The following is a 113,471-nucleotide window of genomic DNA, read 5'->3' on the forward strand; positions in this document are numbered from 1 at the left end:
CCCCCGCCCCCCCCGGATGGGACTTAACTTCGGCGAATGTCCCTCCCAGCGGCGAGTCCCGGCGGCGGTTCGGCGGCGGTTCGGCAAGGGCGGGGGCGGCGGCCAGTCTCCCGACCGGCTGCCACCGCCACCATTACAAAATAAAAAAGTACAGAAAAAAAAACACCCATGATAGGCTACGTGACGATTTACGTAGCCTATCACAGCTAGATTTCCAAAGTCAGCCGTGATAGGCTACGTAAATCGTCACGTAGCCTATCACGGGTGACTTTGGGGGGGGGAAAGCGCGTACGCAAATGGCGGCGCCCCATGGACACCGCCATTTGCGTTCCTTATTTTGGCACATCTAGTCTATGTAAAGATTTACGTAGACTATGGCGAAAATAAGGGAACGCTATTTGCATTGCCCTTATTTTCGCCGTAGTCTACATAAATCTTTACGTAGACTAGACGTGCTAAAATAAGGAACGCAAATGCCGGCGCCCATAGAGCGCCGCCATTTGCTTACGTGCTTTTTTTTCCCCAAAGTCACCCGTGATAGGCTACATGATGATTTACATAGCATATCATGGCTGACTTTGGAAATCTAGACGTGTTAGGCTACGTAAATCGTTACGTAGCCTATCACGTTGGGTTTTTTTTTCACTTTTTCTTTCGCGGCCGGGGAGACGGGGCGCTTCCCCCCAGCCTGAATTTCGGCCGGGCGAGGCGGGGCGCCTCCCCCCCCAGCCTGAACTTCGGGGGGAGAAGCGAAGTGCCTCCCCCCCACCGCGAAGCAAGCTGCGGGACAAGGTAAGTCCCTTTCGTTCATCCCTAGTCCTCAGCTAGGGATGTCAGAGAATTTCACCATGAATCTCAGGGAGGCCGAATGCCAGCGCATTTGGCCCCCTGAAATTGGTGGTGAAACAGTCTGCCACCCCCCCCCCACCCCCGGGATGGGACTTACCTTGGGCAAATCCTCCTGGCGGCGGCGGCTCTGGCAGCGGTTCAGCGGCGGTTCGGCGGCGGCGGTGGCGGCGGCGGCGGTGGCAGTGGCGGCGGCGGCAGCCGGTCTTCTGACCGGCTGCCACCGCCGCCATTTCCAGCAAAAAAACCACAAGAACAAAATGTGATAGGCTACATAAAGATTTACGTAGCCTATCACGGCTAGATTTTTAAAAAATACCATGATAGGCTACATAAATGTTTATGTAGCCTATCACAGCTGAGTTAAAACAAAAACGCGCTTACGCAAATGGCGGTGCCCATGGGCGCCGCCATTTGCATTCCTTATTTTGGCACGTCTAGTCTATGTAAACATTTACGTAGTCTATGGCGAAAATAAGGGGAACGCAAATAGCGTAGCGTCTTTTGCGGGCCCGGCAGGCCAGGATTCAGGGGTGGAGGGACGGAGTGCCTCCCCCCCACCAGAATTTGGGGGGGAGGGACGGAGCGCCTCCCCTCCACCGCGAATAAAATTTTGTTAAAGTTAAGTGACTTTCTTACATCCCTATATCTCAACCGGAATGTCTGGGTGGGGTTGGCAGGGGAAATTCCCTATTGCCTTGACCTCTGAGATGTGAACCTTGGATATCAGTGCTCAGCTTCACACAGCTTCAAGGGCAGACACTGACAACTCAAGTCAAATCGATCTACTTGAGGGTGCAATGGTGGCCGAGAGGTAAGCCTCCTTCACTGCCACCACCCAACACATAATAGGTGCAATACTGTGCTTTCAATGGTGCTGAATCGCATTTGCCCTGATCCTCACGCCTCTTGATCTCTAACTCTTATCCTTCCTGCTTCACAGCCCAAAGTTCTCCTAAAATCAAGGGATCCAGATCTTACGAAAATGGGAAGTGTTCAAAGTCACTTTCTGTGTCTGATTTGGGGGGTTTCTAAATCTACGCCAGCATATTTAATTAGAGCGGAATTGGGTATTGAAAAGATCTCTGGACTGAGATATGTAAAAATGGTAAATGATTGGTGCAGAATAAGTAATTTAACAGCAGAAATACTTCCTAAGATCTGACTGGAGGAACAGAAATGATTTGTGGATGGAACGTTTTGGTTGCAAAACCTCTTTAATTTTTTCCCCAAATTTTGGATTCTCTGAACAGGCACTAAATCCAAGGCTGAAAGCTAGCAGAAATATTTTTAAGCAAAGAGTTTAAGTTTTTGGACACGATTGGTGTGAATAGTTATACAGATTCAGAGATATGAATGTAAGATGATTGACATGATATTAAAGGTTCCTCTATGCTATATTATTGCTGCATATCCACCCTGTTTTAACTGCAGTAAAGGCTTATTGCGAGCGGAGATGGGTTAAAGAAGACGCAGACAACAAGCTTGGGTTGAAAATTGGGCCACATTTATTGAAATACCTGCAAAGGGGTAACTAGGACGGGCATCTAACTGTGACAGTGGCTAGCTGGCACTTCTTGGGCGAAAACACACCCAGCCTGAGGTGTGGCGGTGATCTCGCCATCCCTCCGGACTGCCGCTTCTGGGGGAGGTAGACCTTCCGGTGTCACCCCCAACCCGGTGCTGCACAACACCTGGGTGAGTGAGTAGGGTTGGTCTCCCAGGCAACCCTTATCCCCCCCACCGAGCCACACAACCCGTTCGGGGGGCCTCAGGTGTCACCTGTCACCATAAGGTGCCTCTGCATGCACACCATCCCTACCTTCCTGTTTTGCCCGTCCTAACCGCCACAGGAGTCACAAGCCTAGAGCTTGTGAAACTCACCCCACCTGCGCAGAAGAACTTCCCACAGGCCCCTTTGCAGAACAGACAGAAATATGTTATTCACTACATGAGACAGGCGGACACCATCCTACCTGTAATGCTCCCTCCATGTCCAGAATTTCTTGGCAGATAGTGCATCCATCACCTCATTCGCATAGGCCATAAGCCATTTCTCTGTGCGCTTTCCGACGTGCCCTGCCACTGGCAACGTCATTCCATGCCTTTCCATTGATCCATGGGAGCGGTGAGGACTGCAATAGGCTACTTCTGGCCAGGTATGCCGGACCACCTGCATCTCAACCAAGGCCTGTTCGATCAGGTCCTTGCCCGGCTTACAGCTGAAGTCATTCCTCTCAATATGCAGCACCTGGACCTGCGGAGGAAGACTGACAAACTTTGGTGGAACAGAGTGAGGAGGGGACTCCCACCATATGCCTCGTCTGTGAAGCCACTGGATCTTAATGTGACGGGGTGACAGCAGCTGAAGTATGAAGACAACATACAAGCCCTTCAAGCAGCTCAAGACATCATAACGTGCCCATCTAAGAGCCCCCGTTCTGGCGTACGACGAGTCTGCTGGTCTAAGGAGTAAGCACATTAGGGCAAGCAAAGCGAGAATTTTGTCAGGAAGAAGCAGACATCTCGCAAACACAGGCTGGAACACTGTGAAGCCCCATTTTCAAACTGCCATAAGGTGCCTGTGGGAGAAACCTCCAGTGGCTACCATGGAGACCGCTTCAATGTAACAACAGTGGGTTCAGAGCTGCAAATTACCTAGGCCTAGCAGGGTAGAGCTAATGTAGAAACTGCCCAAATTGCCCTTATGTCAACAGTAAGCCATTGAAGTGAGGCCCCTCCTGAGACAAACAGCATTCCATAAAACCCATAAGGTCCCGACGGGGCATAACCTATTGACTTGCATTTGGCCGTGGGCCCCTGCCCACTTACCAAATATGTAAGTGGGTTACATTGGGCCAGACCTGTACCTTGAAGTATATCAAGGCCCTCCAGAACAAGTCGGACTTGGGAGCCCAGACCACCCCTGAATTCCTAAGAGGGGGCTTGCAGAAGGCCGTTAAGGTTGCTGCATGGAACAGGGAAACATCTTACTAAAAAGCGCAAATGAAGGGCCATTACCCTCGGAACCCAAAGAGGGTATCCGGGGAGAGAGGGTGGCTAAATTTACTAAAAACAGGTGACATCTGTGCCCAACCCTATATTGCACGCCAAACCCTAAGATCTGACATGGAGTCAGTGAATCCCAGCATTGTGGGCCGGAAGGCTAAATGGCCAGCTTGTGACTTATGGTCCAAGATGGTCTGTTGTTCCTTAAGGAGGTGCGAAATTGTGGCCAATGATCTATAGGCAAGGGCTGTGCTTCCTATCGCAGAAGCTTTGCTTATTGCGCAGCACACCCTACCTGCTCTGTCACAGGCGGCTCCTGTACTGAGAGCTATGGAATGCAGGATGGTATGCCTGGCTTCAGTCTCCCATAGTACTATAAGGATGGGATCTGGGAATGGACCACCAGCGGGGCTAAGGCCCGGAAGTCATTGACCTAATTTCGTGACAAGGCATCGACAATTGGGTTTGCCTAACCCAGCACATGATGGACCCAGAACCAGATGTTGTAACACCGACTCTGGAGCGCGAACACACTGACACATGACATGACCCTCCAATTTCAGGAGGACGGAGAAGGAATAATGTGGTCACGTTGTCATACCGAAGGGGGGGGGTTACTGACTTGGCTAAGAGATCATCCAAAATGTGCTTGGCGGCGGCAGCCTCCACTCTATAGGCCAATACCCACAGCACGATCGGACCTGCCCTATGAGTCTGAACCCCCCCCCCCGGGGTAGCGGCGGAACCCCGTGAATTCGCAGTCCAGCTTTGAGGAGCGGCTCACGCCTCCGGAAGGAGGTGCAATTAAAGCCCTACTAAGTTGAAGCCATGCCCATGGATACGTGCGCACAGCAGGAGGGACCCTGGGTCGATGGTGTGGCAGCCTCAGTGAAAAGAAGATGCCCAACAATATCTTTCATGGCCCCCCAAGGGAATCCTAGGAAGATGTATAACTGCTTGGAGCTGTGCCCAAAGGACCTGAAAGTTGTCCTGAGGGAGGCGAGAATAATGCCTAAGGGTATCAGATTGGCATCACCGAATGTTGATGTGGGAAACGGGCCCTCAGCCTTTTGTGAGCTAAGGGACACCAAGGTAAAAGGAAAGAGAAGCAATACTTGCGTTAGGTCAGAACATAGACCACCATCTTTGGACTCCATGTAGCATATGCCCAACAGGGACCCGTGGCCGGGATCCCAAACCAAGACAACTGCCACATCGACGAGGTGTATCTGTCAAGGGCTCCTTGGAGGCCTCTCTCAGTCTAATCCAGTAGCCAAGTCCAGACACAGACAAAGGGATTCCTTTCAAAGCTTTATTCTTCTTTTACAGTATCACACTGAGCACAGATGATCAGGGATCTCGTGATTAACAGACTCAGGGAAGAGAGGTTAGGAATCGGATAAACCCCCTACAGGATTTCCTGGGCACCGTTTCGAGAAGGGAAATCCCTAACGTAGATATCGGGGTGTGGAAAAAAAGGGGGGGCTATAACCCTTCTGCCAGTACTGCCTTGTTAAACCTCTCATGAACATGTCGACGCCTGGGGAGGAGAAATGATGCTTACGAGGTAAGGATGACCTATGTTGACCTAGAAAAAGGGGGAGTGGCCCTAGAACCTAGCATGAAATCGTGTTCCAAGTTAAAATGTGTTCCCCCTGTTGGGGTAGCATCTTAAAGCCAGAGTAGTGGTGCCAACCTTACCGGGCCTGGGCCCACTGGAGGGAGCTGTAGCCTGCCCCCGGGCTTCCTACTGCCTCGGCCTTTCCAAGGGTGACCCTACCATCCCCAGGCATTGGACAAGAGGTGCACGATTGCTGACTGCTACAAGGCAGCACTCACGACCAAAAGGCACAGGTTCTGGGAGTATGTGCACATGGGGCTGTATTCCTAGTACAGACAGTGGTGCTGAAGCAGTGGACCCGCCATAGGCCGAGGGCCAGTGCAGGAGACAGCCTGGGGAATGTGGCCACTGCCAGATCTGTCACCGAAACACGGCCAGGAAGGAGTCAAAATTGGAGCGAAAGGTCCTGGTCCACCAGGTCCCTGCACAGAGAAGGGTCAATGGCGGCCCTCCTGCAGAAGGCCTCGACATAAGCCAGCCACACTCCTCCTCAGGTGAAAGCCATTAGGAGAAGGAGTAGCCCCGGTGGCCTTGCAACTCGCCAGATTAGCGTAGGGATCTGATATGCCCCTTACGTGGATGCCCGAGCAGGCGGGGGCAGGGCGAGGGATCCTGAATTAATCCAGCAGAAGCCTGTAAGATGCTGAGTTAGGCGGCTGGGGCTACTGTGGGGAGTGTCTGACGGAGTTGCAGGCGGCCAGGGCATTGTATAGGGACATGACATTGGGAGGGACAGCTGCTCCAGGGAGGTAAGCTAAGGCGGCAACCCCAAGGCCCTGAAGGTCGCCCGTCTGGACAAATGAGGTGAGGTGCAGTCATCTCACCCAAATCTGGGGCGGCCGGGTCCGGGTCCCCAGGAGCAAGGGAGACGATGCTGCTTGCAGTGCTCCTGACGGAGATGCCCCAGGAGGGCGGACCGCTTCCAGCTGTGGTGTGCCGCCTGGGCAAAACCACAAGGAGGAGGATGTTGCTTGGATAACTGCTGACGGAGATGCCACAAGAGGGTGGACTGCCTGCAGCGGTGGTGTGCTACCATGGTGAGCCTGCGAAGGCAAGGTGGAGGCCTCAATGGCGTCCAGGTGCACTGAACACAGTGAGGCCGTGCTCTGATCCCCGACTGGAAAATGGATGTTGCTTGTGCACTCAGGGAAGAGGAGGCCAAAGAAGGGAGGAGCTCCACCGTATGCGGTGAGCTATCCGGAAGAGCCAAGGGAGAGGAGATGGAGGCTTCAACAGAGTCTAGACAAGCTGAAATAGAAAGAAGTAGCAAGCATTGGGTTGGCTGTCGCGTTCGCTTAAGCTGGACCTCTGAGGGTTTCTTAGGCCTGGCTGGGGGAGGGATCCCTGAAGAACGCTCAGCAGCTTCCTCAGATGAGAAGAATTGATTAGGGGTGGACGAAAGTCACTTACCTTTTCTCGCAGCTTGTTCGCGGTGGGGGGGAGCGGTTCGCTGCTCCCCCCGCGAAGTTCAGGCCGGGGGAGGGAGGCTTCCCGCCTCGCCTGGCCGAAATTGAGGCCGGGGAGGAGGCTTCCCGCCTCGCCCGGCCGCGAACACGAAAGTTAAAAAAAAAAAAAAAGTCCCCTGATAGGCTACGTGACGATTCACGTAGCCTATCACGGCTAGATCTGGAAAGTCAGCCGTGATAGGCTATGTGAATCGTCACGTAGCCTATCACGGGTGACTTAAAAAAAAAAAAGCGCGTACGCGAATGGCGGCCCCCATAGGGAGCCGCCATTCGCGTTCCTTATTTAGTTGCTGTAGTCTATGTAAATGTTTACCTAGACTACGGCGAAAATAAGGGCAACGCAAATAGCGTTGCCCTTATTTTCGCCGTAGTCTACGTAAACATTTACGTAGACTACAGCGACCAAATAAGGAAGGGGAATGGCGGCTCCCTATGGGGGCCGCCATTATCCGTACACACTTTTTTTTTTTTAAGTCACCCGTGATAGGCTACGTGACAATTCACGTAGCCTATCACAGCTGACTTTCCAGATCTAGCCGTGATAGGCTATGTGAATCGTCACGTAGCCTATCAGGGGACGGGTTTTTTTTTTTCTTTCATTGCAATGGCGGGGGTGGCAGCCGGTCGAAAGACCGGCTGCCGCTCCCGCCCCGCTCGAACACCAGACGAACCGCCAGCCGGACCCGCCGCCGGGAGGGACATTCAGGGAAGGTAAGTCCCGTCCCGGGGGGGGGCGGGGGGGGATGGAGGATTTCTCCCCGAAACTTGTTCGGGGGGCCGAACACGTTGGCGCTCGGCCCCCCGAAGTTTCGGGGATAAATTATCCGCCATCCCTAGAATTGATGCCAGTACCGGGTCTGCTTCATCATCAGACTCGGACTCAGGCCTAGGCAGCGATCTGTTGGGGAGGGGAGGCGGGGGCCTACCCTTCCTGTTCTTTCAACCTTGGCCATTCTTGGGGGGCATGTTGTAGAAAGTGAGATAAGCTTGGCACAATATTGGCAAGAAGAAGGAAGGGCCCGGGTCCCTGGACTCAGTCCAACACTCCAACCACCACCCCTAGAAGTAAAAGTGGCAGGGGTCGGAGCACACCGCAGGAGGTTCCAGTGGGCTAATCGCTGGACACCCAGGGCAACAGGCAGCAGTGCCGCCATTACTGCTAGACAGGAGGGGCACCCTCCGCGTCCGGCAGCGGTTAGAGAGGTGAGCGCAAAACATTGATCCTCTTTCTGTATGGCTCTGTGTGTTCACATTTAAGACACCATGTGTCTAGCTATTAACTAGGGATGTACGAAAGTCCCTTACCTGGTCCCGCAGCTTGCTTCACGGTGGGGGGGAGGCACTTCGGTTCTCCCCCCGAAGTTCAGGCTGTGGGGGGAGGTGCCCCGCCTTGCCCGGCTGAAATTCAGGCCGGGGGGGGAGGCGCCCCGCCTTGCCCGGCTGAAATTCAGGCCAGGGAGAAGCGCCCCGTCTCCCCGGCCGCGAAACAAAAAAGTGAATGTTAAAACACACACACACACACAAACGCACACACACACACACACACACACACACGTACGTGATAGGCTACGTAACAATTTACGTAGCCTATCATGGCTAGATTTCCAAAGTCAGCCGTGATAGGCTACGTAAATCGTTACGTAGCCTATCACGTGTGTGTGTGTGTTTTTTTACATTCACTTTGTAATGGCGGCGGCGGCAGCCGGTCGGAAAACCGGCTGCCGCCTCCGCCGAACCGCCGCTGAACTGCCGCCGGGACCCGCCGCCAAGAGGGACATTCGAGGGAGGTAAGTCTCATCCCGGGGGGGGCAGGGGTGGCGGAGAATTTCACCGCCAATTTCGGGGGGCCGAATGCTAACGCATTCCCTGAGATTCGTGGAGAAATTCTCCGCCATCCCTACTATTAACCTTATTCGTTTATAGAGCAGGGGTGGAGAATCTGTGGCCCCCCAATGGCTCTGCCAGGGGTTCAGGTAGGGGTTTTTTCTAGCCCTACCTGGAGATGCCAGGGACTAGATCCTGGCACCTTCCGCATGCCCAGCAGGGGCACTAGGACTGAACTATGCCCCCGGAAAGGAGACTAGAACCTGGATCTCTCAAGTCCCAGTTCAACACTGCAGCCACTAGACCAGTGGCCCTGAAGGGTTACTGCCCGCTGCAAGCCCAGCATCCAAGAGGCGCGGCCAGGGATCACAGCCACGGAAGCCGCGCCTGAGTGCGGGCGCCCCCCGCCAAAAGCACCCACGACCCAGGAGCTGCGGTGGGCGCACAACAGGTAGCAGCGGCTGGGTTTTGTGTTTTTTTGGTGGGGGGGTGCAGGTTTTTTTTTTTCCTCTCCCCTTTTGGGGAGGGCGCACGAGTGCCGGCGAGAAAAGAAACGGGGCAGGCACGCCACCAACAAAGCCGCCGGCACACCCTGAGGCTGGTAAGCCCCGGCAGCCACCAGTGCCGCGCCTGAGCGCACGCCACCACACAGACGCCAGCACTCGCACCGGCCCCGCCAGCTAAGGCCAGGAGGGGCGGCGCACGAAGATGCACGCCCCGCCGCGAGTGCCGGGGACCCCGGGGCCGCGGCAAGGGGGGGCGGGTGCCCGGCCGCCACGAGCGCTGGCGCCCCCGCAGGGCAGCGGGGCAACAAGCGCCACACCCGGGCGTACGCCGGCACAGTTGCCAGCACTCCCACCAGGACGGCAAGTGCCGGCTGAGGGGAGAAGGAGGGAGGGGCGGGCACTCGGTCTCCGCGAGCGCCAGCACCCACAGCAGGGAGTGAACAACAGACGCCCCAGACAGGTGCGTGCCGGCACAGCCGCCAGCGCTCCCGCCGGGGCGGCCAGATCCTGCTGAGGGGGAGCGCCCGCGCACACACGCTCCCGCCGGCAACCCCGGGGTCACGGCGGTGTAGGTGCGCTGCAACCACCAGAGGAGGAGAGAAGGAGGGAGGGGCGGGCACTCGGCCTCCATGAGTGGCAGCGCCCCCCAGCAGGGAGGGAACAACGGGCGCCGCACCCAAGTGCACGATGGCACAGCCGCCAGCGCTCCCACCGGGGCAGCGAGTGCCGGCCAAGGAGGCAGCGCCCACGCCCTTCCGCCCCCACCATGAGCGCCGGCAAGCCCGGAGCCGCAGCAAGCGCAAGAAGTGAGGAGAAGGGGGGGCAGGCGCGCCGCTGCCTCAAGCACTGAGGCCCGCAGGCGCAGTGCCCTAGCGCACCCTGCCACCAACGCCGGCGCCTCCTCCGGCAGGGCAGGCACCGGCCACGATGGAGCCGCGCCAGAGTGCGCGCGCCCCGCCACGAGCGTCAGTGAAGCTTTGGGCATGCAGATTGCATGCAGAGTCCAGGTGGCTGGGAAGATGACGAAGCTGGTCTCCCACAGGCAGGTGTTCTTTGTGGTTTCCAGGTGGAGCTGAAGCCCTCTCTAGCTGCGTCGAGCCAGAGAGCTGAGATTGGGAGGGGGCCTGAGTTTTAGGCAACTCAGCCTGCCCCTCCTTGCATGGTGGTGCCACTGGGGTGCACCAATCAGAGGCCGCTACGTCTTGTCACCCCACCCGCCCGCAATGCTCCCCCCCCTTTCAGCCAGACAAGCTGGCGTCATGGTTTGGGCATATATGTATCTTATAGTTTTGCTGTTTTAACTTTATGTGCAATTTCAGATATTGTACAATAGCATTTTAAAATTTAAGTTAATATCTCTTAAAATGATCTTGGGACTGAGCAATAAATATATTACTTGTTTACTTATGTGCCTTACATTTTATCTTCATTTTAATTGCCATAAGCATCTTTCATGACTTGGCTTTTTAAAATTCCCTTCCTCCTGCCAGGGTTTTTCAACGTTGACCTTGCTATACCATTTGGCCACTAGATGGCAGTGAAGAAATAGACGCTAAAGCATGACAGTACAGTAGTCCTACCTCCTGTCTTGTCAGAGAGACCTTTAAACAAAACCTGGTCAATAAGAGGGAATTGGTTCCATTGTCGTATTGCTCTAACAGGCAGAACATTTTTCCTGATGTTCAGCCAGAATCTGGCTTCCCATAGCTTGAGCACATTACTCCGTGTCCTGCACTCTGGGATGATCGAGACAAGATCCTGGCCTTCCCCTCTGTAACAACCTTTCAAGTACTTGAAGAGCGCTGTCCTAGCTCCCCTCAGTCTTCTCTTCTCAAGGCTAAACATGCCCAGTTCTTTCAGTCTCTCTTCATAGGGCTTTGTTTCCAGTCCCCTGATCATCTTTGCTACCCTCCTCTGAACCCTCTCCAGTTTGTCTGCATCCTTCTTAAAGTGCGGTGCCCAGAACTGGACACAGTACTCCAGATGAGGCCTAACCAGTGCTGAGTAGAGGGGAACTAGTACTTCCCGGGATTTGGAAGCTATGCTTCTATTAATGCAGCCCAAAATGGCATTTGCCTTTTTTGCAGCCACATCACATTGTTAGCTCATATTCAGCTTGTAATCTACAACAGTTCCAACATCCTTCTCGCTTGTAGTGTTGTTGAGCCACGTATCCTCCATCTTGTAACTGTGCATTTGGTTTCTTTTTCCTAGGAGCAAAACTTGGCATTTATCCCTATTAAATGTCATTCTGTTGTTTTCTGCCCAACTCTCCAGTCTGTCAAGATCACTTTGAATTTTGTTTCTGTCTTCCAAAGTATTAGCTATCCCACCCAATTTTGTGTCATCTGCAGATTTGATCAGCATTCCCTGCACCTCCTCCTCCAAGTCATTCATAAAATTGTGGAAGAGCACTGGGCCCAGGACAGAGCCCTGCGGTACCCCGCTTGTTACCTCTCGCCACTTTGAGAAGGTCCCATTGAGAAGCACTCTTGGAGTCCGATTCTGTAGCCAACTGTGGATCCTCCTGATGGTTGTTTCATCTAGCCCACTTTGAGCTAGTTTGCTCATCAGGAGATCATGGGGCACTCTATCGAAAGCTTTGCTGAGGTCGAGGTATATGATGTCTACAGCATTCCTACAGTACACAAGGAAGGCTACTTGGTCAAAAACTGAGATCAGATTCATCGGGCAGGATTTGTTCTTGACAAATCCATTTTGGCTTTGAGTAATCACTGCACTGTTTTCAAGGTGCTTACAGATGGATTGCTTTATCATTTGCTCCAGAATTTTCCCAGGGATGGATGTCAGACTGACTGGTCTGTAGTTCCCAGGTTCCTCCTTTTTGCCCTTTTTCAAGATAGGGACAACATTAGCCCTCCTCCAGTCATCTGACACTTCCCCCGTCCTCCATGATTTCTCAAAGAGAATAGACAGTGGCTCTGAGAGTTCTTCTGCCAGTTCCTTTATTACTCTAGGATGCAGTTCATCTGGCCCTGGAGATTTGAACTCATTCAAAGTAATTAGGTGTTCCTTAACCATATGCCTATCAAACTCAGGCTGCAATCCTGCCCCTTCAGCCTGTACTTCACCTTTGCCAGGGGGGCCATAGACCCTCTTTTGGGAGAAGACTGAGCCAAAGTAGGAACTGAGCACTTCTGCCATTTCTTTGTCATCTGCTATCATTTTGCCATCCTTATTTAATAGCTGAACCACCATTTCTTTTCTCTGTCTTTTACTATGCACATAGCTGAAGAAAGCCTTTTTGTTGCTTTTAGCTTCCCTCGCTAACCTCAGCTTTAGACTTCCTGACGCCATCCCTGCAATTCTGTGCTACCTGGCTGTATTCTTCCTTTGTTGCTTGGTCTTCTTTCCACTTCCTATATGTGTCCTGTTTTGTTTTCAGGTCATCTCTAAGCTTTTTGTGAAGCCACATTGGCTTCTTCTATTGTCTTCCACCTTTTCTTCTTGTTGGAATTGTTTGTAATTGTGCCTTGAGAATTTCCTTTTTTAAAAACTCCCAGCCATCTTGGACTCCTTTTCTCGTTGGAGTCGCTTGCCATGGGACCTTACTTATCATTGTTCTGAGTTTATTAAAATCAGCTTTCCTAAAATCCAGGGTACGCCTTTGGCTACACTCAGCTTTTGCTTCCTTTAGAGCCAAGAACTCAAGTATAGCATGGTCGCCTTCCCCCAGAGTTCCTGTAACTGCTACCTTACCCACTAAGTCATCTCTGTTGGTTAGGATCAAGCCAAGGATAGCCAGTCCTCTAGTTCCTTCCTCTACTTTCTGTAGGAGGAAGTTATCTGCCACACAAGTCAGGAATTTCCTGGAGGGGCCATGTTTTGCAGAATTTGTCTCCCAACAAATATCGAGGAAATTGAAGTCCCTCGTTACTACTACATCATGCTTCCTTGAAACACTGGCTATTTGTTTTTTAAAAGTTTCATCCTCATCTTCTCCTAGATTGGGTGGCCAGTAGTAGACTCCAACCACCAGGTTCCTTTTATTCTTTGCTCCATTTATTTTGATCCAGATGCTCTCGATGGTGCTACCAAGCTCATCCTCCTGTATTTCTGTGCAGAGAGAGATATTTTTCATATACAGTGCACCTCCCTTTCTGTTCCTCCTGTTATTTTGAACAAGTTATATCCTTCAATTGCTGTATTCCAGTCATGAGAGTCATCCCACCAAGTCTCAGTTACACCTATCAAGTCATAATTTCCCCTCTTGCATTAAAAGTTCAAGTTCGTTCTGTTTGTTTCCCATACTCTGGGCATTAGTATATAGACATCCAAGACCATGTGCTTCATAGTCTGGATTTCTTCCTACATGTGTCTGAAGACTATTGTTGGGTGCTATTAGAGCTGTTCTCTCTGTTTTGGTGCATGAGCCTTCGTCCACTGTTACCCCCAACATTACATCTCCCTTCCCCGTAGGATTCAGTTTAAGGCCCTCCTGATGAAGTTCTTCATGCTGTGGCCAAACACATTCTTCCCAGCCTTTGTGAGGTGCAACCCGTCCCTTGCCAACAGTCCATCTTCCAGGTGGCATAGCCCATGGTCCCAGAATCCAAATCTCTCCCACCAGCACCACCTTCGTAGCCAGTCATTCACCCAGATTATTTTTCTTTCCCTTTCTATCCCTCTTCTAACTCCTGGAAGGATGGGTGTGAAAACTATCTGGGCCCCAAAGTTCTTGAATTTCCTTCCCAAAGCTTCAACGTCTGACGTGATTTCTCCGTGGCTTCGCTTGTTGTGATAAATATTTACGTAGCCAATCATGGCAAAGGGCAAGGACGCAAATGGTGTCTGCTACGCCAGATGCCATTTGCAGCCGCAGCCCAGCAGCGGCTGGCTGCAGAATGAAGAGGACGGACCTGGACTGGCCGGTGCCAGGTATGGTCCGTCCAGACCGGGCTTTGCGGGACAACTGGGCGTAGCAGTCCATTCTGCCATGGACTCTGGGGGTGGAGAATCCACCCCTTTTAGCAAATCTAAAGAATCCAGCCTCTTTGGAGTCCATGGCGGATTTCTCCGCCATGCCTGCCTGACACGTTACTCTGAGTCTATCATTTTAGGCCTGAGTGACTTCTCAGGCATGCTTGGAGAAAGAGAGAGACCCTTTCCCCTTCTTGGTAAAGTATATGTGTGTGTATATCTTATTTTTGCTTTGTTGCTGAGTGGAAGGTTTGTGTGCTTGTTCAAATTTATTTTTCTTTATCTTTCTTTAATAAATACATTCAGCTTATGTTGTTATTCTAAGTCCATATTTGTAGAATTTAAGTAAATCTGAGTGAATGTGAACACTCTTATCTCAGTCCCCAAAAGAACCTCGCCTATAACATCAGGGTGACGCTGAGGCTGTTTAAAGGAGGAGCCTAGGTATCCAATATCAGGGACCCTGGAATTTTAGCCTCCAGTTTTTCCCTTACACAAGGATAAAAACCATGGTGAATTGTGATTGCCTGATGGGAAGATGAATTGGAAAGGATCCCTCCCCCCCCCCGCAAGAAATGTAGTATAATCACAGATCCTTTCTTCTTTTTAGATGATTCTTACAACTGAGCTTGGGTCTCAGGAGAATAATGAAGCATTTCGGGAGAAAGATGCAAGCCAGGAGACCAGTACCACTGGCCAAGATAGAGAAGATTTCCACAGCCACCATGGACTTTCCCTTGGTGCTCAGGTAGGTGGGCACAAAGGAGACACAAACACTGCAAAACACCAGCATGCTGAAGGTGATAAACTTGGCTTTGTTGAAGCTGTCAGGCAGTTTTCTGGCTAGGAAAGCCACCATGAAGCTGATGACAGGCAGAAAACCCATGTAACCCAGGACAGTGTAAAACATAGTGACTGAGCCTTCATTACATTCTATGATGATTTCTCCAGCTAGGGAATGGAAGTCCAGGACTGAGAATGAGGGAGAGGTCACCAGCCAGAAAGCACAGATAACTGCTTGGATGAGGGGACAGGCCAAGACAATGGAGTTTGGTAGTTGTCTCCCCAAAAGGTTTCTGGCCATGTTTTCTGGCTTGGTGGCCATGAAGGCCAGAACCGCTGTGACAGTTTTTGCAAGCACAGAAGAAATAACAACGGAGAAGATGATTCCAAAAGCAGTTTGATGTAGAAGACATGTGACCTTCATGGGGCGACCAATGAACAGAAAGCAGGAGAAGAAACAGAGCAGGAGAGAAAGGAGGAGGACATAGGTGAGGTCTCGGTTGTTGGCTTTGACAATTGGCATGTCACGGTGTAGAATGAAGATTGCCAAGACTACAGATGTAATGAGAGTGAGGAAAAGAGCCAGAGAAGCTAAAATGAACCCCAGTGTCTCTCGATAGGAAAGGAAGTGGGTCTTCTTGGGGAAACAGTGGTCTTGGTTGCTGTTTGGATGTTGATCTTCTGGGCATGGGTCACAGTGATCTGCATCTGGAATGGCAAAAGTATCTCAAACATGACATAGATGTTGTTTACATGGGGACAGTGCAGCCCACAAAGAAGGAGACGGAGATATCAGTTCCCTAGCTTACTGTACATATAAGCGTGCAACGTCCCTTTTAGTATTTTCTCTTTACATTTCTACAACATATTGCATAAGAGCAGAGTCAGGAAAGGTACAAGATGCTCCTTTTCAACTGTGTAGGATAGCCCACACTAGCAGACCCATGTTCCATATTCTGCAAGAAGAAAAACCTCAGCTCTGTAACCAGAACTTAAACACTGTTAAGTGTAAGAACATCACCACAGCCTGTCACCTGCAGTGCCTTCTGAATGGGCAAATTCAGAAATTGTGGCGTTTCAGCTCATAGGCTAGCAATTTAGAGCTTCTATCCCCAAATACACAGTATTTTTGTTGAAGGCAAATGAGTGATGTCGATTACCTACTTCAAGGGCTTTACGTTCCATTCTTGTTTGTGAAAGAAGATGGTAATTTTTACCCCACTTGATTTGTTGTGTTTGATTTCCAGACGTTTTATTTCAGACAAAAGTGTTTCTTTTTTTCATATTGAAATCTTCTGAATTGCTGTCAATTCACTTATACAAATGCCTCTTATAACAGAGTTCATTGCATCCCATATTCTGCATGTGACAATCCTACTTTCTCATTTGGATGGAAATAATGTTCTATTTCAGTTTAAATTTTCACAACTAGGGATGTACGAAAGTCACTTACCTTTTCGAAGGGTGACATTCGCGGTGGGGGGAAGGCGCTCCGTCCCTCCCCCCCAAATTCCGGCCGGGAGGGAGGCACTCCATCCCTCCCCCCCGAAATTCTGGCCGGGGGGGGAGGCGCTCCGTCTCTCCCCCCCCCCCGAATCCTGGCCAGCCGGCTCTGCAAATGGCGGCGGCCATAGCCGCCGCCGTTTGCGTCCCTGCAGTCAGCCGTGATAGGCTACGTAAATGTTTATGTAGCCTATCACGGTTGATTTAAATGGAAAAGAAACGCGCGTACGCAAATGGTGGCGCCCATAGATGCTGCCATTTGCGTTCCTTATTTTGATATGTCTTAGTCTACGTAAATGTTTACGTAGACTAAGACGGTGAAAATAGACGCTACGCTATTTGCATTCCCCTTATTTTCACCATCTTAGTCTATGTAAATGTAGACGTGCCAAAATAAGGAATAAATAAATAACTACATAAATACTTACGTAGCCTATCATGGCCTCCGCAGAGATGCAAATGGTGTTAGCCTATCCCTGCGTTAGCTGTGATAGGCTACGTAAGTATTTACCTGGCCTATCATGGCTGAAAAGGAGGAAGCGAATGGGTGCCGCAGGGTGGCTGCCGTTCACAAAGCAGCGTGGACGGGAGCAGGTAAGTGCTCCGTTTTGTGCACCATTCGTGGGGTGGGAGTGGCGGGGACTTCATCCCGCGTGCCTTCGTGGGGTGGGGGGGCGGGGGCGTCATTCCGCGATGGATTTGGGCGGGCTGAATGCACTGGCATTCGGCCTCACCGAGATCTGTCGCGGAATTCTCTGACATCCCTAACAATAGGGAAGGCTGAGCGCCGAAGAATCGATGCTTTCGAACTGTGGTGCTGGATAAGATTCTTACAATTCCTCTGGACTGCAAGGAGGTCCAATCAGTCAAACCTAAAGGAAATCAACCCTGACTGCTCATTGGAAGGACAGATATTGAAGCTAAAGCTCAAATATTTTGGCCACCTAATGCAAAGAGAAAACTCTCTGGAAAAGACCCTGATGCTGGGAAAGATTGAAGGCAAAAGGAGAAGGGGACGGCAGAGGATGAGATGGCTAGACAGCATCACCGATGCAATGAATATGAACTGGAGCACACTCCAGGAGAGAGCAGAGGACAGGAAGGCCTGGTGTGCTATGGCCCATGGGTCACAAAGAGTCGGACATGACTTAACGACTGAACAGAAAAACCCCAGATAGGCTGGGGGGAATGGCAGGAGATGCCCTAGAGGTTCGTTTCATCACGTAAAGAGCTCGCAAACCCGTGAGAGATCCATCTCAGTAGCAGGATAAAAGCTCTGTGTGAAGCAGCCTGTCTGCTGTCCCCGCCACCCCGGAACATGTTGCCACCTCCTATGATTTGATATGGGCACAGAAGAACATTCGCTCTCCACACAGACCCACACATAGGGATGTCAGAGAATTCCACGACGGATCTTGGTGAGGCCAAATGCCAGTGCATTCGGCCCCCCGAAAACCATCATGGAACGAAGTCCCCACCGCCCCCACCCAACGAAAGCCACACGAAACGGAGCACTCACCTGCTCCCATCCACGCTTCTTCCTCTTCAGCCGCGATAGGCACGTAAATACTTACGTAGCCTATCATGGCTAATGCAGGGATGCCATTTGTGTCCCTGCGGAGGCTGTGATAGACTACATATGTATTTACGTAGCCTATCACAGCAGGGGGGGGAACCCAGTGTACGCAACTGGTGGCAGCTACCGCCATTTGCGTACACTGGGGTTTTTCCCCTGCCATGATAGGCTACGTAAATATTTACATAGCCTATCACGGCTCATTACAGGGACGCAAATGGCGGTGGCCTGCAGGGCTGCCCAGTGGCCAGATGTCCGGCCGCAGGCAGCCAGAGCCAGCCAGCGACTCTGCGGCTTGGCCGCGGAGTGGAGCCGGTTGGGCAGGATTCCGGGGTGAGGGACGGAGCACCTCCCCCCCACTGTGGATGCCCCTGTGCGGAGCCAGGTAGGTGTTTCATACATCCCTACCCCAAGCATTCTCCCTCCCTCTGGGCAGAGGGGCTCTCGTCTCAGTTGTGCACTGGGAAAGAGGAGGGGAGGAATCCAGATGCTATTAAGGGCAGGATAGCAGCTCATTGAACGCCTTCCCAACTTTGGTTGAAGGCTCAGAAGCCTGGCAGGGTTTGGAGGTTCTAGTCTCAGCTGGCTAATGGCCTGTTTCCATGAGCAATGTCCTCCGAACTGGCTGTGTGTGGAGGTCATTAGGGATACATGATGTCGTGGCCATCCAGCAGCCACTAGTGATGTACGAAAGGGACTTACCTGGTCCCGCAGCTTGCTTTGCGGTGGGGGGGAGGCGCTTCGGTTCTCCCCCCGAAATTCAGGCCGGGGAGAAGCACCCCGTCTCCCTGGCCGTGAAAGAAAAAGTGAAAAAAAAACAAACCCGTGATAGTCTACGTAACGATTAACGTAGCCTATCATGGCTAGATTTCCAAAGTCAGCTGTGATAGGCTACGTTAATCGTTATGTAGCCTATCGTGGGTGACTTTGAAAAAGAAAAAAAAAAGCGCGTACGCAAATGGCGGCGCCCATGGGCACCGCCATTTGCGTTCCTTATTTGGGCCTGGCTAGTCTATGTAAAGATAGACTACGTAAAGATTGGGCCCAAATAAGGAATGCAAATGGCGGCGCCCATGGGCGCCGCCATTTGCGTACGCGCTTTTTTTTTTCCCAAAGTCACCCGTGTTAGGCTACGTAACGATTAACGTACCCTATCATGGCTGAATTTGGAAATCTAGCCATGATAGGCTACGTTAGGCCCGGAAAACAACTAGTAACCAGTGCAACTCCTTCAGCACTGGAGTAATGTGATCTCGCTGGTGGCTGCCTTTAATCAGGCGAGCCGCCGTGTTCTGTACCAGCTGCAGCTTCCGAACCATCTTCAAGGGTAACCCCACGTAGAGCGCATTACAGTAGTTTAAACGAGAGGAGACCAGGGCATGTACTACTGATGGGAGCAGATGGTTGGGAAGGAAGGGGCGCAGCCGCCATATCAGATGGAGTTGATACAGCGCTGTCTGGCTCACAGCTGACACCTGAGCCTCCATGGACAGCTGGGAGTCCAAAATGACCCTCAGGCTGCAGACCTGGTCTTTCAAGGGTAGCCGTACCCCATTCAACACCAGGTCAACATCCCCCAACCTCCTCTTATCTCCCACCAAAAGTACCTCGGTCTTGTCAGGGTTCAGCTTCAGCTTATTCCTCCCCATCCAGCCACTCACCCTCTCAAGACATTTGGACAGGGATTCTATGGCCAACCTTGGTGAAGATTTGAACGAGAGGTAGAGCTGCGTGTCATCCGCATATTGATGACACCGCACCCCAAACCTCCTGATGATAGCCCCCAGCGGCTTCACATAGATGTTAAATAGCATCGGGGAGAGGATAGAACCCTGTGGCACCCCACAAGTAAGTGGCCATGGGTCTGAAACCTCCTCTCCCAGTGCTGCCCTCTGGTACCTGCTGGAGTGGAAGGACAGGAACCACCACAATACGGTGTCTCCAATGCCCAACCCCTCCAGGTGGTCCAGGAGGATACCGTGGTCAACGGTATCGAAAGCCGCTGAGAGGTCGAGGAGAACAAGGAAGGAGCATTCACCCCTATCCAGAGCCCTCCTCATATCATCCACCAAGGCAACCAAGGCCATTTCTGTTCCATGCCCAAGCCTGAAGCCCGACTGAAATGGGTCTAGATAATCGGTTTCTTCCAAGTGTGCCTTCAACTGCATCGCCACCACCTGGCCACTGCCATTTGCATACGCTTTTTTTTTTTTTTAACCCACCCAGCCATGATAGGCTACGTAAAGATTTACATAGCCTATCACGTCGTTTTTTTTAAAAAAAAAACCTAGTCATGATAGGCTACGTAAATCTATACACAGCCTATCACGCCTTTCTTTTTCTTTTTCTTTTTACCAGATTGGAAATGGTGGCGGTGGCTGAAGCCGCCGCTGAAGCCACCGCTGGAGCCACCGCTGGAGCCACTGCCACACGGAAGATCCGCCCCAGGTGAGTCTTGTCCCAGGGGGATCCGCGGGGGGGTGGGGGTTGGCAGGCCATTCCGCTACGGAGATCGGGGGGCCGAATGCACTGGGATTTGGCATCACCGATATCCGTGGCGGAATTCTCTGACATCCCTAAGACTGGGCGAAAGTTGTTCAGAGCTTGGGGATCCAAGGAGGGCTTCTTTAAGAGCAGTCTTATCACTGCCTCCTTGAGGGCTGATGGCATCACTCCCTCCTCAAGGGAGGCATTCACCACCACCCTGATCCCCTCACCCAGTCTCTCTCTGCAGCCCATAATGAGCCAAGATGGGTAAGGATCAAGTAAGCAGGTGGTCGGCCTTACAGATGAATGCTCCTTGTCCACTTCATCAGGAGGAAGAAGCTGGAACCGATCCCACAAAACCGGTTTGCCACAGGCCGCCTCTTGCTCACTAACTGTATTCACAGCGTGCAGAGTAACACTCCTAATCTGATCAATTTTATCTGCAAAGTGCCTTGTCAAGGCCTCACAGGAGGCCTTAGAATGCTCCAGTGGTTCAGGAGCCACAGGACCGACCAGGCTCCGGACCACTTGGAACAGCCTCCTGGGACAGCACTCTGCAGATGCAATAGAGGCAGCATAATATTCCTTTTTTGCTGCCTTCACCGCCATGTGATAGGCTGAAGATACAGCTCTAGCCCGTGTCTGATCGCCTTTGGAGCGAGACTTCTGCCACCGGCGCTCTAGCCGTCTCACCTCCTGTTTCAGATTGGGGTGAACGAAAGTCACTTACCTTTTCTCGCAGCTTTTTCGCGGTGGGGGGGGAACGCTTCGCTGCTCCCCCCGCAAAGTTCAGGCCGGGGGGGGGAGGCTTCCCGCCTCGCCCGGCCGAAATTCAGGCCGGGGGGGGAGGCTTCCCGCCTCGCCCGGCCGAAATTCAGGCCGGGGAGGAGGCTTCCCGCCTCGCCCGGCCGCGAACACGAAAGTTTTAAAAAAAAAAAAAAAGCACGTACGCGAATGGCGGCCCCCATAGGGAGCCGCCATTCGCGTTCCTTATTTAGTTGCTGTAGTCTACGTCAATGTTTACGTAGACTACGGCGAAAATAAGGGCAACGCAAATAGCGTTGCCCTTATTTTCGCCGTAGTCTATGTAAACATTGACGTAGACTACAGCGACCAAATAAGGAACGGGAATGGCGGCTCCCTATGGGGGCCGCCATTATCCATACACATTTTTTTTTTTTTTTAAGTCACCCGTGATAGGCTACGTGACGATTCACGTAGCCTATCACGGCTGACTTTGCAAATCTTGCCGTGATAGGCTACATGAATCGTCACGTAGCCTATCAGGGGACTTTTTTTTTTTTTCTTTCATTGCAATGGCGGGAGCGGCAGCCGGTCGAAAGACCGGCTGCCGCTCCCGCCCCGCTCGAACACCGGACGAACCGCCAGCCGGACCCGCTGCCGGGAGGGACATTCAGGGAAGGTAAGTCCCGTCCCGGGGGGGGGGGCGGGGGGGCGGGGGGGCGGAGGATTTCTCCCCGAAACTTGTTCGGGGGGCCGAACACGTTGGCGCTCGGCCCCCCGAAGTTTCGGGGAGAAATTCTCCGCCATCCCTAGTTTCAGAGCTCGTAACCTTGGATTGAACCATGGTGCAGTCCGAGCCCTGTTCAGGGGGAGAGGGCGTTTCGGAGCCACCCGATCTAATGCCCCAGTTATTGTGGCATTCCAGCCACCCACCAGGGTCTCGACCGAGTGGCCGTTGGCGTGCCCCAGAGAATCCCCAAGTGCGTTCAGGAATCTATTTGGATCCATAAGACGTCTGGGGCGGACCATTTTAATGAGTCCTCCACCCCTGCGGAGGGGTTGTGGAACCGAGAAGTCCAACGTCACCAGGTCTCCATAAAACATGCCAGGTCTGCACCCTCATCCAGGATCATGTCATGGATGAGGGAGGTTTTCTGGGTAACAGACCAGGCTTTGCAGAGCAGCAAACGAAGGCCAGAAGATGGAGTCACGCCTCCCCCAGCCATCCTTTGGCTCTGGACAGGCCCAGAGCAGGGGACAGATCCTACACATCTCTCCCTTGTTCCCCTTATCTGGCATGGCCTGCCCCTCATGCTCCGCCAGCCCCTGCCACCCAGCCTCGGTATGTTCTGGCCCCCAACATTCCCGCCGCTGCCTCCATGAGGTGGACACATGCCCCCTCGCTCCCGCCTATCAGGCAAGCTACCCACCCCTAAAAACACAACAGAATCCCCCAGAAATTAAAACAACAACAACAACAACAACTAAAAACAACAATTAAAAAGGCAATTAAAAATCCCCTTTAAAATAATGCCAGGCCGGAGTCCACAGGGAAGACCTGGTGGCGGTGGCAGCGGGCGCACCTCTTCCCAATATTGACAGCTTCTCCTGCAGGTCCAGGCTCTCCCAGGCCACCTCAGCCAGCCAGCTTATGTAGCCCCTCCAGGGAGGGGAAGGTGGAAGCAGCACAGCTGGCTCGGTACCTGGGGGCCTGGTCCTGCAGGGACTGGCAGTCTGCCAGGCAGAAGTCCACAGGGAAGGCCTGGTGTTGGTGGTGGCGGCAGTAGCAGCAGCAGCGGCAGCAGGCCCAGCAGAAGCAGGCACGCCTCTTCCCATAGTGGAAGAAACCGCTCTGTCTGCTTTCTGTGGGCATTTGTTTTCGATTGTTGGGGGCACCATCAGGTTGACAGAGGCATTGAGGATGGCAGTGGAGTTGCAGGGAAGGAGACCCGAACGGATATGACAGGTTGGAGGGCAAGAATTGCATCTCCTGCCGCTGCATTTCTCAGTTGGAGGGAGAAGAGGGTAAAATGCCTCCCTGCAATGAAGGGAGACACATCTGAATTTTGATGGTCAGCTGGCTGCTGGACACTATCATGAGAGTGGGAGGGGGGATAGCTTTTCCTCCTGTTAGCACTCTTCTTTATGTGGGTTCCCCAGGAAAAAAATATCTGACAGGCTGCCACCAGTCAAGAAAAACTTCCTCACACTCCCTAGTCTGTCCATCTGCTTCTGAGTCCTATTGCCAAGGGCTCTTTCTTCAGTCCAGACCTGGGAATGAAGGAAGGAAGGAAGGAAGGAAGGAAGGAAGGAAGGAAGGAAGGAACTTTGGTCTTTCCTTTCCAAAGCACAGAAACAGTGAACGTTCCAAAACCCATCTAAAACTTTTAAAAGACAAATGGTAGCTTCGTAGCCATGTGTGGAAGAGCTCCGTGAGAAATCCCTTTTAAAACAACACAGCCAAATATCCAAATATAAAAAGGAGTTATTTATGGGGGGAAAGAGAAATAAGAGAGAAACGACAGGGAAGGCAACAATCACACACATACTCAGAATTCCCAATGAAATAAGAAGTCTACCTTATGCAGTAATATTCTCTTTTTGAGTACAGCCTCGACTCTTAGAGCATGTGCTGCGTTAATTGCAGAGAGGATGCTCTGACACAGCGAGAGAGCATCTGGCTTCCCATGAGATGGTATATAGGAAAGCTCTAGAAGCACTGAGGGCGTCTTTTTTATGGGGGATCTCCATTCAATAAAAAGCCAGCCCCAGACAAGAGACTGATGGTTCGTGTGTCCGATAATGTGAGAGCCTCCATTTCTGATGTCAGTGGTCGCGCCAGCAAATAATGAAATTACCTAGTGCCTGGTAATTCCCTGGACTCAAGTTTTAAACGACTGTAACTTCCATCTCAAAAGCCCAAGGTGTATGAAACCAGTCAGTCCATTCAAGAAAAGGGATTAAAGTGTTGTTCACATTTTGGAGGACAAAGAAGAGAGATAAGATCATAAGAACATAAGAAGAGCCATGTTGGATCAGACCAAGGGTTCATCTAGTCCAGCATTCTGTTCACATAGCGGCCACCCAGCTGTCAACCAGGAACCCACAAACAGGACAAGAGTGCAACAGCACACTCCAGCCCATGTTCACAGCCACTGGTATACATAGGCTCTCTGCCTCTGGTTCCGGAGGTAGCACATAGCCATCCAGACTGGTAGCCATTGCTTGCCTTCCCTCCAGGAATTTCCCTAACCCCCTTTTAAAGCCATCCAATTTGGCGGCCATCACTACCTCCTGTGCTAGCAAATTCCATAGCTGAACTATGTGCTGTGTGAAGAAGGCTATGTATCCTGAAACTCCCACCAATCTTCTATGTATCCTGAATCTCCCACCAATCAGCTTCACGGGATGACCCGTAATGATTCTAGTATTTTGAGAGAGGGAGAGAAATAGTTCACTATCCACATTCTCCACACCATGCGTCATTGTGTACACCTCTACCATTTCTCCACTAACTCGCCTTTTTTTCGAAGTTACACAATCCCAGATGTTGTAACTTTCCTCACAAGATCCATTCTTCATGGAAAGGCATTGAGATATGCAAGATGCTCCGGGGGGCACTGTGCATCCAGATCAGCAGAAGGCTTGTCACAGCCACACCGTTCTCCACCTGCCCCTCATTGCTCCACCATCCACATATTAGACGAAGTGGTTTCACCCGCTGGCAGGAGAGGGTGTGCTCTCCAGATGGACGGCTCCTGGCACCATCAGTCCAAAGGCCTCATGCAGCTACTTGGTTCTTCCCTCCAGAATGGGATTTTGTGGAGGGAAAAACAAGACAGACACAGCGCTGGGGAACACAAGAGGGTTACAAGTGGAAGATGGCTATGTCTGAAAACCTTATCACACCCTGTGAATGAGGCCTGGCAATTGCGTACTAAAAGCCTTCTTGGGTGGCAGTTTGGAGACCCTGATTGGATAGAATTAGGTTCTCTTCATGGTCCTATCACTTTATAGAGATAAGTCCTGTTGTTGATCTGTTCATTTGATAACATAAGATTGAGCTGTATTTTCAAAGCTCCTCAAACCATTTTGATAAAGTGCGGTCTGGCTGGGTCATATGTCAGAAAGTGATCTGCGGACAATGTGGCTTTTATCTGACTAGTATTTATCTTGGTACTGTCTATGTGGGGTAAGGGGCGGCATGCAATAGCAGGTGATCTGATGCCCAGGGAAACCAATAACAGTAAAAGAGGACAATCCCCTCTTCTCATTGGTTCTTTGTTCATTACAATATCTGGTGCTGAATATACATCTTTAACAAATTGGGATGCAGTTCCCATAACATGAAATAAACATCAAAGAAACAAAGAAACAAGAAACATTCCACTCAGTCAAATGCTTTAAATGGTCTTTTAACAATTTGTGTATTAAAAAAAAAATATCTAGCAAGTGGTTAATCCACATCCCACATAGATGAATTAGCAGGGAGTTCTTTTAAAACAATGTATTGAAATCACAGGCTCCTCTCCTTATTAGGTGATCTTTACAATTGAGACTGGGCCTCAGGAGAATAATGTAACATTTGGGAAGGAAGATGCAACTGAGGAGACCAGCCCCAGAGGCCAAGATGGAGAAGATTTCCACAGCCACCATGGACTTCCCCTTGGTGCTCAGGTAGGTGGGCACAAAGGAGATCCAAACACTGCAAAACCCCAGCATGCTGAAGGTGAGAAACTTGGCTTCATTGAAGCTGTCGGGCAGTTTCCTTGCTAGGAAAGCCACCATGAAGCTAACAAGAGACAGGAAACCCATGTAACCCAAGACAGTGGAAAACATGGTGACTGAGCCTTCGTTGCATTCCACAATGATCTCTCCAGGCAGGGAATGGAAGTTGACGTTTAGGAATGGTGGAGAGGTCATCAGCCAGAAAGTGCAGATCACAGCTTGGATGAGGGGGCAGGCCAGGACAATGGAGTTTGTCAGTTGTCTTCCCAAGAGTTTTCTGGCCATGTTTCCTGGCTTGGTGGCCATGAAGGCCAGAACTACCATGACAGTTTTTGCCAAAATGGAAGAAATCGCAAAAGAGAAGGTGATGCTGAAAACAGTTTGTCGCAGAAGACAGGTGAGCTTTGTGGGTTGGCCAATGAACAGGAAAGAGCAGAGGAAGCAGAGTAGGAGGGAGATGAGGAGGACATAACTGAGCTCTCGGTTGTTGGCTTTGACGACTGGTGTGTTATGGTGTTTAATGAAGTTTGCCACTACTAGAGATGTGATCAAGGAGAGGAAAAGAGCTAGAGAAGCTAAAATTTGCCCCAGTGTCTCTCGATAGGAAAGGAAATGGATCTTCTTGGAGATACACTGGTCTTGGTTCTTGTTTGGGTGTTGATCTTCTGGGCATGGGGCACAGCGAGCTGCATCTGGAATGAGCAACAACGATTGAAATATCGCAATCATGACACGTTGTTCATTATGTGGAGCCTTGTTCAGCCCTCAAAGATAGGGATGGAAATAGCCATTCTCTACCTTACTGTACACCTTTGATCATTTTCTGTTTAAGATTTGGCCATCAGAATACCAGAAACAGAAAAGTTACAAAATGCTACTTTTTCTCCCCATATGATCCCTCCCCCAACCCTAGGGATGTACAAATCCCCTACTTACCAGTCCAAGGGGGCATCTGCAGGGGGAGAGATTCAATCCTTTCCTCCCCCCGGAATCCTCGCCAGCGGGTTCCACTCCACGGAGACTCCACGGAGTGCTCAGTGCCGTGCCATATCACTGACCACTCACAACAGGAAGGGATCCAGCAGCAAATGGCATCTGCTTTGCAATTTGTATCCCCGTATTTTCATGCGATAAGCTACGCATTCGTATTTACCTAGGTATCTGCATCACCTATCGCGTGAAAAAACAGGGACCCAATTGTCGTCCACCATGTAAATGGCGTCCAGGACCCTTCCTGCAGTGAGTGCTCGGTGATACGGCACGGCAATGGCGCTTGTATTGCTTGCTGTATGGAGCTGGCCGGTGAGGAGGAGCCAGCTCCATGCGGATCTGGTGGGAGGCGGAGGTAGGTGGACCCATTCTGCCATGGACTCCAGAGGCCGGATTCAAAATATCCCGCGTCTATGAAGTCCGTGGCGGAATATTCTGCCATCCCTACCCACCCCCCACCTATGTTCCTGTGGCATATGCCCTGGTTCAGGGATTCTCTCAAGAGATGTTACCAGTATGAAGGCAATGCTGTGTTACCTGATGAACCATACATTTAGAGAACCCTCTCAAAACCATCTTAGAGCAAGCTTAATCCTGCACTCTCAAGATGGGTGATACCAGATTCTATTTCTTAAGAAACACTCTCAGACAAGATTTGTATTTTTTTGTGTTTTAACTACAAAGGTATCAGCATAAAAGCACTAAATGCAAGAGTTTCTGCATGCATGAATTCAAATATTTCAAGTATCCAACATCCAACGAGGCTGGGCGGCAGGCGCTGGCGGAGCGCTAGGGGCAGGCCATGCCAGGTAAGGGGAACAAGGGAGAGATGTGTAGTATCTGTCCCCTGCTCCGGGCCTGTCCAGAGCCAAAGGATGGCTAGGGGAGGCGTGACCCCATCTTCTGGCCTTCGTTTGCTGCTCTGCAATGCCAGGTCTGTTACCCAGAAAACCTCCCTCATCCATGACATGATCCTGGATGAGGGTGCAGACCTGGCATGTATTACGGAGACCTGGCTGGCCAAGGCTGCTGCTCCAACCCTTGTAGCCATGGGTCCAGCCAGATATTCGTATGCACAGCAGCCAAGGGCTGGGGATCGGGGAGGGGGAGTGGGTGTTATCTACCGAGAGTCCTTGGTCTTCACCAGACCCCCTCTCCGGGAGACCAAGGTTGCTGAGTGCATGTACTGTAGGTTGGGCCCGAAGGGCAGTCTGGGGATTCTGCTCGTGTACCGTCCACCCCGCTGCACGACTGACTCCCTGGCCGAGGTGCTTGAGGTGGTCTCTGATGTGCGTGTACAGTCCCCTAACTTACTGGTGTTGGGGGACTTCAACGTACATTCGGAGGCCATCCTCACAGGAGCACCTCAGGACTTCATGGAGACCATGGCCTCCTGGGAGCTGCACCATATTCTAACTGGGCCTACCCATGTAGCCGGTCATGCACTAGACCTTGTGTTTATTTCTGGAGAAGCGGGGAGTGATCTGGAAGTCGGGGGTATATCTACCACCCCCTTGTCATGGTCAGATCACTATCTGGTGACGTTGGACTTCTTGGTTCCACAACCCCTCCGCAGGGGTGGAGGACCCATTAAAATGGTCCGCCCCAGGCGTCTTATGGATCCAAATGGATTCCTGAACGCTCTTGGGGATTCTCTGGGGCATGCCAACGGCCACTCGGTCGAGACCCTGGTGGGTGGCTGGAATGCTGCAATCACTGGGGCATTAGATCGGGTGGCTCCGAAACGCCCTTTCCCCCTGAACAGGGCTCGGATGGCACCATGGTTCAATCCGTGGTTACGAGCTCTGAAACAGGAGGTGAAACGGCTAGACCGCCGGTGGCGGAAGTCTCGCTCCAAAGACGATCAGACACGGGCTAGAGCTGTATCTTCAGCCTATCACGTGGCGGTGAAGGCAGCAAAAAAGGAATATTATTCTGCCTCCATCACATCTGCAGAGTGCTGCCCCAGGAGGCTGTTCCAAGTGGTCCGGAGCCTGGTCGGTCCTGTGGCTCCGGAACCACTGGAGCATTCTAAGGCCTCCTGTGAGGCCTTGGCAAGGCACTTTGCAGATAAAATTGATCAGATTAGGTGTGTTACTCTGCACGCTGCGGATACAGTTAGTGAGCAAGAGGCAGCCTGTGGCAAACTGGTTCTGTGGGATCGGTTCCAGCTTCTTCCTCCTGATGAAGTGGACAAGGTGCTTTCATCTGTAAGGCCGACCACCTGCTTGCTTGATCCTTGCCCATCTTGGCTCATTATGAGCTGCAGAGAGAGACTGGGTGAGGGGATCAAGGCGGTGGTGAACACCTCCCTTGAGGAGGGAGTGATGCCATCAGCCCTTAAGGAGGCAGTGATAAGACCGCTCTTAAAGAAGCCCTCCTTGGATTCTCAAGTTCTGAACAACTTTTGCCCAGTCTCAAATTTGCCATTTTTGGGCAAGGTGATTGAGCGGGTGGTGGCAGTGCAGTTGAAGGTACACTTGGAAGAAACTGATTATCTAGACCCATTTCAATCGGGCTTCAGGCCTGGGCATGGAACAGAAACGGCCTTGGTCGCCTTGGTGGATGATATGAGGAGGGCTCTGCATAGGGTTGAATGCTCCTTCCTTGTTCTCCTCGACCTCTCAGCGGCTTTTGATACCGTTGACCACGGTATCCTCCTGGACCGCCTGGAGGGGTTGGGCATTGGAGACACTGTATTGCGGTGGTTCTGGTCCTCCCTCTCCAGCAGGTACCAGAGGGTAGCACTGGGAGAGGAGGTTTTGTTCCCGTGGCCACTTACTTGTGGGGTGCCACAGGGTTCCATCCTCTCCCCGATGCTATTTAACATCTATGTGAAGCCGCTGGGGGCTATCATCAGGAGGTTTGGGGTGCAGTGTCATCAATATGCGGATGACACGCAGCTCTACCTCTCATTCAAATCTTCACCAAGGTTGGCCGTAGAATCCCTGTCCAAATGTCTGGAGACGGTGAGTGGCTGGATGGGGAGTAAGCTGAAGCTGAACCCTGACAAGACTGAGGTACTTTTGGTGGGAGACAAGAGGAGGCTGGGGGATGTTGACCTGGTGTTGAATGGGGTACGGCTACCCTTGAAAGACCAGGTCCGCAGCCTGGGGGTCATTTTGGACTCCCAGCTGTCCATGGAGGCTCAGGTGTCAGGTGTGAGCTGGACAGTGCTGTATCAACTCCATCTGATACGGCGGCTGCGCCCCTTCCTTCCCGACCATCTGCTCCCATCGGTAGTACATGCCCTGGTCTCCTCTCGTTTAGACTACTGTAATGCGCTCTACGTGGGGTTACCCTTGAAGACGGTTCAGAAGCTGCAGCTGGTACAGAACGCGGCGGCTCACCTGATTAAAGGCAGCCGCCGGCAAGATCACATCACTCCAGTGCTGAAGGAGTTGCACTTGTTACCAGTTGTTTTCCGGGCCAAATTCAAGGTGTTGGTTTTGACCTTTAAAACCCTATATGGTTCCAGCCCAGCCTATCTTAAGGAGCACCTCCAGCAACACCAGACAGGCCGCTTAACAAGATCAGCCTCGGATGGCCTTCTCTCTGTCCCATCAGCCAGGACAGCTAGACTGGTGGGGACGAGGGAGAGGGCCTTTTCTGTGGTGGCCCCCAATCTGTGGAACTCCCTCCCTAGGGAACTCCATCATGCCCCCTCTTTAATGAGCTTCCGTCGTGCATTAAAAACATGGTTGTTCAGGCAGGCATTTGGGGTGGGTTAGGGTATTTTAAAAAAAAAATATGGTAGAATTTTATTGTTTTAAATTGTTTTATGGTATGTTGTACATCGCCCAGAGTGGCTGGGTGACCAGCCAGATGGGCGATTAATAAATTTAATAATAAATAATAAATACAGACTAGTCAGTCTGAAATCAATCCCTGGGAAAATTCTGGAGCACGTGATAAAGCAACCCATCTGTAAGCACCTTGAAAACAATGCAGTGATTACTTGAAGCCAACATGGATTTGTCAAGAACAAATCCTGCCAGACGAATCTGATCTCATGTTTTGATCCGGTAACCTCCGTTGTGGACTGTGGGAATGCTGTGGACATCATATACGGTACCTCGACTTCAGCAAAGCTTTCGACAAAGTGCCCCATATTATCCTGATGAGCAAACTAGCTCAAAGTGGGCTAGATGAAGCAACCATCAGGTAGATACACAGTTGGCTACATGATCGGACTCAAAGAGTGCTTCTCAATGGGATCTTCTCCAACTGGGGAGAGGTGATGAACGGGGTACCACAGGGCCCAGTCCTGGGCCCAGTCCTCTTCAATATTTTTATTAATGACTTGGAGGAGGAGGTGCAGGGACTGCTGATCACATTTGCAGATGACACAAAATTGGGCAGGATAGCTAATGCCCTGGAAGAGAGGAACAGAATTCAAAGTGATCTTGGAAGATTTCTTGGATATCATCCTGTCCTGTGAGCTTGTCTTCTTCTTACGTATCATGCTGTATTTACGATCTGGGATGAGGCATCTTGTCACTTATCTCATGGCCCACCTGGCCCATTTATGCCACTAATTGTTTTATGGCACTCGCTTGAATAATGCTAATGAAACACACGCCTATACTTTTAACATGGGCGCCTCCTTATCTGGATTCCTTCTTAATCCGTAAAAGGGTGCTAATGATCCCTCTCTCATTGCCCGGCACTGCTGTCTCTCATTGGCAAACCCCAGAGATGGGAAACCTTCACTACTCATGAGTCAGAACGCTCAGCTGTGTTGCGTTAGCCATTGGGATCTCATTTGTAATTCCAGGATTCACTTGGAGGCATCGGATTACAGAACTTTCTAACTGGGCAGCAGGCCTGAGATGATCCAGATAGGAAAGTTTTGCCTGATCTGCCACAGTACCAGACTTGTGCTCAATATTCGGCAAGGAAGAAAATCACAAATTCTCCAACTTGACATGAAAACCTGGCAAATTTAAGAACTCAGTCATGCTCAGTCACCTGCACTATCTTCTGAATGGGCAAAGATATAGGGAAAATGCTATCCCTCATCATCTTAATATGACAACATGTCCTCTGTGGAGCTGTGTTGGTGCAGAGGCTGGGGAACAGATTGCAAAGTCACTACAGATAAAGGGAGAAAACATATGACATTGCAGTAGGGGCGGATGGACTCACCCGAGTCTGAGGTTGCTGGCGGGATATACGAAACACTAGATCCCACATCTTGCATTAAAATGGCAATTCGCTTGGAGGACAGGAAGCCCCTGGGCACAAGCAGATGAGTCCGGGACATCCCAGGGGCTCACCAAGCCGGGTTTGGGGGCAAGTGGGGAGGGGGACTACAACAGACTCTCGGACCCAGTTGGGCACCCGCAGTATCCCTGCATTTGAGTAACATCCTCCAGTTGACATAAGGATGACCAACCACCTGCCCTGGTCAATGTTCCCCAAACACTTCAGGTCTGATGCCAAAACAACCGAAGTTGGGAACATGGTTCTAAAATACATGAAAAGAAGAGCCAGGACAGATTCTGTAGTTTTGAGTATTAGTAGTTTCCTGGGAGTCCTTATTTTATTATTTGAATAGATTTCTTGAGGAAGTCATGAATACTTTGCGCAGAAGTAAACAACAGAGGTATGCCTTCCAAAATGGTATTTATACAAAAAATATTGCTAGGGCAAATGGCCCATGTCCCCTTGGCTATGACCTCCCCCTGTCCCCACTTCACTCTTACCCCAGTGTGGTCTGCACTTTTATGTGGCTCTCAAAGTCAGAGGTACCTGTGGAGTTAGAAATTGTCCCTTCTGGACAACGGTCACATGTGTAGCAGCAAACCGGTTTCTCCTCTGGAACTCTTCTCCGGTGCCCTGGAGAGCACCGCTCCACACACCTCGCGACGGGTAGCTTCGGAAAGGGGAAAGGCAAACAGTGGAGGATTTCCACATGGAAACAACTGCACTAAATGTAGCTACTCGACAGAGTCTCCCATTGCATGATGGAGGGGATTATGAGTTCAGGAGGGGATGGGAAATACTTGGTATCACTGCCTCTTATTAGAAAGGCAGTTTAGCAGAGAGAGACAAAGCAGACTGCAGGTTTGCCAGTCCCACATTCACATGAAGGCTAATAATCATAAAGCAGCCATACTCTTCTTTTAGTTAAGAAACAGAAGAGCTTTGCTCACACGTCATCCTGCATATAATACATGCACAGCTTGAAGTTTCAAAACAAGAGTTTGTTCAGTCAATTTCTCTGTGTTCAGTCAGGAGAGAGAGCAAGCCAGGTGCACTCCCAGCAATGGAAAATGCGGGAGGGGGGAAGAAACAGGAGGCCACAGTGAGCTATAGAGTCCTAAGGCCAGCTATGTCCATGCTTTAACTAGCTAAATGCCGAACTGCCCCCTTCCTTTAACTTGCAGACGAGGTTGCAATATCCCCAATAGGAGGGCTGAATCTCTCAGCACCATCGTAAAAGAGGCTCCTCTGGGAGACACCAATCCTCACACCAGAACCAGCTGTATCCTGATGAGGCTAAGGGGACAGGGAGCCTCCATCCTGCAAATCCCTTCCCTTTCCCCTTATATCAGCAAGTTCATCCCATCCACTTTCCCCCCTCAATGCAGAGAGAGAGAGACGGAGCTCTATACCTCTCTCTGCACAGAGAAGGCGACCTCTGTCCTGCCACGTTCATGCTCCAACTGGGGAGTAAGGCGGACCCCGGAACATTCCCTTCAACCCCACCTCTGTCGCCCACGTAATCGCCTCAGGGTGAATGGTGAAGTCTTGGCCTGGGGGAGCCCCTGAGTCCACTCCCCCAACTTTCACAGAATAAAAAGATCCATTTCGGAAGAAGATCCAGTTCAGGATATCCCATCTCTCGCCATTTTCCGTGAAAGAGACTTCATCTCCAGCGCTGTTGTTAAAGCGGATACTCCTCAAAGAGGCAAGAATCTGAAAAGCAAGAGACATTTAAAAGTGGGGGAAATTGTGAATGAGTTCTGGCATCTTCTAACACTCTGTAACTGCCATTAGGTTAGGAGACTGTTTTTTTCCTGGACTCCATTATTAAATTTAATGCTTAAGATGCATCTTATTTTGGCATCTCTGCTCGGCTATGCTTGTGGAATGTTTCAAGCTTTTTTGGCTGGTGCCTACTTGCTACAACAGTCCCTCCTATATTTGAGTGGGAGCTGGAGGGGCTTTACTCATAGCAGCAAAGAGAGCAACCTCTGGGGTTCTTCAGCTGGCTGTCAAGATGGATCATAGATGGGGGGAGCTGCCTGCTGTTTGCTTCTCAGGGGTGTGCTGGGGAACGATGCCACTTTACGGATAAGAACTGTATGTCCGGCTGGGGCCTTGCAGCCTTCCTCCCTCCTCACTATTCACAGTTGCAACTGTAAAATTATTCCGGAAGTGCCATGAATCTCCTCTATCCCGGACTCACTTTCCAGTGCTCTTTAATGGAAAGGATGGCCACGGAAGCATTTCCATGGGGACATGTCCTTCTTCAGTGCTTAAGAAAGGCTGACTCCCCTTCTCCCAGGCCCCCCATTTGCTTCCAGGATCAGACCACTGAGAAACAACTGAGGTGCTTTCATACGCTTGCCCAGGGTGAAGGAGGATGTTACCTGCCACGGCTGGATGTCCAGGAGCCTCCTGCCTCCCCCCGTCAGTCCACGTTTGGATCCAGACACAGCATGCAACGCGTGTGCCACAGAATAAACACCATTGTAGATCCTGTAGCTGTGACTTGTCATGCTCATTTCGAACATGTTATGTGGCAGGTCCTCTGCCTTCTCCTTCCCAGTGCAGTTTCTCTCTCCTCGTGGAGAGGTTTGGCCTGATTTCAGAAACAGACAGTTAAATGCCCTTTCCCACCAGAAACGGAGAAGGACAACTCCTTGCGGCCGGAGTGGATCTAATGCCCGAAGAAAATGCTTGAATTCTGGCACATCCCTTGTGTGGACTTTGAAGTGCAAAGCACCATACAAGATTTTTAGATACCACCCACCTGAGGGGGCTCCTGCTGCAACCATTTCCCAATAGGATGTCATGATCCAAACCTTCCTAAATGGGGTCCTGGTCTTTTTTTCATGATACCTCAACAAGACTGTTAATTGTGCTATAACACTGGAGTCCCCAAAGAAAATCATCACTTGGGGCTCAAACCAAGAACGAGGAATAGATCCACTTTGTATCCGAAGCCAATAAAGTTTGTCTGTTGGATTGAACATTTCAGAGATGGCCACACAGATGTCATTCTGCTTGAGCATTGGGGTCAGTGTCTGGATGAAATGTTCAGAACTGTCACCCTCGGGAGCAAGGAGCCCAATCCAGTTCCAGTGGAAATATAGGAGCAGCCGGACTAAGCCCACATACTGAGGAATTTCACTGGGATCAATCCGATAGAAGGCAGGGAATGGCCCTTCCCCTCCCTGAGCAGGGTCCAAAAAGCCATAACCGAGCTGAAGGAAGGAATTTCCTATGAGTCTGTTGTAGCAGAATTTTTTGGCATCTAACACAGGATTAATGGCATGAGCTTCCATGGACTTTCCAAAGCTGACTTTGGATGCATAAAGTGCTCCCCAGAAGGAAGATGGACATTTTAAAAATACATATCTAAACATAAAGTGAAGCACCGTGATGTTGTTAAGTCTCCCCCAGGTGTGGATATCATCCCCAAAACTCAGGGTGACCATGCTTGTAACCTGAAAGAATTTCGTAGCATTCCAGTGAATGGGCTCTTGTGTACTACTATACTAGAAATGTATTGGGGGCTTTCTGGCCCTCCTCATATATAATAGTTTGGTCATACCAACATAAGAAAAGTCCTGTTGAATCAGACCAAGGGTGCATCTCATCCAGCATTCTGTTCCCAGAGCTGCAAACCAGATGCTCGTGGGAAACTCACAGGCAGGACATGAGTGCAAGAGCACCTCCTGCCTGGGTTCCCCACAATGGGCATACAGATGCATCGTGTCTATGATAATGAAGGCAGCATACAGGCATCAGGACTAGCAGCCAGTAATAGCCTTCTCCTCCAGGAATGTGTCCAATCCCCTCTTAAAGCCATCCCAATTGGTGGCCATCACTGCATGTTGTGGAAGTGAGTTCCACAGTTCAACTATGCACCGTGTGAGGAAGTCCTTCCTTTTATCTGTCCTGAATCTCCCACTATCCATCCTCATGGGATGACCCTAGGTTCGAGTATTATGAGAGATGGAGAAAATGCCACCCTAGCCACTTTCTCCACACCATGCGTCATTGTGTACACCTCTATCATTTTCCCCCTAAACTCAGCCTTTTTTCAAAGATAAACAATCCCAGATGTTGTAACTCTCCTCATAGGGGAATTGTTCCAGCCCCTTGATCATTTTATTTGCCCTTTTCTGCACTTTTGCTACCTCTGCAATGTCCTTCCTTGGTGTGGTGACCAGAACTGTACACAGGATTCGAAGTGTGGTTGCACCCTAGATTTGTGTCAGTGGAGTTTGACCATGGAAGTTTTATTTTCAGCTCCTTTGCTAATTATGCCAAACATGGAATTTCCCTTTTTCACAGCAGCAAAAAAACCAGGATGACATTTTCATTGAGCTGTCCACTGCAACCCCGAGATCTCTTTCATGGTCAGTCACTGCTACCTCAGATCACATCAGCTTGTAGGTGAAGTCGGTATTTTTTACCCCAACTTGCATCACATTACACTTGCTTACACTGAACCTCATTTGATCAAACTGCATCCATTCTTCATGGAAAGGCATCGAGACACGCAAGACAGAAAATGAGAGGCAATGTTAGTGGGGCTCAAAAAGACATCCCTGAAGTGCCCCCATGCCAAACACTTTATGTTTTATTTATTATTTTATTTATTACATTTATATCCCGTCTTTTTTCCTCCAAGGAACTCAAGGTGGCATACATAATCCTCCTCCTCCTCCATTTTATCCTCACAACAACAACCCTGTGAGGTGGGTTGGGCTGAGAGTATGTGACTGGCCCAAAGTCACCAAGTGAGCTTCCATGGCCGAGTGGGGACTAGAACCCGGATCTCCCGACTTGTCGCTGAAACATGGGCCAATTTAAATGGAAATCAGAATATAGGAAGAGCCCTGCCAGATCAGACCAAAGGTCCATCTAGTCCAGCATTCTGTTCACACAGTTGCCAACCAGCTGCCTATGGGAAGCCCACAATCACAGCATGATTTCCTTTTGCTCCCCCATGGTCATGTTCCCCTCCAACTGGTGTACATTGGCATGCTGCCTCTGATACTGCTGGAGGTCGCATGTCTCCCTCAGGATTAGGAGGCATTGATAGCCCTATACATAAAAGTCAGACACATGTCACATTGTCATGGGAGTGGGGCCTCCCCCAAGCCCCGGAGGGGTAGCTGCCTTAGCTGATCACAGCTAGAACAAGAAGGAGTCTTGAGGTGCTTTGTTCTTTTATGACTCTTGAAGGTGTCAAGAGAATCCGTCTGATTTCTCACAGTCCACACACTTTTTCTAACAGAACAAGCCCTATGCTGGGTGGGATTAGTCGTGCAGTAGCTGTCTGGGATTCCTGGCTACCACCAAGGAATGCCACCTTAGCCAGGGCCCCTGAAACCCCAGTCCAGAATATAGGCAACTCAGACACTGCAGTGGCAAATCTCTTTCGGAGATCACCCTGTGTGTCTTAGTGATCCTGAGCTCTGCAGGACCCTCATATCCATCCCCAGATGGATCCCCTTACCTGTGGGATCTTGTACATGCCTGTTAGGGATGCTATTTCTCTGGAAGATTTGGAGTCAAGACCCCCAATAATGGAGAGCAGTTTATCCTGCCGGTCACATTTATAATTGGGCATCATTCGCCCCCGAGTGGAAAGCAGAGAGAGGCTGTTCTGATGCATCCATCTGGCAAGGTCCTTGTGTTCATACATGCGGAAGCCCAGCGTTGTGTTGGGAAGGAGAGCCGGATCCTTGTTGACCTCTGTGATGGCAAACGCCAAGGCCAGGAAGTGCTGGTAGTTCTTGACTATCGACCTGCAGTGGAGGGAGAGACATTGGGAGGTGGGTGAGGATCCGAACGGAACTGGTGAGAAGTGCAGTGTTAAAACAGCTTCTGCGTTAAACATGCCTATTATTTGGAACCATGAGGACTCAAACATTGTTTTATTTTTAGAGGAAGGAGCATAGTCCAGGGATAGAATGCCTCCTCTGAAGGTTTCTGGTCCCAGGATCCATCCTTGGCATATACAGGCTATCCTGGGAGAGGGAGAGACAGACCCTGTCTAACACCCTACAGAGCTGCTGCTACTGATGAAAATGGGAAAAATTACAGCTATCACATCTGGGAAGAATTGCAACGATTAAAATGAATGTATTACCTAGAACGTTATTTTTGTTTCAAATGATAACCATTATTACATCAGATTTACCTTTTAAGCAGTGGCAGAGAGATACAATGGAGTTGATATGGCAAGCAAAAAAACAAGAGTTCAAATACAAATTTTCCAAGATGCAAAGGAAGGAGGTGGCTTGGGATTATCAGATTTTAAAACCTATTTTTCTGCCTGCTGCTTGATGCGGATGAAAGAATGGGTGACGTTGAAAAATAGAAGACTTTTAGAACTAGAAGGACATGAATTGAGATATGGGTGGCATGGTTATTTGTGGTACAATAAAACAAAAGTGAATGCAGATTGTAATAATCACTATATAAGAAGGGCTGTATTAAGAATTTGGAATAAATATAAATTAAGGTTTTCTCAAAAAACACCACATTGGATATCTTCACAAGAAGCAATGCAGAGAAGAGAATTTGATAGCACACATAAATGGATAAGATATAATGATTTACTGGAATTGTCACAAGGGGAATATAAGTTAAAATCAAGGGAAAACATTGGGAGAAGGCCATGTCTGCCAGTGGTTTTCATACTTGCAAATTAAAGAAAGGTTTAAAATTCATGAGAAAAATGGTGGATTTGAACAAACAGAATCTGAGTTTGAAACAGCACTGTGTACAAATGATGAACACATTATTGCAAAACTGTAAAAAATACTGTTAAGGTATGAGACAGAGGATGAACAAGTAAAAGATTGTATGATAAAATGGGCGCAAAATGTTGGTCATAATATATCAATGGAAGAGTGGGAAAGTATGTGGGGAAAAGATCTAAAATGTACTTTATGTCCAAGCCTTAAAGAGAATTTTTGTAAGATGATGTGTAGATGGTATATGTCACTGTTTAAACTGTCTAAAATGTATAAGGGTGTTTCTGGATAGTGTTGGAAATGTGAAGATCAAGATGGACTGTTTTATCCTTTATGGTGGACTTGTAAAAAAGCTAAAATATTTTGGAAACGAATACGGTCGTTAGCTCAAAGAATATTACAGACTACTATAGAATTAAAGCCAGAAACTTTTTCATTGGGACTAACAGATAAACACGTGAAAGAGAAGGGGGGAACCCTCTTTCTCTACATGACAACAGCTGCACGGTTATTGTATGCACAGAAGTGGAAGAATGAAACAAGACCAACTGTGAGCGAGTGGATCATTAAAATTTTATTAAAGAGCAAAATTTATGTTAGATTGGAAACCTTTTTAGAATTTGTACAAGGAATCGAGAAAAATGATATCTATGTATGCAGATTTTGAACTTTGAGATGGTTGGTTCCCTTTTTTGTTGTTGTTGTTGTTAAAATTAGGAGAGAAATGAGATAATGTCTGTGAACTCAATGTATAATATACAACTAAGATAAGAAGTAGAGAATAATAATAAGCATTTGTTGTGTAAGGGGAGCCAAAGGTAGATATCTCACACTCTTAAGAGGTACTTTAGTGTATGTGTATTGTGTATTGTGTGTTTATGTTGTTGTTGTTGCTGTTTTCTTTAAAAAAAATAAAATTATTATATCAAAAAAGAAAAGAAAAGAACCCTCAAGTCTATGATGCTCCTTACAGGTCGAAGCCAATCCTGACAAGCCTCTGAGAGTGTCATATCAAGCCAAGAGATTTCAAGCAAGCGCCTCTCCCAGATCCCTCTGGTGGAAACTTACCGGAGAATACTGAATATGTATAATTGGGGGAATCTCCGGAAGCCTTCTGACTTATTGAAATAATAAGTGCCTAGCTGTAAATTCCCACCGACAATGAGGTCTCCCGGCCTGTAATAATCTTCTTCCAGGGTATATGGCCAGGTCAGGGGGCACATGGTCCTCAGCATCCCCTGGGTGGCCTGAGGCAGGAGCCCAAACAGCAGCAGCAGCAGCAGCCAAATCATCAGCAGCACAGGGAGACCTTCCCTGCTAGGTCAGAGACAAAGAGAACCAGAGGAAGATGCCCTGGCAGGGGAATTAGATCACAGAAAGAAGAGAGCAGATGCCAAGTGACCAGACACCACCCCACCCTCACATGGACAAGCTCCTGGCATACTTATATTAAGCATGTTTTCTCCAGGATTTCTTTGTTATTGACTTGCTGGATGGAAATCCCTGGAGGACTCATCAAGAATTATTGTCATTTTGATCATTCTAGGCAAGAGAACCACATCCCAATAACACTGGGCCCCCTTTGCACTTTGGAGGGAGAAAAACAGATTTGCATCACTCTTTGCTTCTTTGTGGGCCAACTGGACTTGACTTGAGTTGTCAGGTTCTTCCTTTTCACCTGTGTCAATGTGAGCACTTAGATCCAAGATGGAGTCTAGGTGTGTGCCAGCATTCAGTAGCCCAGATTGATGTCTGGAAAAGGGAGGAGTTAGTGCCTGATCACAGCTGTCCTGGGGTGACCAACAAGGCATTGCGGGATGGAATGATTAGTTTGTCTGTAGTTAACAACCTGCATAGGCATTAGTTCGGTCCCTGAAGATCTACGGAATCTGCAGGATTCTTGGATGCTTAGAGGGAGTTTTTGCTTGGCATGGCAGGTGCTCCTATTGAGGCCCTGTTCTCACCGTTGCACCTCTGGTGCTGTGGAGCTCAGATGGCTTCCCGGAGAGCTCTGGGCTATGAAGTGGGCTGGATAAGGGCTGGAGCTCAAGTGGCATGAAGATTGGAACAAATGTGGCAGAGTACATTTAAGAAGACATTATCACACCTGCCATGTGGTGGTTGCGGCAGCAGAGAAGGCCTATTTCTTCCCCATCATTGCACCATCAAGTGGATCAATTTGACTTTCGTTGTCAGGGTCTGTGCAAAACTTGGGCCTGTGCAAAACTGAGCATCTCAATCCAAGATATTCGTCTCAGGAGTCAAGGCTGCATGGACCTTTCCCTGCAATCCCTGGACATGTGTTCTGGCTGAGTGCTAGAACTGCCTTTATATAGCCTATCACGTCTATGTAAAAAAAACAAAACCACACAGACTGCAAATGGCGGCGGCAGCCAGTCAGAAGACCAGCCACCGCCACCGCCGAAGCCGCCACTGGAGCCGCTGCCATCTGGAACATCCGCCCCAGGTAAGTCTCATCCCGGGGGGGATCCGCAGGGGGTGGGGGGATGGCAGGCCATTCCGCTATGGATTTCAGGGGGCCAAATGCACTGGCATTCGGCCTCACCGAGATCCGTCGTGGAATTCTCTGACATCCCTAGTCGTGCCCTGAACAGAGGGGGGAAGCGTGGAACTTTCCCGGGGAATCTCTCATGGGGAGAATTGTAGGGGGTGCTTGTGCAGCTGCGCAGGCGTGATCCAAGCACCCACAACACACTTTGGTGTGGATGTTCATGGGGAGAGAACTTCTGTGTCCCACCGCAAGGAGCTTCCCGTAGTCACCACCCCTGGGCTCATTGGGCTGCGGTCAGGTTCTTGGGACTCGGGGTGTCCCTGGGCATGCAAGCATTGGTCTGGTCCCGGATCTTCTTGGGTATGCCCACACTGCACTCCCTCCTCCCCCATGGTCAAAGTTTCCCGCCCTGAGCATTGATCGGGCATCTTATCTAGCATGGCCTGGAGAATGACCGCATGGGCATCTATGGAGGCGATGAGTGCCCTCCTATCCCTGCTTGCTGCCACCTCGTCCTCTTCCATGACTGCCAGGACAAGTTCATTCTCCTCAGTAGCATGACGCATGATGCTTTCAGTAACCTCGCCATTGCTCGCGAGACCACCGCTCGCCACATTGGGAGGTCTCCCTGTTGACTCCGTGGAAACAGCTTGAAGCGCTACAGCCGCAGAGCGTGGCCACCTCAACCACCCCCCATAGTGACTGTCTAGTGCACAGAAATGCTTGGGTGTGTTGCACAAAATGCTAGTTTCGCCCCCTGGAGGCTAGTCCAATTTGCCCCAAAGAGGAGAGTCAACTTCAGGCTGGGTCCAACTCGATTTTATTGTTTGCAAACAGTTCGACAAAGGAGCTCACGCTCAAAAGCAGAGTCGACCCTGGGCAACCTCTGCGCTACAGTTTTATCACTTAGCTTGCATTCCTCAGCCAGCGTGTTACTTTTGATTGGTTGCCAGCGGTTTGCTTAGCAACCTTATCTTAGGGTTACTGTCTGCTCATTCCAGGCATGCGCAGCTCTTACAGTACTATGTGCTGCTTGAGACACATACAATGGCTTTTAGGTTACATTTTTACTACAATTCCCCCCTCAAAAGGCTTTTCTCAAATTTATACTCTCTTTGGTCCCGCGGTGGACTATGCACTTAAAGGCGCAAACTATTATTGCTGTGGCATTGATGGTTTTCTCTAAACAGCAAGTGAGGCCTGGGACGCCTTTGTTCTAGCTACTAGAATGTTGACAACAAAAACACTTTTTTTTTGAACTTTTGGAACTCAGTTTTGTTCCGTTCATCAGGAACCCTTAAAATGAGAGCACCCTCTTTCTGTAGAGCTACTTGAGTCCTTTCAGGGGTTCATTATTCCAACGGTGACCTTCAGGTGGGTCAGCTTCCGGTGTGACCCTCTCTGGTGCAGGTGATGCCTTTATTCAGGGTGATGAATCCACTTCTTTTCTTTGGCGACTTTCATAGCAATGGGAGTGGTAAGTAGGATCTGAAACAGACCCTTCTGCTTCTTGGTAGGTGGTTCATCTTTCTAGGACTGGATTAGCACCCAATCTCTGGGATTGAGATTATGCACTGGAGCATCTAAAGGCCAGGATTGGTGCGGTGTCGCAAACCTGTGAAAACAAAACAGACTGCAAAGCAGTAACATAACCTTGCATCTTAAAACTTTTACTTTTAAATTCATATTTAAGCTATTAGCCATAGGTAATATCCGAAGTGGGCACTTATGGAACGTTTAAAAGGTGTCAATTTAATACTTCCCTTGGGGGCGCACCATACTCGAGTCAAGGTGATTGGCAAGGCCTGTGGCCTTTCAACTTAATCTTTAAACAAATTTTAATGAGCATTGTCTTTAAGGTGCGGTTCATCTTCTCAACTTGACTTGTAGATTGAGGTTTCCAAGGGGGGTGTAGCTTCTAGTTAGTTTGTTATGCCTGGGCTACTACTTGCGTCACTTGTCCAACAAAATGGGGCCCCTGATTTGATTCACTCTCTTTAGGTAACAAGAGCTTAAGGATTACTTTTTAACAGGATCTTGGCTACTGTCTGAGCGGTGCAGTCAATTGCTTTTATCATTACTAGCAGGTACCGATAGCCATGAGTCTGGGGCAACTCTGAAAAGTCAATTTGAAATCTCTGAAAAGGATAGTAAGCGCATGGGCGACTTCTCATTTGAGCTGGGGGCTCAAACATCTTTGAATCATTTTTGATGCACAAAGGGCAGTCAGCCACTGTTCTCAGGTCTTGGTCTAACCTGAAGGAGGTGCTATCTGCCTCGGGCGCACTCAAAATCGGGGTGTTAAAGGGGGATGATCCCTTTATTAACTAACCATAATTTTTGAACTTCTCAATGAGCAGCTTCAAGCCTGCACAGGTGGCTTTTTTCAGAGGATACTGCCTCACGCACACAGGGCTCTCCCTTTTTAAAGAAGATTTTAATTTGTGTTATGCATTTGGTTGGGCAGGGGTTCTGTCTGCCCACACACATGGATTAACATTCTCTAAAATCTCAGTCCCTTTGGCCTCTGACACAATCTTGATTGCTTGAAGGGCCATTCGATAATTTGAGCCCTGCATTGCTGGCAGCTGTACTACAATCTGATTATCACGGAAGAAGATTTTAGCTTGCAGTTTTGTTAACAAGTCCCGCCCCAAGAGGGCAACCAGGTATGCAGATGAAACTACAAAGGCATGTTCCAGTATGTTATTTCCAGTCTTCGTGAGGAGGGGCTTACACAGGGGCAATTTAGTTTGTTTTTTTCCCCTTTTATTTCTTTTATAGTTACATGCTTTCCACTTTCTCTTGCCGGGGGGCTTCACAGGGATCATAGAAAATGTGGCTCCAGTATCTACTAGGGCTTTACAGTCCTCGCCACCAACCCTTACTTTTACCTTGGGATTCTCCCGAGCGTTTGTTCGTAGGGTGGTGGCCCTTCAGCTAGACTCCCCCCCACTGGAGGACCCTGCCAGCATTTGGCAGCCTTCAGGGTGAGTCTCTTTTCTCTTTTCTTTCAGCTCTGGACAATCTTTCTTCCAATGTCTCTTCTCTCAGCAATACGCACATTTATTGAGCCCCGGTCGGCCCTTTCCTTTTCTGCCCCCCCCCCCTCTGGTCGCTTCTGTGCTCTCAAGCTGCTGTTTATATCTCCGCCCATGGTGGCTGCCAGCATTGCCTTTTCCTTTTTCCAGGAATGGCACTTTTTTATGTGCTCTCATGTGCACCATAGCTCTAAAAACTTCATGATCTGGGGTCTGATAAGGCTAAAGCAGGCAGTGATATTAAGGCTTGCTTCAATTGAAGAAAAGCCTTTTTTATTTTAACTGTCCACTTCTAGTGGGTAATATTTTTGTTAAAGCTTCATACGGGGGCTTCACCCCTTTTTATGGCTACTATAGCCTCCCTCTTGTAACAGGCACACTGATCTTTTGGCTTGCCTGTTCTGCAGATCATGTTTCAAATTCTCTGTGCCATGCACCAGTTTTAACTCTTTGTTTTCTCTGCAAGTTAGGCTGTTTGCCATTGCTTCGACAGAGACTGGCTTGCTTAGATCTTCTTACTAATCTCAAGGACACACATTTGGGATAAGCTTTCTTTTTTTTTTTTAAAGCCTTTTTGTCTGCTACTTTCTTCTGCCTTCTTTTATACCTTTTTCATATCATTAAAATCTAACACCATGACTGGAAAACATTTGTTTTGTATAGTAGGGCATGGTGGAGCAGATCTAACCATTATACTGCTCCTCTGACTGCAAGGTCAGGGCCCATCAAAATCAAGGGAAGGGCGTTCTCATATGTGGAAAGAGTTCCAAGCCACCATTTTTGCATCGGCAACTCCACACTGCATGAGTTTTGGCAGAGTGTCAGGTTTGCCTCTGAGCAAATGGAACATCAGAACAGTTCAGATTTTGAGAAAGAGCTGGAACACATGGGGCAGGAACTTTCTTAGGCTTTAGAAACACAGCTGGGCTTAGAAGTATCACGGGAGAGTGGGGGACTCTTTCTCTCTCACCTCTTAAGTTAAGAGAATTTGCTGCCCCCCTTTTTAAAGGGAAACTAACTTTCGTAGTTTCTCTTTGAACTTTTTGAAGGCTGTTTCCTTTGTAGTCTGTGAATCTCTAGAATTTGTATCTGTATGCTTCATTAGGGTAAATGAAATCAAAGCCTTGGAAATCATAGAATCATAGAATAGTAGGGTTGGAAGGGGCTTACAAGGCCATCGAGTCCAACCCCTTGCCCAGTGCAGGAATCTAAATCAGAGCATCCCTGACAGATGGCTGTCCAGCCTCGTCTTGAATGCCTCCAGGGTGGGAGAGCCCACCACCTCCCCAGGTAATTGGTTCCATTGTCATATTGCTCTAACAGTTAGGACGTTTCTCCTGACGTTCAGCCGGAATTCAGCTTTCTGTCACTTGAGCCTATTATTCCGTGTCCTGCACTCTGGGATGATTGAGAAGAGATCCTGGCCTTCCTCTCTGGGACAACCTTTCAAGTACTTGAAGAGTGCTATCAGATCTCCCCTCAGTCTTCTCTTCTCAAGGCTAAATATACCCAGTTCTTTCAGTTAAATGCAGCTTTTTATCTGAGTGTTGAGATCACAAATTAAACTGTACACTGAGCTGATCACAAACAAACACACACTCTACAACAACGGGAGTTTAAGGCTATGACAAGCCTCACAGTACTTTTTATGGCAAGTCTTTAACTGTCCAAAGTTCCAGTCCATGTGCAGAGTGCTTCTAACAAAGAAGGCTTTGGGCCATAAAGAAGGGATGCGTTTTAACAAAAGCTCTGTGTCTCTTCATCAGTTCGAATGGGGAAGGTGTAACCTTACACCTCTTCTAGATTCCTCCACAGATAAGAACAGAGCAGTGCTGCTCAGTTTTTCAGCTGTGATGCTTTTCTTGTTTGTTTGTTTTTTTGCAAATCTCACTCTTTTATCAGGTCCTCACAGACACCTTCCAGCCTCTCTGCTTGCTAAGGCTAAACCAGCCACGGCGAAGGGGGGTTAGGCAAGTCCCCCTTGGCTCTGCTCTGAGCAGGCTGACAGAGATAAGCTTACACAGACCCTGATATTTTCAGAACTTGCTCTGTCTTTGTTTCTTGATTTTGCCACAGTCTTTAAGTCGTCAAACAAATCTCTTTCTTCAGAAGTTGCAACTTTTTTAACTGCTTTTGCTTCTTCTAACAAACTTGGATACGGTGGCAGACAAACTGTCTCTGGAGGGCCCCCTCCCTCCCCCAACAACCTCTCCTCCCAACCTAACAGACCGAATCAGACGGGGGGAGCTCAGGGCACCTTGGGCAGGGTCTCCCAGTCTTCAAGCTCCTTCTGTGGGGCTTGAATCAGGGAGAACAGGGGCTTTGGGCTTCACCTCGGAGCATACCATCATGACTTTACAATATTGAACTTTATATTCAACCTTTTCTCGTCTTCGGTGGATTTTGGTTGGCACTCATCCAAATGCTGATAACCTCACCTTCCCTGAGGCAAATTTATCTCTTACTACTTGATTCAGACACCACCCGGGGTCGCTTGCCCCTGCGGTCCTTTGCCAGTAACACATTTACACATTTACACTTCTGTAACTAAGGGGATTCTTTCCGCACCAATTCAAGCAACCATCAATATAGGCGAATTGATCCCATTGCCCATTATTCACCACATTTTTATATACAGCATTTACAAGATTTACACCAAAGGATCCTATGTCTGGCCAACTAATTCCAAATGCTGGCCATTCCAACTGACAGAGTGTAACCAGCTTGCCTTTCGACATCTTAGTACACGGAGTCTGACAAACCTCAGACGCTTGACTTTGCTAAAGTTCTTTAGCATGCATCCCAAGGGAGTGGCAGAGCTTTCTGAACGGGAGCTACCCGCCCCCATTGTGCCTACCTCTGTTTGAAACCATACACGGAGCCTGACAAACCTCCGACACTTACACGGAGTCTGACAAACCTCAGACGTTTACACAGAGTCTGACAAACCTCAGGAGCTCTGAAGGCAACTCAAACAGAAAGACAGAAGGGAAATCAAGTACTTACTCTGCCCAGCACCCTAGTGCCGTCTCTTCAGACCCGTTCAGCCTGGTTGACTCAATCAATGGAGTCCACGCCTTTAACCTCCTGGGTGTCCCGACCCCCGTTCTCTGGTGCCGTGGCAGACCTCAAAGGCGGTCCGGCGCGCCCCACAGTCACCTTTGCCGGTTCTGTCGTTTGACCCCAGGGTGGTCCAAGGGACTCCTGAATGCTCGCCAGTTTGTTGCACAAAATGCTAGTTTCGCCCCCTGGAGGCTAGTCCAATTTGCCCCAAAGAGGAGAGTCAACTTCAGGCTGGGTCCAACTCGATTTTATTGTTTGCAAACAGTTCGACAAAGGAGCTCACGCTCAAAAGCAGAGTCGACCCTGGGCGACCTCCGCACTACAGTTTTATCACCTCAGCTTGTATTCCTCAGCCAGCGTGTTACTTTTGATTGGTTGCCAGCGGTTTGCTTAGCAACCTTATCTTAGGGTTACTGTCTGCTCATTCCAGGCATGCGCAGCTCTTACAGTACTATGTGCTGCTTGAGACACATACAGTGGCTTTTAGGTTACATTTTTACTACAGGTGCACCCCCCAACTCACCCCCCCGGGGGGGAGGTGTCCTTTTCCCGGGAGGGCCGATCTCCGTCCTGCTCCATGCTGACCAGCCCTGTAAAAAGTGTGTTTCGTGTTGGCTGTGGTGTCCTTGGACACATAGCCATTGAAGGAAACAGAGACCCCCCCTTTTGGTTCCTGGCCTGCTCCCAACATGCCCCCTGACATCTCCCCAACCCTCAACCAGGCGGTGATGTCAAGTATGCGGGTGGGTTCAGTCCAGGGTGACCGATGGTGCAGCCTAAGGTTGTAGGTTGCGGGGCTGCATGCGTGTGGCTACCCCAGGACCGTGCGGAGCGGTTTATGTGGGCATGCCCCTGGAGGACTGCCAATGCTCTGTGCACACCACCCCAGCACCTACCCACATCACACACCTCCAAGGGAAGGTGATTCCCCTCTTCCTGCAATCCCTTGGAAATCTCTGACGGTGGTCCTCCCTGAGGGCCTGTCTCCAGGGAATCCACGCACACAGTGCCACGTCTGATTAGCAAACTTCTGGCCACAGGCTTAGGACAAACGGTGGCATCCCCCCGGAGAATGCTGTGGAGCTCCGCATAATATGGGCAGGTTGTAGCATTGTTCCCTGACCTGGAGTTATGGTTAACCACCCTCCTGTACTCCTGGCGCATGGAATTGGTCTTTCCTCTGCACTCAATGGTGCTATGGTGGTGGCCCTGCTCAGTCACCTGCCTGGAGATCTCCTCAAAGAAGTCCAGGTGCCTGTGGCTGCTACAAAGCTGCTCCTGGATCTTCTGCTCCCCCCAAATGTCCAGCAAGTCCACCATCTCTGTGCACCTCCACGATGCCCCCGTCCCTTGCTACTTGACGCCATCCTCTGTTGGTGCGGATGGTTGAAAGAAGGGGGGCCTGATGCAGCAGATCTTTCCAAGAATGACACACATCAGGATTTAGAGCGGTAGTGGTGGGATCTCCCTGTGGTCGAGGGTCACCCAGCGCTCTGCATTGTAGGAGATTAAGAAAAGAACAGAGGGAAGTAAATATCAAAGCACGGACTGGCCAACATAGTCGTCACAGTCCAGGGGGGCATCACAGGGCAGCAGCATGTCATGGGCCGGATTTGGAGCCCCTTCCACGCAGCTGCAGCCCCCCCCCCATTAGTGGCTGGGGCCTCTCATGGCGGACCGCGAAAGTGAGACCGAGCCCACTGCCTAGGCAGGGTCACAAGACAGAAGAGCAGGTGGGCTTTGCAGCCTTTTCCAGGGGAGGAGAAGTGGGGGAAGCTGCCCTGACTCAGGCGCCAGGGAAAATGCCATCCCCCAGTGCCATGTGCCCAGATACGTGATGTGTCATCCGCAGCCTGATCAGCCATTCAGCACACAATCCCCGTAATGCAAGACCAGCCGGCTCAGCCTGCATTGTTTTCAAAACCACGGGCATGCCTCGACAGTCGCAGGGAGGGCATGGAAACACACCCCTCATGTGCAGGGGAATAACACCCAGAAAACTCTGGGGAAGGCAGTGAGGAGGAGACACAGCTACCTCATACAGTACACAGGGGCACTCTTGGAGAAGGGACAGAATTCGCGGCGATGAGAGCGGCACAGAAGTCTCCCCAGGAAAACCTTATCTGCGCTCCTCACTGGAGTCCATGGTGGATTTCTCCAACATCCCCACAGATGACAAAGAAAAGGCAGAGGTGATCAATTCCTACTTTGGCTCAGTCTTCTCCCAGAAGAGGGTCTATGGCCGCCCTGACAAAGGCAAAGTACAGGCTGAAGGGGCAGGATTGCAGCGTGAGATCGATAGGAATATGGTCAAGGAACACCTAATGACTTGGAATGACTTCGAATCTCCAGGGTCAGATGAACTGCATCCTAGAGTCATAAAAGAACTGGCAGAAGAACTCTCAGAACCGCTGTCTATTCTCTTTGAGCAATCATGTAGGACGGGTGAATGGCCAGATGACTGGAGGAGGGCTAATGTTGCCCTATCTTAAAAAAGGGTGAAAAGGAGGAACCTGGGAACTACAGACCAGTCAGTCTGACATCATTCCCTGGGAAAATTCTGGAGCAGATGATAAGGCAATCCATCTGCAAGCACCTAGTGATGTCAGAGAATTTCGCCATGAATCTCGGGAAGGCCGAATGCCAGCGCATTCAACCCCACAAAATTGGTGGCAAAACGGTCTGCCCCCCGCCCCCCCCAGGACGGGACTTACCTTGTGCGAATGTCCCTGGCGGCGGCGGCTCCGGCGGCGGTTCGGCGGCAGTGTCTGCAATGGCCAGTCTTCCGACCGGCTGCTGCCACCGCCATTTCCAGTAAAAAACAGCAACAACAACAACAACAAAAAAACATGATAGGCTACGTAAACATTCAATTCTATGCCCCAACCATTTGTAATTCAATTCTATGCCCCAACCACTGAGGCTGAAGAAGCTGAGGTTGATCGGTTCTATGAAGACCTACAACACCTTCTAGAACTAACACCAAAAAAGATGTCCTCTTCATCAGAGGGGATTGGAATGCTAACGTAGGAAGTCAAGAAATCACCAGGATAACAGGCAAGCATGGCCTTGGTGTACAAAATGAAGCAGGACAAAGGCTAATAGAGTTTTGCCAAGAGAACACACTGATCATAGCAAACACTCTTTTCCAACAGCACAAGAGGCAACTCTACACATGGACATCACCAGATGGTCAATATCGAAATCAGATTGATTATGTCCTTTGCAGCCAAAGAGGGAGAAGCTCTATACAGTCAGTAAAAACAAGACCTGGAGCTGGCTGTGGCTCAGATCATGAGCTTCTTATCGCAAAATTTCGGCTTAAATTGAAGAACATCGGGAAAACCACTAAACCGTTCAGGTATGACCTCAATCATATCCCTTATGAATATACAGTGGAGGTGATGAATAGATTTAGGGGATTAGACCTGATAGGCAGAGTGCCTGAGGAACTATGGACGGAGGTCCGTAACGTTGTTCAGGAAGCAGCAACTCAATCCATCCCCCCAAAAAAGGAAAGCAAGAAAGCCAAGTGGCTGTCTGATGAGGCTTTACAAGTCGCTGAGGAAAGAAGGGAAGTAAAAAGCAAGGGAGAAAGGGGAAGATATATCCAAGTGAATGCAGAATTCCAGAGAACAGCAAGGAGAGACAAGAAGGCCTTCTTAAATGAACAATGCAAAGAAATCGAAGAAAACAATAGAATGGGAAAGACTAGAGATCTCTTCAAGAAAATCGGAGATCTCAAGGGAACGTTTTGTGCAAAGACAGGCATGATAAAGGACAAAGAAGGCAGGGACCTAACAGAGGCAGATGAGATTAAGAAGAGGTGGAAAGAATACACAGAGGAACTATACAGGATTATAGGGATGGCGGAGAATTTCTCCCCGAATCTCTGGGAGGCCGAATGCCAACGCATTCAGCCCCTTGAAATTGTTGATGAAATTCTCCGCCCCCCCTGCCCCCCTGCCCCCCGCCACCCCCGGGATGGGACTTACCTCCTGCGAATGTCCCTCCCATAACGCAAATAGCGTTGCCGTTATTTTCGCCGTTGTCTACGTAAATCTTTACGTAGACTACAGGGACCAAATAAGGAACGCAAATGGCAGCTCCCTATGGGGGCCGCCATTTGCGTACGTGCTTTTTTTTTTTTTCAAAGTCACCCGTGATAGGCTACGTGACGATTAATGTAGCCTATCACGGCTGACTTTGCAGATCTAGCCGTGATAGGCTACGTAAATCGTTACGTAGCCTATCACGGGGCTTTTTTTTTTCTTTTCTTTTCAAGTTCACGGCCGGGGAGACAGGGCGCTTCTCCCCAGCGTGAATATCAGCTGGGCGAGGCGGGAAGCCTCCCCCCGGCCTGAATTTCGGCCGGGCAAGGCAGGAAGCCTCCCCCCCGGCCTGAATTTCAGCCGGGCGAGGTGGGAAGCCTCCCCCCTGGCCTGAACTTCGGGGGGAGAAGTGAAGCGCCTCCCCCCCACCGCGAAGCAAGCTGCAAGACCAGGTAAGTGACTTTCGTACATCCCTAGAGATGGAGTACGAGACCACCTTACCTGTCTCCTGAGAAACCTGTACGAGGGTCAAGAAGCAACAGTAAGAACCAGACATGGAACAACTGAGTGGTTCAAAATGGGGGAAGGAGTACGACAAGGCTGCACATTGTTGCCCTGCTTATTTAACTTATATGCAGAGTACATCATGAGAAACACCGGGTTGGATGAATCACAGGTTGGAATTAAGATTGGCGGGAGAATTATCAACAACCTCAGATACGCAGACGATACCACCCTAATGGCAGAAAGCAAAGAGGATCTCAAGAGCCTCTTGTTGAGGGTGAAAGTGGAGAGTGCAAAAGCTGGTCTGAAACTCAACATTACAAAAACTAAGATCGTGACGTCTGACCCCATCACTTCCTGGCATATAGAAGGGGAAGAAATGGAAGCAGTGACAGATTTTATTTTCTTGGGCTCCAAGATCACCGCAGATGGTGACTGTAGCCATGAAATTAAAAGATGCTTGCTCCTTGGGAGGAAAGCTATGGCAAACCTAGACAGCATAGTAAGAAGCAGAGACATCACCTTGCCGACAAAGATCCGTATAATCAAAGCTATGATTTCCCCAGGACCAACGTATGGCTGTGAGAGCTGGACTATAAGGAAGGCTGAGCGCTGAAGAATTGATGGTTTCGAACTGTGGTGCTGGAGAAGACTCTTACGAGTCCCCTGGACTGCAAGGAGGTCCAATAAGACAATCCTTAAGGAACTCAACCCTGACTGCTCATTGGAAGGACAGATACTGAAGCTGAAGTTCAAATATTTTGGCCACCTAATGCGAAGGGAAAACTCCCTGGAAAAGACCCTGATGCTGGGAAAGACTGAAGGCAAAAGGAGAAGGGGATGGCAGAGGATGAGATGGCTAGATAGCATCACCTCTGCAATGAATACGAACTTGAGCACACTCTGGGAGAGAGTGGAGGACAGCAAGGCCTGGTGTGCTATGGTCCGTGGGGTCACGAAGAGTCGGAAACGATTTAACGACTGGACAACAACAACAACTTCCATCTCAAAACCCCAAGGTGTTTGAAACCAGTCAATCTATTCAAGAAAAGGGATTAAACTCTTGTTCACATTTTGGAGGACAAAGAAGTGAGATAAGACCATAAGAACAAAAGAAGAGCCATGTTGAATCAGACCAAAGGTTCATCTAGTCCAGAATTCTGTTCACATAGTGGCCATCCAGCTGTCGACCAGGAACTCACAAAAAGGACAGGAGTGCAACAGAACCCTCCCGCCAATGTTCCCAGCCACTGGTGTAAATAGGTTCACTGCCTCTGGTTCTGAAGGTAGCACATAGCCCTCCAGACTGGTAGCCATTGCTAGCTAGGGGTGGCGGAGAATTTCTCCCCAAATCTCTGGGAGACCGAATGCCAACGCATTCGGCCCCCTGAAATTGGTGAGGAAATTCTCCGCCAGCCCCCCCCCCCCGGGATGGGACTTACCATGACCGAATGTCCCTCTCGGCGGCAGGTCCCGGCGGTATTTATAAATGGTATTTATACAAAAAAAATTCCTAAGGCAAATGGCACACATCCCCTCATCCATGACCTTCCCCCTGTCCCCACTTAACTCTTAGCCCAGTATGGTCTGTGCTTTCATATGGCTCTCAAAGTCAGGGGTACCTGTGGAGTTAGAAATTGTCCCTTCTGGACAACGGTCACATCTGTAGCAGCAAACCAGCTTCCTCTCTGGAAGTCTTCTCCGGTGCCCTGGAGAGCACCGCTCCACACACCTCACGACGAGCACCTCCTGAAATGAAAAAGGCAAACAGTGGAGGATTTCCACCTGGCAACAAGTGCACTGAATGCAGCTACTCAACAGAGACTCCCATTGCATGATGGAGGGGATTGCAAGGTGATCGGAAATACGTGGTATCGCTGCCTCTTATTAGAAAGGCAGTTTAGCAGAGAGAGGCAAAGCAGAACGCGGATTTGCCAGTCCTACATTCACATGTATAGCGGCCATACTCTTCCTTTAGTTAAGAAATAGAACAGCTTTGCTCACACGTCATCTTGCATATAACGAATGCACAGCTTCCAGTTTCAAAACAAGAGATTGTTCAGTCAATTGCTCTGGTTTCAGGCAGGAGAGAGCGCAAGCCAGGTGCACTCCCAACAACGGAGAAAGGTGGGGGCGTAGGGGAGGAAGAAACAGGAGGCCACTGGGGGCTATAGAGTCCTAAGGCCAGCTATGTCGATGCTTTAACTAGCTAAATGCTGAACTGCCCCCTTCCTTTAACTTGCAGAAGAGGTTGCAATATCCCCAACATGAAGGCCAAATCTCTCAGCACCATCGTAAAAGAGGTCCCTCTGGGAGACACCAATTCTAATGCCAGTTCCAGCTGTATCCTGATGAGGCTAAGGGGACAGGGAGCCTCCACTCAGCAAATCCCTTCCCTTTCCTATTATATCAGAGAGTTCGTCCCATCCACTTTCCCCCTCAGTGCAGACAGAGAGAGAGACGGAGCTCTATAACTATCTCTGCACAGGGAAAGCGACCTCGTCCTGCAGCTCTGTCTGAGCTCGGTGCCGCTGTCATGCCACGTTCATGTTCCAACTGAGGTGTAAGGGGGACCCCGGAAAATTCCCTTCAACCCCACCTCTGTCGCCCACATAATCGCCTCAGGGTGAATGGTGAAGTCTTGGCCTGGGGGAGCCCCTGAGTCCACTCCCCCAACTTTCACAGAATAAAAAGATCCATTTGGGAAGAAGATCCAGTTCAAGATATCCCATCTCTTGCCATTTTCAATGAAAGACATTTCATCTCCAGCACTGTTGTTAAAGTGGATGCTCCTCAAAGAGGCAAGAATCTGAAAAGCAAGAGACACTTAGAAAATGGGGGAAATTGTGAATGAGTTCTGGCATCTTCTAACACTCTGTAACTGCCATTAAGTTAGGAGACTGGTTTTTTTCCTGCACTCCATTAGTAAATTAATGCCTATGATGCATCTTATTTTGGCATATCTGCTTGGCTATGCTTGTGAAATGGTTTGGGCTTTTTTGGCTGGTGCCTACTTGCTACAACACTCCCTCCAATATTCGAGTGGGAGGTGGAGGGGTTTACTCATGGCAGCAAAGAGAGCAACATCTGGGGTTCTTCAGCTGGCTGTCAAGATGGATCATAGATGGGGAGGGAGCTGCCTGCTGTTTGCTTCTCAGGGGTGTGCTGGGGAACGATGCCACTTTACGGATAAGAACTATTTGTCAGGCTGGGGCCTTGCAGCCTTCCTCCCTCCTCACTGTTCATAGTTGCAACTGTAAAATTATTCTGGAAGCACCATGAATCTCCTCTATCCCGGACTCACTTTCCAGTACTCTTTAATGGAAAGGATGGCCATGGAAGCATTTTCATGGGGACATGTCCTTCTTCAGACCATAAGAAAGGCTAGCAGCCCTTCTCCCAGGCCCCCCATTTGCTTCCAGGATCAGACCACTGAGAAACAACTGAGGTGCTTTCATATGCTTGCCCAGGGTGAAGGAGGATGTTACCTGCCATGGCTGGATGTCCAGGAGCCTCTTGCCTCCGCCCGTCAGTCCACGTTTGGATCCAGACACAGCATGTAACGCGTGTGCCACAGAATAAACACCATTGTAGATCCTGTAGCTGTGACTTGTCATGCTCATTTCGAACATGTTATGTGGCAGGTCCTCTGCCTTCTCCTTCCCAGTGCAGTTTCTCTCTCCTCATGGAGAGGTTTGGCCTGATTTCAGAAACTGACAGTTAAATGGCTTTTCCCACCAGAAACGGAGAAGGACAACTCCTTGCGGCTGGAGTGGATCTAACGCCCCTAGAAAATGCTTGAATTCTGGCACATCCGTTGTGTGGACTTTGAAGTGCAAAGCACCATAGAAGATTTTTAGATACCCCCCACCTGAGGGGGCTCCTGCCGCAGCCATTTCCCAGTAGGATGTCATGATCCAGACCTTCCTAAATGGGGTCCTGGTCTTTTTTTCATGATACCTCAACAAGACTGTTAATTGTGCTATAACACTGGAGTCCCCAAAGAAAATCATCACTTGGGGCTCAAACCAAGAACTAGGAATAGATCCACTTTGTATCTGAAGCCGATAAAATTTGTCTGTTGGATTGAACATTTCAGAGATGGCCACACAGATGTCATTCTGCTTGAGCACTGGGGTCAGTGTCTGGATGAAATGTTCGGAACTGTCACCCTCGGGAGCAAGGAGCCCAATCCAGTTCCAGTGGAAATACAGGAGCAGCCGGACTAAGCCCACATACTGAGGAATTTCACTGGAATCAGGCCAATAGAAGGCAGGGAATGGCCCTTCCCCTCCCTGAGCAGGGTCCAAAAAGCCATAACCGAGCTGAAGGAAGGAATTTGCTATGAGTCTGTTGTAGCAGAATGTTTTGGCATCTAGCACAGTTTTAATGGCATGAGCTTCCATGGACTACTAAAGCTGACCATGGATGCATAAATTGCTACCCAGAAGAAAGATGGACATTTTAAAAATACATATCTAAATATAAAATGAAGCACTGTGATGTTGTTAAGTCTCCCCCCAGGTGTGGATATCACCCCAAAACTCAGGGTGACCATGCATGTAACCTGAAAGTATTTCATAGCATTCCAGTGACTGGGCTCTTGTGTCTAAATACTAGAAATGTATTGGGGGCTTTCTGGCCCTCCCCATAAAAAAATAGTTTGGTCATAGCAACCTAAGAAGAGTCCTGCTGAATCAGACTAAGGGTCCATCTCATCCAGCATTCTGTTCCCAGAGCTGCAAACCAGATGCTCGTGGGAAACTCACAGGCAGGACATGAGTGCAAGAGCACCTCCTGCCCAGGTTTCCCACAACGGGCATACAGACACATCGTCTCTATGATACTGAAGGCAGCATACAGGCATCAGGACTGCTAGCTAGTAATAGCCTTCTCCTCCAGGAATGTGTCCAATCCCCTCTTAAAGCCATGCCAATTGGTGGACATCACTGCATGATGCGGAAGTGAGTTCCACAGTTTAACTATGCACCGGGTGAGGAAGTCCTTCCTTTTATCTCTCCTGAGGCTCCCACTGTTCATCTTCATGGGATGACCCCAGGTTCTAGTATTATGAGAGATGGAGAAAATGCCACCCTATCCACTTTCTCCACCCCAGGCATCATTGTGTACACCTCTATCCTTTCTCCCCTCACTTGCCTTCTTTTCAAAGATAAACAATCCCAGATGTTGTAACTCCACACTGCCTTGGAGTGTGGGCTCAGAGGTCAGTTCCCAGGAGCCAACATATCCCTGGCCACCTAGCCGCTGTCTAGTGGCCATAGGATTGCACCCTTAGTGACATCAGGATCTGGGTTAGAATACAGTTCTGAATAAAATTGCACAAATTCATTACTGATCTGTATAGTTCCACAAACCAATGAATTTTGATTGTCTTTAATTGAGCAAATAACATTTCTTAGGTTGTGGCATTTCAGCTCATAGGCTAGCAATTTAGAGCTTCTATCCCCAAATACAAAGTATTTTTGTTGAAGGCAAAGGAGTGATGTCGAAATCTTACCTACTTCAAGGGCTTTACGTTCCATTCCTTTTTCTGAAAGAAGACAGTAATTTTATGCCCCACTTGTTCTTTTGTGTTTCATTTCCAGAAGTTTTATTTCTGACATAAGTGTTTCTTTTGAAACTATCTAAGAAAGTCCAAAATGGCTACAAGCGATGACCAAACACGTAGAATTGAAATAAATGACACTTTCGACAAATACGTGCAACTCTATAAATTATACCAGCAATGATCCCTGTCAAGAATGAGTTAATAGAGTAGGAGCCATGAGGGTTGCTGGGGTGGTCCCATATGCAGCAGCCCCCTGGAGGTTGGTTGTTTTCAGCTGTGTCTCAGCCTGCAGCTCAAGGCCACGATTTGCCCGGCTAGATGAGAAAATGATAACAGCCGTGCCTGGTGGGAAGATGCAACATCTTTGTAGGGTGGAGTGGGGTGTCCCGGGCCTGGGTTTGGACCGGGTGCCTCGAACTTGCCTTGGATTGCTAGGGCTGGGCGATAAAGGGGGGCTAGAGAAGGGGCGGGTGTCTCTCCTTGTCCCTGACGGTACTCGGGTGTGCTGCTGGTAGGGATGTATGAAACTCACCATTTCGCGGATCTGCTTCATGGTGTGGGGGGGAGGCACTCTGTCCCTCCCCCCAGAATTCTCAATGGGGAGGGGAGGCGCTTCATCCCTCCACCCGGAATCCTGTCCAGCTTGATCCGCTCCGCAGCAGCTCCACAGAGCAGCCGGCCAGGGCTGTCCGCAGCCAGAGTTCCAGCCACGGACAGGCTGCTTCGGACACAAATGGCAGCCGCCGTAGCAGCCGCAATTTGCGTCCAGCCAGGCTGCCCTAATAGGCTACGTAAGAATTTATGTAGCCTATCATGGCAAGCAAAAAACAAACAAACCGCGTACGCAAATGGCAGCAGCTGCGGAAGCCGCCATTTGCGTTCCCTATTTTTCACTGTTTTAGCGTACGTAAATATTTACGTAAGCTGTTACGGTGAAAAAAAGGGAATGCAAATAGCGCCCACTATGCTATTTGCAGTCCTCTTATTTCCACCATAATAGCATACGTAAATATTTACATAGGCTAAGATGGCAAAAAAAAGGGAATGCAAATGGCGGCCGCCGTAGCTGCCGCCATTTGCGTACGTGGTTGTTGTTGTTGTTGTTTTGCTTGCCGTGATAGGCTACGTAAATTCTTACGTAGCCTATCACAGCTAGGGATGGCGGAGAATTCTGCCATGGATTTCAGTGAGGCCAAATGCACTAGCATTCAGCCCCCTGAAATCCATGGCGGAACGGCTTGCCACCCCCCGCGCCCCCGCAGATTCCCCCCGGGACGAAGCTTACCTGGGGCGGATGTTCTGGACAGTGGCAGCTCCGGCAGCTGTGGCTGGTCTTTCAGCCGGCTGCCGCGGCCGCCATTTGCATCCTGGTGTTTGCCGTGATAGGCTACGTAAGTATTTATGGAGCCTATCACGGCAAGCCAAGTAAAAACCCCCACAACACCATGTATGCAAATGGCAACAGCTATGGTGGCCGCCATTTGCGTTCCCTATTTTTTTGCTGTACTATCCTACGTAAATATTTACGTAAGCCATTACTATGCCCACTACATAGTAAGCCCACTACGCTATTGGCGTTCCCTTTTTTTTCTTCGTAATATGTAAATATTACGTATTTATTTATGTAAGCTAGAACGGTGAAAAAGGGGAATGCAAATGGTGGCCGCCATAGCCGCCGCCCTTTGCATACACGGTGTTTTTTTTACTTTGCCGTGATAGGCTACGTTAATATTTACGTAGCCTATCAAGGTGAAATACAGGGGATGCAAATCGTGGCAGCTACGGTCGCCGCCATTTGCGTCCATGCTGCCCAGTGGCCGGATGTCCGGCTGTGGGCGGAGCCAGCCGGCGGCTCCACGGAATCCCCGCAGAGTGGAGCTAACCGGGCAGGATTCCGGGGGGAGGGACGGAGCACCTCTCCCCCACCATGAAAAATTCTGCGAAATGGTAAGTGACTTTCATACATCCCTAAACACGGCCTCCGCAGGGACGCAAAAGCCGTCCCTGCATTAGCCGTGATAGGCTACATAAGTATTTACGTAGCCTATCACAGCTTTGATGAAGAAACGAATGGCGGCTGCAGGGTGGTCACCATTCGCAAGTCAGCGCAGACGGCAGCAGGTAAGTGCTCCATTTTGCGCGCCTTTCTTGGGGTGGGAGCAACGTCCCGCACGCCTTTTGTGGATTGGGGGCTGCGGAGGCTTCATTCTGCCATGGATTTCAGGGGGCCGAATGTACTGGCATTCGGCCTCACCGAGATCCATGGCGGAATTCTCTAACATCCCTAGCTGCTGATCAATGGCGATCCTTGGAGGCCCATACTTTCATATGTGTTGGATAGGGGTGCACGAAAGTCACTTACCTGGTCTCGCAGCTTGCTTTGCGGTGGGGGGGAGGTGCTTCGCTGCTCCCCCCGAAGTTCAGGCCGGGGGGGGGAGGCTTCCCTCCTCGCCTGGCCGAAATTCAGGCCGGGGAGAAGTGCCCCGTCTCCCCGGCCGCGAACTTCAAAAGAAAAAAAAAACGCCCCTGTGATAGGCTACGTAATGATTAACGTAGCCTATCACGGCTAGATCTCCAAAATCAGCCATGATAGGTTACGTTAATCGTCACGTAGCCTATCACGAGTGACTTTGAAAAAAAAAAAAGCGCGTACGCAAATGGCGGCCCCCATAGGGAGCCGCCATTCGCATTCCTTATTTGGTCCCTGTAGTCTACGTAAAGATTTACGTAGACTACGGCGAAAATAAGGGCAACGCTATTTGCAAATCTAGCCGTGATAGGCTACGTTAATCGTTATGTAGCCTATCACAGGGGCGTTTTCATTTTGTTTTTTTTACTTTGCTTGTAATGGCAAAGTTGTAATTTACTTTGCTTGTAATGCTTGTAATGGCGGCGGCGGCAGCTGGTCGAAAGACCGGCTGCCGCCCCCGCCCCTGACGAAGATCTGCCGAACCGCCGCTGGGACCCGTCGCCGGGAGGGACATTCATGAAAGGTAAGTCCCATCCGGGGGGGGGCGGTGGGCGGGGGGGCGGAGAAGTTCTCCCCGAACAACCTTCGGAGGACCGAATGCGTTGGCGCTTGGCCCCCCAAAGTTTCAGGGAGAAATTCTCTCCCATCCCTAGTGTTGGATAGCCCATCTAGCTTTACTGTTTTGCTCTTGAAATGTGTGCCTTGGTGTTTGGCGTTTCTGGTTTCGCTTAGAGTTTTGTACCTTGCTTGTAATTTCTTGGACAACTGACCACCTCTCCCTCTCCCTACCTCTTTGTTCCTTCCCCCAAAAACATTTTTACCCAACTTCCAGTTGGTGTGGTGTGTCCTGAATAACTTCAGTGCTGACTACAGTGCCTATTGGCCGGGAAGGGAGAACCTGGGTTAATTTAGGGGAATCTGGTGGCCGTGTTGGACCTGGTCTACCATGCTGGGTTGTTGGGGTGAAACCAGCAATCCTTCACAATCCCTGAGAGAAAGCTCCTCAAAAAGAGATTAATTTGCCAATTCACAATGCATTGTCATCCAATAAAAAAACACAGATTGTAAATCATTTACAGCACAGCCTTATGTTGGAGACATCAACTCTAATCTATCACTAGAGGAGGCAAGTGCCCCATTTGATCCCATACAATGGATCTTCCTTTTAAAATATATATTCTCTTGGGGGGGGCAGTATGTTAATTGCTGCTTGTATCTGCCTACTGTTAGGACCTACTGACAAGGAGTTATCTCCCTGATCCTGAGTGACTAAATCCACTTCAGCCTTCATTAATGCTGTGCTACATAGATGGATAGCAGTTGTTTCAGGAGAACAAAATTCATTTAAATTTAAATATCTAAAGGCCTGCCAGTCTTCAGGGCTTGGTTGCTTTGGTAGCAACAAAGCAGAGGGCTGAGGGGGGGTTTGGAGCAAAACCAGTTGACATCTTCAAATTAACTAGCTCCTTGGAGGACTGAAAGGTCTCCTGGTCTTGAATGTCAACTGAAGGGCTTGGAGAGTGCCTAGTAGAAGGCAGATCTTGATGAACAACTAACATTCGAAGTAGGGATGGCAGAGAATTCCGCCACGGATCTCGGGGAGGCCGAATGCCAGTGCATTTGGCCCCCTGAAATCAGTGGTGGAATGGCCTGCCACCCCTCCACCCCCCGTGGATCCCCCCGGGATGAGACTTACCTGTTGCGGATCTTCCGGGCAGTGGCGGCTATGGAGGCGGCTTCAGCGGCGGCAGCTGTGGCAGCGGGTCTTCCGACCCGCTGCCGCTGCCGCCATTTGCAGGATTTTGGGGGCTTTTTACACACACGTGATAGGCTATGTAAGTTTTTATGTAGCCTAAAACATCTGGGTAAAAAAAAAAAAGCGTATGCAAATGGCGGAGGCTACGGCCACTACGCTATTTGTGTTCCCCTTATTTTTGCCATCTTAGTCTACGTAAATATTTATGTAGATTAAGACGTCAAAAATAAAGAACGCAAATGGCGGCAGCCGTAGCCGCCGCCATTTGCTTCCACAGATTTTTTTTTTCCACAGAGCCCTCTGCAGCCGGAAATCTGGCTGCGGTGGGCTGTGGGCTGGCTGGGCCTGGCTGGCTGCTCCTCGGAGCTGCCGCAGAGCACAGCCGACCGTGGAGGATTCCGGGGGGGAGGTACGGAGCGCCTCCCCCCCCATCCAGGATTTCAGGGGGAGGGACAGAACGCCTCCCCCCCACCATAAACATAATCCGCGAACAGGTAAGTGATTTTTGTACATCCCTAGTTCGAAGCTTATTCTCCAGTGGTGAAAAAGAATGTACAATCTTACTCTGATTGGAGGTGGGAAAGACATCATGATCTCCAGGATGACTGATTCGTTTAGATTTTCTCATTTAAAAATAAGACAAGTTATCTGTCAAGCTAGAAATGTAAAATGATACAACTAGCGTGGAAAACAAAGTTTCTAAAATGTTAAGACAATTATCAATATCAATAATGAGTAAAAACTGAAAACACAAGAAAAACGAATAATCAGTATCTAAAAGCTCAGAATAAAATTATTTTTACCAGCCTGCCTCAAACATATTCATACATTTTACATTCCAGCTCTGCATATATGGATGTCAGTGACATTCTTCATGACTGAACATAATGCGTTCTTGCTGCTAGTATAGCTCCGTCTAAAAGTGAGCTCAGGGGGCAAGTGCCAACGACAACCAAGCCACAATGGGGCTTCTGAGAAACAAGGGAGAAGTATGAGCACTATGGAAGGAAACAGGCTTGGAGAAGTACTGAAACATGAGAACAATGTATTTTATTCATTTTTATATTTTTATTTATATCCCACCATGTTTCCTCTTTGAAGGAACTCAAGTTTCAAATGCCTCAACAGTGGCCAATAAAATGAAATGATATCCTCCCAAAGACCAATCCAGTGAGGAGAACTGAGAATGGCATGGAGGAGAGAAGAATGTTCTCCTTGTAGGGGAAGTGAGATCCATACAATTTAGAGTATCTCAGAAGTGAGCCTAACCCTGAACCATACTGCAACTCTCTGTTGTACCTATAATGCATGATATGTAACACGAATTCCTGATAGTGTGATGGCGTCATTTTTAAAAAAATTATATGGTTGAAAGATATCTAGGAGCAATATAATGCCATACAGACAACCTTAAATCCACTTCCAGTAGACTGGGAAAGAGCAAAAGCCAAGTGTCGAAAGGATCCTGTAGCTTAAGGAATAAGTCAGCACATTTAACAATTTTATTGGCCTTCTTACATGAGTACTTGACAGGAAACTAGAGTAGCGGGGCATGTTTCAAAGTGATAGACACAAAGTGATAGACAAAGTGATAGAAGATGTAATCCTTCTCCTGATTACATGATCTTTACAGTTGAGACTGGGCCTCAAGACTATAATGTAGCTTTTGGGGAGGAAGATGCAAGCCAGGAGACCAGCCCCAGAGGCCAAGATGGAGAAGACCTCCACAGCCACCATGGACTTCCCCTTAGTGCTCAGGTAGGTGGGCACAAAGGAGACCCAAACACTGCAAAACACCAGCATGCTGAAGGTGATAAACTTGGCTTCGTTGAAGGCGTCAGGCAGTTTTCTGGCTAGGAAAGCCACCATGAAGCTGATGACAGCCAGAAAACCCATGTAACCCAGGACACTGTAAAACATAGTGGCAGACCCTTCATTACATTCGACGATGATTTCTCCAGCCAGGGAATGAAAGTCCAAGATTGGGAATGGGGGGGAGGTCACCAGCCAATAAGCACAGATAATAGCTTGGATGAGGGGACAGGCCAAGACAATGGAGTTTGGTAGTTGTCTCCCCAAGAATCTTCTGGCCATGTTTCCTGGCTTGGTGGCCATGAAGGCCAGAACCACTGTGACAGTTTTTGCAAGCACAGAAGAAATGGCAACGGAGAAAATGGTGCCAAAAGCAGTTTGACGTAGAAGACACATGACCTTTGTGGGGCGACCGATGAACAGAAAGCAGCAGAAGAAACAGAGCAGGAGAGAAAGGAGGAGGACATAGGTGAGGTCTCGGTTGTTGGCTTTGACGATGGGCATGTCACGGTGTAGAATGAAGGTGGCCAACACTACAGATGTAATCAGAGAGAGGAAAAGAGCCAGAGAAGCTAAAATGAACCCCAGTGTCTCCTGATAGGAAAGGAAGTGGGTCTTCTTGGGGAAACAGTGGTCCTGGTTGCTGTTTGGATATTGATCTTCTGGGCATGGGTCACAGTGATCTGCATCTGGAATGAGCAAAAGTATCTCAAACATGACATAGATGTTCTTTTTGTACAGACAGTGCAGGCCACAAAGAAGGAGACGGAAATGTCAGTTCCCTAGCTTACTATCCATATAAGCGTCCAGCTTCCCTTTTCATATTTTCTCTTTCCGTTTCAACAACATATTGCATAAGAGCAGAGTCAGGAGGGGAATAAAACACTCATTTTCACCTGTGTAGGATAGCCCACACTAGCAGACCCATGTTCCATATTCTGCAAGAAGAAAAACCTGAAGTGTGTAACTAGAAATTGAAAACTGTTAAGGGTAAGAACATCACCACAGCCTTTCATGTGCAGTGCCTTCCAAATGGGCAAATATATTAATTAATTAATTAATTAATTAATTAATAAGTAAAAACAAATACGGCATTTGCTTCAGATGACGCACTTTCTTCAGAGGACATGTGTTGGTGCAGAGGCTGGGAAATAGCTGACAGGAATCCATATAGATTAAACAGCAGTTTCCTTGACATTGGAGTATCATGCTCCCATTGCTTCAACAACTAATCACCGCTCAGCTTCATGTCTAGTGCCCAAAAAACCAAGATTGGAAACATGCTGTTGAAAACACTATGCATAGAAAGGTGAGCCAAGGCAGGTATTTAAGGATATTATTATTCTTTATTATTTAAATAGAAGGTGACTTCAGGAAATTGTGAATAGTCTGCAAAAGAGTAAACCACCGAGTTATGCAATCCCCAATGGTTTTTATGGAGAAACTGTTCATAGGTTAAATGGCTGTGTCTTCTCATTGCGCATGATCTTCCCATGCTAACCCTGGTATGGTCTGCAATTGATCAAGGCTCTCAATTCTTGAGATACCTGTCTGGTTAGAAATTGTCCCTTCTGGGCAACAATCACATCTGTAGCAGCAAACTGGCTTCCCCTCTGGAACTTTTCTCTGGTGCCCTGGAGAGCACCGTTCCACACACCTCGCAGCCGGAGGCACCTAAAAGGGGAGACAGAAATAGTTGAGGTTTTACATGCAAGGGATGTTGCACCAAAATAAGACAGAGTTACTCAACAGAGATTCCCAATACACAGTGGATAGGATCACCAGTTGAGAAAGTCTGAATCTTTTCTGGATTTCTGCAGGTTCCTTAGAATCATCGTAATGGAAGCTGATGGAGATATACATGCTCATACAGATGCAAAAACATGAAGCTGCCTCCTACTGCATCAGACCCTTTCTCTGCCTCTCTAGGGATGCTGGGGAAATCCTCCACAGACCCCAGTGAGGGGTCCACTACACTACTTGCGTCCCTGCTATTTGACGTGATAGGCTATGTACATCTTACGTAGCCTATTGTGTGAAAAAACAGGGACACAAACGGTATGTTTGCGTCCCAGCTCCAAAGTCCCTGCTTTTGTTTTGGAGCTGGCCAGCGGCTCCCTGGGGTCAATGCAGAGTGGGGCAGCTGACAAGAATTCCAGTGGGGGAGGAACGGATCGCTTCCCCCCCCCGGCACACCCCCCCCATGGACCACAAGGTAACGGATTTGTACATCCCTATACCTCACCCACTCTTGTCTGCACTGAGTGGAAGTCGCTCTCCAAGCTTTAAGACTGGGGCCTTTTTGCAGCCATACCTAGAGATGCCAAGGACTCAAACTGGGAATTTGCATGCAAAGATGGTTCTTTCTCACTGGACAAGGACCCCTTTCTGCACTCAATAGGTCTTTGTTCTCATCTAGAATGGTGCCATCCATTCTCAAGCCATAGAACTGCAGCATTCTTTATGGCCCTCTTGACATTCACTTCAAACCCACCTCTGTAGCCCACATGATTGCATCAGTGTGAATGGTGAAGTCTTGGTCAGGCGGAGCTTCCGGATCCACCTGTCCAACTTTGGTGTGAGCTAAAGATTCATTTGGGAAGAAAATCACATTCACAATATCGTATCTCTCTCCCTTTTTAAAGAAAGAGACTTCATCTCCAGCACTGTTGTTAAACCGGACATTCCTCAAAGAGGCAAGAATCTGAAATGGAAGAGAGAATTATAAACAGGGTAATTGTGAGTGAGTTCTGGTGTCTTCTGACATTCTGTGACTGCCATCAAGTTAGAGACTTCTTCTTGTCTTTACTCCATTGTTCTGATGAACACTGAAGGTGCATTTAGATGGCTTCATTGGGCAATTGCTCAAATATGCCTGCCCAGTGGTTTGACCAGTTTTCTTTGGTGTCCTTTTACTTCCTACAAGCCATGTTCCTATCTTTGTGTGTGTACCAGAAGTAGTAGGGTGGTGCCATCAAGGCGAACAATACCTGAGGTGTCCTGATGCTGCCTGGCAACAATGAACATGGGGAGGGGGGGCAGCGAAGTTGCCTGTTTTTGGGTCCTGGACATGAGGGGTGGGGAGAAGAATACTGTGTATTTGGGGTGACAGCTTGCTTGATTCATCCTCCTCAGTAGCCACAGTTTTAAATACATGATTATCACAGAAGCACCATTGGTCTCCACTGCTTTTTATTCACTTCCTAGTGTTCTTTAAGGGACATGATGGCAATGAAAGAATATCTATGGGGAATGTCTTTATTGGGACCTTTAGATTGGACAAAAAACCCTTCTCCTAGGCTCAACCTTTGCTTCCAGGATCAGACCACCGAGAAACCACCAAGGAACTTATTATAAGATTGCCAACTCTCAACGAGGACGTTACCTGCCAGGGCTGAAGATTCAGCAGCCTCTTGCCTCCCCCTCTCAATGCATGTTTGGATCCAGATGAGGACACAGCATGTAACGTGTGTGCAATGGAATAGACAGCATTGTAGATACTGTAGCTGTAACTGGACATGGGCATTGCAAGGATATGGCTCTGCAGGTCCTGTACCTTCTCCTCCCCAGTGCAGTTCCTCCATCCCCACGGAGAAATTTCTCCTGATTTCAGAAAGTCACAGTTAAATGTGAGTCTCCACCATTGTTGGAGAAATACATCTCCTTGTGGTTGGTGTGGATTTAAGGCCCAGAGAAAATGTGTGAATTCTGGCACATCCTTCCTGTGGACTCTGAAGTGCAAAGCACCATGGAAATCTTTGGCCTTGTATAAATTTTGCCCTTCCGCAGAAGTTTCCCAATGGGCTGTCATGATCCAAACCTTCCTAAATGGGATCCTGGTCTTTTCTTCATGAAAAGCCAAGAACGCTTTTAATATGAGTACAACGCTGGTGTCCCCATAGACAATAATCACTTGGGGTTCAAACCAAGCACTAGGAATAGATCCAAGATATGCTTGTTGTACAAGGAGAGGGTTTGTTGGGTCGAACATGTCAGTGAAGGCCACACAGATGTCCTTCTGCTTGAGCATTGGTGTCAGTGTCTGGATGAAATTTTCACCTGTCTCCTGAGTCAAGGCAACCAGCCCAATCCAGTTCCAATGGAAATGCAGGAGCAGCTGGACAAGGCCCACATATTGAGCAACTTCGTTAGTATCAATCCGGAAGAAGGAAGGAAATTCTGTTTTTACTCCCTGAACAGGGTCAGCCAAACCATAACCGAGCTGAAAGAAGGATTTTCTTGTGAGTCTAGTGCAGTGAATTTTGTGCTCCTTTAAAGACTGACACATTTTTAATGGCATAATCTTCCATGGACTGCTACAGCCAGCTTCAGATGCATGAAGTGCTCTCCAGAAGGAAGACATCCACTTGAAACATGGACATCTAATATGAAATTTAGCTCTCTTTAAGGTTCCCCCCCACACACACTGTGGATATCAACCCAAAAGTCAGGGCTGCCCTGGAGGTAACCTTGGCACAGTTTCTAGCCATTGTCCTGAAGAGGCCCATGTCGCTATACTGAAGCAATAGGTCTCTTTGTAAGTGTGGTGGGGATTTAGGGTCCCTACCCAAATATGATAGTTTGGTCAAACAGTTCCATTGTGTGTCAAAATCCATTAGGACACACAAAATGGAAAATGAGACATAATGGTAGTGGGTCTTAATCAGAAACCTCATATGTTCCTCTACTCGGAACACTTTTCGTTTTCATCCCAAGATGTGGGGCTGAAACAGAAGCTCTTTTATATGGAAATGTGTCCCAAAGCATAAATCACTGACAAATTTAATATTGTTGTGGGTTCAGGTTCTCACAATCACTGGAGGAATTAATGAAATGCATTAACTGACTGCAGCAAAATCAAGAAGGAGTCTTGTATCACCTTGTTCAAGAAGACACGTACAGAAGAAGAGCCATGCTGCATCACACCAAGGGTCCAACAAGCCCACCATTCCTTTCCCACAGTGGCCAACTAGCTGTCAACTGGGAAGCCTCCAGGAGGACAGAAGTGCAACAGCACCGTCCTGTCCATGTTTCCCAGCAACAGGTCTACTTAGGCATACTGCCTCTGGTTCTGGACGTAGCACATAGCCATCAGGACTATGAGCCATTGAGAGCCTTTTCCTCCAGGAATTCATCTAACCCCCTTTTAAAGCCATCCAAGTTGGTGGCCATCACTACATGTTGTGGTAGCGAATTCCATAGTTTCACTATACACTCTGCGAAAAGGTCTTCCTTTTCTCTGTCATGAGTCTCCAACCAACCAGCTTCATGGGATGACCCCAGGTTCTAATATTTTGAGAGAGGCAGAAAAATAGCTCCCTCTCCATGTTCTCCACACCATGCATAATTTTGTACACCACTGTCATGTCTCCCCTTACTCTCCTTTTTTTCCAAGCTAAACAATCTCAGATGTTGTATCCTTCCCTCATGGGGGACAGGGGGAGATGCTCCAGCCCCTTGATCATCTTAGTTGCCCTTTTCTGCACTTTCCCCAGCTCTACAATATCCTTTATTGGCAGTTTTATTCTCAGTTCCTTGTCCAAATATGCCAAAAATGGAGTTTGCCTTTTTTACAGCGGCCACACACTGGGTTGACATTTTCATCAAGCTGACCACCACAACCCCAAAACCGTTTCCATGTTCAGTCACCACCAGCTCAGATCCCATAAGGTTATATTTGAAGTTGGGATTTTTTATCCCTGTGTGCATCACTTTGCATTTGCCTACATTGAACCTCATTTGCCGTTTGGATGCCCATTCTCCCAGTTTGGAGAGACCCTTTTTGAGCTCCTCACAATCCCTTTGTTTTAACCACCCTAAATAATTTGCTGTCATCAGCAGGGATGGACACTGCACTGCACACTACTCATTCCAGACCATTTATGAACATGTCGAAGAGCATTGGTCCCAGTACAGAACCTTGTGGGACCCCACTATTTACATCCCTCCATTGGCAGAATTCACCATTTACTCCTGTTCTTTGCTTCCTGTTATTAAACGAGTTACTGATCCATAAGAAGAGCCGCCCTCTTCTTCCATGACCACTAAGTTTGCTCAGGAGTCTTTGATGAGGGACTTTGTCATAGGGGTGCACAAAAGTCACTTACCTGGTCTCGCAGCTTGCTTCGCGGTGGGGGGGCGGCGCTTCGCTGCTCCCCCCGAAGTTCAGGCCGGGGGGGGGAGGCTTCCCTCCTCGCCCGGCCGAAATTCAGGCCGGGGGGGAGGCTTCCCGCCTCGCCCGGCTGAAATTCAGGCCGGGGAGGAGGCGCCTCGCCTCGCCCGGCCGCGAACTCAAAAGTTAAAAAAAAAAACGCCCCCGTGATAGGCTATGTGACGATTCACGTAGCCTATCATGGCTACATTTGCAAAGTCAGCCGTGATAGGCTACGTTAATCGTCACGTAGCCTATCACAGGTGACTTAAAAAAAAAAAAAGCGTATATGCAAATGGCGGCCCCCATAGGGAGCCGCCATTCGCATTCCTTATTTGGTCGCTGTGGTCTACGTAAATCTTTACGCAGACTTTGGCGAAAATAAGGGCAACGCTATTTGCGTTGCCCTTATTTTTGCTATAGTCTATGTAATCTTTGCAAGATTTTGCAAAGACTTTGCAAATCTAGCCATGATAGGCTACATTAATCGTCACGTAGCCTATCACGGGGGCGTTTTTTTTTTTTTACTTTTATTGGAATGGCGGTGGCGGCAGCAGGTCGAAAGACCGACTGCCACCCCTGCCCCTGTCGAAGACCTGCCGAACCGCTGCCGGGACCCGCCGCCGGGAGGGACATTCGTGAAAGGTAAGTTCCATCCCGGGGGGGGTGCAGAGAATTTCTCCCTGAAACTACTTCGGGGGGCCGAATACGTTGGCACTTGGCCCCCCAAAGTTTTGGGGAGAAATTCTCCCCCATCCCTACTTTGTCAAAAGCTTTTTGGAAGTACATGCAGACAATGTCTAATGGGTCACTCTTGTCTACATGTCTATTGAAACTCTCAAAGAACTCTAAAAGGTTACTGAGACAGGACTTACCATTGCAGAAGCCATGCTGATTCTTTTCCAGCAGGGCTTATCCTTCTAGAGGCTTGCTAATTTTATCTTTCATAATGCTTTCAACCAATTTACCCAGAATAAACGTTTAGCTAACTGCCTGAGATTTCCCGGATTGCCCCTGGATCCCATTTTAAAAATTGGTGTTACATTGGCCATCGTCGAGTCCTCTGGTACAAATGCTGATCTTAGGGACATGTTGCATACTTTGGCTAAAAAATGAGCAATTTCATATTTCAATTCTTTGAGAACTCTAGGATGGATTCCATCTGGGCCCAGTGAATTTATTTGCTTTCAATTTATCAATAAGATTGAGAACTTCATCTCTGGTCACCACTATTTCTCTCAATTCCTCAGACTCCTTTCTTGACAACATCCGTTCAGGCACAGGTATCTGTCCTATATCTTCTGCAGTGAAGACAGATGAAAAGAATTCATGCAGCTTCTCTGCAATCTCCTTATCCTCCTTTAGCAGGAGGTTTGTTTGTGAATCTTTAAGGTATTGCAAGACTCCATTTTTACTCCCAATCCAAAGTTTTTCTTAAGTAACAGACCCATTGCTGAGTGGGAACAGTCAAACAATAGCCCCCTGAGATTCCTGGATATGACCAAGGCTATCTCGGGGCAGGTTAACCAAAGTCAGAAGGCCTCCTACTCCTCCCATCCAAAATCAAGGCAACACACCCACTGCATGGGGGAAACTGGTTTCAGAGATTGGCCTCTCCACCTCACAGTTCCTGAGTTCTGCAGATCCCCCACATCTCTCTCCAAATGAATCCCCTCACCTGCGGGATCTTGAAGGTGCCCATTAAGGAAGCAATCTCCCTTGAAGATTTGGAATTGAGACCCCCAATAACGGAGAGCAGCTCATCTTGCTTGTCACATTTATAATTAGGAGACATTTGTCCCCATGTGGAGAGCAGAGACAGGCTGTTCAACTGGATCCATCTTGCGATGTTGCTGTGGTCACAGATGCGAAAGCCAAGGGTGTGGTTGGGGGGGAGAATTGTGTCCTTGTGGATCTTATTCATGGCAAACGCCAAGGCCAGGACTTGCTGGTAGTGCTTGAATATCATCCTGCAATCATGGGAGTTATGTTGTGAGGTGAGTGAAGATACAACATAATTTAATATCAGGTGGGAAGGAGACATTTGTTGCTGCTATGATTACCCAACTGAGAGTCTGAAATGTTTGCTCATCTACTTCAGCTCACCTAGAAATCAAGCTTCCCCTCCCCTGTTTTACATGAAGTCTGCGTGGGGTGGAAGGGTGGGCATTTCTTGGTCATTATGAAAATCTTCACATGAACCACAATCATTGTTTCGCTCTGCCTACCCTCCTTGCACCAAGCAGCCTCTAGGGGCAGGTCACCTGTTCTCCCAGTTCACAAGGAAGCGGAGATATGATGGCCAGCCCTCCCCAGGTCACCCCCACCCTCAGCTTGATTCAGAGGAGGAGGAGACTGCAAAGCCAGCTTCTGGCTCAAGACTCTGAAAATTATTTATTCCAAACTCAGTTACAAGGAGGATACAATCCAGCGACTTCAGTATTGGTGGAAGAAAGTATGAAGTGTCCTCCCAATCTATTGGTTGAATGCACAAATCCCAGCTTCCAAGCGCCCCTTCTCTGCCTTACACACACACACACACACACACACACACCCCTTTCCACATATTTCACCTTGCAGCAGTAGATGCAACAGCAGAGCTTGGCTCCCCCAGTCACTCGACATTATAGTCCCCAGGGTTTCTGTGTCACTACCATCACACCATCCATCCTGCCAAAAAGGGAAAGAGGAATCGTGCTCTGGCTTAGGATGAGAGCATACATAGCTCAGTGCGACACAGCACAAGCTTTGCATCCTTTGCATGCAGAAAGTCCAAGGTTCAATGCACGGCTTCTCCAAAAAGGCAGGAAAGCTTCCTGACTAAAACCCTGGAGAGCTGCTTCTGCCAGTCAGTGCTGACAACTCCGGCCTGGATGGACCAAGGGCCTGACTCGGTATACTGCAGCTTCCTATGTTGCCATGCAGCCAGAGAAGAACCCCCAGGTTTCTGCTTCTCATTACAGGTTGATGCCAAATTAGGATCAGCCTGGAAGGAGCCCTCTAACCTGCAAGCATAGAAGGCAAACATCTGTCCCAGATCCCTCTTGCGGACACTTACAAAGCAGAAGGGCGGAGTTCTGGTGGTGCTAAACCACGAAAGTCCTGAGTCTCTTCATAATTATTCATGCCAACTGGAAAATTCCCTCCGACAAGGAGGTCTCCGGGGCTGTAATAGGCTTGCAGTTCCTTAGGCCTGGTCAAGAGGCAGGTGGTCCTCAGCATCCTCTGGGTGGCCTGAGGCACCATCCAGAGCAGCAGCAGCGAAATCATCAGCGGCACAGAGAGACCTTTCCTCCTAGGTCAGCAACCAGGCAGAACTGGAAGAAGAGCTGAATATACAGGCCCCAGCAGGGGAATTAGAGCGTAGCCAGAAATGATCAGCCCTAAAGTCATCAGACACTGCCCCACCCCACATGGAAGGGGCCAGGACATCTTTATATGAAGCATGTTTTCTCCTGGATTTAGTTGTTCTTGGTTGGGTGGGCGGAAATCCATGAGGGTTCATCAGAAATTACTGTCATTTCCACAATTCCAGAGTGGCAAAACAGCCACAGCCCCACAGCACTGAGCACCCTTTGAACAGTGGAGGGAGGAGGGAAGAGTTTCAACTGCTTCTCTGTGGGGCAGATGGGCTCTGAAATTGGACTTGAGTTCTCAATGTCCTGCCTTGGGCCTGTGAGGAGCTGAGGCCCTAAATCCAAGTTGGAGTCAGAGCTTGTGCCAAAGTTCATTAGCCCAGATAGGTGACTGGGGAAAGGGAGGAGCTGGGTGTGGCAGAGTCATGCTCAGTCATACTTGGAGCAACCATAGTATGTGAGCTGTGTGTCTCAGCTTAAATGCATGTTTGTTTCTCTTGCAGGCTGGATGGAAGTTTCTCTGTTAGCTGAATAGTCCATCTTCTAGTTTCTTTTGACAGTTTATATATGATTGTTCAGTTGACATATTGCTGGCTTGGGACTTATCTTTTCCCTCCCGGTTAAAAGATTGTCAAGTTCATTAGTAAAGTTTTCTTGTTCCTACTTCAGCTGCCTCTTCAAGTTCCTGGCCCACAAGAAACAACATGTAGGGATGTACGAAAGTCACTTACCTTTTACGAAATTTGATTCGCGGTGGGGGGGAGGCACTCCATCCCTCCCCCCCGAAATTCTGGCCGGGGGGGAGGCGCCCCGTCCCTCCTGCCATGAATCCTGGCCAGCTGGGTCTGTAAATGGCGGCAGCCATAGCCGCCACCGTTTGCGTCCCTGTAGTCAGCCGTGATAGGCTACATAAATGTTTACGTAGCCTATCAAGGCTGAGTTAAAAAAAAAAACCCGCGTGTACGTAAATGGTGGCGCCCATGGGCGTCGCCATTTGCGTTCCTTATTTTGGCACGTCTAGTCTACGTAAACATTTACATAGACTACTGCGAAAATAAGGGGAACGCAAATAGCGTAGACGCTACGCTATTTGCATTCCCCTTATTTTCACCGTAGTCTACGTAAATGTTTACGTAGACTAGACATTTACGTACGCGCAGTTGTTGTTTTTTTAACTCAGCTGTGATAGGCTATGTAAATCTTTACGTAGCCTATCACATTTTTGGGGTTTTTTTTAACTTGGAAGTGCCGGCGGTGTCAGCCGGTCGGAAGACCGGCTGCCGCAGCCGCTGCCACCGCACCGCCACTGAACCGCTGCAAGAGCCGCTGCCGCCAGGGAGATTCGCCCAAGGTAAATCCCATCCCGGGGGGGTGGGGGGGCAGACCATTTCGCCACCAATTTCGGGGGGCAAAATGCGCTGGCATTCAGTCTCCTCGAGATTTGTGGTGAAATTCTCTGACATCCCTAACAGCATGTAGGCAATTTGGAGCTCCATTTTCCTTTAACTCCCTTCGGATATGGGGAAATAGCCAGTAAAGACCCATCAAGGGAGTTTGTCAAGCAAAGCATTCATACATAGAGTACATTAGCGGCAGACGCTGAGATGGGCCCCCTCAGGGGCAGGGGGAAGGAGAGACTGGAGGAGAGAGCCAGTCTCCTGTCTGAGGAGAAACCGTTCTGAGAGAGACTCTGAAGGGGGATTACGGAAGGCCACTGAAGCACGCTAATTCATGTGCAGAAGAGGCCTCAGTGCTGAGACACCAAAGGCCTAGCGCTGCTCTTCCGCCTCCCGTAATGGATCTCCCTCAGAAGGAGCAGTGGGAAAATACCAGGGGGTTGCAAGATAAAGACAACGACGTCTGGACCCCGTGTAAAAATTCAGGGACTGAGGCAGGGTGAGGGCCCAAGGAAAGCCTCATCTGGAAACCCCCTCTGTTTTGCTTGGATTTTTTAAAAAGGGGACAGGCCCACCTCACGTTCTTCTGCCCCAAGGAGGAGGATTTTCCAGCTTAAAATGGAGAGATGGGGGAGCTCTTGGTGGCGCAATTTGCACAGAATGACCTGTCACAGGTGAAGGCACCGAGGTGTCGGCTCTCTTCACACCTGGCAGTTCATCCCACTGCAAACAGGTCCTTTGGATCCCGGATCCTTTCCAGGAGTTGGACTGAGTCGGGTGTCCCAGGCCTGGGTTTGGATTGGGTGCCTTGAACTGGCCTTGGATTCCTAGGGCAGGGCAATTAAAAGGGGGCTAGTGAAGGGGCGGGAGTCTCCTCTTGGCCCTGATGGTACTCAGGTGTGCTCCTTGTCGAGGGTGATCATGGGAGGCCCATCCTTTGGTGTAGATGGGATAGCCCAGCTAGCCTTACTGTTTTGCATGTGGGAGTGCATGCCTTGGTGTTTGGCGTTTCTGGTTTTGCTTAGAGTTTTGTACCTTGCTTGTAATTTCTTGTACAACCGACCACCTCTCCCTATTCCTTGCTCTTTGTTCCTTCCCCCTAATAAATTTTTACCCAACTTCCAGTTGGTGTGGTGTGTCCTGAATAACTTCACATCCTTCACATGGTGTTAGCACTGGGATCAGACACAGAAGTTGTCCAGGGTGCTTGAGAGCACTGAGGAACCAGGAAGAGGGAGACGACAAAGCCCGGGTCATTCCCCTTATTTTCGCTGTTTTAGTCTACATAAATGTTTATGTAGACTAAGACGTGCCAAAATAAGGAATGCAAATGGCGGTGCCCATGGGCACCGCCATTTGCGTACGCGCATTTTTTCTTTTAAATCAGCCATGATAGGCTACATAAACATTTATGTAGCCTATCACGGCTGACTGCAGGGATACAAACAGCGGCAGCTATGGCCGCCACAATTTGCATCCCTGCTAGCCAGTGGCCGGATGTCCAGCCGCTGGCGGAGCTGGCCAGCAGCTCTGCAGAATCCCTCCGGAGTGGAGCCGGCTGGCCAGAATTTCGGGGGGAAGGATGGAGCGCCTCCCCCCAGCAAGAATTTTGGGGGGAGGGATGGAGTGCCTCCCCACCACCATGAATGTCACCCTTTGAAAAGGTAAGTGACTTTCGTACATCCCTAGTTTTGGCTAGTTAGGGACCATGCAGGCCCAAGGTAGCATTGGCTCTGACTGGGAGGAGGCGGTTTCCTCCCACCTGCCTGGAGCAGAGGCCGTGAGTTTGGCCATCATTGAATGGGTTGTAGGTCCTTCTGCCTCCAGGCTGGGGGAGAGTGGAGCGCTTTCGTAACTCACCTCGGGCTTTATGAGTTTGTAGTTCTTCCATTTGGCATGAAGGGGGTACAGCTATGTTTCAAAGGCTAACTAACAGGCTGCTGAATGGGCTGGGGGCTTTCGCCTGTGTGTATCTGGACGATGTGGCCATTTTCAGCCAGACCTGGGAATCCCATCGGGAACATGTCTGCCAATACACCGTTTGGGCATATTCAGGAGGCTGACCTGACCATGAAGGCCTCAAAATGTCACTTTGGCCTAGGAGAGGTCACCTACTTAGGCCATGGGGTGGGAGGAGGCACGATTAAACCCCTTGATGCCAAAATAGCATCCATTCAGAGTTGGCTCATGCCCAACCTCAAGAAGCAGGTTCAGTCCTTTTGGGGGTTGGCTGGATGTTATAGGTGATTTCTGCCCCATTTCAGTGACCTGGCTGCCCCCCTTAGGGTAGCCTGTTGGCAGGGAAGGGAGCTACTGGGTTAATTTAGGGGAATCTGGTGGCCAAGTTTGAAGTGGTCTACCTTGCTGGGTTGTTGGGCTGAAACCAGCAGTCCTTCACAATCCCTGAGAGAAAACTACTCATAAAAGGAATAATTTACCAATCCACAATGCATCACTATCCTATAAAAAAACACAGATTTACAGCACAGCCTTATATTGGAGACATCAACTCTAGTCTATCACTAGAGGAGGCAAGTGTTCCATTTGAACCCATACAATGGATCGTCCTTTTTAAATATATATTCTCTTTGGTGGCAGTATGTTAACTTCCGCCTGTATCTGCCTAGTGTTAGGACCTACTGACAAGGGGTTCTCTACCTGATCCTCAGTGACTAAATCCACTTCAACCTTCATTAATGCTGTGCCATGTAGGTGGATAGCAGTTGTTTCAGGAGAACAAAATTAATTTGATATTTAAATATCTAAAGGCCTGCCAGTCTTCAGGGCTTGGTTGCTTTGGAAGCAACAAAGCAGAGGGCTGAGGGGGGTTTTGAAGCAAAACCAGTTGACATCTTCAAGTTAACTAGCTCCTTGGAGGACTGAAAGGTCTCCTGGTCTTGAATGTCAACTGAATGGCTTGGGGAGTGCCTAGTAGAAGGCAGATCTTGAAGAACAACTAATGTTGGAAGCTTATTCTCCAGTGGTGAAAAAGAACTCCCTATCTTACTCTGTTTGGAGGTGGGCAAGAGATCATGATCTCCAGGGCAACTGATTCAGCAGTGCTGAATCCAACTTATAAGTGCGATGGGGGACCTCTAAGTAAACCCGAGGTGTAACTTTTCCAATACAAACTCCATAATTTGAGAGTCAAGTGAGGTGATGAAACTGTAGAGTGAGCTGTCAAGCAAGGTGATAAAAATGTCGAATTCACTTAAGCATTAAAACAAACAGCAGCGCCCAAAAGGAATGCTGCTCCTCATGCACCATCTTCTTTTGTAACCACCTCTAACCAGCTCTCTCTCACACCATGAACTCAACGCAGGCTGATCTCCCCCTCCTCCACCACTGTCACTGATCAGAGGCTGCTGGGTTACGTTCAGCTCCAATTTGGCAGCTAGAGCCTGAGGCAGTAAATGGTTGTCCAAAATATGGGTGTTATAATATTGCCTTATATCACTTGATGCATCTCTGGCAAAAATACGACATCAGGAGAGTGCTTTGTAATTTCTGTTGTAACCCTTTTCCTTTTAACATCTCTGCCACTTGACCATGTTCACACACACACAGAGGTCCCAGAAACACATCACTAAACTTCTGCTGCTGCTTGGGCTTCTCCTCCACACGGCAGTGATTCCCCTCCCCACCACACCCGCACATTCCAAGGTCCACATGATGAGACACCCACAGACTTGCATTATGCTAATAAAAAATATTTTTAAAATAAGGAAATTGCATTTAAAAAAAATGATTCCATCAATGACAGTAGAAAGGAATAGGAAAACATCAGTCTCTAAAATAAGGAGCCTATACTATTGTTTACAAACGATGGGCACCAAAGGGAGCCAACACAGGCTTTGAGGAACAGTTTTGCATAGGGATGTACGAAAGTCACTTATCTTTTCATGAAATTTGATTCGAGGTGGGGGGGAGGTGCTCCATCCCTCCCCCCCAAAATTCTGACTGGGGGGGCGGCTCTCCACCCCCCCCCCGAATCCTGGCCGGCTGGGTTCGCAAATGGCGGTGGCCGTAGCCGCTGCCATTTGCATCCCTGCAGTCAGCCGTGATAGGCTACATAAATGTTTACATAGCCTATCACGGCTGAATAAAAAAAAAAAAAGCTTGTACACTTTTTTGCATTCCTTATTTTGGCACGTCTAGTCTACGTAAACATTTACGTAGACTACGGCGAAAATAAGGGGAACACAAATAGCGTAGACTCTATGCTATTTGCGTTCCCCTTATTTTCGCCGTAGTCTACATAAATATTTATGTAGTCTAGACATGCCAAAATAAGGAACGCAAATGGCGGCACCCATAGGCGCCGCCATTTGCATACGCGCATTTTTTTGTTTTGTTTTTTTTAACTCAGCCGTGATAGGCTACGTAAACATTTATGTAGCCTATCACGGTATTTTTTAAAAATCTAGCCATGATAGGCTACGTAAATCTTTACGTAGCCTATCACATTTTTTTTTTTTTTTAACTGGAAATGGCAGTGGCGGCAGCCGATCGGAAGACCGGCCGCAGCAGCCACTGCTGCCGAACTGCTGCCGAACCACCGCCAGAGCTGCCGCCGCCAGGAAGATTCGCCCAAGGTAAGTCCCATCCCCAAGGGGGGGGGGCAGACCGTTTCGCCACCGATTTAGGGGGGGGCGAATGCTCTGGCATTCGGCCTCCCCGAGATTCGTGGCGAAATTCTCTGACATCCCTACGTTTGCATGACTTAGTTTTTTCTTCTTTTTGCTGTTAACTGCCCTTTCTCCCGCAATATTTCACCAATCTCCCTGAAATTTTCCAGCGATGTAAAACCAACATGTCTTTCTGGCACCTGCAAATTTCAGGAAGGTTGGTGAAATCTTCTCGATTTTATAAAGCTTAGGACAACCCACCTGCCTGATTTCCATTCAACATTACGGGACCCTGATTTTACTGATGCGTTATCTAACAGGAGACACAACCGTGCTCCCTATAACAAAGAGGTGCATTGTTATTTTTCTAATGTTCAACAAAAGGTCCCTGATTTTGAAGGAATCTGTTACACTGTTGTCTCCTCTCTCATCCTAACTTTCCATTTTTCCACAACAGCATAGTCATACATTTTACATTCCAGCTCTGCAAATATGGGTGTCGCTGACATTCTTCATGACTGACCATAATGTGTTCTTGCTGCTAGTATCACCCCTCTAACAGTGAGCTCAAGAGGCAAGTGCCAATAACAACCAAGCCACAATGGGGATCCTGAGAAACAAGGGAGAAGGATGAGCATTCTGGAAGGAAACAGGTTAGGAGAAGTACTGAAACATGAACACAATTTATTTTATTCATTTTTATTTAGTATTACATTTATGTCCCGCCATGTTTCCTATTTGAAGGAACTCAAGTTCCAAATGCCTCAACAGTGGCCAAAAAATGAAATGAAACCTACCCTCCCCAAGACCAATCCAGTGAGAAGAATAGAGAATGGCATGGAGGAAAGAAGAATGTTCTCCTTCTAGTGGAAGTGAGATCCATACAATTTGCAGTATTTCTGAAGTGAGCCTAACGCTGAACAATACTGCAACTCTCTGTTGTACCTATTATTAGGGATGGCAGAGAATTCCACCATGGATACCAGGAACGGCCTCCTGCCCCCCCACCCCCACCCCCGCAGAATCGCCAGGGATGGAACTTGCCTGGGGCGGATGCGGCAGCGGTGGTTCCGGTGACAGCAGCAGCTCGAGCGGTGGTGATGACTCCAGCAGTGCTGGCAGCGGCTTCAGCAGCTGGTTTGTTGGCCGGCCGTGGGCGGTCTGCTGCGGTCGCCATTGGCGTCCTTGCAGCTGTGATAGGCTACGTAAGTACGTACGTACGTAGCCTATCATGGCTAACCCCCTCCCCCAAAAAACCAGCGTACGCAAATGGCGGCGGCTATGGTGGACACCATTTGCGTTCCCTATTTTTCCCATTCTAGCCTACGTAAATATTTATGTAGGCTATTACGGCGAAAAAAAGGGGAACACAAATAGCATAGTGGGCGCTATTTGCATTCCTTTTTTCCCCACCATTCTAGCCTCTAGCCTCCTCTTTGGAGGGTGGAGTGGGGTGTCCCAAGACTGGGTTTTGATTGGGTGCCTCGAACTTGGGTTGCTAGGGCTGGGCAATGAAAGGAGGAGGTGCGGGAATGCTGATGACATTTGCAGATGACACAAAATTGGGCTGGATATCAAAAGCCCTGGAAGACAGGAACAGAATTCAAAGTGATCTTGGAAGATTTCTTGGATATCATCCTCTCCTGTGAGCTTGTCACCTTATTACATATCTTGCTGCATTTACCATCTGGACCAGTTATGCACACCACTATACTTTTTACATGGGCACCTTCTTATGTGGATTCCTTCTTAATTGGTAAAAGGTTCTAATGATCCATCTCTAATTGCCCGGCACTGCTGTCTCTCATCTGGCAAACCCCAGAGATGGGACCCCTTCACTACTCATGAGTCAGAATGCTCAGCTGTGTTGCATTAGCCATTGGGGTATCATTTGTAGTTCCAGAATTCTCTTGGAGGCATCGGACTACAGAACGTCCTAACTGGGCAGCAGGGCTGAGATGATGCAGATAGGAAAGTTTTGCCTGATCTGCCACAGTACCAGACTAATGCTCAATATTCTGCCAGGAAGAAAATCACAAATTCTCTAACCAGAAATGAAAACCTGTCAAATTTAAGAACTCAGTCATGTTCACTCACCTGCAGTATCTTCTGAATGGGCAAAGATATACGGAAAATACTATCGCTCATCATCTTAATATGACAAATTGTCCTCTGAGGAGCTGTGTCGGTGCTGAGGCTGGGGAACAGATTGCAAAAATCACGACAGATAAAAGGGGGAAATAGTCTGACATTGCAGTAGGGGCGGATGGACTCACCTGAGTCTGAGGTTGCCGGGAACATGAGGTGCCCCCCCGCTGCCCACACACCCAAGCCTGGCCACATGAGCCTTGGGCCAGGAGTGCCCTGCAGCTGCCCACTCCCCCATGTGAGCCACCATTTTGATGCAAAACGGGGGCTCTAGTTTCCATATATCTAGTGTTGTGCAGAACAGTGGCTGTAAAGGGCCATTTCCACAACAGGACAGGCCCCTAATGTTGTGGAAATGGCCCTTTCCAGCCACCGTTGTGTGCAAAATTAGATATCTGAAAGACTAGAGCCCACACCCTTTACTAAAATGGCAGTTCGCTTGGAGGACAGGAAGCCCCCGGGCACAAGCAAATGGGTCCGGCACATCTCAGGGGCTCGCCAAGCCAGGTTTGGGGGCAAGTGGGGCAGGAGGAGTAGAACAGATTCTCAGACCCAGTTGGGCACCCACAGTATCCCTGCATTGGAGTAACATCCTCCAGTTGACATAAAGATGACCAATCACCTGCCCTGGTCAATGTTCTGCCCCAAACACTTCAAGTCTGATGCCAAAACATCAGAGGTTGGGAATATGGTTCTAAAATAAATATACATGAAAAGTGGAGCCAGGACAGATTCTGTACTTGCGAGTATTAGTAATTTCCTGGGAGTCCTTTTATTATTTGAATAGGTTTCTTGAGGAAGCATGAATACTTTGCACAGAAGTAAACAACAGAGGTTTGTTCAGTCGTTAAGTCGTGTCTGACTCTTCGTGACCCCATGGCCCATAGCATGCCGGGCCTTCCTGCCTCCGCTCTCTCCCGGAGTGTGCTCAAGTTCATATTCATTGCATGGGTGATGCTATCATCCATCTCATCCTCTGCCATCCCCTTCTTCTTTTGCCTTCAATCTTTCCCAGCATCAGCGTCTTTTCCAGTGAGTTTTCTTTTTGCATTAGGTGGCCAAAATATTTGAACTTCAGCTTCAGAATCTGTACTTCCAATGAGCAGTCAGGGTTGATTTCCTTTAGGATTGACGGATTGGACCTCCTTGCAGTCCAGGGGACTCGTAAGAGTCTTCTCCAGCACCACAGTTCGAAAGCATCAATTCTTCGGCGCTCAGCCTTCCTTATAGTCCAGCTCTCCCAGCCATACGTTACTACTGGGAAAACCATAGCTTTGTTTATGCAGACCTTTGTCGGCAAGGTGATGTCTTTGCTTCTTACTATGCTGTCTAGGTTTGCCATAGCTTTCCTCCCAAGGAGCAAGCGTCTTTTAATTTCATGGCTACAGTCACTGTCTGCAGTGATCTTGGAGCCCAAGAAAGTAAAATCTGTCACTGCTTCCATTTCTTCCCCTTCTATATGCTGGGAAGTGATGGGGCCAGATGCCATGATCTTAGTTTTTCTAATGTTGAGTTTCAAAGCAGCTTTTGCATTCTCCACTTTCTCCCTCAACAAGAGGCTCGTTAGATCTTCTTTGCTTTCTGCCATTAGGGTGGTATCGTCTGTGTATCTGAGGTTGTTGATAATTCTCCCAGCAATCTTAATTCTGACCTGTTAGGGATGGCAGAGAATTCCGCCACGGATCACAGTGAGGCCGAATGCCAGTGCATTCGGCCCCCTGAAATCCGTGGCAGAACGAAGCCCCTCCACTCCCCTGCCCTGCAAAATTGGCCTGGAACAGAGCACCTACCTGCTGCCATCCGCGCTGACTTGTGAATGGTGGCCATGTCTGCGGCCGCCATTCGCCTCTTCCATATAGCCGTGATAGGCTATGTAAATACTTACGTAGCCTATAACGGCTCATGCACGGACACCATTTGCATCCCTGTGGAAGCCTTGATAGTCTACATAAGTTTTTACGTAGCCTATCATGGCTTAAGTAAGGGAACGCAAATGGCGGCGGCTACGGCGGCCACCATTTGCATTCCCTTTTTTTTTGCTGTTTTAGCCTATGTAAATATTTACGTAGGGTATTAAGGAAAAAAAAAGGAATGCAAATGGCGTAGTGGCCGCCATTTGAATTCCTTGGTGTTTTTTTGCCGTAATAGCCTACATAAATATTTACGTAGGCTAAAATGGCAAAAAAAGTGAACGCAAATGCCGACCGCCGTTGCTGCCGCCATTTACGTTCGCTGTTTTTTTGTGGGTTTTTTTGCTGTGATAGGCTACATAAGGATCAACATAGCCTATCACGGCAAAATACAGGGACACAAATGGTGGAGGCTACAGCAGCCACCATTTGCGTCCCTGCAGGCTGCCCAGCGGCTGGATGTTCGGCTGCGGGCAGCCCCAGTCGGTGGCTCAGCGGAATCTCTGTGGAGCGGAGCCAGCTGGAGAGAATTTCAGGGGGAAGGGATGGAGCACCTCCCCCCCACTGCAAATGTCACCCTTCAAAAAGGTAAGTGACTTTCGTACATCCCTACGACCTGTGATTCATCGAACCTGGCGTTTCTCATAATGTACTCTGCATATAAGTTAAATAAGCAGGGCGACAATATACAGCCTTGTCGTACTCCTTTCCCAATTTTGAATCAATCGGTTGTTCCATGTACGGTTCTTACTGTTGTTTCTTGATCCTTGTAAAGGTTTCTCAGGAGACAGGTAAGGTGGTCTGGTACTCCCATCTCTTTAAGAATTTGCTAGGGCTGTTCGAAAGTCAATACCTTTTCGCAGGGGTGATTCACAGTGGGGGGGAGGCGCTCCGCACTTCCCCCCGAAATCCTAACCCGGCCAGATCCGCTCCGAGGCAACTCTGCAGAGCTGCTGGCCGGATGCATTCGCAGGCGTCTGGAGGCTGCAGATGCAAATAGTGGCCGCTATGGCGATCGCCATTTGCGTTCCTGTTTTTGGCCATAATAGGCTACATAAATATTTACGTAGCCTATCATGGAAAAAAAACCAGAAATGGGAGACTCTGTTGAGTTGCTACATTTAGTGCAGTTGTTGCCATGTGGAAATCCTCTACCATTTGCCTTTTCCCTTTTAGAAGGTGCCTGTCACTAGGGGGGTGAAGCGGTGATCTCCAGGGCACCGTAGAAGAGTTCCAGAGGGGAAACCGGTTTGCTGCTACACAAGTAACCGTTGTCCAGAAGGGACGATGTCTCACTCCACACGTGCCTCCCACTTTGAGAGCCACATAAAAGTGCAGACCATACTGGCGTAAGAGTGAAGTGGGTAGGGATGACAGAGAATTCCACCACTGATCTCGGTGAGGCTGAATGCCACTGCATTTAGCCCCCCAAAATCTGTGGCGGAACGGCTTGCCACCTCCCCACCCCCCACGGATCCCCCCTGGGACGAGACTTACCTGGGGCGGATCTTCCGGGTGGCGGCCGCCACCGCCACTTCCAGGCTTGTGGGGAAAGAAAAAAGATGTGATAGGCTACGTAAAGATTTACGTAGCCTATCATGGCTTGGTTTAAAAAAAAAGAAAAAAAAACGTGATAGGCTACGTAAATCTTTACGTAGCCTATCATGGTTGGGGGTGGGTTTTTTTAAAAAAATGTGTACACAAATGACGGCGGCTACGGCCGCCGCCATTTGCATTCCTTCTTTTTGGCCGTCTTAATCTATGTAAATATTTACATAAACTATGATGGCAAAAATCAAGGGGAACGTAAATAGCGTAGCAGGTGCTATTTGCATCCCTTTTGCATTCACTGTTTTAGCCTACGTAAATCTTTACGTAGGCTAAAACTGCAAATCAAAAGGGGATGCAAATAGGGCTATGGCTGCCGCCATTTGCGTACGCCTTTTTTTTTTTTTTTACCCAGATGTTTTAGGCTACATAAAAACCTATGTAGACTATCATGTCGGTGTAAAAAACAAAACAAAAAACCTGCAAATGAAGGCGGCGGCAGTCGGTCGGAAGACCAGCCACCGCCAAAGCCGCCACCGGAGCCACCACTGCCGGGAAGATCCACGCCAGGTAAGTCTCATCCCGGGGAGATCTGCGGGGGTGGCGGGGGGGTGGCAGGCCGTTCCGCCACAGATTGCGGGGGCCAAATGCACTGGCATTCGCCCTTCCCGAGATCCATGGGGGAATTCTCTGCCATCCCTACTTGTCCTGTTCATTTCAAACTTGTAGTGTGGCAGGTCCACTGCCTTCTCTTTCACAGTACAGCTTGTCTGTCCTCATGGAGAGGTTTGGCCTGATTTCAGAAACAGACAGCTAAATGCCTTTTCCCACCAGAAATGGAGAAGGACAACTCCTTGCGGTCGGAGTGGACCTAACGCCCCAAGAAAATGCTTGAATCCCAGCACATCCCCTGTGTGGACTTCGAAGTGCAAAGCACCATAGAAGATTTTTAGATACCACCCACGTGAGGGGGCTCCTGCCGCAGCCATTTCCCAATAGGATGTCATGATACAAGCCTTCTTAAATGGGGTCCTCGTCTTTATTTCATGATTCCTCAAGAACAGTGTTAATTGTGACATGGCACTGGAGGACCCAAAGAAAATCATCACTTGGGGCTCAAACCAAGAACTAGGAATAGATCCAGTTTGTTTCCGATGCTGATAAAGTGGTTCCGCTGGATTGAACTTTTCAGAGATGGCCACACAGATGTCATTCTGCTTGAGCATTGGGGTCAGTGTCTGGATGAAATGTTCAATGCTGTCACCCTCAGGAGCAAGGAGCCCAATCCAGTTCCAGTGGAAATATAGGAGCAGCCGGACTAAGCCCACATACTGAGGATTTTCACTGGGATCAATCCGATCGAAGGCAGGGAATGGCCCTTTCCCTCCTTGAGCAGGTCCAAAAAGCCATAACTGAGCTGGAAGGAAGGAATTTGCTATGAGTCTGTTGTAGCAGAATGTTTGGGCATCTAGCACAGGATTAATGGCATGAGCTTCCATGGACTTTCCAAAGCTGACTTTGGATGCATAAAGTGCTACCCAGAAAGAAGAATGACATTTAAAAAATACATAGCTAAACATAAAGTGAAGCAATGAGATGTTCATAAGTGTCCCCCACATGTGGATATCACCCCAATACTCAGGGTGACCATGCTAGGGATGTACGACAGTGACTTACCTGTTCGTGGACTATGTTGATGGTGGAGGGGGAGGCGTTCCATCCCTCCTGCCAGAATTCTCGCCGGGGGGATAGGCGCTCCGTTCCTCCCCCGGAATCCTCGAATGGCCACTGTGCTCCGCGGCAGCTCCACGGAGCAGCCGGCCAGGCCCAGCCAAGCCAGAGCCGTCTGCAGCCAGATTTCCAGCTGCGGAGGGCTCTGGGTAAAAAAAACAACCGCGTACGCAAATGGCGGCGGCTACGGCTGCCGCCATTTGCGTTCCTTCTTTTTGGCCGTCTTAATCTACGTAAATATTTACATAGTCTATGACGGCAAAAATAAAGGGGAATGCAAATAGCGTAGCGGGTGTCCCTTTTTCATTCACCGTTTTAGCCTACGTAAATATTTACGTAGGCTAAAACGGAAAATCAGAAGGGGATGCAAATAGCGCCTGCTACGCTACTTGTGTTCCCCTGTATTTTTGCCATCATAGTCTACATAAATATTTACGTAGGTTTAGATGGGAAAAAGAAGGAACAAAAATGGCGGTGGCCGTAGCCACTGCCATTTGCGTACGCGGTTGTTTTTTGTTTTTTTTAAACCCACCCAACCATGATAGGCTACGTAAAGATTTACGTAGTCTATCACATCTTTTTTTTTTTTTTACACAAGCCTGGAAATGGCGGTGGCGGCAGCCGGTCGGAAGACCAGCTGCCGCACGTGCCACCGCCGCCGCCACCGCCGCAGCCCGGAAGATCCGCCACAGGTAAGTCTCATCCTGGAGGGGATCCGCAGGGGGGTGGGGGGTGGCAGGCCATTCTGCCATGGAGATCGGGTGGCCGAATGCACTGGCATTCGGCCTCACCGAGATCCGCGGCGGAATTCTCTGACATCCCTAGACCATGCATGTAACCTGACAGAATGTCTTAGCATTCCAGTGATTGGGCTCTTGTGTCTAAATACTAGAAATGTATTGGGGGCTTTCTGGCCCTCCCCATATATAATAGTTTGGTCATAGCAACCTAAGAAGAGTGCTGCTGAATCGGACCAAGGGTCTATCTCATCCAGCATTCTGTTCCCAGAGCTGCAAACCAGATGCTCATGGGAAAAACACAGGCAGGACATGAGTGCAAGAGCACCTCCTGCCCAGGTTCCCCACAATGGGCATACAGATGCATCGTGTCTATGATACTGAAGGCAGCATACAGGCATCAGGACTAGCAGCCAGTAATAGCCTTCTCCTCCAGGAATGTGTCCAATCCCCTTTTAAAGCCATCCCAATTGGTGGCCATCGCTGTATGTTGCGGAAGTGAGGTCCACAGTTTAACTATGCACCGTGTGAGGAAGTCCTCCCCTTTATCTCTCCTGAATTTTCCACTGTCCATCCTCATGGGATGACCCCAGGTTCGAGTATTATGAGAGAAGGAGAAAATACCACCCTAGCCACTTTCTCCACGCTATGCGTCATTGTGTACACCTCTATCGTTTCTCCCCTTACTCGCCTTTTTTTCCAAGATAAACAATCCCAGATGTTGTAACTCTCCTCATAGGGGAGTTGTTCCAGCCATTTGATCATTTTAGTTACCCTTTTCTGAATTTTTGCCACCTCTGCAATGTCCTTCCTTGGTGTGGTGACCAGAACTGTACACAAGATTCTAAGTGTGGTTGCACCCTAGATTTGTATCAGTGGAGTTTGATCATGGAAGTTTTATTTTCTGTAGGGATGGCGGAGAATTTCTCCCCGAAACTTTGGGGGGCCGAGCGCCAACGTGTTCGGCCCCCCGAACAAGTTTCGGGGAGAAATCCTCTGAACCCCCCCTGCCCCCTGCATCCCCCCCAGGACGGGACTTACCTTCACCGAATGTCCCTCCCGGTGGCGGGTCTGGCTGGCGGTTCGGCGGGTGTTTGAGCAGGGCGGGATTGAGCAGGGCTCAATTGCACCGCCATTGCAATCAAAGAAAAAAAAAACGCCCCCTGATAGGCTACGTGACGATTCACGTAGCCTATCACAGCTAGATTTGCAAAGTCAGCCGTGATAGGCTACGTCAATCGTCACATAGCCTATCACGGGTGACTTCAAAAAAAAAAAAAAAGCGCGTACGGATAATGGCGGCCCCCATAGGGAGCCGCCATTCCCATTCCTTATTTGGTCGCTGTAGTCTACGTAAATGTTTACGTAGACTACGGTGAAAATAAGGGCAACGCAAATAGCATTGCCCTTATTTTCGCCGTAGTCTACGTAAATATTTACGTAGATTACAGCGACTAAATAAGGAACGCGAATGGCGGCTCCCTATGGGGGCCGCCATTCGTGTACGTGCTTTTTTTTTTTTTAAAGTCACCCGTGATAGGCTACGTGACGATTGATGTAGCCTATCACGGCTGACTTTGCAAATCTAGTCGTGATAGGCTACGTGAATCGTCACGTAGCCTATCAGGGGGCGTTTAAAAAAAAAACTTTCGCGTCCGCGGCCGGGCGAGGCGGGAAGCCTCCCCCCCGGCCTGAATTTCAGCTGGGGCGAGGCGGGAAGCCTCCCCCCCCAGCCTGAACTTCACGGGGGGAGCAGCGAAGCGCCTCCCCCCCACCGCGAACGTCCTTCGACGACAGGTAAGGGACTTTCGTCCACCCCTAATTTTCAACTCTTTTGCTAATTATGCCACACATGGAATTTTTCTTTTTCACAGCAGCCACACACGGGGATGACATTTTCTTTGAGCTGTCCACTGCAACCCCGAGATCTCTTTCATGGTCAGTCACTGCTAGCTCAGGTCACATCAGCTTGTAGGTGAAATTGGGATTGTTTGCCCCAACGTGCATCACATTACACTTGCTTACACTGAACTGCATTTGATCAAACTGGATCCATTCATAATGGAAAGGCATCAAGACACACAAGACAGAAAATGGGAGGCAATGTTAGTGGGGCTGAAAAAGACATCCCTGAAGTGCCCCCACTCCACACACTTTCTGTTGACATCTTATGGTGTGTGGCTGAAACATGGGCCTTTTTAAATGGAAATCAGAATATAGGAAGAGCCCTGCTGGATCAGACCAAAGGCCCATCTAGTCCAGCATTCTGTTCATACAGTGGCCAACCAGCTGCCTGTGCACAGCATGATTTCCTTATACACCCCCATGGTCATGTTCCCCTCCAACTGGTGTACATTGTCATGCTGCTTCTGATACTGCTGGAGGTCGCACGTCTCCCTCAGAACTACTAGGAATCGATAGCCCTATACATAAACTTCAGACAACTGTCCCCTTGTCATTGGGGTGGGGCCTCCCCCAAGCTGCCTTAGTTGGTCGCAGCAAGAACAACACGGAGTCTTGAGGCTCCTTGTTCTTTTATGATTCTTGAAGGTGTCAAGAGAGTCCATCTGATTTCTTGCAGTCCACACACTTTTTCTAACAGAACAGGCCCTATGCTGGGTGGGATTAGTCATGCAGTAGCCATCTGGGATTCCTGGCTACCAACAAGGAATGGCAGCTTAGCCAGGGCCCCCAACTAGGGATGTCAGAGAATTCCACCATGGATCTCGGGGAGGCCGAATGCCAGTGCATTCGGCCCCCCGAAATCTGTGGCAGAATGGCCTGCCACCCCCCCATCCCCCCGTGTATCCCCCCGGGAGGAGACTTACCTGGGGCGGATCTTCCGGTTGGCGGCGGCTCCAGTTGTGGCTCCAGCAGTGGTTTGGTGGCGGCCGGTCTTCCGACCGGCTGCCACCACCGCCATTTCCCATGTAAAAAAAAAAAGACATGATAGGCTACATAAAGATTTACATAGCCTATCATGGCTAGGTTAAAAAGAAAAAGTGATAGGCTAGGTTAAAAAAAAAAAGTGATAGGCAAATTAACTAGCTCCTTGGAGGATTGAAAGGTCTCCTGGTCTTGAATGTCAACTGAAGGGCTTGGAGAGTGCCTAGTAGAAGGCAGATCTTGACGAACAACTAACGTTCAAAGCTTATTCTCCAGTGGTGAAAAAGAACTCACAATCTTACTCTGTTTGGAGGTGGGCAAGAGATCATGATCTCCAGGATGACTGATTCAGCAGTGCTGGATCCAACCTATAAGCGGTGTGGGGGACCTCGAAGTAAACCTCAAGTGTAACTTTCCCAATACAAACTCTGTCGAGTGAGCTGTCAAGCGAGGTGATAAAAATGTCAAAATTAATTTATAAGTTAAAACAAATGGCGGCACCAAAAAAGAATGCTGCTACTCATGGCGCCATCTTATTTTCTAACCAGCTCTCTCTCACACAATGAACCGAACGCAGGCTGGTCTTCCCTCCTCCACCACTATCACTGACTGAGGCTGCTGGGTTACGTTCAGCTCCAATTTGGCAGCTAGAGCCTGAGGCAGTAAATGGTTGTCCAAAATATGGGTGTTTTAATATTGCCTTATATCACTTAGATGCATCTCTGGCAAAAATATGACCTCTGGAGAGTGCTTTGTAATTTCTGTTGTAACTCTTCTCCTTTTAACAACTGTGCCGCTTGAGCACGTTCACACACACACAGAGGCCCCAGAAAAGCACCACATAGAATATGCTGCTACTTGGGCCTCTCCTTCATGGGGCAGTGATTCCCCTCCCCTCCACACCCACACATTCCGAGGTCCACATGATGAGACACCCACAGACTTGCATTATGCAAATAAAAAATATTTTTAAAATAAGGAAATTTCATTTTTAAAAATCAATTTCAATTTCCATCAACAACAGTAGAAAGGAATAGGAAACATCAGTCTCTAAAATAAGGAGCCTATGCTTTTGTTCACAAATGATGGGCACCAACGGGAGCCAACACAGGCTTTGAGGAACGCGCTTGCATGATCAAGTATTTCCTTCTTTTTTCTGTTAACTGCCCTTTCACCCTCAATATTTCACCAATCTCCCTGAAATTTTCCGGTGATGTAAAAGAAACATTTATATCTGGCACCTGCAATTTTCAGGAAGGATGGTGAAATCTTCTTGATTTCATAAAGTTCAGAACAACCCACCTGCCTTTTTTCCATTCAACCTTATGGGACCCTGATTTTACGGATGCGTTATCTAACAGGAGACACAACCGTGCTCCCTATAACAAAGAAGTGCATTGTTATTTTTCTAATGTTTAATAAAAGGTCCCTTATTGGGAAGGAATCTGTTACATTGTTGTCTCAACCTAATTTTCCATTTTTCCACAACAGCATATTCATACATTTTATATTCAAACTCTGAAAATATGGGTGTCACTGACATTTTTCATGACTGAACATAATGTGTTCTTGCTGCTAGTATCATTCCTTCTAATAGTGAGCTCACGTGGCAAGTGCCAACAAAAACCAAGCCACAACGGGGCTCCTGAGAAACAAGAGAGAAGGATGAGCATTCTGGAAGGAAACAGGTTTGGAGAAGTACTGAAACATGAACACAATTTATTGTATTCATTTTTATTTAGTATTACTTTTATATCCTGCCATGTTTCCTCTTCGAAGGAACTCAAGTTCCAAATGCCTTAACAGTGGGCAGTAAAACAAAATAAAACCTACCCTCCCCAAGACCGATCCAGTAAGAAGAATGGAGAATGGCATGGAGGACAGAAGAATGTTCTCCTGATAGGGGAAGTGAGATCCATACAATTTAGAGAATCTCAGAAGTGAGCCTAACCCTGAACCATACTGCAACTTTCTGTTATACCTACAAGTAATGATATATAATACTAATTTATTAATAATGTATAATTATTAAATAATTATATGACTGAAGGATGTCTATGGGGAATATAATGCCATACAGACAACCTTTGAGTCCACTTCCAGTTGAGTGGGAAAGAGCAAAAGCCCAGTGTGGACAGGACCCCGTTGTTCAAGGAATAACTCAGCACATTTAACAATGTTATTGGCCTTCTTATATGTGTACTTGACAGGAAACTAGAGTAGCAGGGCATGGTCTGAAGTGATAGACACCTTAAGGCCTTCTCCTTATTAGATGATCTTTAGAATTGAGACTGGGCCTCAGCACTATAATATAGCATTTGGGGAGGAAGATGCAACCCAGCATACCAGCCCCAGAGGCCAAGATGGAGAAGACCTCCACAGCCACCATGGACTTCCCCTTGGTGCTCAGGTAAGTGGGCACAAAGGAGACCCAAACACTACAAAACACCAGCATGCTGAAGGTGATAAACTTGGCTTCGTTGAAGGTGTCAGGCAGTTTTCTGGCTAGGAAAGCCACCATGAAGCTGATGACAGCCAGAAAACCCATGTAACCCAGCACAGTGTAAAACATAGTGACTGAGCCTTCATTACATTTGACGATGATTTCTCCAGCCAGGGAATGAAAGTCCAAGATTGGGAATGGGGGGGAGGTCACCAGCCAATAAGCACAGATAATAGCTTGGATGAGGGGACAGGCCAAGACAATGGAGTTTGTTAGTTGTCTCCCCAAGAGTTTTCTGGCCATGTTTTCTGGCTTGGTGGCCATGAAGGCCAGAACCACTGTGACAGTTTTTGCCAGCACAGAAGCAATGGCAACTGCAAAGATGATGCCAAAAGCAGTTTGACGAAGAAGACACGTGACCTTTGTGGGCCGACCGATGAACAGAAAGCAGCAGAAGAAACAGAGCAGGAGAGAATGGAGGAGGACATAGGTGAGGTCTCGGTTGTTGGCTTTGACGATGGGCGTGTCATGGTGTAGAATGAAGGTCGCCAACACTACAGATGTAATCAGAGAGAGGAAAAGAGCCAGAGAAGCTAAAATGAACCCCAGCGTCTCTTGATAAGAAAGGAAGTGGGCCTTCTTGGGGAAACAGCGGTCTTGGTTGCTGTTTGGATGTTGATCCTCTGGGCATGGGTCACAATGTTCTGCATCTGGAATGAGCAAAAGTATCTCAAACATGGCATAGATTTTTTTATGTGCGCACAGTGCAGCTGACAAAGAAGGAGACAGAGATATCATTTCCCTAGCTTACTGTACATATAAGCGTGCAACTTTCCTTTTAGTATTTTCTCTTTACATTTCAACAACATATTCCATAAGACCAGAGTCAGGAAAAGTACAAGATGCTCCTTTTCACCTGTGTAGGATAGCCCATGCTAGCAGATCCATGTTCAATATTCTGCAAGAAGAAAAACCTCAAGTCTGTAACTAGAACTTAAAAACTGTTAAGTGTAAGAACATCACCACAGCCTGTCACCCGCAGTGCCTTCTGAATGGGCAAATACATACATACATACATACATACAAGCATACATACAGAATTCTCTGTCATTTGCTTCAGATGACGCACTTTCTTCAGCGGAGATGTGTTGGTGCAGAAGCTGGGAAACAGGTGACAGTTGCTACAACAACTGATCACCATTCAGCTTCATGTCTAATGCCCAAACAACCGAGATTGGAAACATGGTGCTTAAAACGCTGTGCATAAAATGGTGAGCCAATGCAAGTATCTAAGGATATTATTATTCTTTATTATTTAAATAGAAGATTTCTTCAGGAAATTCTGAATAGTCTGCAAAACAGTAAACCAGCGAGCTATGCAACCCCCCATGGTTCTTATGGAGAAAATAAGCATAGGTTAAACGGCCATGTCTTCTCCTTGCCTATGATCTTCCCATGCGGTCCCAAGTTTGCTCTGCACTTTGACAAGGTTCTTAATGACAAGCTACCTGTCTGGTTAGAGATTGTCCGTTCTGGGCAACAGTCACATCTGTAGCAGCAAACCGGCTTCCCCTCTGGAATGTTTCTCTGGTGCCCTGGAGAGCACCCCTCCACACACCTCACATAGGGAGGCACCTAAAAGGGAAGAGAGAAATAGCTGAAGTTTTACAAGTGATGGATATTGCATAAAAATAGGACAGAGTTACTTAGTAGAGTTTTCCATTACACAATGGATAGGATTACCAATTTAGAAAGTCTGAATCTTTTCTGCAGTTTACTTAGAATCATCCTAATGGAAGCTGATGTGGATGTATATGCTCATACAGACACAAAAACATGAAGCTGCCTCCTCCTCCATCAGACCCTTTCCTTACCTCGCCCACTATTGTCTGCACTGAGTGGAAGTGGCTCTCCAAGCTTTAAGACCGGGGCCTTTTCCAGCCGTACCTGGAGATGCTAAGGACTCTACCTTGGACTTCTGCATGCAAAGATGGTTCTTCCTTTTTGTTTTTTTTACAAAAAAAAATGTTTTTTACAAAATTGGGCAGGATAGCTAATACTTTGGAAGACAGAAACAAAATTCAAAGTGATCTGGATAGACTGGAGCGCTGGGCAGAAAACAACAGAATGACATTTAATAGGGATCAATGCCAAGTTCTGCACCTAGGAAAAGGAAACCAAATGCACAGTTAAAAGATGGGGGATACGTGGCTCAACAACACTACAAGTGAGAAAGATCTTGGAATTTTGGTTGATCACAAGCTGAATATGAGCCAACAATATTATGTGGCTGCAAAAAAGGCAAATGCTCTTTTGGGCTGCATTAATAGAAGCATAGCTTCCAAATCGCGGGAAGTACTAGTTCCCCTCTACTCAGCACTGGTTAGGCCTCATCTGGAGTTCTATGTCCTGTTCTGGGCACCACACTTTAAGAAGGATGCAGACAAACTGGAGAGGGTTCAGAGGAGGGCAACAAAGATGATCAGGGGACTGGAAACAAAGCCTTATGAAGAGAGACTGAAAGAACTGGGCATGTTTAGCCTTGAGAAGAGAAGACTGAGGGGAGATAGGATAGCTCTCTTCAAGTACTTGAAAGGTTGTCACAGAGAGGAAGGGCAGAATCTCTTCTCGATCATCCCAGAGTGCAGGACACGGAATAATGGGCTCAAGTGACAGGAAGCCAGATTCCGGCTGAACATCAGGAAAAACGTCCAGACTGTTAGAGCAATACGACAATGGAACCAATTACCTGGGGAGGTGGTGGGCTCTCCCACACTGGAGGCATTCAAGATGAGGCTGGACAGCCATCTGTCAGGGATGCTCTGACTTGGATTCCTGCATTGAGCAGGGGGTTGTACTAGATGGACTTGTAGGCCCCTTCCAGCCCTACTATTCTATGATTCTATGATTCCTCACAGGACAAGGGCCCCTCCCTGGGCTCCATAGGCCTTTGGTCTCATCTAGGAAGACACCTTCTGTTCTCAAGCCATAGAACTACAACATTCTTTATTGCCCCCATGAGTTTCACTTCAAACCCACCTCTGTAGCCCACACGATTGCATCAGAGTGAACGGTGAAGTCCTGGTCAGGCGGAGCTTCTGGATCCACCTGTCCAACTTTGGTGTGAGCAAAAGATTTATTTGGGAAGAAAACCCAGTTCACAATATCGTATCTCTCTCCCTGTTTAAAGAAAGAGACTTCATCTCCAGCCCTGTTGTTAAACTGGACGTTCCTCAAAGAGGCAAGAATCTGAAATGGAAGAGAGAATTATAAACAGGGTTATTGTCAGGGAAGTCTGGTGTCTTCAGACATTCTGTGACTGAGATCAAGTTAGGAGTCTTCTTTTTCCTTTACTCTATTCTTTAGTTTAACACTGAAGGTGCATTAGGATGGGTTCATTGGGCAATTGCTCTCATGCGCTTGCCCAGTGGTTTGGCCTTTCTTCTTTGGTGTCTACTTGCTGCAAGCCACACCCATATCCTTGCCTGTGTGCCAGAGGAAGAAGGGTGGTGCCATCAAGGCAAGCAACACCTGAGGTGTTCTCATGCTGCCTGGCAAGAAGAAATGTGGAGCAGGGAGGGGGGAGGAGCGGCCTGTTGTTTCCTCCTGGAGATGGGGTGTGTGGAGGAGAATACTATGCTTTTGGGGTGACAGCTTGCTTGATTCTTCCTCCTCAGTAGGCACAGTTTTACATACATGATCATCACAGAAGCACCATTGGTCTCCACTGCCTTTTACTCACTTCTTTGTGCTCTTTAAGGGAAATGATGGGCATGGAATAATATCTATGGGGAATGTCTTTATTGGGACCTTTAGATTGGACCAACAGCCCTTCTCCTAGGCTCACCCTTTGCTTCCAGGATCAGACCACTGGGAAACCACCAAGGAACCTTTGATAAGATTGCCAACTCTCAACGAGGACGTTACCTGCCATGGCTGAAGATTCAGCAGCCTCTTGCCTCCCCCTGTCAATACATGCATGGATCCAGATGAGGACACTGCATGTAACATGTGTGCAATGGAATAGACAGCATTGTAGATGCTGTAGCTGTATCTGGACATGGTCATTTCAAGCATATGGCTCGACAGGTCCCGTACCTTCTCCTCCCCAGTGCAGTTCCTCGATCCCCTCGGAGAGATTCCTCCTGGTTTCAGAAAGTGACAGTTAAATGCGTTTTCCCACCATTTTTGGAGAAAGCCATACCCTTGTGGTCGGTGTGGATTTAAGGCCTAGAGAAAATGTGTGAATTCTGGCACATCCCTGCTGTGGACTCTGAAGTGCAAAGCACCATGGAAGATTTTGGCCTGATTTAAATTTTGTCCTTTAGCAGAAGTTTCACGATGGGCTGTCAGGATCCAAGCCTTCCTAAAGGGGGTCTTGGTCTTTTCTTCATGAATAGCCAAGAAGACTCTTAATCTGTGTAAAACATTGGGGTCTGCAAAGACAATAATCACTTGGGGTTCAAACCAAGCACTAGGAATAGATCCAGATAGTGCTTGTTGTAGAAGGAGAGGGTTTGTTGGCTTAGACATGTCAGTGAAGGCCACACAGATGTCCTTCTGCCTGAGCATTGGTGTCAGGGTCAATCCAGTAGAAGGAAGGAAATTCTGTTCTTTCTCCCTGGACAGGGTCAGCCAAACCATAACCGAGCTGAAAGACAGATTTCCTTGTTAGTCTACTGCAGTGAATTTTGTAAGCTGACACATTTTTAATGGCATAACCTTCCAGGGACTGCTACAGCCAACTTCAGATGCATGAAGTGTGAGCCAGAAGGCAGACATCCATTTGGAACATAGGCGCCTAATACAAAATGAAGCTCTCTTTATGGTCCCCCCCTACTGTGGATATTAACCAAAAGTCAGGGTTGCCATGGAGGTAACCTTGGCACAGTTTCTAGCCATTGTCCTGAAAGGCCCATGTTGCTTTACTGAAGCAATAGGTCTCCTTGTAAGGGTGGTGGAGATTTAGGGTCCCCCCCAATAGGATAGTTTGGTCAAACAGTTCCATTGTGTGTCAAAATCCGTTAGGACACACAAAATGGAAAATGTGACATAATCAGAAAGCCCGTAAGTTCCTCTGCTTCAAACACTTTCTGTTTTCATCCTAAGCCGTGTGGCTAAAAGACTAGCTCTTTTATATGGAAATGTTTCCCAATGCATAAGGCACTGACAATTAATGAAATGCATTGACTGACTGCAGCAAAATCAAGAAGGAGTCTTGTGTCACCTTGTTCAAGAACACAAGTACAGAACAAGAGCCATGCTGCCTCACACCAAGGGGACATCTAGCCCTCTGTTCTTTTCACACACTGGCCAACCAGCTGTCAACCGGAACCCTCCAGGAGGACACAAGTGCAACAGCACCTTCCGCCCATGTTTCCCAACAACAGGTCTATAGAGGCATACTGCCTCTGATATTGGAGGAAACACATGGGCATCAGGACTAGGAGCCATTGATGGCCTTCTCCTCCAAGAATGTGTTACGTTTTCCATCTTCCAGTCCTCTGGTACAGAGGCTGATCTTAGGGCCACGTTGCATATTTTGGCTAGAAGATCAGCAATTTCATATATGGGGTTTGTGAGAATGCCAGGATGGATACCATTCGGCCTGGTGAACTATTTGCTTTCAATTTATGTATAAGGTTGAGAGCATCATCTTTTGTCACCACTATTTGCCTCAGCTCCTCAGACAAACTTCCTGCAAACATCAGTTCAGGCACAGGCATCTGTCCTATATCTTCTGCAGTGAAGACAGATGAAAAGAATTCATGCAGCTTCGCCTCAATTTCCTTGTCCTCCTTTAGGAGGAGGTTTGTTTGTGAATCTTTAATGTGTTGCAAGACTCCTTTTTTTTTTCTCCCCATCCAAAGCATTTTCTTATGTAACAAACCCAGTGCTGATAGGGACTAGTCAAACAATAGCCACCTGAGACTCCTGGCTACAACCGAGGTTATCATGAGGCAAGTTAGCCAAGGTCAGAAGGCCTCCTGCTCTTACCATCCAAAATCAAGGCAACACATGCACTGCATGGGGGAAAATGGTTTCAGAGATTGACGACTCCAGCACAGAGTTCCTGAGGTCTGCAGATCCCCCACATCTCTCCCCAAATGAATCCCCTCACCTGTGGGATCTTGAAGATGCCCATTAAGGAAGCAATCTCCCTTGAGGATTTGGAATCGAGACCCCCAATAATGGAGAGCAGTTGATCATGTCTGTGACATTTATAATTAGGAAACATTCGCCCCCATGTGGAGAGCAGAGACAGACTGTTCAAGTGGATCCATCTTGCGATGTTGCTGTGGTCATAGATGCGAAAGCCAAGGGTGTGGTTGGGGAGGAGAACTGTGTCCTTGTGGATCTCCTTCACGGCGAACGCCAAGGTCAGGACTTGCTGGTAGTGCTTGAACATCCTGCAGTGATGGGAGTTATGACGGGAGGCGACTGAAGATACAATATAGTATAAGGTGGGAGGGAGACATTTGTTGCTGCTATGATTACACAAGTGCGAGTCAGAAATGTTTGCTCATCTACTGCAGCTCACCCAGAAGTCAACCTTCCCCACCCTGTCTTATATGAAGTCTGCGGTGGGTGGAAGGGTGGGCATTTCTAGGCCATTATGAAACTCTTCACATGAAGCCCAAACTGTGTTTCACTCTGCCAACCCTCCTTGCACGAAGCAGCCTCTAGAGGCAGGTCACCTGTTCTCCCAGTTTGCAGGGAAGTGGAGATATGATGGCCAACCCTCACCAGGTCTCCCCCGCCCTCAGCTTGATTCAGAGGAGGAGACTGCAAAGCCAGCTTCTGGCTCAAGACTCTGAAAATTATTTATTCCAAACTCAGTTACAAGGTGGACACAATCCAGCGACTTCAGTGTTGGTGGAACAAAGTATGAAGTGTCATCCAAACCTATTGGTTGAATGCACAAATCCCAGTTTCCAAGGGCCCCTTCTCTGCCTTATACACATACACACACACACACACACACCCCTTTCCACATATTTCACCTTGCAGCAGCAGATGCAACAGCAGAGCTTGGCTCCCCAAGTCTGGAAATTATAGTTCCTAGGGCTTCTGTGTCACTACCATAGCACCATCCATCTTGCCAGAAAGGGAAAGAGGAATTGTGCTCGGCCTTAGAATGGGCCATACATAGCTCAGGGCCACAGAGCACAGGCTTTGCATCCTTTGCATGCACAAGGTCCCAGGTTCAATGCCCAGCTTCTCCAGAAAAGGCAGGAAAGCTTCCTGCCTGAAACCCTGGAGAGCCGCTGCTGCCCTCATGAGCCGCTGCTGCCAGTCAGTGCTGACAATACCGGGCTAGATGGACCAAGGGTCTGACTCGGTATTCTGCAGCTTCCAATGTTGCTATGCAGCCAGAGAAGAACCCCCAAGTCTCTGCTTCTCATTACAGGTTGAAGCCAAATTAGGATCAGCCTCTAAAGAGCCCGCTAAGCAAAGCAGGGAAACATCTGTCCCAGATCCTTCTTGTGGAAACTTACAAAACAGAATTGCGGAGTTCTGGTGGTGCTAAACCATGAAAGTGCTGAGTCTCTTTATAATAATTCATGCCAACCGGTAAATTCCTACCGACAAGGAGGTCTCCAGGGCTGTAATAGGCTTGCAGTTCCTAAGGCCTGGTCAAGAGGCAGGTGGTCCTCAGCATCCTCTGGGTGGCCTGAGGCACAATCCAGAGCAGCAGCAGCGAAATCATCAGCGGCACAGAGAGACCCTGAAGAAGAGCTGAATATACAGGCCCCGGCAGGGGAATTCGAGTGTAGCCAGAAGTGATCAGCCCTCAAGTCATCAGACACCGCCCCACCCCACGTGGAAGGGCCCAGGACATATTTATATGAAGCATGTTTTCTCCTGGATGTCTTTGTTATTGCTTGGGTGGGCGGAAATCCATGGGGGTTCATCAAAAATTACTGGCCTTACCACAATTCCAGAGTGGCAAAATAACCACAACCCCACAGCACTGAACTCCCTTTGCACAGTGGAGGGGGGGGGGAGTTTTAACTGTTTCTCTGTTGGGCACACAGGCTCTGAGATTGGACTTCAGATGTTAAATTCCAGCCTTGGTCTGTGTGCAGCTGAGGACCTAAATCCAAGATGGAGTCCGAGCTTGGGCCAATGTCCATTAGCCCAGATAGGTGACTGGGGAAAGGGAGGAGCTGGGTGTGGCAGAGTCATGCTTAGGGATGTCAGAGAATTTTGCCATGAATCTCGGGGAGGCCGAATGCCAGTGCATTCGGTCCCCTTAAATTGGTGGAGAAATGGTCTGCCCCTGCCCCCCCCAGGTGTAGTAAAAATGTAACCTAAAAGCCATTGTATGTGTCTTAAGCAGCACATAGTACTGTAAGAGCTGCGCATGCCTAGAATGAGCAGACAGTAACCCTAAGATAAGGTTGCTAAGCAAACCGCTGGCAACCAATCAAAAGTAACACGCTGGCTGAGGAATGCAAGCTAAGTGATAAAACTGTAGCGCGGAGGTTGCCCAGGGTCGACTCTGCTTTGAGCGTGAGCTCCTTTGTCGAACTGTTTGCAAACAATAAAATCGAGTTGGACCCAGCCTGAAGTTGACTCTCCTCTTTGGGGCAAATTGGACTAGCCTCCAGGGGGCGAAACTAGCATTTTGTGCAACAAACTGGTGAGTAGTCAGGAGTCCCTTGGACCACCCTGGGGTCAAACGACAGAACCGGCAAAGGTGCCTGTGGGGCGCGCCGGACCGCCTTTGAGGTCTGCCACGGCACCAGAGAACGGGGGTCGGGACACCCAGGAGGTTAAAGGCGTGGACTCCATTGATTGAGTCAACCAGGCTGAATGGGTCTGAAGAGACGGCACTAGGGTGCTGGGCAGAGTAAGTACTTGATTTCCCTTCTGTCTTTCTGTTTGAGTTGCCTTCGGAGCGTCTGAGGTTTGTCAGACTCTGTGTGAACGTCTGAGGTTTGTCAGACTCCGTGTCAGTGTCGGAGGTTTGTCAGGCTCCGTGTATGGTTTCAAACAGAGGTAGGCACAATGGGGGCGGTTAGCTCCCGTTCAGAAAGCTCTGCCACTCCCTTGGGATGCATGCTAAAGAACTTTAGCAAAGTCAAGCGTCTGAGGTTTGTCAGACTCCGTGTACTAAGATGTCGAAAGGCAAGCTGGTTACACTGTCAATTGGAATGGCCAGCATTTGGAATTAGTTGGCCAGACATAGGATCCTTTGGTGTAATTCTTGTAAATGCTGTATATAAAAATGTGGTGAATAATGGGCAATGGGATCAATTCTCCTATATTGATGGGTGGTTGAATTGGTGCGGAAAGAATCCCCCTTAGTTACAGAAGTGTAAATGTGTAAACGTGTTACTGGCAAAGGACCACAGGGGCAAGAGACCCCGGGTGGTGTCTGAATCAAGTAGTAAGAGATAAATTTGCCTCAGGGAAGGTGAGGTTATCAGCATTTGGATGAGTGCCAACCAAAATCCACTGAAGGTTTGAAAAGGTTGAATATAAAGTTCAATATTGTAAAGTCATGATGGTATGCTCCGAGGTGAAGCCCAAAGCCCCTGTTCCCCCCGATTCAAGCCCCACGGAAGGAGCTTGAAGACTGGGAGACCCTGCCCAAGGTGCCCTGAGCTCCCCCCGGTCTGATTCGGTCTGTTAGGTTGGGAGGAGAGGTTGTTGGGGGAGGGAGGGGGCCCTCCAGAGACAGTTTGTCTGCCACCATATCCAAGTTTGTTAGAAGAAGCAAAAGCAGTTGAAAAAGTTGCAACTTCTGAAGAAAGAGATTTGTTTGATGACTTAAAGACTGTGGCAAAATCAAGAAACAAAGACAGAGCAAGTTCTTAAAATATCAGGGTCTGTGTGAGCTTCTCTCTGTCAGCCTACTCAGAGCAGAGCCAAGGGGGACTTGCCTAACCCCCCTTCGCCGTGGCTGGTTTAGCCTTAGCAAGCAGAGAGGCTGGAAGGTGTCTGTGAAGACCTGACAAAAGAGTGAGATTTGCAAAAAAACAAACAAACAAGAAAAGCATCACAGCTGGAAAGCTGAGCAGCACTGCTCTGTTCTTATCTGTGGAGGAATCTAGAAGAGGTGTAAGGTTACACCTTCCCCATTCGAACTGATGAAGAGACACAGAGCTTTTGTTAAAACGCATCCCTTCTTTATGGCCCAAAGCCTTCTTTGTTAGAGGCACTCTGCACATGGACTGGAACTTTGGCCAGTTAAAGACTTGCCATAAAAAGTACTGTGAGGCTTGTCATAGCCTTAAACTCCCGTTGTTGTAGATTGTGTGTTTGTTTGTGATCAGCTCAGTGTACAGTTTGATTTGTGATTTCAACACTCAGATAAAAAGCTGCATTTGACTGAAAGAACTGGGTATATTTAGCCTTGAGAAGAGAAGACTGAGAGGAGATCTGATAGCACTCTTCAAGTACTTAAAAGGTTGTCCCAGAGAGGAAGGCCAGGATCTCTTCTCAATAATCCCAGAGTGCAGGACACAGAATAATGGGCTCAAGTGACAGGAAGCTGGATTCCAGCTGAACATCAGGAGAAACGTCCTAACTGTTAGAGCAATACGACAATGGAACCAATTACCTGGGGAGGTGTTGGGCTCTCCCACCCTGGAGGCATTCAAGACGAGGCTAGACAGCCATCTGTCAGGGATGCTCTGATTTAGATTCCTGCACTGGGCAAGGGGTTGGACTCGATGGCCTTGTAAGCCCCTTCCAACCCTACTATTCTATGATTCTATGATTTCCAAGGCTTTGATTTCATTTACCCTAATGAAGCATACAGATACAAATTTCTAGAGATTCATAGACTACAAAGGAAACAGCCTTCAAAAAGTTCAAAGAGAAACTACGAAAGTTAGTTTCCCTTTAAAAACGGGGGCAGCAAATTCTCTTAACTTAAAAGGTGAGAGAGAGAGAGTCCCCCACTCTCCCGTGATACTTCTAAGCCCAGCTGTGTTTCTGAAGCCTAAGAAAGTTCCTGCCCCATGTGTTCCAGCTCTTTCTCAAAATCTGAACTGTTCTGACGTTCCATTTGCTCAGAGGCAAACCTGACACTCTGCCAAAACTCATGCAGTGTGGAGTTGCCGATGCAAAAATGGTGGCTTGGAATTCTTTCCACATATGAGAACGCCCTTCCCTTGATTTTGATGGGCCCTGACCATGCAGTCAGAGGAGCAGTATAATGGTTAGATCTGCTCCACCATGCCCTACTATACAAAACAAATGTTTTCCAGTCATGGTGTTAGATTTTAATGATATGAAAAAGGTATAAAAGAAGGCAGAAGAAAGTAGCAGACAAAAAGGCTTAAAAAAGAAAGAAAGCTTATCCCAAATGTGTGTCGTTGAAGATCTAAGCAAGCGAGTCTCTGTCGAAGCAATGGCAAACAGCCTAACTTGCAGAGAAAACAAAGAGTTAAAACTGGTGCATGGCACAGAGAATTTGAAACATGATTTGCAGAACAGGCAAGCCAAAAGATAAGTGTGCCTGTTACAAGAGGGAGGCTATAGTAGCCATAAAAAGGGGTGAAGCCCCCGTATGAAGCTTTAACAAAAATATTACCCACTAGAAGTGGACAATTAAAATAAAAAAGGCTTTTCTTAAATTGAAGCAAGCCTTAATATCACCGCCTGCTTTAGCCTTATCAGACCCCAGATCATGAAGTTTTTAGAGCTATGGTGCACATGAGAGCACATAAAAAAGTGCCATTCCTGGAAAAAGGAAAAGGCAATGCTGGCAGCCACCATGGGCGGAGATATAAACAGCAGCTTGAGAGCATAGAAGTGACCAGAGTGGGGGGGCAGAAAAGGAAAGGGCCAACCGGGGCTCAATAAATGTGCGTATTGCCGAGAGAAGAGACATTGGAAGAAAGATTGTCCAGAGCTGAAAGAAAAGAGAAAAGAGACTGACCCTGAAGGCTGCCAAATGCTGGCAGGGTCCTCCAGTGGGGGGGAGTCTAGCTGAAGGGCCACCACCCTACGAACAAACGCTCGGGAGAATCCCAAGGTAAAAGTAAGGGTTGGTGGCGAGGACTGTAAAGCCCTAGTAGATACTGGAGCCACATTTTCTATGATCCCTGTGAAGCCCCCCGGCAAGAGAAAGTGGAAAGCATGTAACTATAGAAGAAATTAAAGGGAAAAAAAAACAAACTAAATTGCCCCTTTGTAAGCCCCTCCTCACGAAGACTGGAAATAACATACTGGAACATGCCTTTGTAGTTTCATCTGCATACCTGGTTGCCCTCTTGGGGCGGGACTTGTTAACAAAACTGCAAGCTAAAATCTTCTTCCGTGATAATCATATTGTAGTACAGCTGCCAGCAATGCAGGGCTCAAATTATCGAATGGCCCTTCAAGCAATCAAGATTGTGTCAGAGGCCAAAGGGACTGAGATTTTAGAGAATGTTAATCCATGTGTGTGGGCAGACAGAACCCCTGCCCGACCAAATGCATAACACAAATTAAAATCTTCTTTAAAAAGGGAGAGCCCTGTGTGCGTAAGGCAGTATCCTCTGAAAAAAGCCACCTGTGCAGGCTTGAAGCCGCTCATTGAGAAGTTCAAAAATTATGGTTGGCTAATAAAGGGATCATCCCCCTTTAACACCCCGATTTTGAGTGCGCCCGAGGCAGATAGCACCTCCTTCAGGTTAGACCAAGACCTGAGAACAGTGGCTGACTGCCCTTTGTGCCTCAAAAATGATTCAAAGATGTTTGAGCCCCCAGCTCAAATGAGAAGTCGCCCATGCGCTTACTATCCTTTTCAGAGATTTCAAATTGACTTTTCAGAGTTGCCCCAGACTCATGGCTATCGGTACCTGCTAGTAATGATAAAAGCAATTGACTGCACCACTCAGACAGTAGCCAAGATCCTGTTAAAAAGTAATCCCTAAGCTCTTGTTACCTAAAGAGAGTGAATCAAATCAGGGGCCCCATTTTGTTGGACAAGTGACGCAAGTAGTGGCCCAGGCATAACAAACTAACTAGAAGCTACACCCCCCTTGGAAACCTCAATCTACAAGTCAAGTTGAGAAGATGAACCGCACCTTAAAGACAATGCTCATTAAAATTTGTTTAAAGATTAAGTTGAAAGGCCACAGGCCTTGCCAATCACCTTGACTCGAGTATGGTGCGCCCCCCAAGGGAAGTATTAAATTGACACCTTTTAAACGTTCCATAAGTGCCCACCTCGGATATTACCTATGGCTGATAGCTTAAATGTGAATTTAAAAGTTTTAAGATTCAAGGTTATGTTACTGCTTTGCAGTCTGTTTTGTTTTCACAGGTTTGCGACACCGCACCAATCCTGGCCTTTAGATGCTCCAGTGCATAATCTCAATCCCAGCGATTGGGTGCTAATCCAGTCCTAGAAAGATGAACCACCTACCAAGAAGCAGAAGGGTCTGTTTCAGATCCTACTTACCACTCCCATTGCTATGAAAGTCGCCAAAGAAAAGAAGTGGATTCATCACACTGAATAAAGGCATCACCTGCACCAGAGAGGGTCACACCGGAAGCTGACCCACCTGAAGGTCACCGTTGGAATAATGAACCCCTGAAAGGACTCAAGTAGCTCTACAGAAAGGGGGCGCTCTCGTTTCAAGGGTTCCTGATGAACGGAACAGAACTGAGTTCCAAAAGTTCAAAAAAACTGTGTTTTTGTTGTCAACATTCTAGTAGCTAGAACAAGGGCGTCCCAGGCCTCACTTGCTGTTTAGAGAAAACCGTCAATGCCGCAGCGATAATAGTTTGCGCCTTTAAGTGCATAGTCCACTGCGGGACCAAAGAGAGTATAAATTTGAGAAAAGCCTTTTGAGGGGGGAATTGTAGTAAAAATGTAACCTAAAAGCCATTGTATGTGTCTTAAGCAGCACATAGTACTGTAAGAGCTGCGCATGCCTAGAATGAGCAGACAGTAACCCTAAGATAAGGTTGCTAAGCAAACCGCTGGCAACCAATCAAAAGTAACACGCTGGCTGAGGAATGCAAGCTAAGTGATAAAACTGTAGCGCGGAGGTTGCCCAGGGTCGACTCTGCTTTGAGCGTGAGCTCCTTTGTCGAACTGTTTGCAAACAATAAAATCGAGTTGGACCCAGCCTGAAGTTGACTCTCCTCTTTGGGGCAAATTGGACTAGCCTCCAGGGGGCGAAACTAGCATTTTGTGCAACACCGGGATGGGACTTACCGTGTTCGAATGTCCCTGGCGGTGGTGGCTGCCGCCGCCTCCATTTCCAAGTAACCCCCCCCAAAAAACAAATGTGATAGGCTACGTAAATGTTTACGTAGACTATCATGGCTGACTTTGGGGGGAAAAAAAAAAGCTATTTGTGTTCCCCCTATTTTCGCCATAGTCTACGTAAATGTTTACGTAGACTACACATGTCAAAATAAGGAATGCAAATGGCGGCACCCATGGGCACCGCCATTTGAGAACGCACTTTTTTTTAATTTAAAGTCAGCCGTGATAGGCTACGTAAATATTTACGAAGCCTATCATGGCTGACTGCAGGGACGCAAACGGCGGTGGCTATGGCTGCCGCCATTTGCGTCCCGGCAGGAAAGGAGGTTTCACGGCCGGAGGGATGGGGCGCCTCCCCCCCACCGCCAAGCAAGCTTCGGGATCAGGTAAGGGACTTTCATCCATCCCTACTTCTTACATATCTTGCTGTATTTCCACCTGGGATGAGGCATCTTGTCACTTATCTAATTGCCCATCTGGCCCAGTTATGCCGCTCATTGCTTTATTGCACTCGCTTGAACGTAGGGATGTTAGAGAATTCCACCACTGATTCCAGGGAGGCCGAATTCCAGTGAATTCGGCCCCCCGGAATCCATGGTCGTACGAAGCAATCCCCCTGCCACCCCATGAAATGGGCCCGGAACGGAGACTACCTGGTGTTGGCTGTCCGGTGCTCCGCGAATGGCGGCCATGTCTGCGGACACCATTCGCCTCCCTTCGAATGGCGTGACAGGCTACGTAAGTATTTATGTAGCCTATCAGAGCTAACACTAGGATGCCATTTGGGTCCCTGCAGAGGCCATGATAGCCTACGTAAATACTTACATAGCCTATCACAGCAAAAGGCAGGAACGCAAATCGCGGCCACTGCGCCATTTGTGTCCCTGTCTTTTCTTTAGCCATGATAGGCTTCGTATATATTTACATAGCCTATCATGGCAAAAGACAGGGACACAAGTGATGTAGAGGCCGCCATTTGTGTCCCTGCTCTTGCTGTGATGGGCTACGTAAATATTTACATAGCCTATGATGCCTCAGCGAAGGGACACAAATGGCGGCCGCTACACTGGCTGCCATTTGCATCCGCAGACCTGCCGCAGCCGGATGCCCGGCTGCAGATGCACCCAACTGGCGACTCCGCAGAGTTGCTGTGGAGCAGAGCCGGCCAGGAGGATTTCGGGGGGAGGGATGGAGTGTCTCCCCCCCCCGTGGATACCACTCATGGCACAGGTAAGTGGTTTTGTACATCCCTACTTTAATGATGCTAATGAAACACACTGCTATACTTTTAACACGGGCGCCTCCTTATCTGGATTCCTTCTTAATCGGTAAGAGGATGCTAATGATCCATCTTAATTGCCTGGCACTGCTGCCCTTCATTGCCAAACCCCAGAGATGAGACACCTTCACTACTCATGAGTCAGAACGCAGAGCTGTGTTGCATTAGCCATTGGGATCTCATTTGTAATTCGAGAATTCTCTTGGAGTAGGGATGTACGAAAGGCACTTAACTTTTCGCAGCTTTGCTTCATGGTGGGGGGGGAGGCGCTTCACTTCTCCCCCCGAAATTCAGGCTGGGGGGGAGGCGCCCCACCTCGTCCAGCTGAAATTCAGGCCGGGGGGAGGCGCCCCACCTCGACCGCCCGAAATTCAGGCCGGGGAGAAGCGCCCCGTCTCCCCGGCTGCGAACTACGAAAATTTTTTTAAAAAATAAAACCCGTGATAGGCTACGTAACGATTTACGCAGCCTATCACGGCTAGATTTGCAAAGTCAGCCATGATAGGCTATGTTAATCGTTACATAGCCTATCACGGGTGACTTTGAAGGGAAAAAAAAGCACGTACGCTTTTTAAGCACGTAAATCTTTACGTAGACTACAGGGACCAAATAAGGAACGCAAATGGTGGCGCCCCATGTGGGCCGCCATTTGCGTACCCGCTCTTTTTTTTCCCCCAAAGTCAGCCGTGATAGGCTACATAACAATTAACGGAGCCTATCACGGCTGACTTTGGAGATCTAGCCGTGATAGGCTACGTTAATCATTACGTAGCCTATCATGTGTTGTTGTTGTTGTTGTTTTACTTCAGCTGTAATGGTGGCAGCGGCAGCCGGTCGAAAGACCGGATGCCTCCCTCACCCCCGCAGAAAGCCCGCCGAACCGCTGCTGGGACCCGCCGCCGGGAGGGACATTCGGCCACGGTAAGTCCCATCCCGGGGGTGGCGGGGTGGTGGCGGGGGGTGGTGGAGAATTTCACCGCCGATTTTGGGGGGCCGAATGTGTTGGTGCTCGGCCCCCTGAAGATTCGGGGAGAAATTCTCCGTCTTCCCTATCTTGGAGGCATCTGATAACAGAACTTCGTAAGTGGGGTGAGATGATGCAAGGCTGAGATGATGCAGTCAGGAATTTTTTGCCTGATCTGCCACACTACCAGACTTGTGCTCAATATTTGACAATGAAGAAAATCACAAATTCTCCAACTAGACATGAAAACTTGGCAAATTTAAGAACTCAGTCATGCTCAGTCACCTGCAGTACCTTTTGAATGGGTGAAGATATAGGGAAAATACTATCCCTCATCATCTTAATATGACAAAATGTCCTCTGAGGAGCTGTGTTGGTGCAGAGGCTGGGGAACAGATTGAAAAAATCACTGCAGATAAAAGGGGGAAATAGTTTGATGTTGGAGTACGGGTGGATGGACTCACCTGAGTCTGAGGTTGCTGGGTGCTTGAGGTGCTGCCCCTGCTGCCCACCCACCCAAGCCTGGCTGCACGAGCCCTGGGCCAGGAGTGCCCTGCAGCTGTCCACCCCCCCATGTGCACCACCATTTTGATGCGAAACGGGGGCTGTAGTTTCCATATATCTAGTGTTGTGCACAACGGTGACTGTAAAGGGCCATTTCCACAACAGGATAGGCCTCTAATGTTGTGGAAATGGCCCTTTCCAGCCACCATTGTGTACAACATTACATATACAAAACACTAGATCCCACATCTTGCATTAAAATGGCAGTTCACTTGGAGGACAGGAAGCCCCCGGGCACAAGCAGATGGGTCCGGCACATCCTAGGGGTTTGTTTAGGGGTGAGTGGGGAGGGGGAATACAACAGACTCTTGGACCCAGTTGGGCAACCACAGTATCCCTGCATTGGAGAAAAGTCCTCCAGTTGACATAAGGATGACCAACCACCTGCCCTGGTCAATGTTCTGCCCCAAACACTTCAGGTCTGATGCCAAAACAACTGAGGTTGGCAACATTTATTTATTGATTTATTGCATTTATACCCCGCCTTTCTCCCTCTCGCAAGGAACTCAAGGCGGCTTACATTATCCTCCTCCTCACCGTTGTATCTTCACAACAACAACCCTGTGAGGTAGGTTGGGCTGAGAGTCTGTGACTGGCCCAAAGTCACCCAGTGAGCTTCCATGGCCAAGTGGGGACTAGAACCCGGATCTCCCGGCTCCCAGTCCGTCACTCTCACCACTACACTACACTGGCTCTCTCATGGTAAAATAAAAATATTATTTTAGAACATGGTTCTAAAATAATATTCATGAAAAGTGGAGCCAGGATAGATTCTGTACTTGTGAGTATTAGTAATTTCCTGGGAGTCCTTATTTTATCATTTGAATAGATTTCTTGAGGAAGTCATGAATACTTTGCGCAGAAGTAAACAACAGAGGTACACCATCCAAAATGGTATTTATAGAGAAAATATTCCTAGGGCAAATGGCTTACATCCCCTTGTCTATGATCTCCCCTTTTCTCCACTTCACTCTTCCCGCAGTGTGGTCTGCACTTTTATGTGGCTCTCAAAGTCTGAGGTACCTGTGGAGTTAGAAATTGTCCCATCTGTACGAAATCTGTACTTTCACATCTGTAGCAGCAAACCGGCTTCCCCTCTGGAACTCTTCTCCGGTGCCCTGGAGAGCAAAGCTCCACACACCTCGCGATGGGCACCTTCTGAAAGGGAAAAGGCAAACAGTGGAGGATTCCGTGTTCCGTGGCAACAACTGCACTAAATGTAGCTACTCAACAGAGTCTCCCATTGCATGATGGAGAGGCTTATGAGTTCAGGAGGGGATGGGAAGTATGTGGAATTGCTGCCTCTTATTAGAAAGGCAGTTTAGCAGAGAGAGGCAAAGCAGAATGTGGGTTTGCCAGTCCCACAGTCACATGAAGGCTAAAGAATATACAGTGGCCATACTCTTCCTTTAGTTAAGAAATAGAACAGCTTTTCTCACACGTCATCCTGCATATAATGCATGCACAGCTTGCAGTTTCAAAACAAGAGTTCGTTGAGTCAATTTCTCTGTGTTCAGGCAGGAGAGAGAGCAAGCCAGGTGCCCTCCCAGCAATGGAGAAAGGCGGAGGGGGGAGGGGAGGAAGAAACAGGAGGCCGTGGTGGGCTACAGAGTCCTAAGGCCAGCTATGCCCATGCTTTAACTAGCTAAATGCCGAACTGCCCCCTTCCTTTAACTTGTAGACAAGGTTGCAATATCCTCAACAGGAGGGCCGAATCTCTCAGCACCATCGTAAAAGAGGCTCCCCTGGGAGACACCAATTCTAATGCCAGAACCAGCTGTATCCTGATGAGGCTAAGGGCACAGGGAGCCTCCACCCAGCAAATCCTTTCCCTTGCCCATTAGATCAGGGAGTTCATCCCATCCACTTTCCTCCTCAGTGCAGAGAGAGAGAGAGAGAGAGACGGAGCTCTATACCTCTCTCTGCACAGAGAAAGGGACCTCGTCCTGCAGCTCTGTCTGAGCTAGGTGCCTCTGTCCTGCCATTCTCATGTTCCAACTGGGGTGTAAGGCTGACTAGGGATGTATGAAAGTCACTTACCTTTTTGAAGGGTGACATTCACAGTGGGGGGGAGGCGGTGGGGGGAGGCGAGGGTCCCTCCCCCCGAAATTCTGACATCTGGCCACTGGGCAGCCTGCAGGGATGCAAATGGTGGCAGCCGTAGCCACCGCCATTTGCGTCCCTATATTTTGCCGTGATAGGCTACGTAAATATTTACGTAGCCTATCACAGCAAAAAACAATGCAAAACAGTGAACGCAAATGGCAGCACCTACAGCAGCCGCCATTTGTGTTCCCCTTTTTTTGCCATTTTAGCCTACATAAGGCTACTTAGGTAGCCTATCATGGCAGCCTGGAAGGATGCAAATGGCGGCCGCTACGGCGACCACCATTTGTGTCCATAGCAGCCCGTCTGCGGCCAGAAGTCCAGCTGCGGATGGCCCTGGCCGGCTGCTCCATGGAGCCGCTGCGGAACAGAGCTGGCTGGGCAGGATTCCAGGGGGAGGACTGGATTGCCTCCCTCCTGTTGAGGATTCTGGGGGTAGGGACAGAGTGCCTCCCCCCCTGAGCGGTTGCCCTGACCGGAACCAGGTAAGGGATTCGTACATCCCTACTTGGGGCTCAAACCAAGAACTAGGAATTGATCCACTTTGTATCTGACACCGATAAAGTGGGTCTGCTGGATTGAACCTTTCAGAGATGGCCACACAGATGTCATTCTGCTTGAGCATTGGGGTCAGTGTCTGGATGAAATGTTCCATGCTGTCACCCTCAGGAGCAAGAAGCCCAAACCAGTTCCAGTGGAAATACAGGAGCAGCTGGACTAAGCCAACATACTGAAGAATTTCACTGGGATCAGTCTGATAGAAGGCAGGGAATGGCCCTTCCCCTCCCTGAGCAGAGTCCAAAAAGCCATAACCGAGCTGAAGGAAGGAATTTCCTATGAGTCTGTTGTAGCAGAATGTTTGGGCATCTAGCACAGTATGAATGGCATGAGCTTCCATGGACTTTCCAAAGCTGACTTTGGATGCATAAAGTGCTCCCCAGAAGGAAGATGGACATGTTAAAAATACATATCTAAATATAAAGTGAAGCACTGAGATGTTGTTAAGTCTCCCCCAGGTGTGGATTTCACCCCCAAAAGTCAGGGGGACCATGCATGTAACCTGACAGAATTCCAGAGCATTCCAGTGAGTGGGCTCTTGTGTGTATATTGTGTATAAATTCTAGAAATGTATTGGGGGCTTTCTGGCCCTCCCCATATACAGTCATGTGAAAAAGAAAGTATATCCTCTTTGAGTTCTATGGTTTTACATATCAGAACATAATAAAAATCATCTGGTCCTTAACAGGTCTTAAAATTAGGTAAATACAACCTCAGATGAACAACAACATGACATATTACACCGTGTCATTATTTGTTTTACAGAAATAAAGCCAAAATGGAGAAGCCATGCATGAAAAAATTAGTACACCCTTACTGCTTCCATAGGTATGAAGAGGCTAAGTAGCAGCCAGGTGCTGCTAATCAAATGCCCTTGATTAATTGATCATCCTCAAGTGTGACCACCTGTATAGAAGCGGAAGTCTCAGGAGTTTGCTGTTCTCGAGCATTCAGGAGTGCGTGAACACAATGCCAAAGAGTAAGACATCAGCAATGATCTTAGAGAAGCAATTGTTGCTGCCCATCCATCTGGGAAGGGTTATAAGGCCATTTCCAAACAATTTAAAGTCCATCATTCTACAGTGAG

At 48.7% G+C, this 113,471-nt stretch overlaps 2 protein-coding genes across 2 annotated transcripts; both read right to left on the reverse strand.

The window, feature by feature from the left end:
• Positions 1–25,803: 25,803 nt before the first annotated feature.
• LOC146340987 (vomeronasal type-2 receptor 26-like) lies at positions 25,804–42,053 on the reverse strand. The gene is made up of 7 exons (XM_084807301.1): positions 41,757–42,053; positions 40,044–40,222; positions 37,917–38,021; positions 32,889–32,902; positions 32,733–32,778; positions 32,173–32,261; positions 25,804–26,699 (listed from the first exon to the last, which is right to left on the reverse strand). Exons 1-7 carry the CDS (start codon positions 42,051–42,053, stop codon positions 25,804–25,806), a joined length of 1,626 nt encoding a protein of 541 aa, XP_084663427.1.
• Positions 42,054–53,804: 11,751 nt separating this feature from the next.
• On the reverse strand, positions 53,805–71,700 carry LOC146340988 (vomeronasal type-2 receptor 26-like). The gene is made up of 5 exons (XM_084807302.1): positions 71,584–71,700; positions 66,249–66,325; positions 65,412–65,428; positions 63,574–64,443; positions 53,805–53,932 (listed from the first exon to the last, which is right to left on the reverse strand). Exons 1-5 carry the CDS (start codon positions 71,698–71,700, stop codon positions 53,805–53,807), a joined length of 1,209 nt encoding a protein of 402 aa, XP_084663428.1.
• Positions 71,701–113,471: the final 41,771 nt, after the last annotated feature.

Source organism: Heloderma suspectum, chromosome 6 (assembly GCF_057233095.1).
Source record: "Heloderma suspectum isolate Gila_16-S chromosome 6, 16-S_ref, whole genome shotgun sequence".
NCBI classification, from domain to species: Eukaryota; Metazoa; Chordata; class Lepidosauria; order Squamata; family Helodermatidae; genus Heloderma; species Heloderma suspectum.

Coding starts and splice junctions, on each gene's coding strand:
- LOC146340988 (XM_084807302.1), bottom strand. CDS start 71,700: ATGTCTCCTAATTATAAATGTGACAAGCAAGATGAGCTGCTCTCCGTT. Junction 66,326..71,583: donor GCACCTTCAAGATCCCGCAG/GTGAGGGGATTC, acceptor CTCACACCAAAG/TTGGACAGGTGGATCCGGAA. Junction 53,933..63,573: donor CTTGAGGCCCAGTCTCAACT/GTAAAGATCATG, acceptor ACTTGTTGCCAG/GTGGAAATCCTCCACTGTTT.
- LOC146340987 (XM_084807301.1), bottom strand. CDS start 42,053: ATGCGTCATGCTACTGAGGAGAATGAACTTGTCCTGGCAGTCATGGAA. Junction 40,223..41,756: donor GCCCAATGAGCCCAGGGGTG/GTGACTACGGGA, acceptor CTCCTGCCTCAG/GCCACCCAGGGGATGCTGAG. Junction 32,262..32,732: donor AAAGTGCAGACCACACTGGG/GTAAGAGTGAAG, acceptor GCTTGTGCCCAG/GGGCTTCCTGTCCTCCAAGC.